Source organism: Lissotriton vulgaris, chromosome 5 (assembly GCF_964263255.1).
Source record: "Lissotriton vulgaris chromosome 5, aLisVul1.2, whole genome shotgun sequence".
In the NCBI taxonomy this organism is placed as follows: domain Eukaryota; kingdom Metazoa; phylum Chordata; class Amphibia; order Caudata; family Salamandridae; genus Lissotriton; species Lissotriton vulgaris.
This window is the reverse complement of record NC_141693.1, coordinates 79901308-80045486: the sequence shown is the minus strand read 5'-3', so window position 1 is coordinate 80045486 and position 144179 is coordinate 79901308.

Genomic DNA, 144179 nt, shown 5'->3' with positions numbered 1-144179 from the left:
TGCGTGGTCTGTTGGTTTGGGTGCGTTGCCCAGGGCAGGGGGCCACCAGGGGTCGTCCCAGGCAAAGGGCGACAATCCCAGGATGAGGACTTCAGTCTTATCTGAGTTCAGTTTCAGGCGGCTGTTCATCATCCACTCGGCTATGTCTTTCATCCCTTTGTGTAGGTTGGTTCTGGCGGTGGCGGGGTCGTTGGTGAGGGAGAGGATCAGCTGGGTGTCGTCGGCGTAGGAGATGGTGTTGAGGTTGTGTTGGCGTGCGATGGCCGCGAGTGGGCTCATGTAGATGTTGAACAGCGTGGGGCTGAGTGAAGATCCTTGTGGTACGCCGCAGATGACTTCGGTGGCTTCTGATCTGAACGGGGGGAGGCGGACTCTCTGTGTCCTTCCGGCGAGGAAGGAGATGATCCATTCAAGTGCCTTCTCCTGGATTCCGATGTTGTTGAGGCGCTGCAGTAGGGTGCGGTGGCAGACCATGTCGAACGCCGCGGAGAGGTCCAAGAGGATGAGGGCCGCTGTTTCCCCGTTGTCGAGCAGGGTTCGGATGTCGTCGGTGGCTGCGATGAGGGCGGTCTCGGTACTGTGGTTGGCCTGGGAGCCGGACTGCGAGTGGTCGAGAGATCCATTATTCTCGAGGAAGGCGGCCAGCTGTCTGTTGACGGTCTTCTCGATGACTTTGGCCGAAAACGGGAGGAGCGAGATGGGGCGGTAGTTTTTGAGGTCGGTGGGGTCTGCTGATGGTTTCTTCAGTAGGGCGCTGAGTTTGGCGTGCCTCCAGCTCTCCGGGAAGGTTGCGGTGTCGAAGGAGGCGTTGATGATGTCCAGTAGATGGGGAGCGATGACGGAGTCGGCCTTGTTGAAGACGTGGTGAGGGCAGGGGTCGGTTGGTGATCCGGAGTGGATGGAGTTCATCATGCGTATGGTGTCTTCGGTGTTGATCGGGGTCCAGGCGCGGAGGGTGGTGGTGGGGGGGCACTGGTGCGGTCGTAGGGTGCGTCGGCTGTCTGCTGAAGCTGTTATGTATGTCTGCGATCTTGCTGTGGAAGAACGAGGCGAGCGAGTTGCAGAGGTCTTGCGATGGGGTGATGTCGTTGTTTCTGGCGCTGGGGTTGGAGAGCTCTTTGACGATGTTGAAGAGTTCCTTGCTGTTGTGGGCGTTGTTGTCCAGTCGTTCCTTGAATGCGGTTTTCTTGGTGGCGTGGATCAGTTGGTGGTGTTTTCGAGTGGTGAGCTTGAGGGTGGTCATGTTGTCTGGTGTCGGGTCTTTGCGCCAGGCTTTCTCGAGGGCTCGGCAGATCTTCGTGGAGCTCTTGAGTTCGTCGGTGAACCAGGATGCCATCTTGTTGCCGGGTCTGCTGGGAGGGGTCTTCAGTGGAGCGAGGCCGTTTGCGCAGTTGCTGATCCACCTCGTGAGGTTGTTGGCGGCTTGGTTGGGGTTCGCTGAGCTGGCGGGAGGGTTCTGGCTCAGGGATGCGGCGAGCTGGTCAGCGGTGATCTTGTTCCAGCTTCTGCGGGGACCCTGTTGCTGGTGGTGGTGGAGCGTGGTCCTTCTGAAGCTGAAGTGGACGCAGCTGTGGTCCGTCCAGTGGAGTCCGGTGGCGTGGCTGAAGGAGATGTCCTTGCTGGAGGAGAAGACGGGGTCGAGCGTGTGGCCGGCGTAGTGGGTGGGGGTGGTCACCAGTTGCTTGAGTCCGAGGTTGGAGAGGTTGTCGAGCAGGGTGGTGATGTTGCGGTCGTTGTTGTTCTCCAGGTGGAAGTTGAGGTCCCCGAGGAGGATGTAGTCAGTGGAGGGGAGGGCGTGCGGGCTGATGAAGTCGCGAAGTCTTCGCTGAATTGTGTGCGTGGTCACGGGGTTCTGTAGATGAGGGTGCCTCTGAGGGTGGTCTTGGGGTCGGTGTGGATCTGGAAGTGCAGGTGTTCGGCGGCTGTGAGGGTGTCGTCGGAGTTGGTCGTGATGCGGATGGTGTTCTTGTGGACGATGGCGATGCCTCCTCCCGTCTGGTTGGTGCGGTCCCTCCAGGTGATCTTGTATCCGTCCGGGATGGCGATGGCGATGTCTGGCGCTGAGGAGGCGTTCATCCAGGTTTCCGTGAGGAATGCGACGTCTGGAGCTGTGGTGTCGAGGAGGTTCCAGAGTTGTACGGCGTGTCATGGACGGAGCGGGTGTTGAGCAGGATGCACTTCAGGTGGTTGCTGCCGGTGCTCTTCTCGGTGGGTGCGGTGCAGGTCCGGATGCAGGAGAACTTGCAGGCTTGGCGGGTAAAGGGTCCGTGGGTGCGTCCTGGGGTGGCTCGGTGGCAGCCGGGGATTCGGCCGGTGTTGAGTGCGATGAGGGTGGCGTAGTTGTAGGTCCGGCGGGTGGGCTGGCGTCTTCGGGGGCCAGGGGTTCTGGTGCTGGGCGCGGGCCAATCGCGGATGGGCGCAGACGGGCTTGCCTTTGGCGCGCCTTCGGCGCACAATCGGCGCGCCCGCTGCGTGCACGCGCGGACTCTGCCATAAATGGAGAGTGGGGGGGGCGGAGCGAGGGAGGAGCAGCTGGGAGGTGGGAGGGGGCGGCGAATGGGGATCGGGGCAGTGGAAGGGGGCGGGCCACAGGGGAGCAGCGGCGGGGGTCTGTAAGGCGGGAAAAGAGCACGGAGGAGGCGGCGAGGGGGAAGGCCTGAGGGCAGGCTGCCAGGATTGAATCCCTTGTGCACAAGTAAGTGCTTTTCTTGAGCTTCTTAGCCGACCGCAGCAGATTAAACACCTGCTGTATTAGGCAATGTCACTCGCGCCTATCTCTTTTGTTTTTTGTAGCGGCTTCATGCGGTAGAATTATTCCCGCGAAAACGAAACTTCACTTGACTAAGACTCTTTGATTCAGTCTCTACACAGCCGGTTCTATTGTTATACGGCGTGCAGGTAGGAGAAGCGCTGCACACGATTTGATGGATGTGTATCCACTCAATTGATGTTCGCTGTCTGATGTGGGCTTTCATTATTTTTCCTCCCCAGTTGACACAAGGAATGTGAACCTTGTTACCTCCCCACAGCGCACCGCTTTGGGGGCACTCCACTATTCGAAATCTTCACAACTTGATCCAGGTATCTACTTGTCATCTAAAACACAGGAGCTTGGTGAGGGTGCCCAAGTTATTAATTCTATCGCCCCTTTTGCCACTTATCTCATTCATTCATTTCTTTCACAGATTAATTGTCCCGCTTTACAGTCTACCTTCACTCCTGCAATCCCTTTTGCTCGTGGTGCAGGTAATTTTCCTTTTTACGCATTTGTGGACAGATAGAGAGGTTCCTTTAATTGTGACACTGTTAGTTTGACAACACCCTTTCCAATTTTTTTCAGTGAAGATTGTACCCAGTCCCCGTCCTGAGGAGAACCTTTACTTATCTTGGTTCGAAACGCGTTGACCCCCAGCCTGTGACAAGAAAGAAGGGTGCAGTTAGGGATCAAATTACTCCACTTCTGTGGGCCCTTGCGTGCACCCAGACTGAACATCTAGTCACAGGTCTTGTGAGACAGGCAGGCAGTTGTTTTACACCTCTAATTCCGCCTGTCCACTGGTATTCTAGTCAAAGGACTGGTCTTTTCCTTACATGTTGAATGTTCTTTGATCTCAATTTATTTGAAATGTATGTAATGTACTTTAAGTTGCACTTTGGTGTCATGTAATTGTTCGAATATTTAGTTTTTATGTTTGGATTTATTGTGCACACAATTGCTTGTTTTTGCCTTTGACTTGACTGTTTTTGACAGTGTTTTCCTTTTGATGACATGTTCTTATGAATTTTGAAACTTGATTACAAATTTAAAATAAATGTTTTGCTAAACAAATGGCCTGGTCACGCAGTACTTATGGACTGTGTGGGTTCTAATTTGGATTTAAAAGTATCCTGGCTAGCCACTTTGTTCTGTTTCTCAATTGTTGAGGTCCAGGCTGGTCAATTGTTCGGACCCAAAACCTTTTTGTGTACACGTAGTTGTAGGTCCGGCGGGTGGGCTGGCGTCTTCGGGGGCCAGGGGTTCTGGCGCTGGGTGCGGGCCAATCGCGGACGGGCGCAGACGGGCTTGCCTTTGGCACGCGCGGACTCAGCCATAAATGGAGAGTGGGGGGGGCGGAGCGAGGGAGGAGCAGCTGGGAGGCGGGAGCGGGGCAGCGAATGGGGATCGGGGCAGAGGAAGGGGGCGGGGCCGCAGGGGAGCAGCGGCGGGGGTCTGGAAGGCGGGAAAAGAGCGCAGAGGAGGCGGCGAGGGGGAAGGCCTGAGGGCGGGGTCCCTGGAGGCAATCAGCGGCGGCAGCAAGCAGGAGCAGCGGTGGAGGCCAGCACACGGGGGCCGTGCAGTAGGTGGAGCGACCTGGACGGTCGCTCCAATTGCGCAGGCTGAGATATATGCGTGCTTAGACCCATGCGCAACTTGCGCCGAACCGTCAGTGTAAATGATACAATGGAACTCCTCCAATGTACGCATAGTCAAAGGAGCAGGAAGAACAAATTCATACTGCAAGTACTCCTGCGACTGCAAGGAGGCATCAAAAACAAACGTGACATACGGAGACGTCAAAGATGTGGCCCATTGTATCCACCGTGGGTGCAAAGCTTTAGAATTAGGTACACTGGCTTTCGTCACTGCTTCCAGGGCAGGATACGGGGTAACTACCAACATGCGTTTTCCCTGCGACAGTGCACGTTCCTTTAGAATCGCCATCTGCACTGCAGTCAAAACTTTTTCCACAGTGGAAAACCGCATTTCAGCCGAAGTGTACAAGTGTTACTTGTAAGCAATAGGTACTGTGTCTCCTTCGTTAAAAGTAAGGTACGTGAAACCCACCGCCCCAGGGACGATTCTTATCACCAGGTTGGTGTGGTTATCACGAGTCTGCAAGAATTTAGATTCTAGAAGATCAGCCTGCAAAGATTGCAAAATGGCTGAGTGTTCAGGCAGCCAGCACGATTTGGTAAAAGTTGGTTGTATCAAAGCATACAGTGGCTTGATACGCTGGGCATATTCGAGAATGTAAGTACGCCCAAAATTCGAAAATCCCAGCAAAGATTGCAATTTTTTCAGCGTTGTCGGAGCACGCAGTTATGCGCATTTCTCCAAGAGGTGAGGGGCCAACCTTCGTCCTTCATTGTTGAGCTTGTAGCCCAGGAACAACACTGTGCACTCTGCAATGTGAAACTTTGCAAAGTTGAATTTGTAACCGAAGTCCGCAAAGCAACTAATTATGCGGTCAACGCGACACAGATGCGCCCAAAGTTTGTCGTCTGTGAGATAAATGTCATCCACATAAGAACACGCATCTGGGTCTATTCTCTCTAATAGAGAAACGATACGGGCAGCAAACACACCAGGACTATCAAAGGAAAACGAGCAGCGCCCAACCTGACAGCGCCTGATTGCGAGAGCGCTTACAGAAACAAACGCGGACCAGCCAAGGACTTGAATTTCCCGCCACCAGCCGCGCCGCCGCCTCGGGACAGCAAATCCCGTCAGGCTCTGCGGCGGCGCGTTCCCCGACGCGGTATACGCGCCGGGAGGGGCACTACAAATCGGAAAGCCCTCGGTGGAGCGGGGGGGGGAGGCACTATCAAAGGAAAACGAGCAGCGCCCAACCTGACAGCGCCTGATTGCGAGAGCGCTTACAGAAACAAACGCGGACCAGCCAAGGACTTGAATTTCCCGCCACCAGCCGCGCCGCCGCCTCGGGACAGCAAATCCCGTCAGGCTCTGCGGCGGCGCGTTCCCCGACGCGGTATAAGCGCCGGGAGGGGCACTACAAATCGGAAAGCCCTCAGCGTCGCGGGACGCGAGCGGGACGCCCGGGGCGAAGCCCGGGCAAAGGGCGGGCCCTCTACGGCCCTCAAAGGCCAGATAAGGCCGGGCTGGGCCATATCCCTTTGTAGCCAGGATCATGCCTAAATCAGGATCTGAAGTGCAATTACCTGCAGAAGAGACCCCTATCCTTGGACCTTTGGATAAATTCTTCTTCAAGGCAACAGGTGAAATTGATAGAGACCTGGCCCTGGCAGAGCGTCGTATTGCACGGCGTCAATCCATAGAGCTACTAAAAAACATCATGCAAGTACCAGATCCGACTCTTACCCCTGAGCCCCTTCCTCTTAATTCGACCTTAAAAAACATAGATGAGTATCTAATGAACACGAATAATGTCCCCTCAGTGTTCCGATCCTATTTTCCACCAAAAAATGGATCCTCTCTCCATCCCCATTAAAATCCGCTAACAATACAATCTCTGCACCCTCCGATCTCAGTGATTTGGTAACGCCAAATTTGCCAAAGATTGCAGAGTTCGTTCCTCCTGACATAATAGAAATCCCTCCTTCATTGGCCACTCAAAAGGTAACCATGTTTCAACCTTTACCAGTTGTATTAAAGATAGACAAAGCTTCATATCCTAAAAATCAGCCCAATAAGAAACAGGTTATTATTAGATCTCCACCAAAAAAACGACGCAAAAAAGCCGCCATGAAAAGTATTCCTAAAACCCAAAAATCGGCTAAAGAATTACTTACCAAAGAACTACTACAAATTGCAGAAGGAACAGTCAGATCACCACGGGAAACCTTTACTTCCTGCGTCCCTCCTACAATTAAAGATTTTGTGGACGCCATGGAACATCTTGTTAAGGCATTGCTAATTCCCATACACGAGAGAGTGAAAAGAATAGCCACCCAACTTGACACTCTCTCAGAAACTCTGACCCAAAAACAACCAGCAAAGGGGGCAGCAAACGCCGTCTCAAACTTAACAGCTGCAGACAAAACTATTCATGAATCAAAACTTACAACCCCCAATGTAAAGCCCACCACATCGGTTGCTGGGGGTACAAATTCAAAAATAGAAAAAATGACCAAACCACAGAAATCTAACAAGCAACTTACGCCTTCAAATCAGCAAAAAACCCACCCCCAGCCCCAATAAAAAAGACAGTAATCATTCATAATCCAGTTCCCCCTTCAAAAGTGTCTTCTGATACTCACTTAACACAAATTAATTCCCTCATAGCCTCAGCAAAAATGGGCAAGGCACAACCTACCCCTGAAAAAACGTTGTCTGCTGTCCCACAGGAAAAACGTGCACCCAAAAGATATGTTGACTTACCCCCTGCCGCAGCACAGAACGTTATCGTCCTGACGGGAGTGGCACCATTACCTCCTACAGGAGGTTATGAAAACCATCATAGCCTAAAAAATAAGGTGATTTTTTGGCTTAGAGAAAACAGGCCCCTACCCCCTCATATAAATGGCGACATAATAATGGTCAAAAGAACTCACTGGATCGGAATTCGTCCCAAAGATATTGAAGGGGATGTAGTAATTGTTACCTTCAAAGATCCAAGGGTCATTACGCACATCATAGATTGGTTCTCTGGTTTTAACAGGGGTCCAATTTCGCCAAAACCCCTAGCCTACTTTTATCCTGAGGTTTTAATGCACCTTAAATCACATCAACCTAAAGCTTACTATGATAATCCCACATCTGCGCATTACAGGAATTACAACCGAAGGAATGGAATAAGAGAACAGTCATTTTTTCCTTTTAATGATTACATGCATCAGCCGACACCAAGGCATTACCCAGAGGGGTTCTTCCAACCCCCCCCTTTCGTCAATCCGACATGGAACTTACCTTGTCATAACTACTTTGAGACACTCTACGGGCTGGACGACGTAGAATGACTCCATCAAGACAAGGAAGTAAACCATGATAGTGGGACTCGTGACCATATTATTGTCCACACCCATGCCATAAAGGACGATCTAGTAGATGGGACCAATAAAAACCCCACTGAAAATGGCTCTAGAAACAGAGTAATAATTTCCGAAAGGGGCAATGCCAGAAGACTATCCCGTCTTGCCTTAAATGCATCTGACAACTTAATCTCCACCCATAAGGCAGACCGAAATAACACGCTCAATTTGCAACTCCTCTCATGGAACTTGGCAGGACTTTCCTAAAAAATTACACTACCGGACTGGCTAAAGGTTGTGAACCAGTACTCCATCTTGTGTTTCCAGGAAACCTGGGCGATTTCTCCTATCCACCTCCAAGGATTTCAGACATTCCACTCTCCGGCTGCCATGAGTAAACAGGGTAGACATAAAGGGGGGTTATGCTCATATATTAGCGTAGCAGTTGGTCATAGGATTAGGAAAACAATACTCAGAGACTCTTTCCAGGTAATTGTAATGGATATCGCCCCGTCACTGTCATTACTAATTGTCAAATTCTACAATAACCTCACGGAAGAACAATTGGGGGCTGACATGGAAAATCTCCAACAAGCGTTGCAAAAGATTAAAGAATTATCTGGCGGAGAGTGTGCAATAGCATTTCTCGGCGATCTAAATTGTCATATTTGCCCAAACATTGTTAGAGATGATTGTGACATCTTCGTGACATATGATTCAGACTCTGGTAACGCTACTTTTAACCATTTCCAGCACACAATATCAGGGGATCTTTTCAACAATTTTGCGACCTCATTTAACTTACGTTTTGTAAATGAGCTTCTTCACACCCCACGCCCTCATAAATCAACCTTTCATGGCAGAGGCTTGAATACCACCATAGATTTCATTCTATTCTCAAAAACACACGCACCGTTAATACAAGACTGGAACACCCTCGACCACCTATACAGTGACCACTATCCTTTGTCCATGTCCATCGAGCTACCGGGGTCTATAAAAAATCAAAACTCACACAAGGTTAACTATCAACAACCTATTACAATGGGAGCTACAAATGGATATTGTGTTAAATGGACTAAAATCAATCCAAATAACCTTCTCAAAAACCTAGTCGACAAGAGGAGGGAGGAGATCCATACCTGTCTTTCTATCAATAACAACCCTGATGACATCTGTAAAGCCTTCATTAAAATTCAGGACACCCTGAAAGAACTTTTGACGAGACAGTTTAAACCAGGTCCCATTGTACATAAAGGATGGTTTGACACAAATTGCTCGAAGGCTCTGAAATATTTAAAAAACTTGTTGCATGTCATACCCAAACCCCAAACAGAAATACGCCTGGCAAGAACTCAATACCGCTTAGCCATAAAAAATAGAAAAAGGGCACTCAAACAGGAAGCATGGCAGAACTTGGTCACAACATCAGAAATGGGTGATATGTCAGCCTTCTGGAGACTTATCAATTCCCCCTTACCATGGGTGAAAATGCCTGAAAGGAACTTGGATATGGCAATAAGCGGAGAGACGTGGATGGAACACTTCCAGAAGCTATATTCGAATCCCATATGTCCGAATAATTTGGAATTAGAATGCCTCTCTTTACCAAATTTAAATCCATCGCAAGAGAGTCCCCGTATAATTCCTTTTTCACTTGAGGAGGTAGAACTAGCCATTACAGAAAGTCCAGCAGGGAAGGCACCTGGTCCGGATGCAATTCCTGCAGACGTCTATAAGGCCGAATTGGAGTTTTGGGTACCTCTTTTGACCTCTGTCCTAAACTCGATAAACACCGTTGATCTCCTTCCAACATGGGGAGAGGCAATAGTAATCCCAATTTTCAAAAAAGGAGACAGACACTCGCCATCATGCTACCGGCCTATATCCCTCCTCGATACCCTGATGAAAATTGTCGGACGAATATTTCTGAAAAGACTAACCACCTGGCTGGAGGAAAAAAACATATTGTCGAAATTACAATATGGCTTCCGGACAGGTAGAGGTACAATCGAACAGGCCCTCAATTTACATCTAATCAAGTCCAAATACATCGACATCAAAAAACGCAGTCTGTACATAACGTACATTGACCTTACCTCAGCATTTGACTGCGTTCAGCATGACCAACTATGGGACACATTACATCAATTTGGGATAGATCAATCAATCCTACTATTCATTAAGGCTCTGTACAGAGAAGCCGGAGCCAGAGTCAGATTTGGACTGAGGGGAGAGTGTTCGCCACGTTTTAATATCAATAGAGGGGTCAGACAGGGGTGCATCCTGGCACCTCTTCTCTTCTCCCTCTATATAAATGCGATTGGCGAGCATCTCAAAAACTTCGAGTGTGATTTCCCTAAAATAGGAGGACAACCGATTCCAATCCTGCTATATGCAGACGACGCCGCAGTTCTCTCCCAGACCAGAATGGGTTTACAAAAGGCAGTTTCAGCGTTCACGGATTTCATGAAGGACAGGGGCCTCAAAGTGAACATAGGTAAATCTTATTCCATGCTAAGCAATAAAGGCCATAAAAAAACCCATGCCCTATCTTTATCGAGGGCCAAAAACTGGAAACAGTTGAGGCATTCACTTACTTGGGCATCTGCCTAAATAAAAAACTATCCTGGAAAGCGGCAATAGACAAGAGGAAACTTGCTTTTTTGAGTGCCATTGGCGGGCTCCGTGACTTCGCAAGTAAAATAGGGGGAAGACCGGTGAAACAATTATTAACCGTATATAAAGCAAAATGTGTCAGCACTGCTACTTATGGGGCAGGCCTTTGGGGAATAGACAAAAACCTCTCGCCGATACAAATCGTGGAAAACCAATTTGTTAGGTATCTCCTGGCCTCCTCAAAAGCAACTTCGGTGTACCAGATGCACATCGAATTGGATCTACCGTATATATCAGATGTTATAAAATCTGAACCTCCCCTTCTTTGGCACAAAATTTGGACCACCCCCGAGACTGATTTTAATAGAGAGGTGATACAAGACATTTTAAATCTGGAAGGGGCCAAACATTCGTTATCAAACTGGTTGGTCTACGTGAAAAAGTTATTTCTTGAAATTGGGCGCCCAGAATGGTTTACAGATCCTTCATCCTTAGAAGATATCTCACGAAAAGGTTTAAGAAAGACGCTAATGGCCCACCTGGAAACTGCCAGATGGAACAAACAAAAGCACTGTGATACTATTCTGGCATATCAAAGGGTGACACCACACAAGGGCCTTCAGCTTTACCTTTCAACAGATTTTTCATGCTATTCAAGGATGCTGCTCACCATATTTAGACTGGGTTCTTTCTTCAGATATGTAACATTTCCAACATGTAACGATTGGTCTCGGACTCTTTGCTCCTGCCCCTGCGATAATATATCTCAACAAACTAACATCCATACCATTCTTTTTTGTAAATACTATGGGTTATTGAGAAAAGCTTTATTATTACCCCTACTCAAGAGATGGAATCTCAGGTCGTGTAAACTTGCCTTCGAGCGTCTACAGGAACTTGAAGATAGGGAGGTAATAACTAAAATGGAGCAGTTTTTAAAATTATTGATAAAATTTAGGAATACTTTAGACTGATATCGCAGAAAACAACCAGTTCTGTTCCTAACTGTGGTCTCTTGTTCATTGCTCTTTTTAATAGTCCCCGCATTAATGTTTTTTAACCTGTTACCAAGTACTGGATGACTTTTTAAACTGAAATCTCTCTTGTTTTTTAAGGTTTCATAAATCTGTATAACAATGTATGCTTATATGATATTTATTTGAATATCGAATAAAGCTTATTTTGAACCTTGAACCTTTGAACCACCAGGACTATTCCATTAGCCCATAGCCGGGCGTTTAAATTGGCGGTGTGTGCCTCCACTTGTAAAACTCGTCCATTGGGAGCTTAAACCAGACAAGTTGTGGTCAAAAAACGTTGGAAATGTCAAGTGTGGTTTTAAACCTTTTCCGCACAAGACCATCCACTAAGGCAGAGCCGTGTGTATTCTGTACTGCACAGGTACGGCAATTCGAGTTTAAATGCCGGTAATCCATTACCAAACAGTATGAATCATCAGGTTTGGTCACAGTAAAAAAGTGGGTTATCCATCGGAGACACACAAGTTTCAATTACTCCTTGATATTCCAATTGTTCAAGGATTTCTGCTACGGAAGCCTTAGCTTCACGTCACACGGGATATTAGGGTTGAAGCTACGGCATAGACCGTGAGGGAATCTCATGTCGGGGGGGAGAATTTATCCCAACTACAGTGAGTACGGTATAATGCCGGCTCAAGGGCCTTAGCCCACTCTTCTGCAAAATTCAGCGCATGCTCCTTTGACACTGTGTGCGTGAAACTGGGGAGGATTACCTCCTCCCCTCGCAGAGCAGCGAGAACGTAAGGTGGAGGCCAGTTTGCCTCAGCTATCAAAATAGCATACGTAGTAGTCAAATTTTCCCAAAATACCCCTTTGATGGTACGTTGTATATCACCTTCAGTTAAAAGTTTAATCTCATAAAGCCTGTCAGGGGGAGCTACTCTAGTATCAGCTGTCTCTACAACAACATACTGCTCAGTCGCTGTCACCTTCAATAGTGGACGGAGCACCTCTCGAACAATGGTAATCTCCGACGCGCTGTCCAGCAGCGTCAGCGTCCACATCTGATTCCGAAGCTGCGTTCTCACTATCTGTGGCATATCGCTCTGTTAAAGCGGCGACTTTCTTTTTCTGAAACTTGGGTCTTTTCGGTGTAGAATCGTCCTGTTTGCCTTTTCCGTCTTTCGGGCGGGGCTGGTCGCGACTCTGCTGCAAAGAACAAGGAGAACGTGGATCAGAAACCTGAAATCTATCAGGTGACTTAATCGTAGTGCGGTCGCCCAAATCATATACACGTTCAGTAGACGCAGGCACTGGAGATGCAGGACACAACTCCTGTTTCTTTTGTTGTTTCCCCTGTTTTTTGTTCTTACCCCAATTCTGCTTTTGAGATTTAGGTTGATCTGAGTTATCAGATTTAGAAGCCTGTGTTTGTTTCTTCTCCTTAGTGGAGAACGGCTTGACACCCAAACTATTACGGCCCACGGTCTTATAAGCCGCCGTAATAATTCTCGGTACCTGTTGGGGTTTGTCGGCATCGGGAACAGCCTGTAAAGCATTAGACACCTGAAAGCTTACCGCATCTCCCTTAACATTAGCAAGGACTAGATCGGAAACTACGTCAAATGTGCCACAAAGCCTCATTCCCAAATCAACCACTGCCTCAGGTCCGTGCTCATCTTGAATACGCTTAATGACCGAGGGAAGGACAGTCATTGACGGAGTGCCGAAGCACCTCGTATACACTGCCGCAAAAATCTTACCCCATGACTCATTGTCACCGGCTTCCGGTACCAAGCCTTGGGCAAACTAACCGTCAGAATCCTGTGTTTTTCCACAGGAGTCAAATTTGGAAATACAGCCTCCAGTTGGTCAAATTTCTCGGCAAGCCAGAAAGGCATATCATCCTTTTCTTGGGGACGCTTGCCCATCACTTCATTAACCATTACAGGACTAAGCTTCATTTCGCTCGGTCCGGCTGAAAGCGCCGCAACATCAGGGGCCCCGCCCTGGACATTGCGGGTGATAAATTGTACTAAAGCCTTAATACCTGCAATTGCGGTTGTATGTAGGCACCTTATATCAGCTAATGGATAGTCTTCCGCTTGAGGATGGGGTGTAAATCCAGCTAAAATAGGCCATGTAGCGCCTGGTACAGACAAAGGACCTAATCCAGTCGTTGTCAAAGAGTGAGGAAGGGCGCCATTAAACCAAACATGATGCTGCCAAGCATTAATTGGAACTTCCTGCGTCCGATACAGAACATATTCTGCTGGCACGGCCTTGTGAGTATAAGTGTGAAAGACACCCGAAACTGCGTTTACAGCAGGAAAATTCACCCATGAGTAAAAGATCTGAAAAGGGTAAGCTACTTCGGCACTCACAACCATGATAACCACCATGCCCTACCAGGTGACGTTATATGTTTGCAAATGATTGCGTACCGCAATGCGACTATGCTGCGGTATATCTACATAAGCCATAACGACACAGGAAGAAAGTGGTACAAGGCAACTCTACGTAGCACAACTGGGTAGTAATTTGAAAGGATTCAAGCTTGGAAAGACCTATGTAACTATAGGTAGGTTTATCCCTCACTACTGTTAACCGGAAACAATAGGGAGGGGGTTAAGGACTAATACAAGCACAACTCAAGGGTCTTGTAAATATGACCAAACCACGTTGGGCGCCATGTAGCAGGGATTACGTTCCTACACAGAACTCTGCATAGAGACTTAGGACCTGACTAGGAGCAGTTACTCATTGGTTCTTCGTCCTATAGCAAAAACGCCAATGATTAGTCAACCCAGAACATGAAACGTAGGATAGGGGGTGCCGCTCGCAGGAGGGACTCGTGCTGTTTGTTTGGCCGCCCTTTCATCGCCGGAACTACAGGGACCGGGAGCCACGGACCTCAGCACACCTGTGCTGCCACGCCCACAGCCCTCCAAAACTCCTCGCGGCCCTCGCTTCGCGGGAGCCGCTCACAGGAGGGACTCGTGCTGTTTGTTTGGCCGCCCTTTCATCGCCGGAACTACAGGGACCGGGAGCCACGGATCTCAGCACACCTGTGCTGCCACGCCCACAGCGCTACAAAACTCCTCCCGGCCCCCACTTCGCAGGTGCCGCTCGCAGGAGGGACTTGTGCTGTTTGTTTGGCCGCCCTTTCATCGACGGAACAGGGACCGGGAGCCGTGGACATCAGCACACCTGTGCTGCCACGCCCACAGCCCACAGCACTCCAAAACTCCTCGCGGCCCTCGTTTCGCGGGAGCCGCTCGCAGGAGGGACTCGTGCTGTTTGTTTGGCCGCCGTTTCATCGCCGGAACTACAGGGACCGGGAGCCACGGATCTCAGCACACCTGTGCTGCCACGCCCACAGCGCTACAAAACTCCTTGCGGCTGCCGCTTCACGGGATGCACGCGGGCGCGAGCCGGGCAAAGCCCGGGCCAAGGGCGAGCCCGTTTAAGCCCGTTCGAGACCGGGAGAGGCCGGGCTGGGCCACCTCTCTTGGTTCTTCGTCTTATAGCAAAAACGCCAATGATTAGTCAACCCAGAACATGAAACGTAGGATAGGGGGTGCCGCTCGCAGGAGGGACTCGTGCTGTTTGTTTGGCCGCCCTTTCATCACCGGAACTACAGGGACCGGGGGCCGCGGACCTCAGCACACCTGTGCTGCCACGCCCACAGCGCTACAAAACTCCTCGCTGCCCCCACTTCGCGGGTGCCACTCGCAGGAGGGACTCGTGCTGTTTGTTTGGCCGCCCTTTCATTGCCGGAACAACAGGGACCGGGAGCCGCGGACCTCAGCACACCTGTGCTGTCACGCCCACAGCCCACAGCGCTACAAAACTCCTTGCGGCCCCCGCTTCACGGGTGCCGCGCGCAGGAGGGACTCGTGCTGTTTATTTGGCCGCCCTTTCATCGCCGGAACTACAGGGACCGGGAGCCACGGACCTCAGCACACCTGTGCTGCCACGCCCACAGCCCTCCAAAACTCCTCGCGGCCCTCGCTTCGCGGGAGCCGCTCACAGGAGGGACTCGTGCTGTTTGTTTGGCCGCCCTTTCATCGCCGGAACTACAGGGACCGGGAGCCACGGATCTCAGCACACCTGTGCTGCCACGCCCACAGCGCTACAAAACTCCTCCCGGCCCCCACTTCGCAGGTGCCGCTCGCAGGAGGGACTTGTGCTGTTTGTTTGGCCGCCCTTTCATCGACGGAACAGGGACCGGGAGCCGTGGACATCAGCACACCTGTGCTGCCACGCCCACAGCCCACAGCACTCCAAAACTCCTCGCGGCCCTCGTTTCGCGGGAGCCGCTCGCAGGAGGGACTCGTGCTGTTTGTTTGGCCGCCGTTTCATCGCCGGAACTACAGGGACCGGGAGCCACGGATCTCAGCACACCTGTGCTGCCACGCCCACAGCGCTACAAAACTCCTTGCGGCTGCCGCTTCACGGGATGCACGCGGGCGCGAGCCGGGCAAAGCCCGGGCCAAGGGCGAGCCCGTTTAAGCCCGTTCGAGACCGGGAGAGGCCGGGCTGGGCCACCTCTCTAAGACCTTGGCCATTTGATTTGTACTTGGCAATATTTTTGCTATAAACTTGATCTAAGAAATGGCAAACCGTGAGGGTAGAGGGAGGAAAGTAGCAGGTGCTGGCTATGTCGCGGGAACACTCGACCAGTTTATTACTAGGGCCACGTCTGTGTTTGCCCACGAGATAGAAATCGATGAGCGAAGCCTCTCTATGGACCCCGTATTTTCCAAACGGTCATCATTGGAGGGATAACGAATGCTCACTTACCTGAAAGAAACCCCCAGCCACTTCTCCTCCCTGGACCCCGGACGCAGAGCCGGAGTCTGCAGAAAGCTGAAATTGCAGCCGATAGTGATGGAGATCCTTTACATCCCTCGTTATTGCCCAACACCACATCAATAAACTTACCTAAGAACACAGTTACGTGTGTCGCAGAAGTTTACAAAGAGCCCATAAAATCTATGGAACACGCACAGGGGGCTATCCTAAATAGGAAACGAGGAGGGACACAACAGAAGGGGGAAAAGCCTAAGGTCTGCAAGTTAAGTAAAATGGGCGAGAGCCCAAAGTTAGACCATCCATCTATTGAGGTCCCTCAGCAAACACCGCTAGCAAGAAATGCACTGAGTGTGGACGAAAATCTATTTGACTGCCACAGACTGATGATGACTATTGGGCAAAGATAGGTGCTCTTATGTCATTGACTTTGGAGCCTCTAATAACAAGACTCTTGTCGATTGAGAACAGGCTTGAGAAATTCGAGTCTGTATTAACTTCTACTGTGGGTGGCCCTAAGAATAAATCGCTAAGTTGTGGCCAGGGTAATGAGTTGGTAAAGGTGGGAGGAGGGGATCTGGCAGCACGCAGAGGTACTACTGTACTGTACATCCAGCACCCCCACCAAAGGATTCCAAAAAGATAAGTTCAGAAATAATCAGTGGGGGAGATATAGTGCCAATGTACAAAGAAATAATTCCCTTGAACAGAACTAGATAAACAAGGCACAAAGGTCAAAAGAACAATAAAAAGATTTGCTTATGTAAAAAGAATTCTTAACAATTTATTGAAAATACAAATGTTAAAAAAGTGGACATACAAGAACCTCCATGGCAGAATTTAAAAAACAATAAAACTGTTTAACATTCAATATTGACCAGCAAGATTGAAACATAAAGACAGAACATAGTGAGACATGAAACTTGTACAGTACTAAATGTATATTCCAACTCTATTTCCAACACCTACGTTGTGCAGACCACAGAATCGCATATCAACAAAGGTGTATGAGTCATGAATTATACTGCGATGGTGCGTCGACGCGTTTCGGTACTTTTCCACGTTTTTATCCACCTTTGTCAAGACAACATTTGATATCTGTCGTAGTGAGTAGGTCAATATGATCTCCCTAGAGAGTGGAGACACAATAGATTAATTCAAATGCATTATGTTAGGAATCGTTTCTACAGGAACACCTATAGTGTTTTAGGCTCCTATAGTTAAAAGCTAGTTGTACCCGAACAGATGACCTTCCTTATACATGTCATTTTCATCATACAATTATATATTCAAAAGGATGCCAGTCAGAAAGCAAGAATTGCTTTTACTCTATAGTATAAGAGTTCTTTAACATGTCTATTTGCTATACATTTATGTATTCAACAGGATGGCCATCAGAGGACAAGCATTGCTATTAAACTTAAACACATGGTTTTTGTATCACATTTATACATGTTAGTCTTGTTCCATAGCGTCTCTTCATCTGCTTGTTTACTGGGGCTTTTGTTTACCTTGATGTCTATGGGGACACTCAATTCTGGTGTAATGGTTGTATTATGTACCCAATTACTCCTGTTCCGATTTGGGAGTTACAAAGAAAGGGGAGATGAGCGGATCATGTTTATACCAGATTAAGGAGCCAAATGTAATCTTACTCCCTCATTATTGTCTGTTGCTATTCATATTTAAGCAAAAGAAGATTCAACAAATCAAAGCCCCTGCTTCCAATGGTTTTAGGTACCTGTTGGATTAACATCGTATCAAACTTATAACTTGATGTAAGGTTACCTTATGATTCTCTTTTGAATGTGGTCCGATTTTCGTTATTAATCACATCGGAGCATGTTTGAGTAAAGATTTGGGCTTTATGTACTCCCCTCCTTGGTTAAAAAAGTCATATGCAATAGACTCCTAAAAGTTCAAATGATAAAGAAACAATATAAATCGAGAATCGTCCTGGACATGTGGGTTTTAATTATTATGGGCAAACGTGCTACTTTATAATGGAAAGCCCAGCATACCTGATATTAGAACTTGAAGGCGTTGACTTTAGCTGTTGTCTAGTATTTAGGCCTTGTGATGTGTTTTCTTTTATTTATTAAAAGACCAGAGGCGCTTAAGTCGTGTCCTTGCGTCGTGAATTAATATTTCACTAAAGGCAAAGACATGGATATATTTGTATCTTTAAAAGATAAAGTGTTGTGTTTTAAAAAACAGCTAAAGGCAATTCTGGTATTTTCAAAATTTGCTTACCACTGTGGCACAGAGGGACTGCTTACTTTCCTGGTTCTAGGGGGTTTTCTTAAAAAAGTACCAGAGGCGCTTTCGTCATGTCCCTGTGGCGCATGGGCGTATATCACTAGAGGGCGAGAAGATATATGCGAGAGCGGCTGTTAGTAATGCAGTTTTCTATTTCTCTGCATCGAGTCCGGTAAGAGTCGTTTTCATATGTCTGCTTACCTGCTGTTCCATCAGGGACTGCCTGCTTCTCTGGTTACGAAAGGTATCCCAGAGAAGCGGGGCACCTGTGTTTTAATGTTGTTGCTGGCACGATATTCGTTCTTAAAAGGGCGAATCAAAGGGCAAGGCTCTAAGCTAAAGAATTTGCCTGTAACGGCTTGTAATGTCGAGATCCTATTGGTTGGGCTGTCGAGCCAATGTTTGGACGGCTACTAGTCTTTGCCTTTAGTGAAGGATATGCCGGGTAAAAGCTAAAGTGTTTACATGCCTCGGCTTATAATTCCGAGATTCTATTGGTCAAGCTGACTAGACTATGTTTGGAGGGCTGCTTGTAGAGGATACTATGTCAGCTTGTGATATTGTCTTTTTGCTGGCCGGGGATCGAAGTTCTACTTAAGATGTTATGTAGCAGGTTTCTGCTAAGACAAGGGAATCATAAGAATTTTTAAATGGAAATATTGTGGTTAAAGAGTTGAAATTAATAGAAAGTCCCATTCGTTTAGTCCTACCTATGGCTATCCGATTAATTTTAATGGGCAAAATGCGAAGGATAAGCATCAATCTTAGTATTTTAATCTCAGTATTGTTATGGACCGGTGCCTATCTATTTATTATAAATGCGCAGGTATGATGTCTCGGATTCAATCCCAATTACGATGTCTGTATGAAAGGCGCTACATAGGGGCTCAAAAATATTACAGGGCGGGAGAAACCTACCATAAGGGAGAAAAGGGATACAAATTATAAAAAATTATTTTTGGTTTATAAACACCCTAGTAAGGTGGAATATAAGGTTGAGGGATGAAGATTTATGTTCACTCTTTTGTTGAGATGTAATGTATCGGGTGTAGTGGCCATGGCCTCCCTATATCATGGTTCCTAGGACGGGGAACATATTTTGTAAAAGGGATTTTTTGGGTTTAGATACATTTCGCCCAGTCTTCCCTCCTATTTAATCCTTTGAGGATGGTGTTTAAGAAGCAAAAGTACCACTGTTCCCTGGTTTTTCTAAATTTGTCAATGTCACCTCCTCGTCTGGTGGTTCTAATCTTCTCCAAGATGAACCACCGTAAGTCATCACAAGAGTGATTATTTTGTCTAAAGTGATCTGTTAGGGGCGCATTGCACTTGTTTGTGCGTGTAGCTGATTTGTGCTCTAAAAGGAAGAGCCAGAGTATTAGAGCACAAATCAGCCCAGAGTGGTGGGATATCATTAACGTTAGACTGCTTACTAAACCTTTTGAGCTCATTGGCAGGGAATCTAAACCTTATAATCTGTGGAGATTTCAATTGCCACTTTAAACCGCTAAATGGAATTATCCAACCAATTACTAGTGTGGAGGACGTCATCTGGGCAATTCCGACACCCGACATCACATCACTCGATGGACTCCCCTAGTTTTGCAGCTAACTTCCTTAACTTTGACTTTCTCTTTAAGGGCCTGCAATGGTCGGTTCCCTGGCGATAACCCTGGGCGTCTGACCTTTAAGAGGTGTGGACAGGCCACGGTTATCGATTATATCCTGATTAGTGTAGGGATATGGCATAATGTGGTGGACTTCTCAGTAGTAGAACGCAGTGAAAGCGACCATAACCCCCTACTTATGGAGTTGCATTTCCAGTGGGGGGGTACAGGTCCAGGTTGAGCCCTTGAGGAGCCATATCAAAACAACCTGGTTGTTGTAGATGGAGGGAGACGGATTAGATGGTCTAAGGTAAACCAATCGGCGGAAACAATGTCAAAATTGTATATCCGCATTATACCGCTGCTAGAAAGGGCAAATGTTGCTGCAGAAAATCCAACCAAGCTTGGTGTTGATAGTGATCTAGGCAGAATTCACCAAGAAATGGCTCTGGTTTTGGCGTACTTTTTTTCCACTAGTAGTCCTACTAAATCTGGTGGTGATAAAAGATCTTGGTATTCAAAATCTTGTAAGGAAGCAAAACTAGCATTGTTGACTTCACTAAAAGGGGCCGATATCCTCTGTATTAAGAAAGCTAGGGCGGCCTATAAGAAAATAATTGCAAATGCAAAGTCTGAGTGGGAATTAGACAGATGGCAGGAGATCAAGAAGGCTTTGGATTCAAAAGACAGTAGAAGCTTTTGGAACTTGGTCCACTCTGGGAAAGGGGAAGGTAGAACCACCCTTGATTCTAATATCGATAAGGATGCTTGGCACTCATATTATAAGGAATTATATTCTACTTCCCTCACTAACATAAGTGTGAATGAAATCTCAGACTGTCGTTTTAGCCCCCATATTTTATGTGAAACACCCCTGTGTACTATGGGAGAGGTGATATCTGCTTTTGCTTTGATGCAATCTAATAAAGCCCAGAACTAGATAAAATCCTGGGGGACTTGTCCAAAAGTGAACAGGTAGTCTGGGCTCCCTATCAACTAACATTATTTAATGCAATATTGTACGGTCTCTCAGCACCGCCTACGTGGGCTGGTGCTGAGATTGTCATGATTTACAAAAAAGGATCCCCGCTTGAACCATCCAATTATAGGCCAATTAGCCTCATTGATGTTTCACAAAAACTTTTCAGGAGGCTATTATTAGGGAGACTACAGGAGTGGATGGAAGACCATGATATATTAACTCCGCTTCAAGCGGGCTTTAGAGCAAAGATTTCAACTGTAGAGTAGCTCTTTAGGCTGCAGTTGATATACTGGAAGTTTTGGAAGGTGGGAGTCTTTATCTTACCTTCGTGGATTTGAAATCCGCATTAGATATGGTTGATCGTGATCAGTTATGGAGTATCTTACTGGCCATGGGGGTACCACCCTATCTTTGTCTTCAACTCAAACGCCTCCACGAGGGCACTTATGCCAGAGTAAGATATGGTAAAGATGCTCGACTGACAGCCCCCTTCCCTGTTGATAAGGGGGTGAGGCAGGGCTGTGTGCTCGCGCCGACCCTCTTTTCACTCTTCCTAAACGGCCTAATTGAAGATCTACTTGCCGTAAAGGACTTGGATTCCCCGAAAATATCATCCCGCAAATTTCCTGCTTTAATGTTAGCGGATGATACTCTGCTCCTCTCGAAGACTCCGATGGGGATGCAGCGGGTTTTAAAGGAGTTCACCCAGTTCTGTTAAAGGAGGAAACTTTTGGTCAACATTAATAAAACAAAATACATGGTCTTGAATGCCAAACCGACTACCTACCCGCACCCAATAATGGACGATATAGCCCTTGAGCGAGTCCATATTTTTTATTATTTGGGCCTAACCCTGAATGATAAGATCGGCTGGGGCCTGCAAATTGATCAGGCTAATTTGAAACTCACTCAGGCAATATGGGGATTATTGAAAGTGCAGAAGAATTGTTCTTCCAAGCCTATAAGCCCACCACTGGAAATATACAAAGTACAAGCGCGGTCGGCTTCTCTTTATGGGGCTGAACTTTGGGGTCACAGTTCACTAAATGCGTTAAACCTCACTGAAAACAAGTGTATTAGACGCATTATGACTTTGCCAATAAACACACCCTTGGTACCCCTCAAGATGGATTTGGGTATCCTCCCAATGGTGGACTTAATCTCGAGCAGACCATTGCTTTACTGGTGACGGCTATGGAGCACACCTGAGTTGAGACACTATAGGGAGGAACTATTATCATCGCTGGGGCCCGTGGGTAGTATACTATGGCTGTCTTTTGTGAGAGATTATTTTCGTGCCATTGGAAGGGAGGACTTAATGTCCCCCCGGAGGAGTCCTGACCATCTATCACCAAAAAACTTTAGCCAAAGAACTAAGAGATTTTAAATTGACTATTTTAATCCAGGCGACCAGAGTAACAAGCCTGATGCTTAGGTTTCGGGATTTTAAGTCACACTATCAATTTGAAGAAACCCTAGATTCAATGCAGCCTGCATTAGCAAGGAGGTTGTTTATCCAATTTAGATATGGGACCCTACCTCTCTTTGCAACAACCAATAAGTGGTCAGACGATGCCTGTTATCTTTGCCCTGGATGCCAAGTGGCGGAGGAAACAGAAATTCATGTACTGTTCTTCTGCCGGGCTTATAGGCAGGCCAGGTCTAAATGGGTCATACGACTGTGTATAAACTTGGGTATTAGGTAAGCATGGGCAAATTTTGCGAATCTCGCGTTCGCGAATTTTGCGGATTTGCGAACTCGCAATCCGCAAAATCCGCGAATTCTCGCGAATTTGCGGATTTTTTTTGTGTGTTTGCGCGGGTTTCTGCCAGTTCGCGAGGGTTTTGTACAATGTCGCAAATTGCGAACTTACCTGTCGGGTCGCAAGTTTCGCGAACTTGTTGTTTCTACTTGTCCAGCCTGTTTGGGACACTCTTCTTCATCACTGCCACTCTCTGTCACCACTGCCACTCTCTGACTACTCATGCCACCCTCTGGCCCACCCATGCCACCCTCTGTTTCATCACAGCACCCTCTGGTTGTCCAGGCAGTGTACATTATTGTGGCAACGCAAGCACACCTTCCCTGCCTCAAGTGACCTGAATTAATTTGGGGCTGATTAATGTGTCACAGAATATTTTTTTAGCTGGCACCTGCTTCCTTAGTGCTTCCTGATTAGTGATCTTTTGAACTTGCTAAGTGCTTTCATTGTTGCAAAATTAGTTACAACACCTGCCCTGCCCCAACTGACAATAATGAATTAGGGGCTGATTAATGGATTTGAACTTCCAGCCTGGCTCCTGCTTGTCTCCCTTAGCTGTAATTCAGGACCTTTGTGGCATATGTGTAACTATTCTGAGGTTCAGAGCAGGGTCACATAATAGTTGCAACTGGCAACTGAACTCTGGAGGGGCCCCTCAGGAAGCACTACAGGAAATGGCTACTAATGATGAGCCTGAACTTTTGAACCTGGTAAGTAGTTTCAGTTTTGCTAAGATCGTATTTCTGCAATTTTGCACTTATTCGCGGGGCGCGAAGTTGTACTGGGAAGCCGCGAACTCACGCGAACAGTGCGAGCAGTGCGAGCAAAATCCGCTGCTCGCGGATTTGCGGATTTTGCGGGAGATTCGCGAATCTCGCGGATTGCGAATTTACCGAAAATCCGCAAAATCCGCGAGCGAAACGGATTTTCCGCCCATGCTTAGTATTAGGGAACACTGCGCATTCTATAGGATTTTAAAATCTGATGCATGCCTAGTGTATGTGGATGTAATTTCTAAATTCCTCCTGGCTATGTGGCTTAAACGAAGGTACTTGTTGGAAATTGATATTTAGCTAATTGTGACCGCCTTAAATTATTTGTAATTATTTTCGAGTATTTTAATAAAATCATTTGATATGTTTAATAATGTTCTTAAAGTTTTATTTTAAATTATATTCTTAATATCAATTTTATTTAAAATTACTTCTGCTTAAATTAGACAACGAAGCTTATTCATCCTTACATATGCCAATGCCACCAAGAGACTAGAGTGTATACTGATATAGGAATGTATTATTGTTGTTTTGACTTATATGTGCTTTTATGACTGTAAAAGTCGCAATAAAGTAAAGATGATGATGATGATGATGATGATGATGATGATGATGATGATGATGAAACTTAGGGTACCTCAGGTGATGTGGAAAACAAGAACACTCTTTCGTTACAATCTCATATCAGTCCAAAACAGGGAGTAAATGAGACACAAGCAAGCTTGAAATGTGTATTTCTAACGCCGTGATCTCAAGCACAGCATCTCAGACATATTATCAGAATCAACACTGTCAGCATAGTTACTATTCCATAAAATACAAAAGGAGAAAGCATGTTACAATGCTAATGGAAACAGGTTGAATATACACCTATATTTCACCCTCCCTTGCTAGTTGTTATTTTATAACTAATAGAAGGTCTTATAGGCTTAGCGTGGCGGCCCCATACCTCTGGTACTTAGCAGGAGTGAATCACATCGAATTCTGCACAAGCGCTCGGCATACGAATTTTCTCCAAGTGTGTGTGATCATGCATACGCAGTGCATTATTAAATGCGCCAATATCCGAGGTGGCCACAGCTGCATGTGTGTTATGGCTAGAACGTGCGCTGATCATTTCGAACAACAGACACTGTGTCCAAGATAACCGTGACTGTCTAGGCGCTCACTGTACAGACAAAACTAATGAGGCAGTTTAGAAATGCAGAAAAACAGCTTTCTTTCTCATGTGAAGCAAAACACTTAACCTTCTCTAAACAATAGCGCAAGTGCGTGCTGTGTGCAAAGCAGAGCAGGAAAGTAAAATGGCGTTTAGACTTTGTGATAAACCCATGCTAACTTAAGACTGTGTGAATATACGGGTCAACCCCATGACAACACAGCACTAGAGTTGAGGCTGGTATATGGGCTGCGCACCCCCCCCCCCCACCCCCCCAAACACACATTAGCAGAGCCAAGGCTGGTGTAGGGGCTGCATCCCACACAAACACACAGCAGCAGAGCTAAGACTAGTGCAGATGCTGCGACCCCCAAAAACACACAGCAGCAGAGCTGATGCTGGTGCTTGGGCTGAGCTCCCATAATCGCACAGAACAGAGCTGAGGCTGGTGTATGGGATGCCCATCACACAAGCACACAGTAGCAGAGCTGAGTCTGGTGTATGGGCTGCACCCCCACAAAAACACAGCAGCAGAGCAGTGGCTAGTGTATGGGCAATGCCCCCCCTACAGCAGCAGATCTGAGACTGGTGCTGGGGCTGCCCTGCCACAAACCACAGCAGCAGAGCTGAGGCTGGTGCAGGGGCTGCACCCCCCACAATCACTTAGCAGCAGAGCTGAGCCTGGTGCAGGGGTTGCGCCCCCAGTAACACACAGCAGCAGAGCTGAGGCTGGTGCAGGGGCTGCGCCCCCACAAACACATTGCAGCAGGGCTGAGGCTGGTATAAGGGCCTCTCCCCCACACAAATACACAGACACAGGACTATGGGTGGTATATGACCTGTGCCCTCACAAACACAGATGCAGGCCTGAGGCTAGTATAGGGGCTGCAACCCCCACAAACACAAAGCAGCTGACCTGAGGCTGGTGCAGGGGCTGCACCCCCACCAACCACATCAGCAGAGCTGAGGCTGGTGCAGGGGCGGCGTCCCTAAAATCAGACAGTGGCAGAGATGAGGCTGGTGCAGGGGCTGTGCCCCCACCACAAACACACAGCAGCAGAGATGAGGCTGGTGTATGGGCTGCACCCATAACAAACACACAGCAGCAGAGCTAAGGTTAATGTTTGGGCTGCACCCCCCACAAAAACACAAAGCAGCAGGGCTTAGGCTGATGTATGGGCTGTGACCCCCACAAACTCAAAACAGCAGAGCTGAGGCTAGGGCAGGAGCTGCCCCCCCACAAACAAACAGTAGCATGGATGAGGCAGGTTTATGGGCTGCATCCCCACAAACACACAGCATCATAGCTGAGGCTGGTTTATGGTCTTTGCCACCCACACACACAAACACACAGCAGCAGAGCTGAAGTTGCTGTAGGAGCTGCCTCCCACAGAAACACACATCAGCAGAACTGAGACTGGTGCAGGGTCTACACCCCCTCAAAAACATGTTGCGTTCTAATCTAGGACCCTGATCAATACTGTGACCTTATGCCCCTATACGGCTATAAATCCATTTGTTCCCTATATTGGCATAACCGATCAAATGCAATATTCAGAAACTCGTCTCAGGCCTCACACGAACAGAGCCACATTTCAGAATCGCTTCCTCTGCCACTTCCTTTGCAGCTAATTAGTGCAATGACATAGCAGAAGTTACTATCTAAGATTCCTAGATTAACACTCCGAGTTCTTCAACAAGATAAAACTCAGCAACCTGGGAAATACCCGCTTGCTATGTTTTGATTAGTAATAGAACTCTAATGAGCACTGATAGACGATCACTTCCTGGTGACCTCTTTATTGACATCTTATGTCCAAAAACGTACGTCAAACAAGGCACCTTTCAGGTATAAATATTACCAACATTGCCTTAAGCAAACGCTGCCGTCTTCGCTGAAGCTGAAGTTGCTGCTGTTATGCTGATGATACCATAGCTGCTATTGCTACTGCTATCGCTGCTAACTAGCGAACTATGGTGTGGTGAACTTAGGAGCTGAACAGCCGTCCCCTGCAAGAGCCCAGCAGATGCAAGCTGCCCGCGGACGCTGCCCCTCCTCCTCTTCCTCGACGCGCTGAGAGAGACGCTGTCTTTTCTCCTGCAGAGAATTCCAGCTCCGGCGTTTCCAAGCCACTCTTGCGAGTGACTGGGATATCGAGTTCCCTGAAGGAGATACCAGACCTCCATCATTCTATTCCAGAGGTATGGTGTTGACTAAACCCTTAGGGAGAATTCTTGAAGCAAACCTTGGCAAAACCAACTTAACTTAAAGCTACTTATTTACTCCCCTCCCAAGTATTAGGCTTAGGTCAGGTACACTGGGGTAGGCGTACTTAGAAGCACCAGTTGAGTATTTTAGCCTAATGTATATATGAATGTATATATGTTTTATTCATTTTAAACCATTGTATGGCTAAGAAACCATATCAATGCTTTTAAAGTATTATTTCGCAATACTCATCTTACTGTACGTACTTTTTATAATAATAAGTCTTGCAATTGTGGCAATTCATTTCTCTTGTACGAGAAGAAAGACTGTTCAATAAATGTTACCTTTTATTGAAAACGCCTGTCTCTCTATTCTCTACATATTGTGAAAGTAATCTGCACAACAACTGACTGAGTAAAATAACTGTCTATTGTTTCACACGACCCTAGAGATTGACTCTTATCTGAGGAGCAACGTTGTCATGTTGCTGGAAAACTGAATCCCTTCTTGTCTGTACCAGGGAAGCTGATCACTTCCTATTCAGAGAAGAAAGTTTCCAGTGACCTCTGAGCTAGTTGGTAACAAACCCAATTAAGTTTAGCATAGTCAGTAGAGGCCTGGAAGATCCGCACTTCTACGTCGATACTACTGTTTATGTTATTCCAATGCGCAGGGCCTATTTGGAAAATAGGAACTACACTACATGGCGCCCAAACCTTTGGTAAGGCGATAAACTAACGCAGACGTTAGAGTAACTCAGGCGTGCATTTTTCACACAGACCCCTTTCTCCCGTAAATACTCCAATAGACATCTGGAGTGGGTGAAAGGTTAAAATCCGCCCGACCTTAGTAGGAAGAGATTCCTATGTAAAGCTCTGGTTTATTCAACGTTGAAGGATACAGTGTTCCAAAATATTGTGACCTAATCTTTGTCTCCTTGGAGACCTACTCTGCAAAACCTGCATTTATAAAATGTCAGGCAGTGAAGAAGAAAGGGAAGCAGCTAGATTGGCAACCCTACTAATAGAGGAAGACACGAGTCTCCTACAGACTGAACCGGATGCAATAATCATCCCGGTCAATTTAAGAAAGTCTATAACTTTAAAACTTATAGAAAACGGACTGACACCACAAGGTGGTACAGTGATTTTCGTGATAGAGGCACATGAATATCGGCAGACAGAGGTATTCTATTCATGGATAAACTTTCCAGCGGCAAACGCTAGAAGAAAAGAGTTTCACTATTACAAAATAGAGAAACCACCGGATGAGTACGCTCCTTTCGAGGAGATTGAAATCCCATTAAAATACCAAGAACATTTACTTTGGTTTAAAGGCGCCCTAAAACACAATGATCATATTACCAGGCTCGGTCCACTAGGTAGACCAGGAGCAACGTGGCCGGTTCTAGCCAGCTACACACCACATCCGGACATTGCAAAAATGTCAAAAGAAGAGCTGTTAGCACAGCTAAAAAAATTAATTAAAATACATAGGCAATTAGTCCAATATGTAATGTGGACTGCAACAGTCCAACCAGCTGTGAATGTACCACAGCTGACCCCTCATCAGGGGAACACTAATAAAATTACACCACAGAACATACAATCATGTCTTGGTAAAATACCCGTAAAACGGGAACAAATTCCTTTCTGGTTAGCGCAGAAAATTACTCAAATAGAGGCAGTATTCCCGAATACTACCCCTATTGAGAAACACAGGATCTTGACCATCTGCCTTCCAATGGGGGTCGCACCACACGTGGAGGACTGTGACACTTGGGGTACAGTTTTTGCTTCCATTTACACAAAAACACATGGTGGTCCGTCTATGGCGGTAATACCAGAAGTGCTAAAACAAATTCAGAATGAATACGGTCCAGAACCTGCTTTAACTCTTGGTATGAAATTACTGAAAGACTTCAAGCAGTTCTCGGCTATATTATTAGCCAATATAAAGGGAGAAGCAGCATCTGTGGCGATCCGCCAGAAGTTGAGGGAAACAGATATAACAGATCAGCCAATTGAGCTTGCCAGAATCATAGAGAAATGCTATGAAGAATTAGGTAGAGACAGCTTGGGTGGAAAACCGGTTAAGCCCCAACTGCTCGAAAACCCTGAAAAATTATTTATTAAAAATAATTCAAACACTCCTAAAAAGAGCTGGGATGGAAATAAACAATCCACTCCCAAGGAAAAAGTTTTCCAGTCCAGAGGAAGGTCTCCTCGACGGAGGGAAAGAACTCCGACTCGAAAACACCAGTCTCCCCAGAGGGAGCCCTCTGAGAAAAGATATAACCTTAGAAATAGGGATATCTGAAAAAACTTGATAGATATCAAAGTATTGATACACGTCCCTCTCGATCTTTTTTGTAGAAATCGGAAAGAAGAGGACGGTCAGACCCAGGAGAGCACACCAAGTCCAAAGACAAGGAACCTGCTCAGAGTAAAAAATCTCAATTTCCCAAAAAGAAAGTAGCCAGTATTAGAGTAATCGAACATGCCGAGAATACTGAGGACACAGTTGAAAAACGGGGAGTGGGCACAGACAATGATAGACAGAGCAGCAGAAATCAGTATAGCCCGCAAGATCTTGATGAGTCCTCTGGAGACAGTGGACACGAATGAATACATTCAGGTTGAAACTGCCGACACCAGACTTAGCAAGCTCCATAAGATATACGAGATAACACTTCGTATAGAGGGTGATAAGACTAGGAAAATAAGGGGTCTATTTTGGGATAAACTCTCAAAAGGCTATGATATTCTGTTAGCTGAAAAAGATTGGCCCCCAGAGTTTGTCAGGGAGTGCCCTCGTGGCGAAGAAATGATTATGCCTGCCTTCTCGAATCACATTCCGATTCACAAAAAATATACTTATGCAAGGAAATGGGCAGTAGCCCAGGCACCAGCATTATATAAAAATCATGTAGGATGGGATGAGGACTCTCCTCACAAAATCCAGTTAAAAAGTGAACCAACTGCACAAAGGCAGTATCCCATTAAGCAAGAAGCTAAAAAACAAGTCAGGGAGATCGTAGATCAACTTGAATACCAGGGGGTGATTGAAACATGCACCTCTCAAATGAACAATCCTTTGTTTCCTGTCTCCAAGCCAGACAATTCATATCGTCTAGTTTTGGACTACAGACACCTTAATGCATGTTGCAAAACTTTTGCAGTACAAAATTCGCATAGTGCAGCCCTAATGAATAACATAGTTAGAAAAAATATAAAACGACATTAGACATATCTAATGGTTTCTTTTGTCAAAACATTGCACGAGAAAGCAGATACTTGACCGCTTTCTCCGTAATGGGGTCTCAGAAAAATTTCTGTAGGCTCCCACAGGGGTTCAAGAACAGCCCAGGACTATTCTCAGCTAGAGTAACAGAGTTACTACAAATGTATGATGACGAGGCATTATCTTACGTAGATGATATCTATCTCACAGATGACGACTTGGATACTCACTTGAAAAGAGTGAACACCATTATACTTGGGTTCGCAGCAGAGGGTTACAAATTCAACTTTAAAAAGTCTCGAATTGCCCATCTGGCAGTATTATTTTTAGGATACAAGTTAACAAGTGAAGGGAAAAGCCTAGCGGACAACTTCTTAGAGAAGTGCGCTGTACTCCAAGCTCCAAAAACGCTGAAGAATTTACAATCGATTCTAGGTTTTCTGAATTTCGGAAGAACTTACATTCTAAATTACGTAGAGAGGGTTAAACCTCTCTACGAATTAATTAAACCTGATTTTAAACAAATCACCTGGACTCAAAAACACACAGAAATTTTGAGATCACTGCAAACAGATATGTTAGCAAAACCAAATTAGATACACGTGACAACACACGCGATCTTGTAATCCGAGTCATCCCAGGAAGATGCGGATTCACGTACCTAACCTCTAATGAGGGGGAAAAGGTACCAATTTCAATAAAATCTCACTTGTACACACAAGCAGAAAAATCATTCGGTCACACAGAAAATACTGTGAAAGCAGTACAAATTGCATTAGCAAATGAACGAGAACTAGCACACGGGAAACGGATTAATATCCTCACAGCAGAATCCGCCTTCGAGGCACTATTCAGCCCAGTAAACCTGCCTACAGTGTCACTGGATCCAAAATGGATACAGTGTGTAGATTCTCTTGGAGCGGAAGATGTGAAATACTATTTCGCCCCGTTATTCGAAGAACTGAATGATTTAGAATATGAAGAAGAATATCCTCTGCCAATCGAACTTCTGCCTCTCCCACAATACGCCTGTATAATCTATACAGATAGATTTGTACAGCATTTTACCGTAGAAAGCAAATCCTACGATGCAGCCTGTGTGATTATTAAAGGTCGTTGGCTGTGCGGTAAATTCAGACCAAAAATAACAAAAACTGAATCAGTAAAGTACTGTTCGGCTCAGAGAGCTGAAATCAGATGTTTAAAGATGGCGCTCGAAAATGCAGAACGTGAATTCCTGACACTTATCGTGTGTGACTCTCATTTTTGCGTCAACTCTTACAATAATAAATTGCAGAGCTGGATTGAAAACGATTACAAAGATGACACAGGTGCCACAATAAAGCATAAATTGCTCTGGAACCAGGTAGCTCTTTTACAGAAAGAACTACAAAAGACTCACGTGATACACGCATAGAGTCTTCAACGTGATGGCGTTCACGTTGCAGGGAATTCATTGGCTAACAGCCACAGCGGAAGCGACTAAACCGGCTTCCGTAGCCACAAAAAAGCGTGCAGAAAAATACATAGACGGGGAAACCATGCTGGCAGTAAAAACGACTGTAAAAGGCGACTGTGCAGCACTACCCGTGAACTATCCACTCAATTATGCATACGTAATCGATGCAAACTCCGTTCCTTTTGCTCGAATCCCTGGAGTTGGGGATAGGGTAATTCCAAACATGAACCGGAGACAGTTATTAATAGCATACGCACACATGGGTGAAGGTCCAAGGCATAATGCAATGAGGGAATCTCTGACCGAATTACAATCAGTATACTGGTGGCCGGGAATGAGCGTGCAACATCAAATATATGTAAAGAATTGTCCCGACTGCGACAGGGATTGCAGTAGTGAACTACGCTACCGGCTACCAATAAAAAACAGCGTAACGCTGTCTACATGCCATTCTGCGTCCTATTTATCATGAAGGCTAACTCCACTTAAAAAATGTGGCCCCAGCGCTCGGCTGACGCCAGAACGGTTATAAAAGATCTGCGAGTCTTTATCAGCACATACGCAATTGCCATGTTCCATTCTGACCAGGGTCCTGCTTTCAGCTTTCGAGCTTATAAGGAGGCCATGGCCAGCATGGGAGTTGGGTTGCGGTATTCTTGTCCATCACACCCCGAAGGGAATAGTGTGGTAGAAAGAAAAAAACGGGACATAAAGCAATCTATAACAGCGAAGGTATTAGGTTCAAGCGCTGGGTGGGTCAAACATTTAATAAGTGTCCAGATCAGTCTTAATAATTTGCCAAGAAATTCTCTAAAAGGTTTCAGCCCGTACAAACTATTGTTCGGAATTAGAATGCGAATTCAGGACCTCGATAGTCAGATATCAGTGGTACAAGAAAAGACAACAGACTTTGATATCAAAGATCGTTTGGCTGTTTTACAGGACTTGAATGAAACAAGAAAATCCTTAAGCAACATAAAGTTAAAGCAACAGCCAGATACCACTGACGAGGCACCACAAGCAACAGCCCCAGAAAGGCCTGTCTAGATTCCAAAGATTGGGGATCTAGTCAGAGAAAAAATAGCGGTGAAGAAGGAATTTGGGCCTTCTTACAGAAAAGCAGTACCTGTCTTAGCAATCAACGGAACAAGATCAGTAGTACTACCGCCCCTTGCTGGTAAAAAGGAGAACAGAGTTGTATCAATCGACCTGGTAAAACCACAAGCATGTGGCTATAATCAACAGTAGGCCCAGTGGACTCCCGAGAAACAACAGAATACCCAAATTTGCAACAATCCAAGAGGTTCAAACTGAAAGACTAATCACATTCGATCAGCCTGCAGTGCACAGAGAAGGACTATGCAATAATGCCATGGAACTCGTGCCTCTTGAAACACAGATTGAAACAGTTCGTCAAGAAACACCAGTCTACAATGATGTGGCATCAAAAAGTGCTACCGAAAGACAAATTGAAAGAACAATCCCAACAATTGACAGAACTGCCTCTGGTTATTTCATCAACTTCGACAACTTTTCTGAGGATCAAAGCAACCCCGAAGTGATGCCAGAAACAAAAAAGACTTTTAAAGAAAAAGCAACAGAACTCTTTCATCAACTGAAGGAAATCTACCTTATTTCCCCATGGTTAGAGTTCTGGTTTGGTCTAGGTGTATTTTTCCTCCTGCTTTGGCTCATCATGGTACTTTGTTTGGGAGAATTCATTGAGGGAAATATAGTACAATGGACACAGCAAGTCAGAACATCAACCTAGTCTTCAAACCACACAGATCATCCCACGTGAAGAAAAGAGAACTGTCAACAGTAAATGTCACAGCCATTCCAATACCCGGTGGGGTAGTATGGGAGAAAACTGACTATGAGATCTATGGTCCGGTCGAGATCCTGAAGTATTCTCATCAACTGAAGGTTTCCTTAAGTGACTTTGTAAAACCTAGTACATTCTCTGATGATTGGGACTTTGATAGTATTAATAACATGATGTCTGATTTAGTAATGTCAGCTAGATTTACAGAACATGATTATTTACAAGGTTCGTCTAGTTATGAACAGATGTTCTGTTTTACACATTATGGCGATCATTATTTGCATAAATCTGCACAGCCTAGAATTTTTTTTAAGTATAATCAATGGGAACATTGTGCTACACCACCTAAAAGCAGTTCTAAAACATTCTTTGAGAAATTCAAGTACTTCTCAGGGTTTAACACCAGTAATGCAGAAACGTTTTATTATAAACTGTTAGATAAAACAGGATTGAAAAACATGTTGACAAATACTAAATTGATATATTCAGAAGCATTTTATGTAAAAATGATGACATTTGGTTTTGATTATTGGAAAAATAACATTGAAACAAAAACTATCTGGGGTACGAAAGATTGGCAGGTACAAGGCCTAGAAGCATTATTTAGAATCTGCATGATACCAGAACAAATGATGTTTTTAAATGACACAATTCATCAAACATCCTGTCTTGGCCTAGCTAAGATCAAAGACCTAAACAAACCGTCTATTCCAAAGCCAATACCTGAAAATACAACAACAGATATTGAGATAGACGTAACTAAAATTCTACATCTAAACAGAACACATCCTGATTGGAAAAAGTGGTTAATCTGGCCTACTGACACAAACAACTGTCAAGATAGATTCCTGAATAAAACACAGGGGTTACAAATGACCAGACAAGACCCTAGATACTCCCAGAGACAACATCCAGGGATAGTAACAACATACAGTGTAGGGAAACTCTGCCTTGAATGGCTAGGATCATCCACACTGGCTGAAATTAAGCAACACTTGTCTTTACTTAAAGAGGGTGCTGATTTGCGCGATTTTCTTATGGGACCACGCAAACAGCGTCAAAAGCGTTTCATAGCGACCAGTATCTATGCTGCATACAACGTGGCTTGGAAAGTCACACAAATTGAAACAGCTGAAAAAATACGAGAAATTGATCGTATTAATTTGGAAAAAACACTTTCTGCAGTGGACAATGGGTTAATGACTCTGTCCTCCAGAATATATTCGTTGGAGCATATTGCATCCCCTGCCTTTGATATAATAGACAGAAACTTGCTAATGTTACTGCATGGCCAGTCACAATTACGTTCTATTGTACAATTAGGCTGGACGCTGCAAAATCTTCGTTCAGGCTATGTGCTTTGGCGTTTAATCAACACAACGTCATTGTTTTCCATTTTTAACCTTACTGATAAACAAATCAGCTTGGCACAGAAAGGAGCAGACTATACATTCCTGAGCATCGAAAAACTTGAGAGATTACCATTGACAATGTCAGAAAGTCCTGTCATTGAATGGATAATACACAGGATTATCATAATTCCGATAACAACTTTCCGATTTAAAAAGTGCCTTGAATACATACCTACTGGCCAGTGTGAACGATTAGGTAAAGGTTATGTTAAGTTAGCATGGAAATTACCATACACACATTCATGCTATAGTGACAGCGACAAAAATATATTTCTTAGTGGTGAAAACTGTAAACGTTCACTAAGCGGTATACTTTTGTGCCAGGGTATTTACATGGAGCCTGTGAAGGTAATACTAACAACCTTTCATGCCACCAGCTTGTCACACCTGCAACGCAGATAGAGCCTTTCTTTATGCAACTCGCGAATGGGAGTTACATTCTAAGAACGGATCACAGATGTTGTGGCCTTTTGCCAGGGAAAGCCTATCTCGTAAGCGTAACTTCCATGGTCAAATGCTGTATGCAAGCATTGTTCCCGAGCGGCCCTGGAGACATAGAGACTCCCATCTGGCCTTGTATGCATTTCTCTTCTATACAAATTGATACTTTAAGCAAAATGAAGTCTGTGCTTTTGCAGACAACAGTGCCCATCACGTCATCAAAAGAGACGTATGATCTCCTAGTTGCAAGGACAGCTACGGAGGTTCATGACCTTTTATCAACAAATTGCCCCGTGCATTTCGTAGAAATGTTGAGCCAACTCCTTAACATGTCTAGTGCCACAGGCATCCCAGGCATATTTAAGACGATTTTTACGGGACTGCTAACACCATTTCAAGCAATTCTGGGAATCGTTCCAAATTTTGTCCACTCTGTATTTGGCGGCATACCCCTATTTTTGGGACTTGTAGCAGGGATTTTATTTTTGACCCTCCTGCTCCAATATGGCAAGCCACAGCTCAGACATGACTCCTATGGGAATGGAAGAAACAATCCTAGCAATCCGCTACCGGGACAGGATAACTAGAGTCCTTGGATTGGCCAGGCTGAGAGATCTAAACATGACCTGGTTCCTTTCATTCCGACCTATATGGCAATCCTGCATCTTACCTGTGCTACGATGTATGCTATGCGGAGATGAATGCGTGTTGGACACCTGTCTTGCACTTCCATCAGCAGTACCAATGGATATCGATACTTTGCTCAGTCCGATAACGGCTCGCGCATTGTGTTGTCCCCAGCGGCTACCAATCCTGATGACGGCATTCGTTGAGACTCCTGTACTACGACCAAGTGGTAACAGTGGAGCGAGTGACAAAAGCAACATCATCCAGGTACGACCATCTGTGAGCATTGCTGATCCTGCCTTTGATGACAGCAATCATTCTCACACCTGCCAAGTTACAGCACTATCGAATTTGGTCGAACTGTCACCTGATTTTGTAGACCAATTCTTTGAGAGCCTGTCTGATATGATGTTCTCACCCGAACAGAAACAATAACTTTAGAGAAGCATTCCGACACACAGCGTTCCCATGAACTCTGAATTCGGCCTTCAGTTTTGAACAACAAAAACTGCTAAAAGCGTTGGAACTCTATTTTCCCCGTTCAAGCTCAAATTCTTTTGAATTGAACACTTTTTAATATTCACCTTTTTCTGGCACGAAAATTCTTTGCTTAAAGTAGAACTATTCATAGAGAACAGAAACTTCTACTTCTACTTCTATTTTTAGATACATCTAGAGACATAATAATTATACACTAGCACATTTTACTGCAATGCATTTTTTTGTGATGAAATTATCTCGCCCTTCTTTTCTGTATTAAGAGATATTTCATGTGTAATTCTTTTTGCAAAATCGTTCATTGATTGCATATGCTATAATTTTGAATGATTTCTATGCTTCAAAAACGTACAGTAGATACATTTTCACGTATTACAAATACGCCTGTTTCAAATGCATATATGTATTTTGGGGTGGGCAATGTTACACATGCATCTTATTGCTCTAGTTTTAGTAATTTGATGGACATGAATTCGTGGAGTGGGTGTTGCGTTCTAATCTAGGACCCTGATCGATACTGTGACCTTATGCCCCTATACGGCTATAAATCCATTTGTTCCCTATATTGGCATAACGGATCAAATGCAATATTCAGAAACTCGTCTCTGGCCTCACACGAACAGAGCCACATTTCAGAATCGCTTCCTCTGCCACTTCCTTTGCAGCTAATTAGTGCAATGACATAGCAGAAGTTACTATCTAAGATTCCTAGATTAACACTCCGAGTTCTTCAACAAGATAAAACTCAGCAACCTGGGAAATCCCCGCTTGCTATGTTTTGATTAGTAATAGAACTCTAATGAGCACTGATAGACGATCACTTCCTGGTGACATCTTTATTGACGTCTTATGTCCAAAAACTTACGACAAACAAGGCACCTTTCAGGTATAAATATTACCAACGTTGCCTTAAGCAAACGCTGCTGTCTTCGCTGAAGCTGAAGTTGCTGCTGTTATGCTGATGATACCATAGCTTCTATCGCTACTGCTATCGCTGCTAACTAGCGAACGATGGTGTGGTGAACTTAGGAGCTGAACAGCCGTCCCCTGCAAGAGCCCAGCAGATGCAAGCTGCCCGCGGACGCTGCCCCTCCTCCTCTTCCTCGACGCGCTGAGAGAGACACTGTCTTTTCTCCTGCAGAGAAATCCAGCTCCGGCGTTTCCAAGCCACTCTTGCGAGTGACTGGGATATCGAGTTCCCTGAAGGAGATACCAGACCTCCATCATTCTATTCCAGAGGTATGATGTTGACTAAACCCATAGGGAGAATTCTTGAAGCAAACCTTGGCAAAACCAACTTAACTTAAAGCTACTTATTTACTCCCCTCCCAAGTATTAGGCTTAGGTCAGGTACACTGGGGTAGGCGTAGTTAGAAGCACCAGTTGAGTATTTTAGCCTAATGTATATATGAATGTATATATGTTTTATTCATTTTAAACCATTGTATGGCTAAGAAACCATATCAATGCTTTTACAGTATTATTTCGCAATACTCATCTTACCGTACATACTTTTTATAATAACAAGTCTTGCAATTGTGGCAATTCATTTCTCTTGTACGAGAAGAAAGACTGTTCAATAAATGTTACCTTTTATTGAAAACGCCCGTCTCTCTATTCTCTACATATTGTGAAAGTAATCTGCACAACAACTGACTGAGTAAAACAACTGTCTATTGTTTCACACGACCCTAGAGATTGACTCTTATCTGAGGAGCAAAGTTGTCATGTTGCACGGTTGTTGGAAAACTGAATCCCTTCTTGTCTGTACCATTGAAGCTTATCACTTCCTATTCAGAGAAGAAAGTTTCCAGTGACCTCTGAGCTAGTTGGTAACAAACCCAATTAAGTTTAGCATAGTCAGTAGAGGACTGGAAGATCCGCACTTCTACGTCTATACTACTGTTTATGTTATTCCAATGCGCAGGGCCTATTGGGAAAATAGGAACTACACTACAAACACACAGCAGCAGCAGCAGAGCAGAGGCTAGTGTATGGGCTGTGCCCACCACAAAAACACACAGCAGCAGAGCTGAGGCTAGTGTATGGGACGTGCCCCCCACAAACACACAGCAGCAGAGCTGAGACTGGGGTAGGGGCTGAGCCCCTGACAAACACACAGCAGCAGAGCTGAGGGTGGTGTATGGGCTGCACCACCACAAACACAGCAGCAGAGCTGAGGCTGGTGTAGGGACTGTGACCCTCACAAACACACAGCAGCAGTGCTGAGGCTGGTGTATGAAATGCTCCCCAACTAACACATGGCAGCACAGCCGAGGCTGGTGTATGGGCTGCAGCCCCCACACAAACACACAGCAGCAGAGCTGAGGGTGGTGAATGGGTTGCATTTAAAAAACACAAACTGCTTTATTTGAAAGCAGTCCTAGACATGGTGGTCTGCTGAGCCCAGCAACCCACCACCCCTGTGAGGGCCTGTCATTCCCAATGGGCTCACAAAGACAAGAAGCTCATTAATATTCAACTCCCAATGGGGTCGCAATTTGAGACCCCATTGGGAATCGCAAACAGTGTCTGAGACACTGTTGTACATTGGATTTAGCGCCTCGGAATTTGCGACTCACAATTTTTCGCAAATTGCGAGGCACTAAATCCAATAGTCGTATATCTGGCCTCTAGTTATTAGGATATTTATTTTACCTAGGCTAGTTTCCCTGGTGATGGAGACAGGAGACAGGAGTCCAGTCTAGGGGAGGGCGGGCTGACAGCAAAGGTGCCAGAGAGCAGGTAGGGGTAACGTAAAGTCAGCTATATATATTGAGGGGGAAGCGAAGATCAGAAACCAATTTATTTAAAGAGAGGTGGGATTTCCATACAGTTCACCTGAATGATGCATTAAGGTGATTAGATTGTGAAGTTTACTCACAGACACCACCAGAAACATGTAAGATGTACTCACAGCAGAGCTCCTGGTTGCTCCATCAACTTAATATTTGTAAATAATAACTTTAAGTTATTGAAAGTGAAAAAAGAGCGTTCTGATTTTATTTTTCAATTCTTTTTGTAAATTTTTACCTAAATGTTTAATATATGACCATGATGCTCTCATTTTATAGTTTTCCATTAAACATTCAAAATATGAAAGTGGGAGATAAATATATCTTCTAATGCAGCTTCCAATTCACTGTGAGATCCTCAGAGGCACAGATAAGCTGAGATAGGCATGGAGAGGCTCAGAGAAGCATCCAAAGAGGCACAGAGAGGCACTGGGTACACATAGAGGCACCGAGTGGCCCAGAGAGGTCCAGGTAGGCACAGTGAGGCCCTGGGAGGCACAGATATGTACAGAGAAGCACAGAAGGGCACAATGAGGCACAGAGAGGTACAGAGAGGTACAGAGAGGCACATAGATGTTCTCAGAGTCTCAAAGAGGTACAGAAAAGCACTGTGGGGCATGGAGGTGTACAGAGAAGTACAGCGAGGTACAGAGAGGCACAGAGAGGTTCAGAGAGGCACAGGGAGGTACGGAGAGGGACTGAGAGGCCCAGAGATGCACACCAGGACGGGCTGGGCATGGACAGGCTGACAGGATGCAACACCCTTCCAGTAAGACCCGAAGAAACCTTTTGGAAGATAGAACGTTGGAGAGTCATTTCACCAGTGGATGCCACAGGAACCAGGTTACCTATGCCAGGTAAACCAGGTGCATAGGGATGAAGAGATGAAGAGACGTTGGAAAGCTCTGTCGCTGACAATGGAAGACTTCAAAGAGGGTGCCTCTGCAGAAGACTATAACACATTTCCAATGGAATCAAAGGGTGGATTCTGGAAGTGAAGAACCTGCCTAAACCACTCGGAGATGACCAGGAGCCACGAACACACAGTGTCCACTGATGTCGGGAGGCTCTGAAAAGTCGACGGGGACCTTGTCGCTGTAGGTGGTCGGTGTCTGGTGGCAGCACCAAAAAGCATTGGTAGCCACAACTGACTATAAACCGAAGAAGGAGCAACTTTGGGACCAGCAAGGTCCAAGGGACTCATCAATAGCAAGAGGGTTGGAGCAGTCCCCGAGCAAATAGCGGAGCCCGCTGAAGCAGTAGAAGACCCTCAGGAGGACCTACAGTCCAGAGGCACAGGAGTCGCTAGAGGACCTCGAGAAGCTTACCAAACATGAAGGCCATGGTGCAGAGGATGGAGTGAGGATGCTGATCTTGGAAGGAAGAGATGCTGGAGGCTGGAGCTTCTTGTAGCCAATGATCTCTGGAGTGCAGAGCCAACATGCCTTGGCAACTGCAAGTTTTTGCGGTGCACAGGAGTTTGGATAAGGGATACTGGCCTCAAAATTGCAGAGAGGACAAGTCAAGCCTCGAGGTAGTTCTAGACCCATCACTTGTGCTGCGGGGCCTCTGGAAGTCTGTATGATGTCAGGAGCAACAGACTGGTCAGCTTTGTTGTGGTGCCTACAGATGCAGGGGAGTGACTCCTTCACTCCAATGGAGATTACTTCAGTTGTCCTTAATGCCCACATGTCCATTGAAGAACCTTGCAGAAGCACAGACACAGATGACAAAGAAGACTTGCAGAACAGCGAGACCAGGAGCAGCAAAAGTCTTGCTTGGTTGCTTGGTGCAGTCTTGGTTCCAAGCGAAGTCCACCGAAGTCCAGGTACCTAGAAGATCAAAGAGTGACGTAGTTTCAGGGTTGAGTCTTGTTCCACGATGAATCTGAGGACCTACCCACAGGTAAGCCCTTACAAACCCTGAGGAAAGGGTTGGAACAACTCAGTGGTCCTTCGAAGGGGAGGGGCTGGGCAGAGGTGAGGATACTCTCATGTCCTTTGTCCAGTTTCACACCAGAATGACAGCCAAGGGCTCCCAGTACTGGTTGAAACTTTAGAATACAAGGAGGGCACCAAATGGGCCCTTCAAAGCAATCTAGTGGCACTGGCAAGAGTCCTGCCTGGGAGGTGGCCACATCTCCCTGTGACATGAAACCTATTGTTCCACCTTCCCCTGCTCAAGCTCAGATCAGCAGCAGGCAGACAGAATTGTGCCTTTGGCTGGCAGCAGCTCTAGCTTGCTGTCAGGCCCTGAAAAGCTGTTACTGGGAGTACAAGGGGGGGTACCCTATGGTGCCCCCAGTACATAGGATCATACTTCCAACACTGGAATCAGTGTTGGGGTATGATTCCAACATGGTTGATACCAAACATGACCGGATATGGTGCAGCCACTATATAGTTAGACATCTTGTAATGACTGATGCCTACTATATGGATTAAAATGGCTGACCGCACTTACAAACCTGGAGAATCGACTCTGAGGTTGGTAGGGGTGTCCTGCTCATGCATGAGGCACCCTCACACTTGTAACCAAACACACACAATAGAGAGGGAACATTACACGAAGACATGAGTATGGTTAATATAAAGCATGTACAACAGGAACAGATGAACAGAGAGGTTCTTCCGTTGAAGCTTTATTCAAAATCTTCTGTTACAAATACAGTTATGCACTGGCAGCATGTTTTGCTCAGTTATAAGCCTTCTCAGGGCAAAAAACACTATGTGGTCAGTCCTGATACGTGATACAGAGGTCATAATTTAAATGTGATTCTCCTACATAAATTCTTGGGACACAAAATCCAAATAATATGCTGTTTCTCTTGATTATTGATGCCAGGATATTGTGTGAAGACGCCACATGTGTGTGAGTGAATCTTTGACTGCTGGACACAGCCCTGGATAATTCGATGCTCAGAGTGACCCTGCCCTGAGGAAGCTTTAACAGGGCAAATTGTTCTGGCTGCGCACAACTGTACTTGTAACGGAAGATTTTGAATTAAGATTCAAAGAATGAATGGAAAGACCTCTCTGTTCATCTGTTCTTGTTGTACATGTGTTGTATTGACCTCACTCGTGTCTTCATGTGTTATTGCATCTCTATTGTGTGGGTGTATCATTAATTAATGCTATATTTGGCAACAAGACATCTGAGCTGGGCAACAGTTGCTTTGGAATATTTAGAAATAACACACATGGTCGTGCGGCAAATGGGTCCCCTGGTTGCTAATACGTGTTCAAACTCGTAACCAAGCAGCCCGCCCTCAGGACTGAAGAGCTTGCCATGGGGCTGACTTATAGATTTTAAGTGCTTTGACCTCAGACATAAGGAAACATATATCTGTTGTGAGAGGTGCAAGCACCAACTCACACAGGCTGCAATGGTAGGCCTGTAGTCACCATTTAAGTGAACTCCCATGGGTGGCAGAATACATGCTGCAGCCCATGGGAGACCCCTGGTGTACCTAAGCCCTGGGTACTTCAGTACCATGTACTAGGGACTTACAAGGGTACACCAGTAGTCATTTGTGGATTTTGCCAAGTACTTACCTTGGTCAATTTAGGTGGAAAGCACAGTGACTGGGGTCCTCATTAGCAAGATCCCAGTCAGACTAGGTCACAAACATGCTGACAACAAGCAAAAAGTGGGGGTAACCATGCTAAAAGAATCCTATCTTTCTGCACAGGCCTAGATAAATAAATGCAGACAGATTTTCTCTGGTAGTCTGAGTGAAACTGGAATATATCAATTTCAGTTGGAAGGAGAAGAGGTATAAAGGAGGCAGCAGCACAAGCGAAGCTCAGAGAAGGGATGCCAGTGGGCCTTGCCAATTGCCACTGCTCATCTGGCGTCACTGACATGCCTAACCGCCCTGTAGTTTCATTAATGATCTAAAAGTCACATGCTTCACTTTTTCTGTTCTGTTTCTCTCACTGTGATCTTTCCACATCCCAGCACTTTGGAGAGACACCTCTGTCGAGGGCAGCAGATCAAAGGGCAGTATGATTTCACACCGGAGGAGTATATCTATTGGGTATCGTTTGTTTTATCATCCTGGAGTAGAGCTGGAGTACAAGGGTACCATGAGCTCTACCAGTGCACCTCAGTCCAGATGTGCTATTGAATTGCCAGTGCTCGACTATTCAGGGACACAGTACGGATTCCATGTGCCTCAGTCCTGACACGCGGACACCAAGTTACTACAACATTACAGTACATCACCGTTTAGCAAATGCACCTGAATGCTGATCTGAGCACTCTGCTATTGCAGCATCACCTGTCAAGCAGCTTTGCAAATAGGCATCAATCATAGCCTGAAAAATACTGATAAAGACAGTTATAGAGCCTCACAAAAGCATTTCTCAAATCCTACTGCAACTCATCCTGAGACATATCATCCAAAAACAGCTCTGGGAAAGGTTCATCGCTGTTAATTGAACACACTGAGGTTTTAGCACTTTATCCACCATACTTCTATATCACACGTCAATCATGAACTTCAGAACTTTCTGCCATCATTAAGGGCCTCATTTCTGAAAACTGTTGCATTGCTGCGTGAAAACAGTGATGCAACAGTTTTCACTGGGCCCTCCTTGCAACAGGATGGATGCACAGTATTTAATGTACGGCGCTCCATGTCACAAGGAGTTACATATACGTCATATTTCTAACGTATCTGTAGGGGCAAAAGTGGTGCATTGCTGGGGTGTGTCTGACAATAGATGCAACTGCAACATTGTGTCCTTTCACATGGGGCAAGGGCTTGCATCAGTCTGACGCCTGCTGTAAAGCAGGTGTGAGGATTTGACGCTTAGGCGTCCTAGAAGTGATGTAGTGAAATCTCATGGATTTCACTGCACCACTTCTATGACCCTTTATTGCGGGGGAACGCCCACACTGCAAACATTATAACTGACACATGTATAATGTAGTGCCGGGCTTGACAAAGTGACGCATCTGCCTAGATGCGTCACTTTTTAAATAGGGCGCAACATAACGCATTTTTTAGACTGCCGGTGCGTCACAAAAAGTCTTCATAAATAAGGCCCAGAATGTCTGACCACTCACACAGCTCAACAAACGCACTCCTGCACTACACTGTAGCATCTTTGTTACTGTAGTGCTGGATCCATTAGACGTGCTCTGCACCTCAATTTTCACCTGATCTGACTTCCCTTTTTACAGTCCTGGTTCCCCACACAGCTCAACTGACGCACATCAGACTTCCAAATAACATCCAAAGGGACTTCAAGAAGAAGATCCTGTGCTCAGCGTTGTAGTTTACCATCGGCTGTTTGACAACTGACTGCATCTAGTCCTGCAGGTGTCTGAACAGCCGGACAAGCAAACCTTGGGACGGACAAAAGTCCAGATAGCCCCTTTGTTGGAACATATTCCATGTGGGCAAACACAACAGCATCTACAATTAGGCACACTGAAAAAAATCAATATGTGTTTTGGCAAGATAATTAATCAATCTTAAATTATTAGAATATGAGAAATTAGAAATTACTCAGTGGTATTCCAGTACATCTTTAGGTTTTTTGTTGTAGTGGGAAGATAATTGTCTGCTTCACCTGGCCGGGGACCACGCCCATTGAATGAGAAGAGTTGAACATGTTTGTAATAGAGGCAGCCAATGATGGAAAGTGTTGCATCATACGGGAAAATGTACGAAGAGCTGGTAGGGTGGAAACTTTGATCCTTGGTGCTGGTCTTCTTGTGTCCTCTTCACCTATGGGTTGAACATGTTGATAATAGAGGCATCCAATGATGGGAAGTATTGCATCGTATGGTTAAATGTACGAAGAGCTGGTAGGGTGGAAACTTTGCTCTTTGGTGCTGGTCCTCTTGTGTCCTCTTCACCCTTGGGGTTGAACATGTTGATAATAGAGGCCGCCAATGATGGGAAGTATTGCATCTTCAATCAATCAATCACTCATATCATTTGTAAAGCGCACTACTCACCCGTGAGGGTCTCAAGGCGCTGGGGTGGGGTATACTGTTACTGCTCGAAAAGCCAAGCCTTGAGGAGTTTTCTGAAGGTCAGCAGGTCTCGGGTCTGCAGTCAGTGGATGGGGAGGGTGTTCCAGGTCTTGGCGGCAAGGTGGGAGAACGATCTGCCGCCAGAGGTCCCTCTTCGGAAGCGGGGGACTGTGGCGAGGGCAAGGTCGGCGGAGCGGAGTTGGCAGTGGGGGTGTAGAAGCTGAGTCATCTGTTGAGGTACGTTGGTCCAGTGTTGTGGAGTCAACAAACTACTATTGTCCTAGTGTTCAAGGCAGTTACCATACCATACAAAGATCTGCAGGCATCGCTGGTTGTACATAAATTACAACATACCTCTCTTCTTGCAATGAATCTAGAGTAGGGGATGTCTCAGTCTACTGCCACTGTTAAAAATAGCCCAACTCTGATAGACAGACTTAAACAAGTGCAAACCCACATTCACCTAGTGTAACGACAGAAAAAAGGTGAGAAAGCGAGATGGCACCGCACGGGCGCACCACCAGTGGGACCCCTGGCTGGTACTCACCAGGATGGCCCTGTTATCATCATTGGTGCCATCAAGCTGTAACGGAAACGTGTCCTAAACCCAACGAGAAAACAGTGAGTGGTGCAGTGCACACAAATTATATGTAACACAACGTACAACATTTAACAATTAACATATAATATACTCTGCAACTGGGACAATTTCTTTAATGGTGTTCCTTCTTGTTGCATACGGTACATATATGAACAATAAAAAAAAGAGGATGTGAATACTACCAATCGATTCACACCCTTCTTACAGCCGACATGTTTCATTGCCTTGGTTTCTATCAGGCAATTTCCTCAGGGCAAACCACTTTCAATGCCACTGCAAAGGACACTGGGCTTTGCGCGCTGTAGTAAAACATAAAACATATAGAGTCAAGGTTACCTGCTGTCCTACCCTGTTCAATTCACAATGCTATTCTACGCAGAAAAACAGCGTGATGCTGCAAGGAAGGAAATAATTACCCTAAAATGAATCTTGCCTCTCATACCAGCCAAGAGGAATTTAAAAGGATAACAACCCCCATTGGTGAGCTTGGTCCAGTCTCCCTTCGTTACTGTTGCTAGACCAAACATCAAAAGATCAGGGTTACATTTAAAAAGACACGTCTTGTACCTGTAATTTGAAGATCTCTCATCAAAGATGCACCCAAAAGGCCCCCTCGCGCCCCAATTAATTTGTTACCAATAGAGGAGAACCGTCCGGTGTGCACTCAGCCCTGGAACACCAGCAACCTCATCAGCTATTGCATTTATCGTATCTAGTGCCGATTTTCGCACTGCCTGATTGGCTGTGTGAGTCACGTGCTTCCGGCCGCCATATTAGAATGGGTCCCGAGTCACTGTAATACAAGGACCCTGCGTGTGTCCCGTCGAGTTCTCGCGGGATCTCGATCTTTCCTCTTAAATGGGCTTTATTGATTTTAAACATAATCCGTTTTTCTGTATTTACACGGTACTAATTAGAGAATCCTGATGCTGGATGTTAGCATTTTTAACATGTCCAGACCTCCGCTATAAAGTGCGCCAATTAAGACGTGGTGCCCCTTTTCACAAGCTCTTATTATTGCCAGTTTAAATATTATGCTGGACTCGCCTGCAGATGTTATTTAAAAGGATATCTCTCATTCTAACCCGCTTATTCACATGGCTTAATATTAAAACAATCGATACCTCAGGTATGGTCGCCATCTTGGATAGGTAGTTCTCCTATTGTGAATGCTATATTCTCTGTATTTTCACTCGAAATCTCGCTAGATTTCGCAGTGAGTGCCGAATTTTCATTCTATAGTTTTATTAGTCAGAAACATTATATATGACCACACATCTTGTTACAAAATAGGCAAGAATTAACAATTTATTATGGATTTTATAGTTATGATGTCACTGCTTCCATAGGTCACAATTGTCATATATTGCTAAAGTTGAACTTATGAGTGTTGTATATACTACATTGGTATTATGCACATAAAATGGTTATGTTGAACTTGTGTGTGCTGTATAAACTCCATTGATATTACACACTTAGTACCCCACTATCCACCACGACATGTGCGACACTATTATAAGGCCTGTTGTGGACCTATGTTTTCTGTTGCTGAATTAGGTAGTTATTAGAGCATCTAGCTGGAATGATGTTTACGGGCCTGTAAGTACACAGCAGTCAGTAGCTACCTTCGCAAAAGAACATCTCTAGCGTAGCTTATTCCACTCAAGGAGTTCGTTAAGTCCTTTCTGTTCACTCTTTTCCTGGAATATCCATCTAGCTTCTTTTGTAATTAAACGTCTCTCTATTGTCTGGGCATCCCTTGTCACTCTTTCCAGGACAACCCATGTGAAAGTGTGTCTGTTGCGATGGCAATATTGCACTAGCTTCGTGGTAAGTTTTCCGCTTCTTATGGTGCTCACGTGTTCCTGGATGCGAAGCTTTATTTTACGTGTAGTGAGCCCGATGTAGTTCAGGCCACATTCACACTTTAGTCTGTATACTACGTTAGTAGTGTTACAGTTACTAAACTGTTCAAGTGACCAACTATTACTAGATTGGAGAGTCACTGTAGAGGTTTTGCTTGTTAAAGGACATACTGAACAATTTCCACACGGGAAATGTCCATTAGGAATTGTGTTTGCTTCTGGTTCTGAAATGTCAATTATCCTGGTATGCACCAGTTTATCTTTTAGATTGTTAGCTCTTCGGAATGCAAAGCGTGGAGGTGGCATCTTGAAATCCGAAGGGGATAATAAAGACCAGTGCTTTCTGATGGATTGGCGAATCTTAGTGGCCATTGGGTCGTAGGTCATTATCACAGGGATACATTCCTCTCTCTCTTTGGTATGGGTCTCCAACAGTACACATCTCGGGGGGTTCAAAGCCCTTTTCTTGGCTTGTTTAATGACCCTGCGCGGATAGTTCCTGGCTTCCAGCTTCTTACTGAGTACTTCTGCTTGCTCTTTATATATTTCAGTCGAGGAGCAATTCCTCCTGTAGCGCAAAAATTGTCCCACGGGCAGATTATCTCTTAAGGCTCTCGGATGGTAAGATTGATAGGAGAGCAACGAATTTCTGTCCGTGGGCTTTTGGTGTACGCTCGTTTGGAATACTCCTTCCACAGCTTCGATATCAAGGTCAAGATAGACCGCCTTATTCCGATTGTATGTCCAGGTGAACCGTAGGCTACAATCTTGTCTATTCAACCAGTTCAGGAACTGTAGGAGAGATGTTTCTTCTCCTGACCATATGCAGAGCACATCATCAATATATCTCCTCCAAAGGCGCAAACGGCCTTTGAAGGGATTGGTGTCAGAATCAATGATGTGCTCCTCAAACTGGCCTACATAAATGCAGGCCAGGCTAGGTGCCATGGTCGCGCCCATTGATGTACCTGTAACTTGGAGGAACAGTTCATTTTTATAGCTAAAGAAATTTCTTGTGAGTGCCAGTTCTACACACTGTAACACAAAACTCTGGGGGGGCATCATTAAACCACTCTTGTGTGGCCAATGCTCGCGCTGCTGCCACCAGCGCGGCATCTTGAGGAATACATGAATATAGTGACTCGATGTCAATAGTCACTATATATTCAGTCTCGGGATCGAATGTCATTTCACTTAGGACATTTAAAATGTCCATTGTGTCCTTGACAAAAGGTTTCTGTGTTATCACAGATTCGCGAAGATAGTAGTCAGCGAACTGCGAACTGAACTGGTTGAATAGACAAGATTGTAGCCTACGGTTCACCTGGACATACAATCGGAATAAGGCGGTCTATCTTGGGAGGCAGAGCCAACGGGTGAGACTAGAACACTGTTGGAGTACAGCCAAAACTTAAAGAATAAACTCGGGAAGATACGTGAGCTGGCCTTCGCCCACCTGGAAGAGAGTCAAAGGAAGCAACAAGTCCACTACGATAAGGGGAAGAAGTGGAGACAACTACACATTGGCGATTGGGCCCTTGTACTACTACCATCTACCTCCAAGAAATTGCAGAACGAGTGGCAAGGGCCGTACGAAGTCATAGAGACGATAGGGAAAACCACCTATCGCCTACGCTTGACCGGGAAGAAGTCCCAGATATTTCACATCAACCTCCTAAAAAAATGGCTGGGTACACCCCCGGTGACTTCCCACCTGGCAGACCCTGTTGGTGTCAATCAGGAGACCACGCTGGGTGAATTGGTGGTCAATGATGAGCTATACCAGAACGAACAAGAGGGTTTACAAAAGGTCCTACTCCCTTTTGAACCAATCTTTTCTAACCTACCGGGCATAACACGACTGGCTGAACACCGGATAGAGACACCTGCGGGCGTCACAGTCAAACAACGCCCGTACCGGATACCAGCAGCGAAGAGAGAAGCTATAAGGAGAGAAGTAGACGAAATGATCCGTTTAGGAGTGGTCCGACCGTCCCGAAGTGAGTGGTCGTCGCCCATCGTGATGGTGCCGAAACCCGACGGCAGTAGCCGGTTCTGTATCCTCCTTCGACGCGTACCCCATACCCCGGATAGACGAGCTCATTGAAAAACTGGGAGACTCCAAATATATCAGTACCCTAGACCTGACCAAGGGATACTGGCAGGTACCCCTTCGCGAAGAGGACCGAAAGAAAACCGCTTTCGCAACACCAGACGGGCTGTATGAATTCAATGTTCTCCCATTCGGTTTACATGGTGCCCCGGCCACATTCCAAAGACTAATGAACGAGGTGTTGTGGGGGCACCAGAAATACAGCTCGGCGTATCTCGACGATATCATTATCTTTAGTCCATCATGGGAGGACCACCTACAACACCTACACGTCATCCTCCAACAGCTAAGAGACGCAGGACTACACGTCAACGCCAAGAAATCCCGGGTTGGGTTTCAGAAGGTCAAGTACTTAGGCTATTTGTTGGGACACGGAGCAATAGAACCACAGAAAGAAAAAGTGAGAGAAATCGCAGAGACACCCTTCCCCAAAAACACAAAAGACATGAGGGCCTTCTTGGGGTTAGTAGGCTACTACAGAAGATTCATCCCCTCCTTTTCTGATGTAGCAGCCCCATTAACGGATACTTTGCAGAAGCACCGAAAGGGGTACGACTTCCTGAATCCATCGCCTGCTATGTGGAAGGCCTTCCAGACACTAAAACGAGCCATCACAACGAGTCCTGTGTTGACATCACTAGATTTCACAAAAACGTTTATCCTACACACGGATGCCTCAGACTTTGGTATCGGGGCCGTGTTGTCCCAAGACTCAGGGGAGGGGGGTGAGAAACCCATACTGTATATCAGCCGGAAATTGTTCCCTAGAGAGGTGAAATATCCCACTATTGAGAAAGAGTGTCTCGCCATACGATGGGCGATTGACAAACTGTGCTATTACCTGGAGGGGCATCCGTTCGTTTTATACACTGACCACGCACCCCTGTTATGGATGAGCAGAAACATCTCCAACAACCCACGGGTTATGAGGTGGTTCCTTGCCCTGCAACCATTCCGGTTCCAGGTCCGCCACAAAAAGGGAAGTGACAATATCAACGCGGATTTCCTGTCCAGATTCCCCCCCCGGAATGGGAGAATCCTAGGGGGGAGGTGTGTGACGTGGGGGACCCGGACTCGGGACCCCCTGGCCTACCTATTCATGTGTTTCCTCTTTCTACACAGCATACCGACTCCTGGAAAACCCCTGATGTGGTCAACTGCCTTCCTGTGCTGGACAGTGAGGGACCCTGTTCCTTTAAATGGGCGGCCCCGGAGCGTGGACCCGCCTTCATCAGCTCGGTAAAACCCTACCCTGAAGCCAGAAAGGTGTGTGTTACACCTGGAGGAGGAGAGTGGAGACTGGAGTGCGAGGACGGAGAGGAGCGGAGAAGGAGCGAGGACGGAGAGGAGCGGAGAAGGAGCGAGGACGGAGAGGAGTGGAGAAGGAGCGAGGACGGAGAGGAGTGGTGGAAGATCGAGGACGGAGTGGAGAGGACGAAGAGCATGGACGGAGAGGAGTGGTGGAGGATCGAGGACGGGGTGGAGAAAAGAGAGAGCGACGAGCCGAGCGGGAACAGGCAAGACCAGACCGATCCTGGAGCGGAGAACAGAGGAGTCAGCCCTTCGGAGCAGCGGGACTGCAGCGACACGCCAGGAGGCCACCGAGAAGGCGCATCGCCCAGCCACGCTTCCCGGGAAGTGTGGCTAGGACAGGTACGGTCTCGTTTCCTGGGCTGGGCGGGACGTAATCGGGGCAAACCCCCTTGACCCATAGGGAGCACCGCTGACAAACATCCCCCCCCCTTCACAGTCCCTCACGAATAGCGGGGTAGATAATTTGCACATGTGTGTCCTCACCACCCCTCCCTTACATTTGTTCGGCCGACCAGCCGAGTAATACTGGTTTCTTTTACTTTTTGGTAACACCACCCGGACCCCACGCGACCACGGCGGAAGCACGGACTACGCCTCCCAGAAGACACCGGGAGACGAAACGACGGGGCGGAATACGAGAGGCTGCAGAGGAGGCTGCAAACCCTCTTCCCTTCTACAGGATACCTGTTATAAAGCGGAGACTGTACAAGATAATAAAACCCGCACTACCTAAAACTAAGCATGGGCAGAAAATCCGTTTCGCTCGCGGATTTTGCGGATTTTCGGTAAATTCGCAATCCGCGAGATTCGCGAATCTCCCGCAAAATCCGCAAATCCGCGAGCAGCGGATTTTGCTCGCACTGTTCGCGTGAGTTCGCGGCTTCCCAGTACAACTTCGCGCCCCGCGAATAAGCGCTAAATTGCAGAAATACGATCTTAGCAAAACTGAAACTACTTACCAGGTTCAAAAGTTCAGGCTCATCATTAGTAGCCATTTCCTGTAGTGCTTCCTGAGGGGCCCCTCCAGAGTTCAGTTGCCTACTTGCAACTATTATGTGACCCTGCTCTGAACCTCAGAATAGTTACACATATGCCACAAAGGTCCTGAATTACAGCTAAGTGAGACAAGCAGGAGCCAGGCTGGAAGTTCAAATCCATTAATCAGCCCCTAATTCATTATTGTCAGTTGGGGCAGGGCAGGTGTTGTAACTAATTTTGCAACAATGAAAGCACTTAGCAAGTGCAAAAGATCACTAATCAGGAAGCACTAAGGAAGCAGGTGCCAGCTAAAAAAAATATTCTGTGACACATTAATCAGCCCCAAATTAATTCAGGTCACTTGAGGCAGGGAAGGTGTGCTTTGCTTTGCCACAATAATGTACACTGACTGGACAACCAGAGGGTGCTGTGATTAAACAGAGGGTGGCATGGGTGGGCCAGAGGGTGGCATGAGTAGTCAGAGAGTGGCAGTGGTGACAGAGAGTGGCAGTGGTGAAGAAGAGTGTCCCAAACAGGCTGGACACGTAGAAACAACAAGTTCGCAAAAGTTGCGACCCGACAGGTAAGTTCGCGTTTGCGAAATTGTACAAAACCCTCGCGAACTGGCAGAAACCCGCGCGAACACAAAAAAAAAGAAAATCTGCAAATTCGCGAGAATTCGCGGATTTTGCGAATTGCGAGTTTGCAAATCTGCAAAATTCGCGAACGAGAGATTCGCAAAATTCGCCCATGCTTACCTAAAACTCCTTTGTCAGTGGATTTGTTTGGCGAACAACCTGAAACCCCACACAGGGTAATTGACATTTCAGAACCAGAAGCAAACACAATTCCTAATGGACATTTCCCGTGTGGAAATTGTTCAGTATGTCCTTTAACAAGCAAAACCTCTACAGTGACCCTCCAATCTGGTAATAGTTGGTCACTTGAACAGTTTAGTAACTGTAACACTACTAACGTAGTATACAGACTAAAGCGTGAATGTGGCCTGGACTACATCGGGCTCACTACACGTAAAATAAAGCTTCGCATCCAGGAACACGTGAGCACCATAAGAAGCGGAAAACTTACCACGAAGCTAGTGCAACATTGCCATCGCAGCAGACACACTTTCACGTGGGTTGTCCTGGAGAGAGTGACAGGGGATGCCCAGACAATAGAGAGACGTTTAATTACAAAAGAAGCTAGATGGATATTCCAGGAAAAGAGTGAACAGAAAGGACTCAACAAACTCCTTGAGTGGAATAAGCTACGCTAGAGATGTTCTTTTGCGAAGGTAGCTACTGACTGCTGTGTACTTACAGGCATGTAAACATCATTCCAGCTAGATGCTCTAATAACCACCTAATTCAGCAACAGAATATATAGGTCCACAACAGGCCTTATAATAGTGTCGCACATGTAGTGGTGGATAGTGGGGTACTAAGTGTGTAATATCAATGGAGTTTATACAGCACACACAAGTTCAACATAACTATTTTATGTGCATAATACCAATGTAGTATATACAACACTCATAAGTTCAACTTTAGCAATATATGACAATTGTGACCTATGGAAGCAGTGGCATCATTACTATAAAATCCATAATAAATTGTTAATTCTTGCCTATTTTGTAACAAGATGTGTGGTCAGATATAATGTTTCTGACTAATAAAACTATAGAATGAAAATTCGGCACTCACGGCGAAATCTAGCGAGATTTTGAGTGAAAATACAGAGAATATAGCATTCACAATAGGAGAACTACCTATCCAAGATGGCGACCATACCTGTGGTATCGATTGTATTAATATTAAGCCATGTGAATAAGCGGGCCAGAATGAGAGATATCCTTTTAAATAACATCTGCAGGCGAGTCCAGCATAATATTTAAACTGGCAATAATAAGAGCTTGTGAAAAAGGGCACCACGTCTTAATTGGCGCACTTTATAGCAGAGGTCTGGACATGTTCAAAATGCTAAAATCCAGCATCAGGATTCTCTGATTAGTACCGTGTAAATACAGAAAAACAGATTATGTTTAAAATCAATAAAGCCCATTTAAGAGGAAAGATCGAGATCCCGCGAGAACTCTACGAGACACACGCAGGGTCCTTGTATTACAGTGACTCGGGACCCATTCTAATATGGCGGCCGGAAGCACGTGACTCACACAGCCAATCAGGCAGTGCGAAAATCGGCACTAGATACGATAAATGCAATAGCTGATGAGGTTGCCGGTGTTCCAGGGCTGAGTGCACACCGGAATGTTCTCCTCTATTGGTAACAACTTAAATGGGGCGCGAGGGGGCCTTTTGGGTGCATCTTTGATGAGAGATCTTCAAATCACAGGTACAAGACGTGTCTTTTTAAATGTAACCCTGATCTTTTGATGTTTGGTCTAGCAACAGTAACGAAGGGAGACAGGGCCAAGCGCACCAATGGGGGCTGCTATCCTTTTAAATTCCTCTTGGCTGGTATGAGAGGCAAGATTCATTTTAGGGTAATTATTTCCTTCCTTGCAGCATCACGCTGTTTTTCTGCGTAGAATAGCATTGTGAATTGAACAGGGTAGGACAGCAGGTAACCTTGACTCTATATGTTTTATGTTTTACTACAGCGCGCAAAGCCCAGTGTCCTTTGCAGTGGCATTGAAAGTGGTTTGCCCTGAGGAAATTGCCTGATAGAAACCAAGGCAATGAAACATGTCGGCTGTAAGTAGGGTGTGAATCGATTGGTAGTATTCACATCCTCCTTTTTTAGGTCTCGCCTGTCGATGCGCATGCGCATCGAGCAAGCGAGAGTATTGCGAGTTATCCACTCTTTATCCACACTGCAAGGAATCGTGGCGATTCCTTGCAGTGCCCGTGACTTTTAAGGTCAATGCGCATGCGCATTGAGCTTATGCGCATGCGCATTGACCTTAAAAGTCACGGGCGCGTGCACGTCCGTCTTTGTTTACCCGCTCCGCCCCCTCCCCGCTGTGTCGCATTTCTCCTCCCCCCTCCCCTCTCTTCCTTCCGTCTGCGCCGTCTAACTTCCTTCCGCGTAACACCGCCGCCCGCCATGCTCATCTACCGGGCTGCAGGCACACTGATCCTGCCAGTCATTCCCACAGGCCGGTCGCAGCTCCCTCGGTGCCGCTCCGCCCCCTCCCCGCCGTGTCGCATTTCTCCTCCCCCCTCCCCTCTCTTCCTTCCGTCTGCGCCGTCTAACTTCCTTCCGCGTAACACCGCCGCCCGCCATGCTCATCTACTGGGCTGCAGGCACACTGATCCTGCCAGTCATTCCCACAGGCCGGTCGCAGCTCCCTCGGTGCCGCCCGTCCTCCAGCTGCAGAGCACAGCGTCACAGGCGCTGACCGGCTCCACAGAGTGCCCGCCTGCACAGGAGCAGCTCACAGCCAGCGGCCTCCCACATCCTCTGCAGGGCGGTCCTTGCCGCTTCCATCTAGGCCGCGGGACAACGCCTGCTTCACATGTACGGTGGCAAGCCTATTTTGTGTGCTCAATCCCCTACGAAGCACAGGTCAGCTTCTCTAAATTCTAATTATTTTGTTTACCGCAGCATATTGCTGTTCATTAGGTGGCAGCCAAAGGAGCTTGCCTAGAGCGCAGCCATCTTCGCGCAAGGCTAGCTCCATCCCTCTGTGTCCGCATATTTACAATAAAATACAAAATAGCCCTTCCCTGCCCTCCGTTTTGTTTCAGCCCTTCCCTGCCCTCAGTGTTGCTTCAGCGCTTCCCTGCCCTTCCCTGCCCTCCCTGTTTCCGCTCTTCCCTGCCCTCCCTGTTGCTTCCGCCCTTCCCTGCCCTCCCTGTTGCTTCTGCCCTTCCCTACCCTCCCTGTACACTGATCCTGCCAGTCATTCCCACAGGCTGGTCGCAATTTGATAACCTTCCATGTCTTAAATGTGCACTTTTATCAGGAACTATTTCACGATACTGGTGGGAGAGCCCTTTTCTTTTTACTGACTTTCCTTTCTTTTTTTGGGGGAAAAAAAAGCTTTTAGCAATAATGATGGGACCCCCTCAGGACTTGTACAAGCCAGGGAAGGAGGGGAATGAAATGATCAAACAAGAAAGAACAGTTTTCCCTTATCTACCACATAATTGAAAAAATGCAGCTGCTACAAAATAGGTGACAAGAACAAGACCATAACTTACAATATTACAACAAAGTATATATTATTTATTTCATTTTTATAAATATATGCTCCATAAATTTACTTCAAGTAACATTGTTTCAGAAAATTCATCAGACATAGTTAAATTTATAATTTTATACAGACAAAATATTTTTATAAATACTGAAAAAGAGAACACAAGAATATAACTACGAATGAAAGTGAGTCAAACATTTATGACAAATCCAATGACTAAAGACAAATACATATGAAATGACCCCTGGAAAAAAGAAAAAAGATAACATCCGAACACATTCATAACAATCTCCACATTACCACTCAAACTACACACATTCTCACAACATTTAAAACACGGAAGAAAAATCAAGAGTGAAGGTCTCCATAGTCAATGGGAGACCCCGCACTTGGTCGACGCGTTTCGGCGGCTCAGGGCCACCTTCTTCAGGACCACTTCCGGTAAAGAAACCCAAATGTCCAGGGGGTAAAGAGGAGCGAGGGTTGACACTACTGATGACGATCTAGTGGCGCAATCCAATTATAAATATCCTGAGGGTAGTATGTCATCTATAAATGATCCCTATATAGGTAGCTGCAGGATTAAATCGGATGTTCTGAGATTACTGAGGTAAGATTAGTCCTTGGCCTTCTATTTATTGATAAAAACCACCAATAGTTGGGTCCCAGCTCTTTTAGGTTAAAATTATGTCCATGAGGTATTATTAATTCATGTTCTATTCAGAATCATGAGAATGTTGCATCCAAACTATGGCGCGTCCTGATAAAATATGAAACTCGACTTCAATGTGTCCGCATCGGATGTAATTTCAAACGCCGGGAAGCTTTCCCTCTATTTTCAGACTTCAAAGCAGTCTGCTGAGGTGCTGGTTAATTGCTTCTCCGGTAAGTGGTCTGCCATCCGGAAGCATTACTGGCAGAGACAGCCCATTTGCCTTGCAGTATTATAAAGAAAATACAGCTTGGCACAGTTTCCCTTCCGAAAAAAAGTATTTCATCTTTGAATGTTCACGCCGCCAATGTTCTGTTCTCCTTCCTCTGAAAAGCAGATAGGGTGGTGAGCGGCACCAGTCTCAGGAGCGGGCTTGTGGGGGCGCGTTATCTGGGAGGCTCGACGAACCACAGAAGATACAGCCGTCTTACTTTCGAGGCTTACAAATGTGATTTACGTCTGCTGTGCTTACAAAGTATAAACGGATTCTGCAAACACGCCTTCCATTTGACATTAAATCATCTGTTCAAAAGGTTACTGTCAGAGTTTCTCCCCGGCTGGCTGCGTTAAATAAGCCGGCTGTTCTCCCAATTGATAATCTGATCACGGCTATTTTTGGCCTCTTTGCAGTGATGAGAGTGGAGGCATGCTTGCACTTTGGGGAACTGCTACGTGTTTCTCTCTCGAGTGAGTGCTGAGATGACCCCTCACCCTCACTCACCCCCACTCACCCTCAACCCCTCACCCTCAACCCCTTACCCTCCCTCACCCTCAACCCCTCACCCTCACTCACCCTCACTCACCCTCAACCCCTCACCCTCACTCACCCTCAACCCCTCACCCTCAATCCCTCACCCACACTCACCCACACTCACCCTCACTCACACTCACCCACCCTCACTCACCCTCACCCTCACTCACCCTCACTCACCCTCACCCTCACCCTCACTCACCCTCAACCCCTCACCCTCACTCACCCTCAACCCCTCACCCACCCTCAACCCCTCACCCTCACTCACCCTCAACCCCTCACCCTCAACCCCTCACTCACCCTCACTCACCCTCACCCTCAACCCCTCAGCCTCACCCTCACTCACCCTCACCCTCAACCCCTCAGCCTCACTCACCCTCACTCACCCTCAACCTCATGCTAAATATTTACAAAAAAACCCATAAACAATTCTAAAAGCACTAACTCTAATGCTGCGAGACCTATTGCATTTCTAATGCTTGTTTATTGTTCATATATGTACCGTATGCAACAAGAAGGAACACCATTAAAGAAATTGTCCCAGTTGCAGAGTATATTATATGTTAATTTTATGGCATGACACGGAGGCCAACATTATACAAATTCTCCTTTATTGCCACAGCTCAGCAGTAACAATGAAGAGAACATAGAACTTGTGAACATTCTAGAAAAGTATATAACTCATGGACACACAGCCATCTTCCTTCTTTGTTGCTGCTGCTCACACAGATAAGTGCCTCCTTTTACTCGTCCTTTCTGATGCACGTGTTTGCTTGATTTTCACCCTGTTGTCGCACATTTGGGTCCACTTGACCCTACCTTGCGCTCATTTGTTGTTAATTCTCTTCTCTCTCCTTTCTAAGGACTGCTATGTTTTTTTCTACACTGTCTATGCTTTGTATATATCTGTTCGTTTGATCGGTATCTTTATCCATTTCCCTGATGCCCGTCTTCTCGACCTTCTTTCTCGGTACCTTCCCACCCCTTTCCTCACATTCGGGACTCGTGTTCCTGCTCCTCTCTCTTCGCGTCTTTTAAAGGCGAACGCAATCCCGTTGCTATGCGGACATCACCCGCACCCGCAACGCAGCCGGATTGACTGCCTACTAGTTTTCCTTGTCGGCGCTGCCTTCCGCTTACTTCCCCTCGCCTCTCCTGATCTCCTGATCGGTCTTTCGGCATTTCGGCATTTCCCTTCCCCGCGACATGCCTATGACGCACGCTGCGGAGGGTACGCGGCTTAGAGGAAAAGACCTTAGCAATGCGCACAAACTCCTTCGTGCGTCGTTGCCCTAGTTACAGAAGTAGCTTTCGACAGTTGACTCGACGATCGCGATCTCCTCAGTCCCGTTTTTTCCCTCATTAATGACAGTATATCCTTAAAATATATCCTTAAAAAAAAAAGGGGGAAACAGGTCTAACTTGAGGTAGGATTATTGTAGAACCGACAAATATTTTCTTGAGGCGCTTGTGCTTAACTTACCTTGTTATTAGGGTAGAAGACTGCTGGACATTCTTAAAATAACGGTTTAAGGCTACTGGGCATCCTGTCCTTCTTTACCTTGTATTTGACAATGTCTTCTAACCCTTACGCCTCAATAGATGCAAAGTTGGAACTGTTGGTTTCTAAAGCCATGGAAAAAGCCATGAACTCCTTTAACGAAACCATTAATAAAAAATTTTGGGACACCATAAATAAGAATTTTGAAAGGTTTACGGGGGCATGGCCTTCTAATAGTGGTACTCGCACGCGCACTTCAAGCACTAAAGAAGGGGTAGTCAAGACCCCAAAGAAAAGAGCCGCCGGAGAACAACCTACCTTCTCCACAAAAAAACATAAGTTGTCATCGAAATCGGCTCAGTCTCGCCACCAGGGCGGAGATCAGAATGGTGCCTCGGGCACCACAGAAGGACAAGAATCAGGTCCAGATTCACCTATACATATCGATAGCGACGACCACCATGATGCGGAGATAGACCTCTCCTGCTCGTCTACTTTTGATTCGAACGTTGAGGTCCGGGAGAATGACTCCGGGGAGAGCCCGGAAGGAACAAATAAGGCATCGGGATCCAAGATGGGCTTCACTGACCCCCTTTGGGGATAATATGTTTGACCCCTTACTAATAAGACATCCCCTTTTTCCCGAATGGTACCATCTATACATGTCGCAGACTATGTTAGCTTTTGGCTACGGAGGGAAATTCCCAAGGAAGTGAGATCAAGATTGAGATCGGAATGTCCTCGCCCATCACTTCCAGATAAAATCGCCTTCACCCCCGAATAAGACCCTAAGGTCATTGCATTTATAGCTAAAGGTGCCAAAGACCCGAGAAAGGGCATAGACAAAGGGCTCAGGTCATGTCAAGACCGCCTTCTGGATATTATTGGCCCACTATCTAAGATTTTTGATCTAGCAGAGAATGCTTATGTCGGAGGCATTCCCGTTGACCCTAAAGAACTGCGCGAATGTGTTCAAAGATCTATCTGTTTCCTTGGCAATGCCAATACTGCCCTATCTAATGAACGCAGGAAAGGGATTCTACTTAAAATAGACCCTAAACTTATTGAATTAGCGAATAAGGAGACAGGCCCAAACTCCCAAGGATTTCTCTTTGGGGAAGAGTTCATACGCGATATGGCCAAATATGTTGGAGCCTTTAGCTCAATCCAAAAGTCCCAACGTGAAATTAAAAAAGTCTTCCAGGATAGAGTTTTTGGGACGCCGGGAGAATGCGGGGTTGTTTCCCCGGCCGAGGTCAATCCTCTTCCAGACCCTATTTTGGACGTGGTAACAGATATCAACAATCATCATTCTACGGAAACCAGACCTTTTACCCTCAGAGACAACGCGGCAGAGGAAGATACTCACGTGGAGATAAAACACAGCAATGCTCTCGCACACAACAAAAATAGGGTTTGCAACTGGTAAGTAATTAATTAAACACAACAACAGTCTCATCAAAGGACAGATGCAGAATCTTGAAAATATATCTCAAGGTAGTTCGTTTTAATAGGTCCACAATCAGCCGACACGTGTTTCGTCGTGTAGGTATAGTCCACAACGACTCTTCAGGGCTTGTGGCAAGCATGCACGTGAGCAGGTTTAGTGGAATAAAATTCAATGTAGATATCAATCAAGTATTCATTTGGAGTCGATAAGTAATGTAGAGAGATTGGCAAGTGTGTATGCCTCTGTTAGCGGTAAGATCATCAAGTTGAGGTGGTACTCGTATGCTCAATAGGTGTGTGTGTTAGGACGTAACCGGGAGGGGATCCACTCAAGGTATATTAATCTATCTCGTCTTCCGGACAGTTGCGTCCCACAGTCTTTGCGATTAGTACTGATGTGTGGTATCCCTCCTCCAAAGTTTCCCGGTCGCCGTTTACCGATGAACGGACTCTCACGTGGAGATAGAAGAAACAAGACCCTTTCCACAGGTAAGTGCAGTGGGAGACCATTTAGATACCCCTATAAAGGTGGGTGGCAGACTAGCCCTTTTCTCTGGCAACTGGAATATGATCACACAGGATCCCTGGGTATTACAACCCGTAAGAGGTTACAAAATAGACTTCCTAGGCACTCCCTTTCAGCCAAAACCTCCCCGAGAGATAATATTCTCTCAAGATCAAATGAAACTCGTTTCTCAAGAGGTTCAGGATCTCCTCGCCAAAGGGGCTATAAGACAAGGCTCTCAGAGAGGGTTTATAAGCAATATTTTCTTAGTAGAAAAGAAAGACAAGACCCAAAGACCTGTGATAAACTTAAAAAGCTTAAATGGATGGGTGTCTTACCACCATTTCAAAATGGAGGGAATACACCTACTCCGAGACGTTCTAAGGAAAGGCGATTGGCTCACACGCCTGGATCTGAAGGACGCTTACCTGACCATCCCTATTTGTCCCCCTCACAGAAAGTTCCTACAATTCACTTGGGAAGGAAAACTTTGGGAGTTTTCCAGCCTCCCTTTCGGCCTGTCCTCAGCCCCTTGGTGTTTCACCAAAGTGCTGCGCCCAGTGGTAGCTTGGTTAAGGGAACGGGGTGTGAGACTCATAATCTACCTTGACGACATCCTCATCATGGCTCAGACCAAGTCGACCATTTCTCGTCACACAGATCTTACCATCCAGCTCCTGGAATATCTGGGATTTGTCATAAATATAAAGAAGTCTTGCATTGTCCCTTCACAAGAGACCCAATTCCTAGGTTTCATGGTAAACACACTATCAGAAGAGTTGAAATTACCGAAAGAAAAGATAAAGAAACTCAGGAAAGAGTTAAAAAAGATTCTCTCTCTAGTTTCTTTCCCCTTAAGGCTTTTAGCGAGAATCCTAGGTCTCCTTTCTTCGACCATCCAAGCGATCTTCCCCGGCCCTCTTCATTACAGGGCTCTTCAGAGACTCAAAGCGAAGGTTCTGAAGATGTCACAATCCTACACTCAAATGACCAGTCTGGGCATGGAGTCCAGGGAAGCACTCTCTTGGTGGCTGAAGAATGCGGAAGCATGGAATGGCAGAGCGATCTTCGGCGAATCCCCAGACATGATAATAGAGTTGGATGCAAGTTTAGAAGGTTGGGGGGCAGCTTCTGCCAATCTGTCGACAGGGGGGCGGTGGACACGCGAGGAGAAGAGCATGCATATCAATTGTCTGGAACTCTTAGCTGGTTCCTTTGCAATTCGAAGCTTTACTCAAGAAACTATGAAATGTTCGCATGGACAATGTCTCTGCGGTGAGATACGTGAACAAACTAGGAGAACCACATTCGAAGGGCCTGACCGAAATAGCGAAGTTTTTCTGGGACTATTGCCTGAACAAGGGACTATCAGTCACGGCGGAACATAGCCCTGGTTTGAACAATGGTGTGGCAGATTGGTTCTCCAGGAATTTCAGGGATTCCAGCAATTGGAAACTGAACAGAAAGATATTTCTGACCATTCACAAACAATGGGGCCCCTTCGGGACAGACCTCTTTGCAGACAGACTGAACACCCAGTTAACGAAATATTTCAGCTGGAGGCCGGACCCTCAAGCATCCGGAGTGGATGCCTTCCTCCAGAATTGGCAAAACTTAAAACCATATGCCTTCCCGCCATTTGTAATGCTCCAGCGCCTCCTCTTACATGCTCGCAGATACCTTCAGAGTATGATAGTGATAGCCCCCCTCTGGAGGTATCAAGCTTGGTTCCCACTCATTTTGGAGATGGCAATAGACTTTCCAATACTGATCCCGTCTTTCAACTGTCTTCTCCTGGGCCCTCAGGGCGAATCTCATCCCCTCCTAGAGCAAGGCATTTTAGTAATGACGGCCTGGAAGATTTCAGGCGACAAGGGCAAATCCCTGGCCTTTCGCACAATGCTTTCCGACTCATATCTGAATCCTGGGCTCCTGGCACAAGGAAGGCATATCGATTGGCATGGAACAAATGGGTTCGCTGGTGTCTTCAACAACATCATGATCCCGTTTCAGTTGATTTAGTTCAAGTGGTTAATTTTCTTTCAGAACTTTTCGCTTCTGGCCTCAGTTATAGAACTGTCAATGTTTATAGGTCGGCGATAGCTGCAGGTCACTCCTTAGTCGATGGTGTTTCTGTTGGTCAAAGTCTTTTGACCAAAAAAATTATGAGAAGCATGCGTGTTCTCAACCCTCCAACTCCTAAATACTCAGCCTTGTGGGACGTGAGAAACATTTTGTGTCTTATCTCTTCATGGGGAGAAAACGATGCCCTCTCCCTCAAACGTATTTCTTATAAAATTACTGTTTTGCTTTGTTTAGTCTCCTTCAGGCGAACTTCAAATGTTAAGGCATTAGACGTTTCGAGCAGGGCCTTTCAACCTGAAGGGGTTTGCTTTTATCTTAAAAAAAGGACTAAAACTATGTCTTCTTCTATCTTCTATCCTTTCTTTCCTGAGAATGAAAGGTTGTGTGTTGTTAAGTGTATTAAAGAATATGAAAGAAGGACTGTCAATTTGAGAGGTTCAGAGACACAACTCCTGATCTCCCATAGATCTCCTTATAAACCAGTTTCCTCTCCTACTCTCGCAAGATGGGTGAAAGAAGTAATGAATGAATGTGATGTTGACATTTCAATATTTGGTGCGCATTCTCTTAGAGGTGCTTCAGCTTCTAAAGCTTTTATGCTTGGTGGAGGGCTCCAAGATATTTTAGGAGCCGCAGATTGATCTAATGAATCTATGTTTAAAAAATGTTATTTTAGACCTATTAATAATGTGATTGATAATGTTCTCAATTCACTTTGAACTTGCATAATGTTGGCCTCCGTGTCATGCCATAAAATTTAAATTTTTCACAGCCTGCTGGGCAGAAAATCTGGATTTTATTAAGGACACGGAGGCTAATATTATCCCTCCACTATTTATCCCTCCCATGGGTTATATTTTTTAACATATATATTACTTCTTCTTTCAGAATAAGGATTTTCGTCTCCTGTTTTACAAAGATGAAGATGTTTCGTTTGGCGTCTCTCTTCAAGTTGGAATATTTCTTGACCTTATCCTTTTGTTTCGCAGCATTGGACAAAGAAGGAAGATGGCTGTGTGTCCATGAGTTATATACCTTTCTAGAATGTTCACAAGTTCTATGTTCTCTTCATTGTTACTGCTGAGCTGTGGCAATAAAGGAGAATTTGCATAATATTAGCCTCCGTGTCCTTAATAAAATCCAGATTTTCTGCCCAGCAGGCTGTGAAAAATCTAAATTGTTAAATGTTGTACCTTGTGTTACATACAAATTGTATTCACTGCACCACTCACTGTTTTTTCTTTGGGTTTAGGACACGTTTCCGTTACAGCTTGATGGCACCAATGATGATAACAGGGCCATCCTGGTGAGTACCAGCCAGGGGTCCCATTGGTGGTGCGCCCGTGCGGTGCCATCTCGCTTTCTCATCTTTTTTCTGTCGTTACACTAGATGAATGTGGGTTTGCACTTGTTTAAGTCTGTCTATCAGAGTTGGGCTATTTTTAACAGTGGCAGTAGACTGAGACATCCCCTACTCTAGATTCATAGCAAGAAGAGAGGTATGTTGTAATTTATGTACAACCAGCGATGCCTGCAGATCTTTGTATGGTATGGTAATTGCCTTGAACACTAGGACAATAGTAGTTTGTTGACTTATTGAGTGGAGGGCATCCTAGCTGTTTGTTTCCCTCTTTGCTCCTGTTTTTTCCCATACCGTGTACGGCGGCTCAGCCGTGAGAGTATTTCTGACTAGCCCTTTCAGTTACTCTGATTTTTATTCGAGGTTGGTAAATCCTGTCTTGACACCCTTTACACAAATTGTGTTTTTTCTGCGCAGTCTAACAGTGAATAAGTCTGCACTCTTAGAATGGACAAAAACTGTCTGGCTTTTACGGACTAACAGATTGCTGCTATTTTGGCGGGTCCATCGCTGCTTGAAGGTAATCCCCTAACAGGTAGTAATACAATAAGATAAGAATGGGAGAAATTGAGTAACTTAAAGAAGAAACACATAAGGATTGCCCTACATGGGGCTCTTATGTCTGAGTACTATCGAGCAGGAGCCTCCCCAGCTAGCTTAATAGTGAGGATTGAACCTCGTATTTTCCTGGATGACAAACAGTTCCGCCTTGACTGGAGCTATATTGCGAATAAATGTACCAGAGCTTGGTTGATTCTGATAATCAGTACAGCCCAGAGGCTTAGTGAGGAGGTGCTCAAAGAGATCATTGAGCTTGAGGAGACCATCAGTCGTGATAATAGCTTTACCGACGCAAAAGAACATCTGCAGAAAATTAAGGAAGATCTAGATGAATACAAACAATATATGGTGACCCAGAAAATCAGAGGGTTACAGCTAAATTTACAGCGTTATACACACGAATGGGCGTTTTCTTATGTAAATGATTCACACTATCAACCAGCCCAAGAACAACAACAACATTTTGGAGGGACAAGAAGAGGAAGAAGAGCCAGACAACAACATCAGAGGTGGACACCATCAAACTGGACGTTTGATAACACGTCCAGCGAGGAAGAGCTCGAACCTGGACCAAGTACTAGTAGAGTGAGATTCAACCAATCGGAGTCCTCCAATTCAGATCTAAGTGCATTATTGCGGAATTTTTTAGAACAGGGACAAGCTACAAACAAGGGACCGGGCCAACAAGGAAGAGGGAAGGGACGAGGCAACCGACCTCCACCCCAATGGCAAGCATTCTCCCCGCGACAGACACGGAGCAGAGGGAGGAGACCAGTCTGAAAAGTATTGTGGTCAATCTATCGGATCATCAACTGACCATGAATGTAGAAAGAGTACTCAACAAAGGGTTGGGTTTTGTCCCGACACCTTCCCATGATGCTTTTAAGTGCCGGATTGAATTTCATGAGACCGTGAGGAAAATAAAGCTGAAGAAATTTTTTGCTAAACAACCTTCTGAGGAGAATAAAGGGTTTAATACTAACTTGAGGAAACCTTCCACGTTTTGCCCACCAACTGGGGCGGTCGGCCCCGAGGTGGCTGTATTCGAGGCTAAAGTCTTGGAAGAAATCAGGAAGATTGAAAACAACAACAACAAAAACAATGGATTTGAGAACATGGCCAAAGGAGATTGGGAAGCTGTGAAGTCTCTTCAGAATAATAACAGTATCACAATAAAGAGCGCCGATAAAGGCGGTGCAGTGGTCATTTTAAACACCTGTGACTATGAAGCTGAGGTCCATCGTTTACTAAATGTGAGAGCTAATTACCAACCCTTGAGGAAAGATCCCACTCCGGAATTAATGAGAACTATAACGGAATTGGTTGGTAATGCTATAGAGAAGAAATGGATCAGTGCGAAGGAGGCGGAGTTCCTTATCAATAACAACCCTAGGACTCCGGCCTTCTATATTCTCCCAAAAATACATAAGCCGGCCTGGCCTCCGCCGGGCTAGCCGATTGTATCTGGCATCCAATCTATATTGGAACCGTTATCTCAGTTCGCTGACTACTATCTTCGCGAATCTGTGATAACACAGAAATCTTTTGTCAAGCACACAATGGACATTTTAAATGTCCTAAGTGAAATGACATTCGATCCCGAGACTGAATATATAGTGACTATTGACATCGAGTCACTATATTCATGTATTCCTCAAGATGCCGCGCTGGTGGCAGCAGCTTGAGCATTGGCCACACAAGAGTGGTTTAATGATGCCCCCCAGAGTTTTGTGTTACAGTGTGTAGAACTGGCACTCACAAGAAATTTCTTTAGCTATAAAAATGACCTGTTCCTCCAAGTTACAGGTACATCAATGGGCGCGACCATGGCACCTAGCCTGGCCTGCATTTATGCAGGCCAGTTTGAGGAGTACATGATTGATTCTGACACCAATCCCTTCAAAGGCCGTTTGCGCCTTTGGAGGAGATATATTGATAATGTGCTCTGCATATGGTCAGGAGAAGAAACATCTCTCCTACAGTTCCTGAACTGGTTGAATACACAAGATTGTAGCCTACTGTTCACCAGGACATACAATCGGAATAAGGCGGTCTATCTTGACCTTGATATCGAAGCTGTGGAAGGAGTATTCCAAACGAGCGTACACCAAAAGCCCACGGACAGAAATTCGTTGCTCTCCTATCAATCTTACCATCCGAGAGCCTTAAGAGATAATCTGCCCGTGGGACAATTTTTGCGCTACAGGAGGAATTGCTCCTTGACTGAAATATATAAAGAGCAAGCAGAAGTACTCAGTAAGAAGCTGGAAGCCAGGAACTATCCGCGCAGGGTCATTAAACAAGCCAAGAAAAAGGCTTTGAACACCCCGAGATGTGTACTGTTGGAGACCCATACCAAAGAGAGAGAGGAATGTATCCCTGTGATAATGACCTACGACCCAATGGCTATAAGATTCGCCAATCCATCAGAAAGCACTGGTCTTTATTATCCACTTCGGATTTCAAGATGCCACCTCCACGCTTTGCATTCCGAAGAGCTAACAATCTAAAAGATAAACTGGTGCATACCAGGGTAATTGACATTTCAGAACCAGAAGCAAACACAATTCCTAATGGACATTTCCCGTGTGGAAATTGTTCAGTATGTCCTTTAACAAGCAAAACCTCTACAGTGACCCTCGAATCTGGTAATAGTTGGTCACTTGAACAGTTTAGTAACTGTAACACTACTAACGTAGTATACAGACTAAAGTGTGAATGTGGCCTGGACTACATCGGGCTCACTACACCTAAAATAAAGCTTCGCATCCAGGAACACGTGAGCACCATAAGAAGCGGAAAACTTACCACGAAGCTAGTGCAACATTGCCATCACAACAGACACACTTTCACGTGGGTTGTCCTGGAGAGAGTGACAGGGGATGCCCAGACAATAGAGAGACGTTTAATTACAAAAGAAGCTAGATGGATATCCCAGGAAAAGAGTGAACAGAAAGGACTCAACGAACTCCTTGAGTGGAATAAGCTACGCTAGAGATGTTCTTTTGCGAAGGCAGCTACTGACTGCTGTGAACTTACAGGCCCGTAAACATCATTCCAGCTAGATGCTCTAATAACCACCTAATTCAGCAACAGAAAATATAGGTCCACAACAGGCCTTATAATAGTGTCGCACATGTAGTGGTGGATAGTGGGGTACTAAGTGTGTAATATCAATGGAGTTTATACAGCACACACAAGTTCAACATAACCATTATATGTGCATAATACCAATGTAGTATACACAACACTCATAAGTTCAACTTTAGCAATATATGACAATTGTGACCTATGGAAGCAGTGACATCATAACTATAAAATCAATACTAAATTGTTAATTCTTGCCTATTTTGTAACAAGATGTGTGGTCAGATATAATGTTCCTGACTAATAAAACTATAGAATGAAAATTCGGCACTCACAGCGAAATCTAGCGAGATTTTGAGTGAAAATACAGAGAATATAGCATTCACAATAGGAGAACTACCTATCCAAGATGGCGACCATACCTGAGGTATCGATTGTATTAATATTAGGCCATGTGAATAAGCGCGCCAGAATGAGAGATATCCTTTCAAATAACATCTGCAGGCGAGTCCAGCATAATCTTTAAACTGGCAATAATAAGAGCTTGTAAAAAAAGGGGCACCACGTCTTAATTGGCGCACTTTATAGCAGAGGTCTGGACATGTTCAAAATGCTAAAATCCATCTTCAGGATTCTCTAATTAGTATCGTGTAAATACAGAAAAACTGATTATGTTTAAAATCAATAAAGCCCATTTAAGAGGAAAGATCGAGATCCCGCGAGAACTCTACGAGACACAAGCAGGGTCCTTGTATTACAGTGACTCGGGACCCATTCTAATAAGGCGGCCGGAAGCACGTGACTCACACAGCCAATCAGGCAGTGCAAAAATCGGCACTAGATACGATAAATGCAATAGCTGATGAGGTTGCCGGTGTTCCAGGGCTGAGTGCACACCGGACGGTTCTCCTCTATTGGTAACAACTTAAATGGGGCGCGAGGGGGCCTTTTGGGTGCATCTTTGATGAGAGATCTTCAAATTACAGGTACAAGACGTGTCTTTTTAAATGTAACCCTGATCTTTTGATGTTTGGTCTAGCAACAGTAACGAAGGGAGACTGGACCAAGCTCACCAATGGGGGCTGTTATCCTTTTAAATTCCTCTTGGCTGGTATGAGAGGCAAGATTCATTTTAGGGTAATTATTTCCTTCCTTGCAGCATCACGCTGTTTTTCTGTGCAGAATAGCATTGTGAATTGAACAGGGTAGGACAGCAGGTAACCTCGACTCTATATGTTTTATGTTTTACTACAGCGCGCAAAGCCCAGTGTCCTTTGCAGTGGCATTGAAAGTGGTTTGCCCTGAGGAAATTGCCTGATAGAAACCAAGGCAATGAAACATGTCGGCTGTAAGTAGGGTGTGAATCGATTGGTAGTATTCACATCCTCCTTTTTTTATTGTTCATATATGTACCGTATGCAACAAGAAGGAATACCATTAAAGAAATTGTCCCAGTTGCAGAGTATATTATATGTTAGTTGTTAAATGTTGAACGTTGTGTTACATATAATTTGTGTGCCCTGCACCACTCACTGTTTTCTCTTTGGGTTTAGGACACGTTTCCGTTACAGCTTGATGGCACCAATAATGATAACAGGGCCATCCTGGTGAGTACCAGCCAGGGGTCCCATTGGTGGTGCGCCCGAGAGGTGCCATCTCGCTTTCTCACCTTTTTTCTGTCGTTACACTAGGTGAATGTGGGTTTGCACTTGTTTAAGTCTGTCTATCAGAGTTGGGCTATTTTTAACAGTGGCAGTAGACTGAGACATCCCCTACTCTAGATTCAATGCAAGAAGAGAGGTATGTTGTAATTTATGTACAACCAGCGATGCCTGCAGATCTTTGTATGGTATGGTAACTGCTTTGAACACTAGGACAATAGTAGTTTGTTGACTTATTGATTGGAGGGCGTCCTAGCTGTTTGTTTCCCTCTTTGCTCCTGTTTTTTTCCCATACCGTGTACGGCGGCTCAGCCGTGAGAGTATTTCTGACTAGCCAGACTGTGACTGTTTGTTTCCCAGTGTTGTGGAGTGCCTGGTGTGCGTGGGTGAGGAGCTTGAAGGTTATTCTCTTGTTGACCGGGAGCCAGTGCAGGTCTCTCAAGTGGGGTGTGATGTGGCTGCGGCAAGGGATGTTGAGGATCAGGCGTGCAGAGGCGTTCTGGATGCGTTGGAGCCGACTCAGGAGTTTGGCGGAAGCTCCTGCGTAGAGGGCGTTTCCGTAGTCCAACCTGCTGCTGACGAGGGCCTGGGTGACCGTTCTTCTCATTTCAGTGGGGATCCACTTGTACATCCTGCGGAGCATGCGGAGGGTGTTGAAGCAGGAGGAGGAGACGGCGTTGACTTGTTTAGTCATGGAGAGGGTGAAGTCGAGGATGACCCCTAGGTTGCGTGCGTGGTCGGTGGGTGTTGGAGCGGTTCCCAGTGTGGTCGGCCACCAGGAGTCGTCCCAGGCCGAAGAGGTGGATCAGAGGATGAGGACCTCCATCTTGTCCGGGTTCAGCTTTAGTCGGCTGTTCCTCATCCATTCAGCGACGACCTTCATTCCTTTGTCAAGGTTGGTTTTGGTTGTGTGGGGGGTCCTTGGTGAGGGAGAGGATCAGCTGGGTGTCATTGGCGTAGGAGATGATGTTGAGGTTGTGCCAACAGGCGACGTGGGCGAGCGGTGCCATGTAGATGTTAAACAGAGTTGGGCTGATGGATGAGCCCTGGGGTACGCCGCAGATGATCTCGGTGGCTTCAGAGAGGAAGGAGGGAAGGTGGACGCTCTGTGTTCTGCCGGAAAAGAAGGAGGTAGTCCAGTCCAGGGCCTTCTCTTGGATCCCGGCGTTGTGGAGGCGTGTTCGAATTGTGTGGTGGCAGACCGTGTCGAAGGCGGCTGACAGGTCCAGGAGGGTGAGGTCCGCCATTTCTCCATTGTCCAGCAGGGACTTGATGTCATCGGTGGCAGCGATGAGGGCAGTCTCTGTGCTGTGGTTGCTGCGGAACCCGGACTGAGTAGGGTCCAGGATGTTGTTCTCCTCGAGGTAGCGGGTCAGTTGTTTGTTGACGGTCTTCTCGATGACCTTTGCCGGGAACGGAAGCAGGGAGATGGACCGGAAGTTTTCGAGGTCCTTGCGGTCCGCCTTGGGTTTCTTGGGTAAGGCGTTGATCTCGGCGTGCTTCCAGCTCTCCGGGAAGGTTGCTGTCTCAAAGGAGGTGTTCATTACTTTCCGGAGATGGGGTGCGATGGCTGTGCTGGCTTTGTTGAAGATGTGTTGTGGGCATGGGTCTGACGGAGATACGGAGTGGATGGTGTTCATGATCTTGATGGTGTCGTCGTCGTTGATGTTGGTCCAGGAGAGCAGGCGGTTGGTGCAGATGGTGGTCGTGGGGGCGGAGGTTTCAGTGGTTGTCGGGATGGTCATGGAGTTGAAGCTGTCGTGGATGTCTACGATCTTGCGGTGGAAGAAGGTGGCCAGCAGGTCGCACAGGTATTGCGAGGGTGGGACGTCGTTGGTGTTGGAGCTGGGGTTGGAGAGTTCCGTCACGATGTTCAAGAGCTCTTTACTGTTGTGCGCGTTGTTGTCTAGGCGGTCTTTGAGGGAGGCCCTTTTGGCGGATCTGATGAGGTGATGGTGTCTGCGGGTGGCATTCTTTTGGGCTGCGTGGCTGTCCGGTGTTCGTTCACGGAGCCAGATCTTCTCCAGCTTTCGGCAGGTTTGCTTGTAGGCCTGGAAGTCTTCAGTGAACCAGCTGGCTTTCTTGTTGGAGTGACTGTTGGAGGGTTTCTTGATCGGGGCAAGGGTGTTGGCGCAGTCGTTGATCCACTGTCTGAGGTTGCGTGCGGCGGTGTCGGGGTCCGTGGGGTTGGCGGGTGGGGTCTGGGCGAGGGTTGTGGTTAGCTGGTCTTCGGTGACGTTGCTCCAGCAGCGGCGAGGCATCTATTGGGTGCGGTGGTGTGTGGTGGGTTTCTTGAAGGTGAAGTGGATGCAGCGACGGTGGGTCCAGTGGAGTTTGGTGGTGTGGTTGAAGGAGACGTGGGGGCTTGCAGAGAAGATTGGGTCAAGCGTGTGACCGGAGGGGTGGGTGGGTATTGTGACGAGTTGTCTGAGTCCGAGGTTGGCTAGGTTGTCGATCAGGGTGGTGGAGTTGGTGTCGTGGTTGTTCTCGAGGTGGAAGTTCAGGTCCCCCAGGAGGATGTAGTCCGTGGAGTCGAGGGCCTGTGTGCTGATGAAGTCGACGATGGAGTCGCTGAATTGTGGTCAGTGTCCGGGGGGTCTGTAGTTGAGGGTTTCTCTGAGGGTGCTGTTGGGGTCGGTGTGGATCTGGAAGTGCAGGTGTTCGGCGGTGCTGAGGCTGTCGTCGGGGTTGGTCGAGACTCTGACAGTGTTCCTGTGGACGATGGCAATCCCTCCTCCTGCTCCATTGGTGCGGTCCCTATGGGTGATCTTGTAGCCTTCCGGGACGGCTATGGCTATGTCAGGTGCCGAGGCGGGGTTCAGCCAGGTCTCCGTCAGGAAGGCGACGTCTGGGGAGGTTGAGTCGAGTAGGTCCCAGAGCTCAACGGCGTGTTTGCGGGCAGAGCGGGTGTTGAGAAGGATGCATCTGAGGTGGTTGGGTTCTTTCCTGGTCGGCAGCATGGTGGGTCGGATGCTTGTGAAGCTGCAGTTCCAGCAGGTGAAAGCTCTGTGGGTGCGCTTCGGGCGGCCAGGAAGCAGGTGTGGGATCGTCTGGTGTTGAGTGCTTGGAGGGTTCTGGCACCGTAGCAGTGTCGGGCGTCGTGGCGTTCGCGGGATCCAGGGGTCCTGGCGCTGGGCGCGGTCGAAGTGGGGATGGGAGCAGGCGGGCTTGCCTTAGGTGTGGCTTCAGCATGCCAGCGGCACGCCCACTGCGCGGCCTCCATATGAGGAGATGTAAGAGGAAGGAGCAGCTGGGTGGCGGGAGCGGGGCACACGAAGGAAAAACAAGTTTAGGTAAGAAAACAAGTACAGGCACAGAGGAATAAAAACAAGTCTGGGCAAGAAAGCAAGTACAGGCACAGAGGAATTAAAACAAGTTTGAGCAAGAAAGCAAGTTAGGCACAGGGGAAAAATACAAGATTAGGAAAAAACAATGCAGGCAGAGAGGGGAATGACCTGCCTGCAAACAGGGTCAGAGGTCGCAACTTTGTGTCCTCTTCACGCATGGGATTGAACATGTTGATAATAGAGGCAGCCAATGAGGGGAAGTGTTGCATCATACTGGAAAATGTGGGATGAACTGGTAGGGTGGAAGCTTTGATCCTTGGTGCTGGTCTTCTTGTGTCCTCTTCACGCACAGGGTTGAACATGTGAAAAATGCTTGGAGAGGGTATGGGGAGATGTAAGGACAATAAGATAGTTGGGAAATTTTTAGTATTGTCGACTAATACAACGGCAGTCAGAATAGTTTGTGGCCATGACACAATATGTTCCTACTCATATTTGAGTCGTCAATTCTTCCTAGATATTGAACATTTCTTTTGTTTAGCTCAGAGCCTGGTTGATATGATTGGCAAGAAAATATTAATGACTGTTTACGATCAGATAATACCAATAGTATTCTGTGACTAAGATTTGTAAAAAAAAAATGTTTTTGTTAGGGTTAACTGGTTTATTTTTATTTCAGACAAAGTATTACTTCCAGCACCAAAAACCAGATAAAGTTAAATTTTCTGACTGCATGCGGGCAGTGAAGAGAAAACAGAGAAATGGGGAAGCAAACCATTTCAATGCCATCAGAGATTTTATCTAACAAGGTTTCGATTCAATATAGTCCATCTTTTGATTTCTTATCCTAGTAAGGATTTATCCTGGAGCCCTGTCCTTGTCACTCCAGCTCGGTTCAGTCTACACTTCACTTCTTTTTTCCTAAAACTGTATGCCACACCTAGGAAAACTTCTAAGTCGAATTGCTGAAGTCTCTAAATTAGGTTTGGGCATTGAACTTTGCTCTGTTCGCGGAGTTTGCAGAGTTTTCTGCACTCCGCACTCTGCGGATCTCGCGGAGTGCAGAAAACTCTGCCTTGCGATGTGCAGGAGAGTTTTTTCCCACTCGCTATTGCGAACAGGAAGTTAGAGATAGCGACCAGTACTTTTGTGAGTACGAGCTGCCACTTGGGTAGAATTTCTACCCGAGCTGCAGGAATACCAGCACAAACTGCAGTTCGCACTGCACTCTGCTACTCGCGGAACTTCGTGGAGTTTTTTTTGTAACTTTGCAGTGTTCTACATAACAAAACTCCAGGAACTATGTCCAGGCCTGCTCTAAAAATCAGAAGGTGTAGGCCTGCTCTTCTTTACCTATAGCTTTTACAATCTGAATGCATTTGTTTGATGGTTTTTAATGTTATTACAGCTGCAGTCAGATGGAGGAAATTGGTGGAGAAGTAATTTTCCAATGATGGTTTTAGGAAAGGTCTATAACATCCTGCTTGCTCTCCCTACAAATACTAACACCGACCAAAATACTAATAACATTTTGGATTTTTTAGACGGTCATGCACTTTCCCCAAATTACACGCGGAGACAACAAAAGAAATTCTCAACACTGTCAAGTCAGGATATCAGTTGGATACGGCTCCTCCTGACAATCTAAGAAAAGGAGGGAGCATAATTTTAGTTGGACTGACTAATTTTCTCAACTATTCACTAGAGTGGTATGGTTCTTTGAACATGGAAGCATGCGGTACCAAACCACTCCTGATAAAGCTCATGCCAGCCAGTTGATAGTGGAAAACTACCACCCCATATCACTCCATCCGGGAGAACGGTACAGAGAGGGTTCAGGCCAGGCAATAACACTGAAACTGCTGTTCTAGAGGTAGCTGAAGAACTAAGATTAATCCTGGATCAAGGTGGCACTGCAGCAATGCTCCTGCTGGATCTGACTGCCGCCATTGATATGGTCTCTCACCCAGTCCTTAATCAAAGATTGAAGGAGGCAGGAATAAATGGAAAATGCCCTCAATTGGTGAATAGATTTCTTAAAGTTTAGAAGCTTCCAAATCCAGGTGGATATCTTCCTATATTCAACCTTTGCACTAAGTTGTGGAGTACCCCAGGGATCCTTGTTGACTCCCACCCTCTTTAATCTTTATGTGCGCCCTCTGGCAGAAATTGTGTGAATATATGGGTTTGAGCTTGTGTTATATTTTCAGATGACACTCAGATCTTTGTATCAATCTCTTCTGATTTTAAGAACACCTATCAGCAGCTTTAATGCATGTCACTAGCTGGATGTTGGATAGTCATCTAAAGTGGAATGGAGATAAACGTGAGGTGCTGGTGGGAGGAAACAATCCATCTCTCTGGATGAACTTAGGGGACCGCCGGAGCTTGGGTTGCTCCCTGCACCTGCTCCATCAGTGAAAAGTTTAGTCTTCTGGATTGATGAAAGGCTCACTATGGAAATCCAGGCCAAAAAGTTGGCAGCATGCTGCTTTGGTCTTCTTCGCGCCTTAAGAAAACTTTTGTGCTGGCTTTCGATCAGCCTGTGCAGAATAGTAGTCCAAGGCCCTATTAACTCGCGCTTGGACTATGAGACTCCCTCTATCTCAGCATTCCTAAATATGTCATCAATCGACCGACAAATAATACAGAATGCAGCAGCACATACGCTCCTGAAAATCCCAAAGTGCACCTCAGCTGCCCCTGCTCTAGCAACCATTCATTGGCTGCCCCTTACAACACTTTTGCGCCGCTGTTGCTTCACTTTTGTGACACAGCAGCAGTGTAAAAAGTGCAGCCGCGCGCCACATTATACCTGCGTCAGGTATAATGTATGCAGGATAGGCGCTCCGACGCAGGAACGCCTCGTAAAAGTGACGCAGTGAAATATACAAGATTTCACTGCATCATTTCTAGGATGCCACTGAGTCAAAACCTTACAGCGGCTTGAAGTAGGCGTAAGGAGTGCCACAGTGTAGTGGGAATAGGCCTCAAAATGCATTGCTGGAGTTGCGTCGTGCTTGCGACATGACTCCATCAATGCGTGACTTTTGCCCCAACAGATGCATCAGAATTTTAGATGCTTCTGTCAATCCTTGCACAATGGTGCGCCGTATAACATGTACTTTTGTATAGTGCACATATCACCCGAAAGTCACAAGGCACTGAATAACAGATGTATATTGTTACCCAACTCAATGGTACTCATTTTATCGACCTCAGATGGATGAAAGGCTGAGTGGACCCGCCGGGATTAGAACCTGTGACCATGAGGTCGAACACAGGCCCCTGTAGTGGAAGCAATTGCCCACTGCACCACCAGACCCGGCTTCATAGTAACTACGGCAAATCAGTGTTGGTGCAAGGGCTTCTCAGGGTGGCGCAGGGAAAGTGACGCATCTCTACAGATGCGTCACTTTCTTGTAAATCAGCCCCTAAGTACTTTTGTCTGGTCCATCGAGCAGTACATAGAATAGGACCCTTCCCAATCCAGTGACTTATCTCCCCCTATGCCCTATACGATCCCTACATTTTCATGGCAAGGCTTTTTTTCTGGTCCCCAGGATTAAAAAGGCATGGAGAGGTGAAAGCTCTTTCAGATTTCTAGCTCCCAAGCTCTGGAAAGAGTTCCCTTCCTAGATGAGATGTGAGGAATCAGAAACTTCCTTTAGTACACTATTGAAAACACAACCATTTCGAGGCACACTCAAATACTCCCATCCAGAGTCTTACCAGCGTTGGGAGGCCAGTTGGGTCGCTATGCACTATATATGTTTTTGAAAAAAGATATAGGGTAGGGTTTTAAGTTCTTGCTTTATGATCTGGGAGCACTCCTTTCTATCATAGTGGCCACATTTGCACAATTTACTTGTGATTCTGATTGTTGTGTAAAGTTAGATAAATGAAACTTTGCACATGAAATGTCTTAGGATTTTTTATTGTTATGTTTACTATTTTAAAATACCTTTTTATTTCTTTTTAAATTGTTATTAAATGCTGTATTTATTGATTTGGTGCATTTTTATTGAAACACAGCATATAGCAATTGTTTTATGTATTTATGCTTTCATGGTTTTAAACCGAACAAACTTGTTGATGATGATGGTGCTCGGCACGTTGGGCCTTTTTCACTCACAGGGGGATATTCTAAAGAACGTGTGATAATTATCGCAAAATTAGCTTAACGCAACTCTGCACATTGCAGACTATTGTAGGAAAATAACGCTGTGTTAACGTTGTATTCTCAACCTGGCGGTACCATGTAATAGTCTTGCGCTAACGCGTCCAATGACCGCGATTAAAATCACCGTGATGGCAAAAACAGTGAACCATGAACGCAAAAACAGTTGTGATGTGGGCAACCACGATAAAAAAATCAGCAACAACTAGCGACGGGCCTGCAACTCCCACTCGTCATGCGGAAAAATGCACAATGAAGCAACCCAAAAAATACACCAAAACCAAAATAAACTGCGTAGCACCATGGATGCACCCGAACCGAGTGCAGCGGACAACTCGAACCCCACAAGCCCCACGGAGGACTAGCCAGGAACCCCGTGGTCGGGGACGGGCAAGGAGAATGAGAAGAGGAAGAGGACGACAGGGTTCAGTCCGCAGGAAAACTGAATCATCGTCACGGAGGTGATAGGACACTACCAACACCTGTTCGTCACCTCCACTGTGTCATTGGCAACACAAATGGAAATGTGGCAGTCCTTCGTGAACAACGTGAATGCAGTCGGAGTGTTGAGGAGGTCAATGTAGGAGGTCGAGTAGCGCTGGCATGACGTGAAAAGCCAAACTAAGCGGAAACCCGCTGCAGAACGGAAGGCAGCAACAGCGACTGGAGGTGGGAGTCCTGCGCCACAGGAGGAGCTGGATGAGATTGAGGAAATGGTGGCCACAGTCATCAGTGTGGGGACGGTGCAAGGAGTTGGGGGTCTGGACACAGCTCGATATAACCTGACCCAACAGCAACAGGGTGAGTAACGACCAGGGACTGGGGGGACGGGGGCAGATGGGCACAATGGCACACATGCACAATTATGTGTAGCACACTGCACAACCGCAATGATTGTGGAACATGTTGCTGATACCCTTGGCGCACTGCAGCACACATAGAAACACCAAGTAGGCCCCCGTCCACTATGTGCACAAAGGGGCCCCCCTTCCTATCACCAATCTCACAACCTACCCATGCACATGTGCTGAATCCAGCAAAGCAGCTGCTATGTGAGCCACGCTGACAATGCAAGTGACACTGCATGACCAATAGCATGGCTGGAGTCAAAATACATGACATGGTGCACGACATGACACTGAGGTGGCCCAATGAGGATCACATCATCAAAGGAGCAGGTCACACTCTGACACATCCATGTGCACATACAACCCCTGACGTCAAGAACACATCTGCAGACAAACAATGCACAAGAGTACAAAAAACATCCAAGAGCACAAATGACCCAAGTCGCCAACATCCCAGTACCGTAAAACCACACAAGTAAAAGGCACACCGCCTCAAACGGATAAAGTCCACTAAATCAGAGCTTCAGGGGCGACTCTCCCACAATGCAGCACACACATAGCAATCATAGAACATCAACATTGACGAAAATGTGGTACAAAGTGCAACACATTCACTTCACAACAGAGGACATAACTGGTGCCGCATGTGCATAGAAACTGGCCAATCACATCTGGCATGGCAGGAAACTGTGAGATGATAATGTACGAATACAACCTCACATCCGTCATGTAGTCTAAATGTCCACTATCTCCCATCAAATAGCCAGCTCCTCTAAAACAGTCACAATGTACATTGTCATGCAGTCTGTATGTAAACATGTTTAATGTGTCAACATACATGGAACACAGTTAACCTGCATCTCCCCTTTATATTGCAGAGGGACAATCAACACCTCCTGCAGAGCAGACCAGAAATCTCTTCAGTGATGATGAAGGGGACCCACTGGCCATCTGCTTCGACACCCTCCAACGGCTCGTGGACAGCCTCCGCACCCCACCTCCAGGAGTAGGGCAGCCCAGCTGCATCGAGGTGACCCCACCCCCTGCACAGACCACACAGCAGGAAGTACCCACCACCATGGCTGGCTCCCAGCACCTCCCGGAAAAACACATGGCCTTCCAACAACGTGTGTTAGACTACCAGAGGGGGCTGGCTGAACAGATGCTGTGGGTTTTGACCTCATGGCTGCCAAATTAGATGCCACACGTGGGTGGATAAGTCCCATCAGGGACCACTTACAGTCACTAACTGACACCCACAGTCCTTTCCATGCTCTACAACAATCCTTGGCTGACCTCGCTGGAGCCATTACTCAGATACAAGAACTGTCTAGTCAGACAGGCTCCAGCGATGACAGCACAGAGTTGGCCCAGATGCGGAGGACAATGGAGACCATGGTGCGGATGCAGGCTGGAAGAATGGCTGGCACGGCTGAACACCAGCGAGATGTAGCAAAGATCTTTCATGCCCTGCAGATCCTCATCTTGCCATTGCTTCCACAGAGCCTGTTTCAGATGACTGCTGCAGGAACTTTGACACACATCTACACCCCCTTATGTGTCATTGGCACACAGTTATGCAGCCATAACACCTCCACCCCCTGATGTGTCAGTGGCACACAGTGATGCAGCCTTACCACCCCCGCCCCCTGATGTGTCATTGGCACACAGTGATGCAGCCATAACACCTCAGCCCCCTGATGTGTCAGTGGCACACAGTGATGCAGTCCGACCACCTCTGCCCCTGATGTGTCAGTGCCACACAGTGATGCAGCCATAACACCACTACACACACCTGACACACCTGACACAGAAGACATATCAGAGGAGTAAGATGTGGATGGTAATGACTGTGTGAGAAAGGAGGTTGTAGCATCCATCCCTGCCATATGGCCTGTTCCTGCTTGGTTCAGCCCTCTGCATCATGCCCTGGAACAAAACCTTCCACTTCCCCCGAAACCCTCTGCGACATTCACCTGGACCCCGACATGGACTGCCATATCTGCTCTGGTTACCAATGACACAGCAATCAGGCTGTGGACTGACCTCTTCCTCTTCCAATTAACTTGTCATTCTCCAAAGGACTCTTGTTGGCCCTCCACTGGGCAACCATGTAGTGTGGGGTTTGCATGGCCATGTACTGCTCCAGCTCCGACACTCCACAGAATGTGAATAAAACATTCCAAATCCCACAGATGTCTCATATGTTCAATCCAGTATAAAAGTATGGATGAATGTTGGGACATTGATTACACAAAATGGTACACCCTGGGAAATGACATCAATGCGCATGTTTGACCCCGAACCACATGGGCAATTAGATGATTGTGAAGGTGTGAACTAGCTGTGGCCTCATTGCTCATGATCAACAATCGTGCAACTCCCCAACGTAGCCCCACGTCCATGTATTAAATAGGGCTGTGTATAAAAATGTCAAATTTGGTAGCAGGCCTAAAGTAGTGTCCCTCATCACATGTGACAACAGAACATCTCTTTGCATACCTACTTACACTCAACTGTGTGGACACAGCCTGTTTTGATGGATCACATTGATCCACATGGCAAGAAGTTGGACACCATATTCACGTTGCTGAAGACACGTAAGAGCACAGGTCTACCAGCAACTATCCCAACAACAATGTCTGGCTCACAGAGGTGGGGCTGGCAATAGGGACTCATCCCTAAGTGAACTGAGTCAGTCAGTCCCTCCCTGTGTATGGAAAAATGTTCATTGAGGCACATGATTTGTCATTCTAATCAACACTCATCACAGTTGAACACTAGTGAAGTTGTGTGGACTTTATTAGCATGTGCCTGTCAGTACGGGCAAGACAAGGGCCACAACATGCAGACCAATGCTTCAGACACTAACAGGCAGCATAGGAACATGTAGGGGTGCATGAAATTGGGAGGCAAAAATGAACACCAATCATTGCGGATAGCAACGGTCTCAGCCCACCTTGGCTTGCTGCATGAGTCATTTGATGTTTGGCCTATGCTCATTGTCCCGTCTCAGGGGACATGACTCACAGCCCCTGGGATCTGCATAGTGCTGTACCAGCGGACTGCGCTATCTGTACTGCTGACAGTGAGCAGGTGAAAGGGTCCAACAAGCTCACATGTAGTACTACATTGCCATGTGTGTATTCTCCCTCCAGCAGTATGTCAGATTTAGGAACGTTGCTAAACAACGCTGTGCAGCTCCGTCCATGGGACTGCCCACCTTGCACAGGTGTGTGTCAACACGCGTAGGTGCACGCACATGCATTTTGAGACCAGGCGAAAGCAAACATGTCCACTGTTGTGGTGTAATATGTGACCATTTCTCCAAGATGCAACAAGGTGTTGGGACCTGTGCTCTTGGTTGCAATCAGTTGTGGCTGCAGGAACGTAGTTACTCATCCATGAATATGAGAGGAGCTTCCTGGGCAATCAGTTCCAAGAGTACATCGTTGTCGACTTCAACGAACACGAAGGCGAGCCAAACTATTAACTAGTCCGGACAGATGTGCTCTGTCCACGCCGTTTCACCAACCCACAACACAGCCCAATAACGGAGCGCTTCAATGTAGTCACTGCAAAAGAGGACTTGTGCAATCTCCCATGCCCAACTGCCAGCACATACGCCAAATATCAAGACATCCCATGAACGGGTATCATGGTAACATTCCTGGTCGTGGGCCAACAGGTGGCACACACACAAGTCATAATCCAGTTTAGCTACCTTTGTGTTGGATGGGCAGACATCCATGGGCCACTTGAATATGCATGATCGACAGTGGAACCATGGCTGGACGCAGGTGACGTATGCAAGACGGAAGCTCAGACGGTAACTGATGTGCAACACCGCCAGTGGCAATGCCCCAACAAATGCAGAATACATGCACGGTACAGTTCCACGTGATAGGGGTTGTGCATGTGCCCGGGATGTTCTGCCATTGCTTTGGTGGCTCTCGCAGAACCTGCATTCTTCTGACCTGCGGCAGGTATGTGGATGATATGCCACTGCTCGGAAGAATGAATCGTATGTGTATGCAACGTTTGGACATATGGGTTGCTTTTTACGTAAGTGTCAAGGGCATTCCATGCAAGAGTACCTCGAGCACGGACTTCTGTGTGTGGGGTTGGATACGTTGGTCTTTCAGTAGCGCTGTGCGTAGTGTGGGAGTTGTCATCATCTACTATGGTATCTCTCTGAGGGGGTGCCAGCTGCATGCAAGACCAAGGTCGGAGGTGCAGAACTCCTTCCACCTTATGTATTGGGACAAAGGAGCTTTTATCCCTAATTTTATTCTGACTACTGCTTGCATTCTGGAAATGAGATGTGGCTTTCACGCTGCAATTGAGGCCAGGCCTTAGGCTTATGGTACCCCAATAGCGATACACACACAACATTTGGCATGTGTGAGCCAAGAGTTCAAGTGGCCTTGCGCTCCTTGTACAATCTCTCTCTCTCTCTTTCTCTCTCTTTCTCTTTTTCTCTCTTTCTCTCTCTTTCTCTCTCTCTTTCTCTCACTCCCTCTCTCTTTTTCTCTCTCCCTCTCTCTCTTCCTTTCTCTTTCTCTCTCTCTCTCTCTCTCACTCTCTCTCTTTCTCTCTCTCTCTGTCTTTTAATGAGCGCATAACACCTTCTTATCTTGAATTTTTGTCTTGCAGGCTGTGACTTACAGATTGTCCAGAGCAGACCTGCCATGACTCTTCCAAATAGTTGTTTTGAGTTACATTTGAATGAAATATTTTGTTTGGAAATTCAAAGATGAATAAATGATTCTCCTTTTTCATACCACACATGAATGTTAATTGTTGTAATTGTGCGACATCAGGCAAATTGTTTTGCTCATGATTTTGTAAAGTGATGTAAAATTGATGTAAAATATCTTTGTCCAGAGGGGGAACGGTGGGGGGGGGTGCCTGGGGTAAGGTCCCAGGGGGGGTCCTGGGAGTGGTGGCGGTAGGTGTTGTGGCCCTCTTGGGTGTCCGAGCTGCAAGATCAGTAGCTCCATGGCATCTGTTGTTCTTCAGGTGTGGCTCTGTGCTGGGCTCCCTTTTAAGGTACAGGTTGTCGTCCAAATTAACACCAGGTAAGAGCAGGTGTTAAATCCCTGCTGCTAACGTGCCTTATCACAAGTTTTGGGATCTTATCGCCAATCTGGTTGGTCGTTGAGAATGTTGCAAAGTGGTGTTGTCGCGGCTTTTTGCACAGGAAGGCCTACCCTGCATATCATTAGCGTTAGGTGCCGGTGTCATCTGTGGCAATGTTTTCTGCGGCTACTATCCCAGGAAAACTGGTGATATCAGCTGTTGGCACCAGCTTGTGAATAGGGGATACATTTATCGCCACTTTGGCTGCGATAAAAAGCAGACGGTGGCAGAGTCTGCTAGGACCCGCTTGGCGCTTGACTATCTGCTGGGAAGCTCGACTTTTTGCCCTAATGTGCATTTAGAAAGCTTTTTAACTTTTAAACATTGTTTGTGCACTGTTACCTTGTTTGCATTACTCACTGCTGTTTACCTTCCGCCCCGGTCCGTCACGGCTTCCTGTGCCGATTCTTACGGAGAGCAGAGAAGGCAGGAGGAATGCTTTCGGCCTCCACTCCCTGGACCAATCAGCTGGCTAGTTGGAGGTGGGAGGGGTCCTTAAAAGAGCATACTTCGCACAGCGCGCAGCGGTAAAAAGCAGATGGTGGCAGAGTCTGCTAGGACCCGCTTGGAGCTTGACTATCTGCTGGGAAGCTCGGCTTTTTGCCCTAATGTGCTTTTAGAAAGCTTTTAAACTTTTAAACATTGTTTGTGCACTGTTACTTTGTTTGCATTACTCACTGCTGTTTACCTTCCGCCCCGGTCCGTCACGGCTTCCTGTGCCGATTGTTACGGAGGGCAGAGAAGGCAGGAGGAGTGCTTTCGGCCTCCACTCCATGGACCAATCAGCTGGCTAGTTGGAGGTGGGAGGGGACCTTAAAAGAGCATACTTCGCACAGCGCGCAGCGGTAAAAAGCAGACAGTGGCAGAGTCTGCTAGGACCCGCTTGGCGCTTGACTATCTGCTGGGAAGCTCGACTTTTTGCCCTAATGTGCTTTTAGAAAGCTTTTAAACTTTTAAACATTGTTTGTGCACTGTTACTTTGTTTGCATTACTCACTGCTGTTTACCTTCCGCCCCGGTCCGTCACGGCTTCCTGTGCCGATTGTTACGGAGGGCAGAGAAGGCAGGAGGAGTGCTTTCGGCCTCCACTCCCTGGACCAATCAGCTGGCTAGTTGGAGGTGGGAGGGGACCTTAAATGTGCATCAGGGGAAGGATGCGCAGCGGACGCGCGCAGCGGACGCGCACAGCGGGTGCGCCGCGGGCGCACCTATGGCAAGCCCGTATGCGCCCGTCCGCGCCTGGACGACGCCAGACGCCAGACTCCCCGATGGTCTGGTAAGAGGAGTGCTGGCCTATTCCAGGGAATGTTTGCTGTCCCTCCGTGCACAGCCCAATCCGTGTTGCCTTCGCTTGGAAGAGGGAATGGAGGGGCCGTTTTGTTGCCGCTATTGTGGCTTTGATGCCTCCCCCGCACCGCCGGCCCCTGTAAAACCCACCTTAAATTTTCTCCTACTCAACGCCCGCTTCATGGTGAAACATTATATGGATATCTATGATCTTGTTGAAGATTAGGCTCCTGATGTGCTCTTTATTACTGAGTCCTGGTTAACTGCGGACACTGGCTGAGCCTGGTTTAGCGTTGCCTCCTGAATACAGCATTTTGACCGTGAACAGAGCAACGAGGGGGGCTGGGGGGTTAGCTATCATCTTTAAGTCTATGGTCCCTTGTTCCCTGGTCAGAGAGCCCGTAGTGGGGTGTGAATGCGCTCGTTTTGTTGTCTCTCTTACTGCGCATTTCTCCCTCACCGGTCTCCTAGTGTATCGCCCTCTGGGTCCTGCTGCAGAATTTAAGTCCGCTATCATCGAGGCGAGCTAGTTCTCTAGCCTTGACTTTGGCTAATTTTATCCTCCTCGGAGATCTCAATCTACATTTCGATCTCCCCGCTGACTCTGAAATTAGTAGCCTACTTGCGGACTTCGCTGCCTGCCAGTTAAGACAACTTGTGGTGGGGACGACCCACTCGGCCGGTCACCTGTTGGATCCGGTCTTTTCTAACATCCCGGGGCTTACAGCTAGAGCACCCACATTAGTGTGTTGGTCAAATCACGGTTCAGTGTCTCTCTCCCTTCAGCTCCCTACCTCACTTCCTAGAGTCAATCTTAAATCTACGCTTAGACGTTGCTGGCATAAGCTTAGGCTGGAGGAGCTCCTCGCCGCCTTAGAGGCTTGTCCTCCAACACTAAGCATGGATCCTGATCAGGCCTATAAATCATTCTGTGAATGGCTCACATGTGCTTTGGATTCTCTCATCCCGGTGAAGCAGTCTGTGGGTCGCAGCACTAGATCTAATCCCTGGTATAACGATTCCCTGGCTACCGTGCGTAGTGCCTGTAAAAAACTTGAGCAGGTCTGGAGAAAGAACTACGACCCAGAGGCAAAAAAAAGGTACCAGGACGGGATTAAGACCTATCATAAAGCGATTCACTTGGCACGAGCTGCTTACCTTACGGATGAAATCAAGACTAGTAAAAACCCTATTAAATGCATTTTTTAAATTTTGAGTGATTTTAAAAATAGGAAAAATCCACTTGTCCATACTTTTACGTCAGGAGAGCAGTGTGTGGCCAAATTCTTTATCCTGAAAGTGGAAAACGTCTACAAATCCTTTTCCAGCTGTCCTACGGACCAGGTAACCACCCAGTTCCTTTACCTATTAACACTTTATCGGCCATTCCTACCATCACTGAGGATGAGCTTTGTGCTCTAAGTAGTAGGGTCAAATGAGGATCTACTTTAGATCCTATGTAGCCGGATCTCGTTAGGGACTGCTTCCCGGTTCTTCTCGATCCTCTTTGCCAAGTGATCAACTCCTCTTTTACTTCGGCGGTGGTACCACAGGCTTGTAAACTAGCCAGGGTGGTCCCCCTGCTGAAAAAACCCTCACTTGACCCCACTAAACCTGAAAACTTCAGGCCGATATCTCTCCTGCCCTGGGCCGCCAAAGTGGCAGAGGCCCATGTTAATAACACTCTTGCGTGCTTTCTGAATAGCAATAGCATTTTGGATTCCTCCCAGACGGGCTTCCGTTCGGGACATAGTACTGAGACCGCACTCCTGGCGGTGTGCGAACATCTGCGGTCCATTCTGGATGAGGGTCAAACAGCGGCGCTGATCCTGCTTGACCTCAGCGCCGCGTTTGATACCGTCTCCCATCAGATCCTTCTGCGACGCCTGGAGGAGGCGGGGGTAGTGGCCTGGCCTTGGACTGGTTTTGTTCCTTTCTTGCAGACAGGGCGTTTCAGGTCACATCGCCCCCTTTCTTTCTCAGGTCCATCTTAGCAAGCAGGGGGTTCCTCAGGGCTGGGCCTTGAGCCCCTGCTTGTTCAACATCTATGTCCAGCCTTTGGCGAGAATAGCGCGTGAAGTTGGCCTGACCTTAGTGTCATATGCTGACGACACCCAACTGGTGGTAGCCCTCTCGGATGGCGGGGTCTGTGGCCCTGTGCAGTTCCGGACTGGGCTTGAGGCGATTTCTGAGTGGATGACCAATAACTGCTTACAACTTAATGCCAGTAAATCTGAAGTGTTGTTGGTGGGTAGAAACAAGGACCTTTGGAGCACCCAGTGGTGGCCGACATCTATGGGTTATGCTCCAACCCCGAAGCTAGTGGTAAAGAATCTGGGGATTTGGCTTGACTCCACCTTGGGGTTTCGGGATCATACTAAAAAGGTGGCTGGCACCTGTTTTGGTCTCCTAGGTGGCCTTAGGCCCATCCTGTTTTTTTTTATTCTGCCAAGCGCCAGCTGATAGTTCAGGCCACTATCTTGTCACGCATAGACTATGCGAACTCCCTTCTGTTAGGGGCTAATAAGGCGGACGTGCATCGCTTGCAGAGAGTCCAGACGCTGCGGCACGGGTCCTGCTTAGGCTCCCTAGATTCTGTTCTACATCGGGCGCCATCAGGCAACTTCACTGGCTGCCAGTGCAGAAAAGGATCGAATTTAAAGCACTTTGCCTAGTGTTTAGAATTTTTAAATTTTCTGCCCCTTAGATTCTATCGAAATTGTTGACCCCTTACGTTCCCAACCGCCAGCTTCGTTCGTCGGATCAGCTGTTGGCTGTGGTCCCCCGTGTGAAACGTGCTAGAGCCGGGGAGAGGTCCTTCTGCTTTCTGGCCGCGAGGCTGTGGAACTCCCTTCATGCCCAGATCCGCCATTTGGATGATTTGTTCCCCTTCCGTAAGGCCATTAAAACTTTTTTATTCCCTTGTTAATAGTGTCGCGGCCTCTGCTTTTGCCTCTAGCGCCGGGACGCCTCTTTGCTGGGGCAGCTGCGTGCTTTATAAAATTACCTAATAATAATAATGATGATAATAATAATAATAATAATCATAAAGTGCGGCTAACTCGGCGATAAGTCCTTGAGAATATGCCCCGCAGTTTTGCTTTATAAAAGCCTTTTCCAAAACATTTGTACAAAGCCATGTTGGTCTTGGACAGTATATTTTTCCCTCCATCCAAGTTTTCTGCACTGTTGTCCCAGTTTTGACTCCTCCAGTTTGAACAACTTGTTGTCCACAGTAGAAGTAAAAGAGGATACTATAAGAATGAGAAACACTGCTGTAGCCCCTATCAAAGTGCACACCAGTGTTATTTTAGCCAGACTATCAGAGAAATTCCACCGTAAAAATATTATTTGGCCCCATGTTTTTCTTGAGGGTAACAACCCCACAGGAAAGGCCGACCTCATGATTTATTTTTCAGGTTATTTTCTGAGATCCCGCCCAAGTGAAGCTTTCTGGCCATATTGTTTGAAATGTATACTGTATGTGAACCAACTAATCCAATTTTTTTTATTTAATTAATTTGGGAGAGACCCCCCCTCCCCCTCCCAATCTTCAACAGGAAGTTCAGTCTTGCTTACTCGCTCGTTCCACCCAATCGGGATGTGCTTTAAAGTAGGGCGTATGCTATTTCCCTGGCTACGTCACTCCCTTGCGTATGGTGCTGTCGTTATGCAGTTAAAGGAATCGTGTCGACCGTGCTTCAGCATAATGAATGGTTTGTATTATATGAGTAACATTGCGGGCACAAGGGTTTGTACTATAAGTGAGTGTAAACACTTGAGCGGGTGCCTCCAAATAATTTTTACATGATTAGGAGTGCTGTTATTGGATATCTCATTGACCAATTGTAATGATGGCACACGGGCCCCATTCTGGTCCGCCACAGATATAGGCAGCATTTCCGGAGTGCTCGAGGAAACCGGATGTTATAGTACGAGCAACCCGTGTTTGTGATTGGGCTATCCAGTAAAAACGATACAAACATTTGTCCTTTAAAATGTGTTCTATATGTGATTACAGCACTTTGGCGGGTGCCTGGGAGTGATTTTACACTGAGAGGAGCGCTGCTATTCGGCGCTTTACTTTTAAATACTTTGAAATATGGACCTGATTTGGGTCAGCTCACTGTGCAGGAAGCCCTTCCGGGGTACACGGGCAAACCGGACGCTGGTGGAAGAAGCAACCCGTGTTTGTGATTAGAGGATTTTATGATCCAATAGAAAGGGTGAAAACATTTGTCTTTTACAAAGTGTATCCGACGGGAATGGGGAGAAAAATGTAGTTTGATTTAGGTGTTGTCATTTGTTGTATTTTTTTAACCAATAGCAAAGCTGGAAATACGACCCCCTCCCCCATGCTGACTCGCATAAGATGCAGTCAGCATTACAGGAGTGCCTTGGGGAAACTGGATGATGGTGGGATAAGCCAGTTACTGTAATGTAATGTAAATGTAAATCTAATACGTTTCTTGTATAGCGCGGGCTACACTCCAGGGAGCATCTTTGCGCTTTTAGAAAGAGAACCTGAAGCCTGAAACCGGGGGTCTGGTGGATTGGTACAGTTTAGATTAGGGATATACTTTATGTTTCGGATAGAGTATAAATCCAAGTTCTGAGGGTCTTTCTAAAGATGGATTCAGTTGGGATTAAGCGGAGGTGTGGTGGGAGCGTGTTCCAAGCTTTGGAGCCTAGAACTGCCAGGGCTTTCCCTCCTCTCGTTTTGAGTCTAAACTTGGGAATGGTGAGGAGGTTGGCAGTTTGGGATCTAAGACAACGTGAGGGGGTGTAGTGTTTGAACATACTCTGTATGTAGCTAGGTCCTTTCCCATTAAAGGCTCTGTAGTGATCAGGAGAATTTTAAAGAGCACCCGTTTGTGAATAGGCAGCCAGTGCAGGATGTTCAGTGCTGCTGTGGTTGATGTTCTCCTTTTCCATCCTAACACCAGTCTGGCTGCGGCGTGCTGCACCATTTGTAGTGTGTGGCAGATTTCTCTGTTGGTCCCTGCATAAAGGCTGTTGCAGTAGTCGATGCGGGAGGTTATAAGGGCTACTGCAACAATTTTCCTTGCTGAGAGGGGAATCAGATTGAAGAATCTTCTGAGCCCTTTTATAATGCCAAAGCAGGTCCCTGCTACGGCCACTGCTTGCTGTTTGAAACTAAGGGTGGGGTCGAATTTGATCCCTAGGTTTCGGACTGAGAGGGCAGTATTGGGGGGGGGGGGGGCAATGGCATCCTCTGGCCACCAGGATTCGGGATTAAATTGAGTTCCTTTACCAAAAGGTAAAATCTCAGTTTTACCGGAGTTACACTTAAGGTGGTTCATGTCCATCCATTTGAACATAGCTTTGAGGCAGTTCTTGAGTTTCATTTCAGCTTCACCAGTATTGTCCTCCATGACCAGAATGAGCTGTGTATCATCTGCGTAAGATATAGTATCTATGCCGTAAGATGATATGAGGGCAATTAAGGGGGCCATGTATACATTAAAGAGCGTTGGGCTCAAACAGGAGCCCTGGGGCACTCCCGATCCTAGTAGTTTCTCTTCTGACCTATATTGGCCTAAGATGACCACTTGTCGTCTATTTGCTAGAAAGCTTTTAAGCCAGTTCAGCACATTTCATGTGATCCCTGCCGCGGCTAGACGGTTTATCAGGATGGTATGTGACACCGTATCGATAGCAGCGGACAGGTCCAGCAGAACTAGGACTGCTTTCTTACCCTGGTCTAATGCAGCTCGGAGAGTTTCAGATGTGAATATTAAAGCTGATTCGGTTGAGTGCTGAGCTCTAAAGCCTGCTTGATTTGTGTGCCAGATGTTATTGGCCTCCAAAAAAGCGGTGAGCTGTTTGTTAACTGCCTTTTCAGTTAGTTTACAAAAGGTAAGAAAGAGGGAAATGGGGCGGAGGTTTGTGAGGATTGCAGGATCAGGTAGCGGCTTTTTTTGCAGGGGCTTTACTGCTGCGAGCTTCCATTCCTCAGGGACTGAGCCTAGTTTAAGCGATGAGTTAATGATATCATTGATAAATGGATTTGCGATCTCTATCAATGTATGAAGGACAGATGGAGGGCAGGGGTCAAAGGGAGAGCCTGATTTGAGCTTTAGGATCTCAGTCTGGGATTCCTCTAGGTTAACAGGTAAAAAGGAGGACAGAGTGTTCATCTTTGTGTTGACACTGTTTATCTGGTTCTCCTCTTGGGTTTGGGGTTGGGGGAAATCTTTGATAAGCGTTTGAATTTTTGTATCGAATAAGTCTGCTTTGGTGTCATATAGACTTTGGGAGGGGGGAATGTCCCTTTGCATGGATTTGGGGTTAATGAAGGTGTTCACGATGTTAAATATTTCTTTCTGCCTATTGTTGCTTTTAATAATAGTTCTGTGAAGTATTCTCTTTTGGCTGTTTTAATCATCCCATGATAAAGGCGGCGGGCGGCTTTATAGTTGTCACGGTCTGAATCTATATAGTTAAGGCGCCACATCCGCTTGAGAGCTCTAACCTTCCTCTGTTCTATTTTTAAGGTTGGGGAGAACCAGGGGGTAGAGGGTCTCTGTTTCCTACTGGGCCTTCGGGTAGAAGTGACCGAGCCTTCTCCTGCGCAAAGTGTATTAATCCATTTACTGAAGGACTGACTGTCTTTGTCTGGCTCTCCCGTCGAAGGGGGTCTAGATGCTGCTGCTCTGGTCAGAAAGTCCGGCTGTTCAGTCAGATCTTCCAACAAAATTCCTCCTGGGGGGGCGCTGTTCCCTATCCACTGTGGCCCGTGTGTAGGCTGCCCCTGGGAGTTCAAAAGGGACAAAGCTGTGATCTGTCCATGTTAATTCTAGTGGAGTTTTAACAATGAGTGTCTCTAGGTTAGAGCATATACAATCAAGTATATGTCCTGCCTTGTGCGTGGCGGAAGTGGTAAGTAGCCTAGGACATTCATTGTGTCTGTAAAACAGACTGTGGCCTGGTCTAAGGGGGAGTCTAGATGAATATTGGCATCACCCAGGATAGTAAAGTTGGCTGATTTAAGGGCTAGACTACCCACGGCTTCTCCAATGCTTTCTGTGAAGCCTGTATGAGTCCCGGGTGGTCGATATACTAGTGCACCTGTGAAAGTGAAGGAATCATGAACCTTTAACGCGAAGCCTATACTTTCTGCCGCTTTGAGACCAGGGATAGTGAAAGTCTGGCAGTCTAGGGTGTCACGGTGGACAATTGCAATGCCTCCACCCCTCTGAACAGGTCTATCCTCTCTGCAAATTAGGAATCCCGGGGAGAGGGAGTTTGTAACATCCGGGTTACTATTAGGTGTCAGCCATGTTTCTGTCATGAAAAGGCAATCTAGCTCTTTTTCATCTATTAGGTCAAAAATATGTTGGGTGTGCTTACACATGGACCCAACATTGATGAGTCCGCAGCGTAGATTTCTTGTTTGTTTGGGTGCCGGAGTTTTTGCAGGTCCATTTAGACCAAAACTCTTCCTGCAGAACCTGCAGCTCCAAGGTCCTGCCCAGTTTCCCATGATGTGTGGTTGTATGCAGGCATTTGGACCAGGATTTAGCCTTAGTAGCGTTTCCCATGAATAATTTATAATTTTGACAGGAGGGGTGGCCCTGGGCTCCATCGTGGCACGGACGGGCGCAGACGGGCTTACCTCTGGCGCGCCTCCGGTGTGCCATCGGCACACCCGCTGCGCCCGCCCGCTGCACGGACGGGAGGTGACGTTCATTATGTAGTGCCCGGGCCGACAATCGCCCTAACACTAGTGCGCTAACCAGCAATTCACCAAAGATGGCGCCCGAAGTCTGCGCCCTAGGGGAAGCTGCCTGCAACCGATCCGAGCCCTAAATCGGCCCTCGGTTTGCCCAGGAATCGTGGAGAAATGCTCAGAGATATCGGGGTAACAAGAGCATGGGTCAGGTAGGAAGGATTTAAAATACAAGAAAGCACCAAAAAAATGCGCGATTTAAAATTCTAACTGCCTCGTAGCAGGGAGAACAGGTAAGGGTGTGCGAAAGCCCTAACTCCCGGCTTACTCGCCTCAGGAGCTTCAAGTTCAATTGCAGGTCGCGTGGCCTTCCTGCTTGATTTTGTAGCGCCCGGGCCGACAATCGCCCGAACACTAGTGCGCTAACCAGCAATTCACCAAAGATGGCGCCCGAAATCTGCACCCTAGGGGAAGCTGCCTGCAACCAATCCGAGCCCTAAATCGGCCCTCGGCTTGCCCAGGAATTGTGGAGAAATGCTCAGAGATATCGGGGTAACAAGAGCATGGGTCAGGTAGGAAGGATTTAAAATAAAAGAAAGCGTGATGAGATGTTTTTCACTCCAATGGTAATCGCTGGATGACTTGTTCCTTTCTGGTCCGCAACGATGTGCGGACCCTGTAGCGAGCTACAGACAGCTATAAAGTGAGTTTTAATATGCAGGTTCAGACCTGCATAGCTTACCCTAGCTTTCATACAATGGCACTGCTAGAAATACGGTCTGCGTAGTGGGCCAGGCTGAACGAGCACCCCTGCCCCATCAAGGGCGAGACAACCATGCTCTGTACATATGTAATATGTTTTTGGCCAACCCTAATTTCTCCCTCCCTGTAGCGCAATGCAGCGCAGCCTCACAGGGGCCATAATGAAAGAATGGATTGAGAGGGCTGGAGAAATAAAATACAGATTTCCTCTTGTCTTGATTGACATCATGCTAAAAGTGAAGGGTTCCAATGTTGCCTTGCTTTCCTCTCCCGTGTTCACATCACTGAGATGTATTGACCTCGCTGTATTAGTATTCAACTAGATGTGCACCGAGATTTCTTACTGAAACTTCCAAACCTGCTTCTGATTACATTAGCCCCCTCCACTGCGTGGATGTATTTTCTATTTGGAATCTGACAGGGCCTGGGTCCTGTTTGTCTTAGGGCTGCCTTGCCAATATATCTAAGAGTAAACATCTCCATGCCCTTGTAAACTGGGCACTATCAGTCTTGTAGTGCAAGAACGTCTTTCTGTCACCTGCAGCGTATAGGAGGACATAGAGTTGTCATTTAGAGTTTGGCAGATAATGGGAACCATCACAAATTGACAAATGCTCCACCCTGGCAATTTGCAAACTCCTATGATTTTTAGGTCTCGGACTAGGGGGCGGATGCGCTGTCTTGTCAGAGAGATGCTATATACACTATAGTGGGGTGTAGGAGAGTAGGGTCTGCTATCCTATGGTCACCCCAAATTTTTGCTTTTTGCTTCACTGGTTTCTGACTTAATGTGGCTGTGGGCCTGCTAATCAGACCCACAGCCTGCTGTTCTCTCTCTAAATTACTGCCAATGCACTCTAGGTGCATTACGAATTGGAACTGGTTCACCTTATGAGCCCCTGTATAAGTGCACCCTAGGTGCCCAGGGCATAGGTGTATCCAAGGCCTACCAGGGGCTGCAGCATGTATTGTGCCACCCCTGGCCTGGCCTCCATATTTGACACAACTGGCTGATCACTCAGCTGGGGTAAGTCGGTGTAACCACCTCTTACTTAGGTACAGTATGTCTGTGCCTAACCCTAAACTGGACACATATGTTCCTATCAGCCACTCCTATGGAAGGCCTCATCAATCCTGGAGGCAGAGTGCTTGGAAATATGTGAGATGGTGCTCTGGCATGAGCTGAGCCTGTCTGCAGCTGTCGGGAACCACTCCCTAAGCTGTTCCGGGATATTGCCATACCATATACTCTTAAGTGCATTATAATCCTCGCGGTTAAATGCTATCTTTGGTTTGGCTTTATCAAAACATGTCGAGTAAGGTGTCATACGAATTGGAATACTATCCCCTCGCCAATTCTGGCGACGGGGATAGCATTCCACCCTTCTAGAGGGACACGACATGTGTGTAGCCTTAACCCCGGTTAAAGTTAAACAGAGCCTCAGCATCACAAAATGGACGCTGCCACCACAGACACAAGTCTGGCCTCCTGCTGATGACCGAAACTCGGCAGATGGTGGCCTGGACAAAGGGTTTCCTGCCTTGGGAGGTGCGAGCACCACCCCAGACAGGATTTTGTGTATTGGGTAGGACAGGGCTGAATAGAATCAGACATGCCCGGGGCACACAAGGTGTCCCCGTGCATAGGCCAGTCCAAACCGGTTCTGGGGCCTTCCAGCCCCAGTCCTGGCGAGGAGCTGGACAAAGGAAAGGGGGTGTAACCGCCCCCCTTTCTGGTTCCTCCCAGAGGAGGGACCTAGTAGGTGATCCACCCCTCAGATTGGGAATAAGAGCGGGAGCAGTGCCATTGCACAGCAGATCATCCTGAAATCAACTTTAAACAAAGAAGAAGACTGGACTTCGACATTCTGCTGCACAGAAGACTGAAGAGAATCTCCCTTGTGGCCTAGGAGTGGCCACCCTGTGAACACAGGTACCAACCAGCAACTCGACGTCTGCTTTGCCGCCGCCTCCCGCCGGAGACCGAGCCCAGAGCCCGACAAGAACCAGACTCCCAGACCTCTCAGAGCCCGATCCACAGTCCCTGCAAAGAAGGGACCCGTGGAAGCACCAAGTGACGTGGGACCGGATCTCTTGGAAGACACCCGAAAAGCTGACTGCGCAGCTTCCGAGGCATCCTCGACGTTGTGCTTTGGGGATTGAGAACCCCCACCATCGAGCAGCCCTTGCACCGAAGATCAGCCCTCCAGCATCTCCACGATCTGCGTGGGGCCCTTTTGCATTGTGCCACTCGACGCGCCATCCCGGCCACTAGCCACGTGGTCAGCGGCCATCTTGGCGACGAACCCGAAGATTTACACAGCAGGTCTGGTTGCTCCAGACCTACCCAAGCTCCTGTGAAAAGGAGCACCCGCTCTGACCTTGCTGGTCCGAGTGTTAAGCATCTTTCACCTTCTGCCTGGCTTGCCTTTGCCAAGGCCTGTTCGCTCCGATTGAGGTGCCGACACCGCCAACAGCGAGAAGCCTGCGTGGGACAGCTCGTGACCGACTCCTGGACGTCCTCGACCCCGGGTATCCACGTGGCTGCAGAAAGAAGCTACCCGACAACGCCTGTTTGCACCCGACATCGCCTGGTTCCGATCTGGTTCCACGGTAGTCACTGGCTAGTGACTTTGAACATTGTCCCCTCTGCTTTCAGGTCTTCACATCTTCAGATCCACCCTTGGATCCACCGGAACTCTTCTCATCGAGCCGCCTGCAGCATCTTCAGCTCCAAGCACCATCGACCAGCGTGACGAAACCCGACACTACTTCGACCCTGTGCACCCGCTTCCTGTGGGTGAGGTAACTCAGCTCCGCCGGTGCTCCTGCACTGGTACACATCCCAAGGGCCTGTGTTTTAAGTTTCAGCTCCGTAGGTCACTCGGAAGGTTCCTAACTTTCTAACTTTGTGCTTTTTACGCACCATAGACTTTGTATTGAAAAGTGCGTGCACTTTGAACACTGCACCCGAGTCCCGTGGGCCTTTCCCGACTTAGTTAATTCCAGTCTCGAATAGCTCCAGCGATTCCCAAGGCCCTAGGCCTCTTCACTTTCCTATTGGTATCTCTTATACCACTTTCTTAGTATATGGTTTAGGTGGCCCCTAGGGCTCATCCATATTGTGCAACTTTTGTGTATTTTAAACTGTCTTGTGATTTAACGCTTGTGCTTCTGTGCTCATAAAGAGTCCAGGGGATTTTATAGTTAATAAGTCAATATATATTTTCAATATATATCTTTCATTTGGTATTCAAGGGGGTTGTGTATGGTATAACAGCTGGCTTCACATGCCTTTCAGAGTTTAGCCTAAGACTGCTTTGTCCACGTTACCACTAGGATAACTGGTCTACAAGGTTGAATTACAACCATCATCATAAGGGTTGCTTGGCATGGTACAAAGTGATCACTAGAACTAGTGAGCATTATATACCAGGCCAACTTCTCACATTGGTGGCAGCGGTGGGATCTGAGCTTGCTGTTGTTTTACCATTACAATCTTTGAGATTATCATTTGAAAGATCATACAGGTACCTGCTAGGTACATATAAAACAGGACTAGTATACTTAAGTTCTACTGAACTTAGTTGTTGTAGAGCAAAGGGAGTAGCACACCCTAGCTACAACTACTAGATAGGTTTAGTAGGTAAACACCAGTGTAGGTAGATTGCAACACATCCACCCACACTAGAGCAATGTCTGGAGCAGAGGGTTCCAGTGGACTTACTCCTGTTGAGAGTGACCCTCCAAGGGCACCATCCAAATTTGCTATTTTTTCCTTTAAGGAATTTAGACAGCTTTGTGTCTTAAGGGGTCTGAAGACAGGGCCTTCCCCTACTACAGACCACCTAAGAGAGCTCTTAGACCAGTCTGAGACTCTAAAGCCCTCTAAGGCAAACCCCACAGGGAATGCTGAAGGAGGCCATCCTTCAGAGGATGACACTGTAGACACCCCTGCCCCTATCATCCTGGTAGATGAGGAAGCCTCCACCACTGGAGCTCCTCAGGTAGATGAGGAGGAAGAGGAAGAGGAAGAGGAGGAGGTGGAAAGCAGTGAGTCAGATGATGACAGAAATAGTCAGGTGCTGGTCAGTAGACTGAACCAGGCTAACTTAAGCTTACTTGGGAATGAATCAGGTAACAACCCATTCAGACCCCCAGGTGGACTTAACCAGGAGCCTAGGAGGAGAAGGACTCACTCAGGTGACTCTGACAACTCCCATGCTTCTAGAGGTTCTCATGGTCACTCCAGAAGAAGGATGACTAGCCCTCAGAGAAGGGAACATGAGACCAAAGTGAGAGAATCTCAAATTAGAGAGGCTGAATTGAGAGTCCAGAGACAAGAGTTAGAGATTGCCCTGGCCCAAGAGAAACTTGCTAGAGCAAGGCAGCCTAGAGAGAGTGGGGTAATAGAACCCACTGGTGGCAGCAATATCCACAAGGATAAAGACAGGTCTTTTGATAATAGAAACCTGAGTAAGATTGTGCCCCCCTACAAAGCTGGGGATGATATCCATAAATGGATTACTGCAATGGAGAGAGCCTGCAGAGTACAGCAGATCCCTCAGGAGCAGTGGGCAGCAATCCTGTGGCTCTCCTTTGAAGGTAGAGGCCGAGACAGACTCCTCACAGTTAGTGATGGGGATTCTAGAAACTACCTGGTCCTGAAGAGTGCTCTGATTGATGGGTTAGGCTTAACCACTGAACAGTACAGGTTAATGTTCAGAGATACCCAGAAGACACAGACTCAGGACTGGTCTGAATTTGTTGAGTGTGCCACTAAGGCTCTGGAGGGATGGTTGCTGGGAAGCAAGGTTACAGACTATGAAGGATTGTATAATTTGCTGATGAGAGAACAAATTTTAAATAATTGTCAGAACCAGCAGTTGCATCAACATTTGGTTGACTCAGATTTGACCTCTCCCCAAGAATTGGGAAAGAGGGCAGATAAATGGGTAAGAACCAGAGTTAAGCAAAAGAACCAGAACCAGAACCAGGGTGGTGACCAGAAGAAAACAGACCAGAAGGGTGGGGAGCAGAAAGCTAAAGACCAGAAGTCTTCAACAGGGCCCCAAACTGAGACAGAGGGTGGGTCCCAAACTTCCAAGAAGAAGAAGAAAGAAGGTCAGAAGAAACCCTGGTGTAAAACTTGTAAGAACACCTCTCACTGGACAAGTGAGTGTAAAAAGGGTGGAGCCCCCAGCACTGCAGCCCCTAAGGCACCTGCACCCACTAGTACAGTTAGCAGTGCTGGTCCTCAAGCCAAGGGTTTAGTGGGTATCACTTTGGGAACTGAAGGAGATTCTGACCTAGTCAGAACCCTTACACAGGCTGTTCTGGTTTGTGAAGGGGACATAGATTTGACCCCTGACATAAGTCCCAGTAACCTGGGCAAATACAGACAGACACCTTTGATCAACAACAAAGTGGCTCAAGCTTACATGGACACATGTGCCAGTGTCACTATGGTGACACCTAACTTTGTGGACCCTGGACAATACATGCCAGGCGATGATTACCTGGTGACCAATGCCAGCAATGTCACTACTACACATAGTGTGGCACTTGTTAACTTTTCCTGGGGAGGGGTAACTGGCCTAAAGAAAGTTGTGGTTAGTGCTGATCTCCCAGTAGAATGTTTGTTGGGCAATGACCTGGAGAACTCTCTATGGTCAGAAGTTGAGTACAGGACTCATGCAGAGATGTTAGGGATATCATCACATGTCCTTGCTGTGACCAGGTCACAGGCCAAAAAGTGCCTCTCTGAACCTCAGGTCTTGGATCCTGGAACAATGGACCAAGTACCTCCCAAGAAGAAGAACAGGAGGGTTAAGGCTGCGCCTTCCCAACTGCCTACAAGTGAGGATCAGGCTTCACAGGAAACTGATCTTGAGACCCCTGAAGGAACTGTCCCTGAAGAACTTGAACCTGATCAGGTTGAGTTTCTGGGGACAGGGGGACCTTCTAGGGCAGACTTGGGGCAGGCTCAGTTAACCTGTCCTTCTCTTGAACCCCTCAGACAGCAGGCTGCTGCTGAGGCTGCTGGGAATGCTCAAGGTGCCCATAAAGTATATTGGGACGATGGACTCCTTTATTCAGAGGCTAGAGACCCCAAGCCTGGTGCTACCAGGAGGTTGGTTATACCTCTGCAATTTAGGGGCTTCCTACTCACCTTGGCCCATGATATTCCTTTAGCAGGACACCTAGGCCAGAACAAGACTTGGTACAGGCTTGTCCCTCACTTTCACTGGCCTCACATGTCTGAAGACACCAAGGAGTTTTGTCGCTCCTGTGAAACCTGCCAAGCCAGTGGTAAAGCAGGTGGAACAACAAAGGCCCCCCTGATACCACTACCTGTGGTGGGGGTTCCCTTTGAAAGAGTGGGGATTGATATTGTTGGCCCAATGGATCCCCCTACAGCATCTGGGCACAGATTCATACTGGTGGTAGTGGATCATGCCACCAGGTACCCAGAGGCAATTCCACTTAGGACCACAACAGCTCCTGTTGTGGCCAGGGCCTTACTTGGAGTTTTCTCCAGAGTGGGGTTTCCTAAGGAGGTAATATCAGATAGAGATACCAACTTCATGTCTGGATATTTGACAGCTATGTGGAAGGAATGTGGTGTCAACTACAAGTTCACCACTCCTTATCACCCACAATGCAATGGGCTTGTTGAGAGATTTAACAAGACCCTAAAGGGCATGATTAAAGGATTACCTGAAAAGCTCAGGCGAAGATGGGACATCCTTCTGCCCTGCCTTTTGTTCGCTTACAGAGAGGTCCCTCAAAAGGGGGTTGGCTTCAGCCCCTTTGAATTGTTGTTTGGGCACCCTGTAAGAGGACCCCTGTGTCTAGTGAAGGAAGGATGGGAGTTACCTCTCAAAAAGCCTAAACAGGACATAGTGGACTATGTACTTGGTCTCCGCTCCAGGATGGCAGAGTACATGGAAAAGGCATCTAAAAACCTTGAGGCTAGCCAAGAATTACAAAAAGCTTGGCATGACCAAAAGGCTGTCCTTGTTGAATTTCAGCCTGGACAGAAGGTATGGGTATGGGTGTTGGAGCCAGTGGCCCCAGCAGCACTCCAAGACAAATGGTCTGGACCCCATACAATTCTGGAGAAGAAGGGAGAGGTTACCTACTTGGTGGACCTAGGAACTCCCAGGAGCCCCCACAGATTGAAAGCATATGTCAGCAGGGCAGACATGGGCTTGCTCATGGCTACAGATGAGGGACAGGAGGAAGAGAGAGACCCTCTCCCAGACCTGCTCACTCAGAACCCTGAGGATGGCTCAGTTGATGGTGTGGCCTTAGGTGGCAGCCTCACTGAACATCAGCAACATGACTGCAGACAAGTTCTACAGGCATACAGGCATATGTTCTCATTGACACCCAGTCAGACTAACTGGTGTACACATGTGGTGGACACTGGTGACAGTCTTCCTGTAAAGAGCAAGATTTACAGGCAACCTGACCACGTCAGGGACTGTATAAAGACTGAGGTGCAAAAGATGCTGGAATTAGGTGTCATTGAGCCTTCAGAGAGCCCCTGGGCTAGCCCAGTGGTTCTGGTCCCCAAACCTCACACCAAAGATGGCAAGAGAGAGATGAGGTTCTGTGTGGATTACAGAGGACTCAATGCTGTCACCAGGACAGATGCACACCCTATTCCAAGGGCAGATGAGCTCATTGACAAGTTGGCTTCTGCCAAATATTTGAGCACATTTGACTTGACAGCTGGCTACTGGCAAATCAGGTTAGCTGAGGAGTCTAAAGCCAAGACAGCATTTTCTACCCCTAGTGGGCATTATCAGTTTGTGGTGATGCCCTTTGGTTTGAAAAATGCACCTGCCACCTTCCAAAGGTTGGTGAATCAAGTCCTCACTGGGTTGGATGACTTTTGTGCAGCTTATCTGGACGATATTGCTGTCTTTAGCTCCACATGGGAGGATCACCTGGTCCACCTGAAGGAAGTGCTTGAGGCTCTGCAGAAGGCAGGCCTCACTATCAAGGCAACAAAGTGCCAGATAGGGCAGAGCAAGGTTGTGTACCTGGGCCACCTTGTAGGTGGAGGCCAAGTTCAACCACTGGAGAGTAAGATCCAGACCATCAAGGACTGGTCCCCTCCAACTACCCAGACTCAGGTCAGAGCTTTCTTGGGCCTGACTGGGTACTACAGGAAGTTTGTTAAGAACTATGGGTCCATTGTGACTCCTCTTAATGATCTGACATCTAAGAAGATGCCCAAAAAGGTTCAGTGGACAGAAATCTGTCAAAAGGCATTTGATGACCTGAAGAAGGCCATGTGCTCTGCACCTATCCTGAAGAGTCCTGACTACTCAAGAGAGTTCATTGTCCAAACAGATGCTTCTGAGTTGGGAGTGGGAGCAGTGCTTTCACAGCTTAATGTAGATGGCCAGGACCAGCCCATTGCTTACATTAGCAGAAGGCTGACCCCCAGAGAGAAACGTTGGTCAGCTATAGAGAGGGAGGCCTTTGCTGTGGTGTGGGCCCTGAAGAAGTTGAGGCCATACTTGTTTGGTACTCACTTCAAGATTCAGACCGACCATAAGCCCCTCCTATGGCTTAATCAGATGAAGGGTGAAAACCCCAAACTACTCAGGTGGTCCATTTCCCTACAGGGGATGGACTTTACAGTGGAGCACCGCCCAGGGACTGACCATGGCAACGCAGATGGTCTCTCCAGGTACTTCCACTTAGAACATGAAGACACAACTGGTCAAGGTTAGTCTAATGTCCCTGCGTTTGGGGGGGGGTTATGTAGGAGAGTAGGGTCTGCTATCCTATGGTCACCCCAAATTTTTGCTTTTTGCTTCACTGGTTTCTGACTTAATGTGGCTGTGGGCCTGCTAATCAGACCCACAGCCTGCTGTTCTCTCTCTAAATTACTGCCAATGCACTCTAGGTGCATTACGAATTGGAACTGGTTCACCTTATGAACCCCTGTATAAGTGCACCCTAGGTGCCCAGGGCATAGGTGTATCCAAGGCCTACCAGGGGCTGCAGCATGTATTGTGCCACCCCTGGCCTGGCCTCCATATTTGACACAACTGGCTGATCACTCAGCTGGGGTAAGTCGGTGTAACCACCTCTTACTTAGGTACAGTATGTCTGTGCCTAACCCTAAACTGGACACATATGTTCCTATCAGCCACTCCTATGGAAGGCCTCATCAATCCTGGAGGCAGAGTGCTTGGAAATATGTGAGATGGTGCTCTGGCATGAGCTGAGCCTGTCTGCAGCTGTCGGGAACCACTCCCTAAGCTGTTCCGGGATATTGCCATACCATATACTCTTAAGTGCATTATAATCCTCGCGGTTAAATGCTATCTTTGGTTTGGCTTTATCAAAACATGTCGAGTAAGGTGTCATACGAATTGGAATACTATCCCCTCGCCAATTCTGGCGACGGGGATAGCATTCCACCCTTCTAGAGGGACACGACATGTGTGTAGCCTTAACCCCGGTTAAAGTTAAACAGAGCCTCAGCATCACAAAATGGACGCTGCCACCACAGACACAAGTCTGGCCTCCTGCTGCTGACCGAAACTCGGCAGATGGTGGCCTGGACAAAGGGTTTCCTGCCTTGGGAGGTGCGAGCACCACCCCAGACAGGATTTTGTGTATTGGGTAGGACAGGGCTGAATAGAATCAGACATGCCCGGGGCACACAAGGTGTCCCCGTGCATAGGCCAGTCCAAACCGGTTCTGGGGCCTTCCAGCCCCAGTCCTGGCGAGGAGCTGGACAAAGGAAAGGTGGTGTAACCGCCCCCCTTCCTGGTTCCTCCCAGAGGAGGGACCTAGTAGGTGATCCACCCCTCAGATTGGGAATAAGAGCGGGAGCAGTGCCATTGCACAGCAGATCATCCTGAAATCAACTTTAAACAAAGAAGAAGACTGGACTTCGACATTCTGCTGCACAGAAGACTGAAGAGAATCTCCCTTGTGGCCTAGGAGTGGCCACCCTGTGAACACAGGTACCAACCAGCAACTCGACGTCTGCTTTGCCGCCGCCTCCCGCCGGAGACCGAGCCCAGAGCCCGACAAGAACCAGACTCCCAGACCTCTCAGAGCCCGATCCACAGTCCCTGCAAAGAAGGGACCCGTGGAGGCACCGAGTGACGTGGGACCGGACCTCTTGGAAGACACCCGAAAAGCTGACTGCACAGCTTCCGAGGCATCCTCGACGTTGTGCTTTGGGGATTGAGAACCCCCACCACCGAGCAGCCCTTGCACCGAAGATCAGCCCTCCAGCATCTCCACGATCTGCGTGGGGCCCTTTTGCATTGTGCCACTCGACGCGCCATCCCGGCCACTAGCCACGTGGTCAGCGGCCATCTTGGCGACGAACCCGAAGATTTACACAGCAGGTCTGGTTGCTCCAGACCTACCCAAGCTCCTGTGAAAAGGAGCACCCGCTCTGACCTTGCTGGTCCGAGTGTTAAGCATCTTTCACCTTCTGCCTGGCTTGCCTTTGCCAAGGCCTGTTCGCTCCGATCGAGGTGCCGACACCGCCAACAGCGAGAAGCCTGCGTGGGACAGCTCGTGACCGACTCCTGGACGTCCTCGACCCCGGGTATCCACGTGGCTGCAGAAAGAAGCTACCCGACAACGCCTGTTTGCACCCGACATCGCCTGGTTCCGATCTGGTTCCACGGTAGTCACTGGCTAGTGACTTTGAACATTGTCCCCTCTGCTTTCAGGTCTTCACATCTTCAGATCCACCCTTGGATCCACCGGAACTCTTCTCATCGAGCCGCCTGCAGCATCTTCAGCTCCAAGCACCATCGACCAGCGTGACGAAACCCGACACTACTTCGACCCTGTGCACCCGCTTCCTGTGGGTGAGGTAACTCAGCTCCGCCGGTGCTCCTGCACTGGTACACATCCCAAGGGCCTGTGTTTTAAGTTTCAGCTCCGTAGGTCACTCGGAAGGTTCCTAACTTTCTAACTTTGTGCTTTTTACGCACCATAGACTTTGTATTGAAAAGTGCGTGCACTTTGAACACTGCACCCGAGTCCCGTGGGCCTTTCCCGACTTAGTTAATTCCAGTCTCGAATAGCTCCAGCGATTCCCAAGGCCCTAGGCCTCTTCACTTTCCTATTGGTATCTCTTATACCACTTTCTTAGTATATGGTTTAGGTGGCCCCTAGGGCTCATGCATATTGTGCAACTTTTGTGTATTTTAAACTGTCTTGTGATTTAACGCTTGTGCTTCTGTGCTCATAAAGAGTCCAGGGGATTTTATAGTTAATAAATCAATATATATTTTCAATATATATCTGTGTGGTGTCCCTTTCATTTGGTATTCAAGGGGGTTGTGTATGGTATAACAGCTGGCTTCACATGCCTTTCAGAGTTTAGCCTAAGACTGCTTTGTCCACGTTACCACTAGGATAACTGGTCTACAAGGTTGAATTACAACCATCATCATAAGGGTTGCTTGGCATGGTACAAAGTGATCACTAGAACTAGTGAGCATTATATACCATGCCAACTTCTCACATGGGGGAAGCCCCACCCACTTTCTGCCCATCTTTTTGATTGGCTTTATTCATAAAATCTGCACTCTGATTGGTGGTTGGCTTTTAAGTCCCGCCTCCTGACTCCTACTTCGTCATTTCGCTCCTTCCGAGGCTATTGGCCCCTTTACACAACACTATTTTCTGTCCTTTGTCCTCCTCACTGCACCCTCGCAAAATTCATCACTTTTCGCCTCACCCTCAACCCCCCACTCGCATCGTGCCTTTTTAAAGTACTGCACTCCTATTTGTATGTAATGCAATACGTCTCGCGTAATTGCGAGTCATATTGCATTGCAAATGCTTGTTTGAAAGTAGTGCGCAAAAATTTAGAGGCAGGCCCCGGTACCGAAAAAGAACCCCCAGTTGCTCCGGAAGTGTGTTTTGGTGCTTGCAGCTGAGCTAAGGCTGGTGATGGCATGCAGCTCACTGCTGCATTGTAACTCATTATTTCACGTGGTGCAGCTCGCAGACCGCCTGACTTCATTGTCAGGCCCAATGGATACTATCGTCACAGCGGGGGCGGGACCAGTTAAGTTGTTATCTTAAAATGTTTTGCATGCGTGTGGGGAAAGACGTCACGTCCTGCTGGTGAAGTCGGGGAGTTTGTTATGGGAGAATACAAAATTTTCTAGCTATTGCGACAAGAATTTTAGATTCTATTAAGGACACGGAGGCGAGGATTATGCTTTCTCATTTCTTTACTGCACAAACAGCAGCCAATGAAAGTACAACTACAGTAATAAAAAACAACATTTCCCATGAGGCTTTGAACCATGCCTCCAGTAACATTAGCCAATCACAGCAGTCACAAGCATATAAGGAATAGAGACACTAATCTGGCCTCCTCTTTCTTTGCGCAAACAGTCTGTATAAATTGAAACACAGTCTTAACTCTCAACGGAGAGAACAGTTCCAAAGGGGATTCTCAACAGAGAAGATCCATAACCATGAGGTATCTTCTTCCAACAGGAAGGCAAGGCAGCACCATCCAAAGGAGGCAATCAACTCTTGTTAGAGTCATTTCCTGAAACAGAAAAAAGAAGTCTGAGAAAAAAAACTCACCAACTGCATTTCTCACAGGGTGGGTACAAAGTTGTTAAACAACATTATATCAAAACAACTTTACAGTGATCAAACTGTTCCAACGGGTGGGATAATCCTCGCCTCCGTGTCCTCAATAGAATCTAAAATTCTTGTTGCAATAGCTAGAAAATGTTGTATTCTATGGCAGGACCGGAGGCTTCTGATTATGCTGGTTCAAAGCTCATCAAGTAAGCTCATCAATCACAGCATCAGAAACATGAGGAATAGGTTTATAGTAAAACACTTTAAACATTGAATCTGAAGACCAATCAGCTGCTTTAAGGATATCCTCCAATCGGGAACCCAATAAAGAGGCTTTTGAAGCCATTGCACCTCTCGCTGAGTGAGCCCCATAAGCAGATACATCAATGCCTGCCTCAGACATGATCCAGCGAACCCACCTGGCTAAAGTAGCAGCCGCGACCGGCTTGAAGGGTTTTTGAACACTGATCAACAGTTGACCTAAAGGATCAAGCCTGTGAGCAATAGTACGTTCTTCATAACATTTGAGGCATTGCAACACACACAATCTGCGGTTATGTGGAAAAGCAGGGTACTCAACTGAACGAGACATGGTCTTAGTCCTTCGTGTGATAACAAATAAAAACACCCTGAGGAGAAAACATCCTACCAGCTAAATCCAATGCCCTAACATCTGAAACCCTGCGGCATGAGATGAGGCACAATAACATAGTGAGCTTGGCAGAGAGCTGCTTCAACGACAAATCACCATTATCGGGCCAGGTTTCCAACAAGTTAAGCACCTTAGTAACATCCCACATTGTGGAATATCTGGGCCGAGGAGGGTTGGCCACCCGCACACCTTTAAGCAACGTACAAACCAGGGGATGCATCCCCACAGGCTTACCATCGATGTGGTCGTGACCAGCAGATATTGCAGACCTGAAGTTATTAACCGACCTGTAAGCCAGGCCAGAGGTCGCACGCTCGGATAAAAAATTCAGAACCTCAGTTACATTTGATCCCACGGGATCCACCTGTTTTGAAAGGCACCAACCCACCCACTTCTTCCAAGATGCAGAGTATCGTTTCCGGGTGGAAGGAGCCCACGCCTGCTGCATAAAGCTGGAAGCCTCTCGTGAAAGGCCCGCAAGGCGTTCATGTCACCTGAGAGCGTCCACACCATTAAGGTCAACTGGTTCTGCAGGACCAAGGGATGGCACGCACCCACTGGGTCCTGCAGAAGCGTCGGGAAGACTGGGAGCGGGAAGGGGAGATCCACAGATAACTCCAGCAGTGCGGGAAACCACGACTGAGTTGACCAGAACGGAGTCACCAACACTACTGTCGCCCTCTGCCGGCGCACCAGCGCCGCTACTCTCGGAATCATCGCAAACGGCGGAAACGCATAATTCCTCCGATGCCCCCAACGCGTTCCTTATGCGTCCGTCCCCAACGCCAGCTGTAGAAAAGAGGAAGATGGGTGTTGAGTTGAGAGGCAAAAAGGTCCATCTGACAGGGGCCTCGCATAGTCATGATCTGCGAGAACAGCGATGGGTGAAGTCTCCAGTCGCTGAAATCCTGGAGAAAACGGGATTTCCAATCTGCCACCTGATTGAACTTGCCCGGGAGGTACTCCGCCACCACAGAGATCTTGCGATCCAGGCAGAAGTGCCAGAATTCCTTCGCCATGAGGACTAGCATTCGGGACTTCGTCCCCCCTAGTCTGTTGATGTATCTTACCGCTGAGACATTGTCCATCCGAAGGAGTATACAGCAATTGCTCTACAGCTGTGAGATAGACCTGATGGCAAAAGACCCTGCCAACAACTCCAGACAATTTATGTGTAAGGACAGTTTGTCTGCTGATCATCGTCCTCCTGTGGAATAATCTCCACAGCGAGCGCCCCAGCCCCATTGACTGGCGTCCGACTCGATGATTACATCTGGGGCCGCCCCGAAGAAGGCTCGACCATTCCAGGCCGACTTGTGCTCCAGCCACCACTGGAGTTCCTCTCGAGCCTCGGGGGAAAGAGGGATAAGGTGATCGTAATGAAACTTCCTCTGCAAGTAAAAGAATTTTAGCCTCTGCAGGGCCCTGTAATGCAAAGGGCCGGGAAAAATAGCTTGGATCGACGAGGCCAAAAGGCCCACGATCCTCGCCAGCACCCGTAAGGATATCTTGTCCTTGGCCAAGGTGGAAGTTATTTCCCTCTTGATTGACCTGATCTTGGGAAGGGGAAGAAGCAATTGGGCCGAGACAGAGTCTATCATGAAGCCCAGGAACTCCATCTGTTGATTCGGTATCATCACCGATTTCTTGGAATTGATCACGAATCCCAGATTCTCTAGTAAGGACGTCGTCCACTCTAAGTGGGAGAGGAGAAGGGACTGGTCTTGGGCTAGGATGAGCATGTCGTCCAAATAAATGATGAGACACACTCCCATCTCTCGAAGGCGAGAGATCGCCGGTTTGAGAAGCTTGGTGAACACCCAAGGGGCTGAAGACTGTCCGAAGGGAAGAACTTTGTAGCGATACCAACACCCTTTCCAAGGGAACTGCAATTACTTCTGATGAGAGGGGCAGATGGGGACTGTCAGGTATGCATCTTTTAAGTCTAATCTGACCATCCAGTCGTTTTCCAACAGAAGGTCTCGCAAAAGATGGATGCCCTCCATCTTGAAGTGGCGGTATGTTACAAAGGGGTTGAAGTCTCTCAGATTTAACACAAGGCGTTGACCGCCACCCTTCTTTTGGACAAGAAAGACGTTGCTGCAGAAGCCCTCTGGAATGAAGGGACCTACTGCAATCGCGTCTTTCGACAAAAGCTCTTCCAGTTCTGAGTCGATAAAACTCTGTTCGAGAAGGGAAAAAAGGAGAGACCTGGGAGGGAATGGTTGTAGGGGACATTCCACTAACTCTATCTCGTAGCCCTTGACGGTCCGTAGGACCCAACCATCTGCAGTAAGATTCGACCAGTTCATTGCAAAATGACGCAGCTTTCCTCCCAGAGGAAACAAAGGACACATTTGACTTACCAGAGGACTGATTATGGAAGTTTTTGTAACCCCTGTTGACTCCTCGATTATATCGGCCTCGGAAGCCGCGTGATCTTGATGGGTAGAAACCAGCCTGGTCCGGTTCTTGTGTGTAGCCTCTGCCCCGTCTAGGGGCATAACCTCTCTGAGGACTGGTATTCGAGTAGCGGCCGGTCGAGCGTCCTCTACCACGCCCGGCCCTGTTAGAGACCTGGTGCAACACTCTCTTCAAAGAGGCCTGTGACTTATCAAGGGATGCAAAAGTATTAACGAACTTGGCAATGTCCTTTACAAAGTTGTCCCCAAACAACTGTCCTTCCGCCAAAGGACCTGGTTCAGAAGAGGCCAGTTCCACCAGCTGAGGGTCAATCCAGAGCAGGACTGACTTCCGCCTTTCCGATGCTAACGCACAGTTGGCGTTCCCCAAAATACAGATGGCGCGTTGTGCCCAGCCCGCCAAGACTTCCGGATGGATAGCATCACCAGTCTCTTGAGCCTGAAGGGCAAGCTCTAGGATCTTGGCTAATGGCCCTCAAAGGTCAAGGACCGTATCTTGGCACGCTCTGAGCGCGCGATCAATCCCTTTCTTGGGGTCTTTTTTATACTTTTTGAGGAACGTTGTCATAGAAGGGTCAATGTCGGGGGTAAGGGCCACTTTGTGGGCCAGGTCGGGGCGGGGGCACTCAGATCTAAGTCGGGCTCTCACCTCCTTATCGAAACCTTTCCGGAGGTGAGTTTCCAGATACTCGGCCACAGCCGGGGGAGGGAGCCAGTCAGAGGATCTGGGATGCACAATGTCCGAAGGGTCAAAGGAAAAAGGCGAAGGGGTACCAGCTGGAGAGGCATGCTTGCGTTTCTTGGAGCGCTTGCGTGGAGCGGCATCAGAAGAATCAGTGCCCGTATCAGTGTCAGTGGTGGTGTCTTTCAGAGGGGGGGAGGGTGGGGGCCGGGACGTCAAGGCAGTGTCACCAGAGGAGGATTCCTTGGATTTGTAAATCTTCTCATAGGAGCGGGCGTGGGGCCAGGAGGGGTCAAGGGCCACTTTCTTAAGAGGGGGGGGTCGAGAGGGATCCTGTCCAGGAATAGGAAGTGTCTTACCAGGGACCAACATCTCCAACTTTTTGGCTAGTGGAAGCAGGGCGGAGGAGAGAGACTTATCAAGCTTGGCGTCCAGCTTTTTGTCAATGATATCCTCCATAGATTCTTCCCCGTAATATTCATCATTGCCCTGGTAGTCGCACGCCGCACCCTCCTCTTCGCAGTACTCAGTATCTGCCATCATCATAAAGGATTATAGGAAATCCCACTCTAAATCCCCAGAGGGAAGCCAAAAGCGTCAGCCCAAGCAAGGGCGTCAAGCAGGGGAAGTGCCAGGCGCAGGAGCCGGAAATACCAATGTCAGAACGAGAGAAGTCCCAATCTAGGACTAATGGAGGGAGAAACAACCCCAAATCAATTGAAAGAGGGGTTTACAAAAATTACCCTGCTTCCTCTGTCACAGGGAAGCTAGGGGTTAATGCACCAGACCTTCGATCGTTGAAAGAGGTGAAAACGCTGCCTTTACGGTCAAAATAATGGCCCTCGGCTCCTGGCCAGAAACTGCGTGTATTCCCCTTTCAGCCGGGGCTAGAGCGTCATGCACGGCACTACACGAGGCTGCGCGCGCACACTGCGTGCGCGAGCCACTGCAGGCGCACGCCGGGCCTCGGCCGGGCTCCCGCGTGCGTCCTCTCCCCAAGGGGGGGCAAAATCCCTCACAAACCGCGACCGCGGTGAAGCAGCGGCAGGCGCTGTGGGCAGCGAGAGAAGGGGTAAGCCTAGCAGCGCAACACGCGCTCTTGCAAAACTAACCAACTGGATACGGAGCGAGGCTCAGAGATCGGAGGGGAGGGGGGAGCTAGCGGGACACGGAGCACCGCTCGGAACACACCGGGGAGGAAGGGAGGGGGGGGGGGAGAGCGGGCAGGTAGCGCCGCACCGGGGATTCAACAAAGAGAGGCTGACAGCGGCCTGAGCCCTCGGCGAGGAGGGGGGGGGCCACTGCGCGACAAAGCATTCAAATGCAAGCAACTGCAATTACATACAACGTTATGAAAACAATCTTGAGTAGGCAAAGTAAGCATACGCCAGAGGCGAAAAACACTTTCAGTCAAAGCATATAAGTATAGGGAGCACTTATCTGGGCTGCGGAGCAGCAAAGAAAGAGGAGGCCAGATTAGTGTCTCTATTCCTTATATGCTTGTAACTGCTGTGATTGGCTAATGTTACTGGAGGCGTGGTTCAAAGCCTCATGGGAAATGTTGTTTTTCATTACTGTAGTTGTACTTTCATTGGCTGCTGTTTGTGTAGTAAAGAAATGAGAAAGCATAATCAGAAGCCTCCGGTCCTGCCATAGAATCAGAAAGTGGGTGGCTCTTTAATCATGGCGCTGAGCAGTCGCAGTGCTGCCTCCGCCTACTTCTCGCACGGGCCCGGGCTGCCATGTGAAAATCAAAAATCTAATGCGACCGGTGCAGCGCCTAATTTAGTTACAGCCGAACCTCACATCACTGAGTAGTTATTGAGTATTCCCGCGGCCGCCCAGGAACACAATGCAAAGAAATAAAGGTAACGCCGGTGCCTAATAGTTATGTGGATTATTAATAAATATTTTCTACTGTCAAACATCTGCTTTACTTCATGATATCACCCATCATCGATTTTTTAGGTTCCGCATTTAAGTCCTCAGAGTGGTAACCCGGTTGCCAAGCAACCCGAACGCGCGCGAGGAGATGGCAAAAGGTCGATGGATGTGTAGAGCATGTCCTCCTCAATATTGCTGCTGTGGCACCTACTTTTTATCTCCCCTGTGGTAACCTATCATAACAAGTTCCGTGGGTCTTTGTGCCGTGGCTCTCGTCTTAGAATAAAAGCATAACTAAGACCGGAGGGGATGTCTGATAGACAGGGAACCGGAACGAAATGGTCTGACTGCTGACTATCCTGCTGCGCTGCCCCAGGCGGTTACACATTTCCATTGAGTTATTTTATGATCAGGCCAGTATGGTATTGAAATATTATCTCTTTAGCCTTTCTCATTCTGCTGAGAAATGACAGGTCCTGCGAACAGCAATGCTCACTGAGGACATATATAATAAAGAGCCGGGAAGGAGATTCAGACGGGCCAAAGATCAGCGCTGCGAAGAGAGCTCTATTAAAGAAAATCATAGTGCCAATATCGGCCCATACACCAAACCGCTCACAACAATTTCTCATAATAACAGACACCACACAATGTTTTGTTGAAGAAAGTTGTTGCAGCTTTATTTGCATAAACATTATGCCAACATGTTGGGTTACCTTACGGGCGATCCAGGGTCAGGCTGCCCCTGATGAGCCATGAACACCCTGTGGTGTTAACCGCGGGGCGTTGTAAATAATGGGGGGGAGAGCTAACCCCCCTCCTCCCCGTGGACCTCCAGTCCACCCCTTACTTACGCCCCCTCCCCCTACAGGGAGGCTGAGCGTTGCAGGCAACCCCCGGTTGCTCGGGTCCACAACCGCCCAGAGGACTAACTGGGCGCCGTCGCTCCTCCAGGATCCCACGAGGATCTCCCTGGGGATAATTGGCTCTCGCACCCTTACTGTGCTCCTGTAGAGGGTACCCTTCTGTACCTTCCAGCATTAGATCGCCCTGTAACTCCGCCTGCAACACAAAGCAAAATGGTATTAGGTAACTCATCCCCCCCTGCTGCCCGACAGCCGGGTTAGCGGTAGGGAAGGAAAACAGCGTTTGGACAGCATAGCTCATCCGGGGCAAGGGGGAGAGGGACCGTTCACGAGGCTGATCGGGCTCAAAGAGGACGCAAGGCCCGCGACCCCAGGCTATATGCCTACGCCCCCTCCCCCCGCTGGAAGTGACATCACTGGGGACCCCCAGGGTCCCCCACGCTAGACCGCTCATTGAGGGTCTGTACCATCCTGTGGCCCTAAGGGTGGTCGCCCTATTAGGTGGCCCCCTGCGGTGGCCCGGGGCAGCCTGGCATAGTGCCAATATCGGCCCATACCCCAAACCGCTCACAACAATTTCTCATAATAACAGACACCACACAATGTTTTGTTGGAGAAAGTTGTTGCAGCTTTATTTGCATAAACATTATGCCATCATGTTGGGTTACCTTACGGGCGATCCAGGGTCAGGCCGCCCTTCGCGACCTGCCCACCTGATGAGCCATGAACCCCCTGTGGTGTTAACAGCGGTGGCGTTGTCAATAATGATGGGGGAGAGCTAACCCCCATGTCCCCCCCGGCGGACCTCCAGTCCACCCCTTACTCACGCCCCCTCCCCCTACGGGGCGGCTGAGCATTGCAGGCAACCCCCGGTTGCTCAGGTCCACAACCGCCCGAAGGACTAACGGGGCGCCGTCGCTCCTACAGGATCCCACCGAGGATCTCCTTGGGGATAATTGGCTCTCGCACCCTTACTGTGCTCCTGTAGAGGGTACCCTTCTGTACCTTCCAGCGTTGGATTGCCCTTTAACTCCGTCATGGCTCTGGGTGTGGCCGCCGCCGCCCCAGAGCCCCCCCACCTTCTATTGCTCTTTTATTCACAACCTGCCGCTACCAATGCCTCCGCTAAATCTAGCAGGAAGAGGTCCACCATATCTCACAGGTCCCCAGCAAGTTGCTCAGTTCGCCCAAAGGCTCCTTATCATGTGCAGCAGGCCCCTGCGCCCCAGGTGAACCAACTCATCAACTCCTAGGATTACCAATAAATCGGGTGGTGAGTCCCACCCCGCCCAGTCTCTAAAGAATTTTCTGCTTCTGGCGATTCCAGTGCATGTCGGGAGTTCCCGGCCACTGACCCTTCACTTCCAACCTGCTGCTGCCAATGTTTGGCCTTATTCTAGCAGACATAGGCCTTTTCCTACTTTGGGCAGGTGAATCCCATCAACCTCAAAGCCCCATTACTCCTCCAGGGTCCAACGTGAGGACCTCCCTGTGGATATTCGGCTTTCGCACCCTTACTGTTCTCCTGTAGAGGGTACCCATACTGTACCTTACAGCCTTTGGATCGCCATGTCATTCAAGCCACAGCCCTAGGTGTGGCCGCCGTCCCCCCAGGGCACCCCACCGCCATAGACCAAGTTACCTACAGCCTGTCCTTCAGAGGCCTCCCTCGGCTCAAGCAAGGATATGTCCTTTCCTCCTCTGGACAGCTGTGCTGCCCAGAAACCAAATCCCCTATCAGTTCTGCCGCTCCACAGGACTGTGAACTGAATAGTAATGTCCCTGACCTATCAACTAACACCTGCAAACTGTGCTCTGGAGATGTCCCTATTAGTGCTCCATCCCCCCATCTCAGCACTGTCAAGGCCAATCGCACCCTCCAGGGAATGGCTCACTCGTGCCCCCTGCACACAGGAAGGCCTATTTATGCGTTGCCCATAACCTTGCATTTATTCCCGATAGTGTGTCAGGGTTCTGTCGAAACATAGTTTGCTTGACTCACTTGGCTCAGACCCGGATATGATTTTTTCTCTCCTCTGTTTCTGGCTGTCAAGCTGCTGACCTTGCCCGCCCCAACCCTGGGCGAAGTAAACAAGGCAATACTGCTATCCATATAAGCAGCTACTGTTGCAAATGATGATCCCATACAGAACTGGTAAACTAGATGCTGTACTATATAATTTCCGCCTGGTGCAGCACCCCTTGGCCCATCACATCAATATTTTAAACCTAGGAGCAAACCAGAGTTGGCCACCCTAGGTACATGCTGCACACGCCTTACTCTAAGGAGCTCTACCCAACGAAGCATATGTCCCACAGAACTGACCCATTTATATTCCACAGCAGTGTGTCAAATGTAGCGAACCAGGCCCCCTTATGTCTAAAAGGATGCCCTGGGCCAACAGCAATTGTCACTCATGATCTTGGCGGGCCCTAGCCGCGCTTACGGAAGTCTAGATTTGACAATACCGTTGCCCCTGACCACCTGGACAGGCCCTCTCCCCTGCTGTGTGCAAACCTTATAGTGTGACACAAGTACACAAGCATATTGACAAGCTGTGTTTTTCTCCGCCACACCAATTTTTAACAATACCAGCCTCTGAGTTATAAAGAATTTTTGTTTTCAAAAGGCCAGGTATTCTTTTAACCTCACTTTTCCTATCACTTTTTGACCCTACTTACACTCACAACAATACACATCACATAGCACTTACAATATCTGAGTGCTCCAGCGTAGTCGCTAGTCGTAGCACGCCCCGTCCCGCAGCGGGCGGGAAGACCCCGATGATGAAGCATGACACCAAGGGACCTTTTGGTGTGTGAGGGGTATTTTAACAAATACTGTGTATGCCTGTCATATCATGGCTCACAGGAAAACCTTTTTAGAGGTGGATCTTGTTGTTTAAATATGCCATTGACTGGAGGAGGGTGTATCCACCCCAGCGCTTTTTAAGCACTGCCTCTTCACTCCCTATTTTGATTTTTGCTTGGAGAATCTGGGAATCCCAGACCCTAGCACACTGCCCCCAATGTGTTAAGACCCTTCAACCTGTTGATAGTACAGGTGCCCCCTCTCCCCCCCCCCCCATGTGAGTAGGGCGGCTCTTCTGCGCGGTTCCTGCATTTGAGACATAAAACATACATTAAAAGCCATGCCCCCCTCTCATACCCAATGGATTCTCTGCAATGAGACAGGGGCCATCCATGACCCCATGCTACCAACGCCAAGCCTGTTTGTTGGTTATGAGAAATAGTTTGCTAACTCGATCGCCAGGCTCCGAGCCCCTTACTTGCGCACCAGTAGCTGTACAAAAGAACACATTCCCTTATTGCACATGGGCTGCAAGATATGCCCAGACACCTCACATGTGTAAACTAAAAACGCATTTCAATTTTTTCACAGGGCATGCATGGTTTCCCCACAGTCTCCCACTGCTTACCGACAGAACACCCCAATTAATGCCCAGTAAATCAACCAATTGCCCAGGTTCATTCCATGTTTCACAAGAGAAACATCCAATTATTGTACAGGAGCTACCTGCTAAGTTCTGATTCCCCAGTTGACTATGAATGTCATACTTCTCTGGGGTGTAACCTGTGTGTCCCACAACAGGGACAGTCCTGACACCTAGGGAGGACCTGGTTGTCCTAGACCCTAGCACACTGCCCCCAGCGTGCTATGGCTCTTCTACCTGTTGATAGTTCAGGTGGACCCCCATGTGAGTCGGGCGGTTCTCCAGCGTGGTTCCTGCATTTGAGACATAAAACATCCATTAGAAGCTCTGCCCCCTCCGTATATCAATATGGATTCTCTGCAACGAGACAGGGCCCTCAATGCCCCCCACGCCTCAGAGGCCGAGCTTGTTTGTCAGTTAAGAGAACTAGTTTGCCGACAATACATACTCGTAAGGACTTGGGTGATGCACATACTTGTGTACCTCTAGCGCCTGATGCAGAAGTGTAGAGTCTTGAAACTAAGTCAATTATTCACATGCGAAGTCTGATAATGACCATTGCACTTTGGAGTGTGTGAATTAGAGTCACTTCTTAACTCGCCCCCTTACTATTCTTCTCAGAAACACCTCCTCCTCCCAGGCCTTCAAAACTGACCTCAAAGTTCTCCTCCTTCAAAGACACCTCCCAATTTAATTCATGCCCCCTCTTATCTGACGGAAGACCTTTTAATATCTAAAATTCTATTCTCCTTGACTATGGAAGTGTCCTCCTAGTGTGTTCTTGTGGCTAGGAGTCTGCCATTATGAAGTAATATCCTTCTACCTGTGTTTGGAACTATCTTGTAACATGCACACGCCACTTTCTCTTGTAACACACTGATTGCTACCTCTTACATTGTGTTTGGTTCCGTTACTTGCACAAGTGCCATCATTGCCTGTGTTTGAGTGTCCTCCATTTATTGTAGTATTATACCTCTACTTGTACATTGTATGCTTTTGTAACTTGCACACGTCACCTTTCCTCCTGTAATGCACAGTTTGCTAACTCTTGTACTGTTTGGTCCGAGTCAAATTGTCCAAGGGGCCCATCCATGGGCGAACAAATAACTCTACAAACCACCAAATGAAGGAAAAGCTCTGTACAGTCACCGTTAATTGGAAAATAAACCCCACACCAAGCTCTCTCCCCGTGCTGTGGTTTAAATTATTGCATATTCCTGGGGGTAGCTTTGACACCTACACCACTAGAACCACAGGGACTCAAAAAGTTGTGACCCTGCTGGGTGTTGACTCCGTGACAAGAGGTCAAACATGGGCCTCCATTAGTGGATGCATTAATCCACAATAAATCTGGACCGGTGACGGAACCATCCATTAATGAAAGCTATTGAATTTAAGTGCACACTCTGACAATTATGTAAAACTTCCCCAGACATTAAATTTTAGCCAAAAGGAAGCAGTGAGTTTGCCATACATTACTGAAGTTATTATCTTAACATTTGTGGACCCTCGTGCACTCCCACGATTACCCATCACACTGAATTCATTACTAGACCCACCACGTTGTTAATTGCATGTGAATTAAATATTATCATCCCTTAAATGCTTTCCTGCTGCAGTAACAACTAAAAGTTAAAAAGGTGCAGCGACTGTAAACAATTCTGACAAGTCTGAGTAACGATTAAAGCAAGGTTAGCAACGCCTCCCTCGCCGCCAGAAAACAGGGTGGTTGTAGAGTGCTGGGCTGGGCCCCTCCCACTACCAACCAACTACATTCCACGTCGCGTGTCCAACCATACCTGCTCCAAATAAAATCCCATGTCCTCCTTGTCGTCTAATCCTAAGCAACAGACAATCTGTAGCTAGAAAAACATGTTAGCCTCAAACCACACCTGTTGTCCGTTACATCGGGCCCACTGACCCCAGTGAGCAGACACATGTTTACCCATGGTCACTCCCGTGACTTTCAACGAGGCGTGCCCCAGCATCCGTTTCAGAATGGTAGCCTGCATGGACATATAACAAAACGTGATATTAGTCCCAACCCCGCCCAACATAGACATAACCCAAGGCCCTGGGGGGGCTGGACGGGCTAGGTGAAATGCACGCTAACTGATCACATGGTTTGGGCCACATAATATCATGGTTTAGTGTCATGTCTGCCATCGCATCCGTATCATTGCCATGTGACATCTAACCTACAAGAAGAGAGCAAGAAGGCCTAAACCTGGCTCTTTTTAACCTTGCATGTGTACCAAGAAACGCTTCAACTTGCCACTGTTCCTCCAATTTTTTTTTTAAATTAAACCCCAAACCCTATGCAAAACTGATTCTATGTAAAGCGCTCTGACAACTTCAGGTAATGTTCACACTAATAAGCTCATAAACAAATCACCTAGGCCCAGCTCCCGCCGACGGCGTGAGGGAAACAGTACATGGCTTAAATAAATTGCGCGCTAATCACTAGTATATGCAGTAAACCTGTGTACTCTCTACCATTCCTATGTATATAACGATAACTCTAATAACTAGTATAATCAGTAGACCTTTGTACTCTCTACCATTGCTATGTGACTCTTAGATTATATCCATTCATATTACTTCCCTATGTATATAGAGATAACTCTAATCACTAATATATGCAGTAGACCTTTGTACTCTCTCCTATTCCTATGTGACTCTGAGTATAGCCATTCGTATCCCTTCCTTAGGTATTTAGGGATTACTACTTGTACATTTGCAATATTTCTTTGTTTGTATCTCTTCCTTGTGAGATTTTTACATCTTGTACATTTGTAATTTTTTCTGCTATGCTAAGCTGACATTGATAGGTGCAGGGTACCTGCTGGCAGGGGTCTTCGATGCACATCATGCGCTAGCTGCACAAATTGGAAAATTCCCCTACAGTCTTGATACCAGTTTACTAACTGGGTTACACTAACCATGCTAACAGTGCAGGTGAATAATAAGAATTAGTTTCTAATCACAACCGGATTCTAATTAAAGATCAATCATTTCAATAGCCAACCTAGATTGGACACGCACCCACAATCCTTGGCCCCGGGGAGCAGAGACTAATCCGTCAGGCCACTGGGGCTACACATCACTCTGACCCTACGTGTCATGTTCACGCTATTCCAACTGCCCACTAATACTTCAACACTGCCCCTGCCCACGGCGTGGGAGAAGCAGTACATGCCACATACTAGCAATGTTACATTTGTGGAGGCTCCTACACCTGCGGGAGTAATCGCGCTGCCTACCAACAATAAAACCATAATCCCCGGCAATGCCTCCGCCCGCCCCCCCACCCACATGCAAGCGAGACCCAGCTACGGAGACCCCACGCGAGCCTGGCACTCATCAGGGATGCCAAATCAAAGGAGAGAGTGAGGACTAGATAAGCTAGTCCGGATCCCCAGGTTTATCAATAAGGACTAGCTTAAAGTATGAGACTCAGTTGTGTCCGTTCACAGGTAAACCATTAGGTTTATTCATAATGCCCTCACCCACCAACCTAGTTGGTGGCATGTTCATCATCGGGCCCACCACAGTGACAGCTAGCGTGTCCCGGGTGTCCTTCCACGCCAGAATTACTGCAGAGCTGGTATGATTACTGAGTGTGTAGTGAATTGAGTGAGAAAGTGAAAGTTAAAAGCTATACAGTGGGTCCCAGTACCCGAGGGTAAGATAGATAGACTTTATTCACTGGGCCCCTGTTAGCAAATAAAAAGGCAGTAGGACGTGCTGGAGTGTTTATGACCTCCTACGTCCAGGGTGGTCTACATGTTTCAGCCAGGCCTTAAAAACTGGCTTTCCTCAGGACCAATGAGTATGTGAATGGTGCAGTCAAATAAAATACTAGATTATAGTGTTGTGTTGTTTTTTTTTTTTAAATGTGTCGCACTCCCTAAAGTGCGTCTATATGTTAGAGGGGGATTCCCTCTTGCTTTTGACAGGCTAGTAAAAGCCTCCTTGAGTCACTTGGCAGAGAAAAAGACCGGAATTGCCGGTCTGGATCCTCCTCGGACCTGTCGTCCTTCTGCGGTGCCCGAGTTTTTCTTTTTCTCTGCCAAGTAACCCAATGAGTCAAAGTCCTGCCTGATCACCGCGACCCGACCCAACAGCTCGACGCAGGCGGGGGAGGGGAATACAGCCGCACGAGTCGGGGCATCCAGGGACACACGCCGGAGGGAGAAAAGGCCTGCCTGCCCTCCACGACTCTAGACCCGCAGGCTGGAGATGCAGGAAGCTCGCCCCTCTCCCATAACAAGCCTAAAAAGAGCGCACAGGGTGACCGGAGCAAAGGTCACCGACGGCACAGGGGACTATGAGAAGGCGCACCGAGGCGAGCAGCGAGAGCAACGAATGGCCGTGCGGTGCTCAAGAACCGGAGGAGAGCATGAGGGGGCCTCCATCCCCGCGAGCCTGCCCGACCCCCCGAGGCTGGTGGAGCTCAGGCCCACAAGGTAAGTGCCGGGCCACGGGACCCTCCAACGAAGGAAGGGGGGCAACTGAGGCAAGGGGGCAGGGCTCCAGGGAGGCGGGGTTTAGGCCCCGGAGAGCAGGGCCACGCAAAAGCACCAACCCCCCACCCACCTGCAAGCAGAGGACGGCCGCTCCGGGCCCAGGCAGCACAGCCGAACTGAGGCTTACCCTTCCTGCGTGGCACCAGCATGGGGAACGCATCCCCCCTCCCCCGGAGCCCCAACTATACCTAGCTGCCCGCAACGAGGGGCAAGGCCGCGCAGCAGGAGGATCCGACCAGACCCCCTGCCCTGCACTCCCAAAAGGGACCACCGGCTCCCTCAAGCGGCATGACCAAGCCCACTCCCCCTACCCCCCACCACAAAACCCCGAGACAAGAGGGACCCCGCCGGAGCACCGGCCCCGCAGGAAAAGACAGACCCACCCGCTCCCCCCCACTGCCCACATGACCAGGCCCATCCCGCCACCGCAAGATACAGAGCAAAGTCCTGCCCCGGACCCGCAACTCACCACCCACAACCGTTAAGCAGCACTCGGCAACGGAGGACCCAGGGGGGGACCTAGGAACAGGGAGAGGGGGGGAGACCAAAAGGGAACACTCACCTTGAATCCAAAAACAGAGTCCGGGCAGCATAGCTCGTCCGGGGCAAGGGGGGAAAGGGACAGTCCACGAGGCTGATCAGGGTCAAAGAGGGTGCCAGGCCCGCGACCCCAGGCTATTTGCCTACGCCCCCCCCCCCCCTCCGGAAGTGACATCACTGGGGACCCCCAGGGTCTCGCACACTAGACCGCTCATTGGGGGTCTGTGCCATCCTGTGGCACTAAGGGTGGCCGCCCTCTTAGGTGGCCCCCTGCGGTGGCCCGGGGCAGCCTGGCAGTCTTGCGTTGAGATTACATATAATACGGCTCACCAGGATGGCTCGAGCCGCTTTAAGGCTGGATGCTTCTTTTACTGCAAACATTTCTTCCGTTGTTAAAAACTAAGGGTTTTGTAAACATGTTATTTATTGTGGACAGACACCGAGTAGAAGTTGTTAAACTCTTTTTATTCACGGAGCGCCGGGACGTGCCACCTTACTATGCAGAGGTCGGCGCCAGTATGCAAAATGGCCGCCTTCCGCTTTCGCTACTCCCCTTCCTGTTCCCTTAGGCGGAACACTAGAACACTACCACATATCTCCCCCCTTTATGCAAACAACCCAATAAGCTTAGTCCTTACTTCCAGTCCATGTTAAAGTCCTTATACTTCTCCGGCACCTTCACTTCCCTTCCAACTCTAGTCTTCACCATCGCCACGCCTTCTACTCTGTTCTGTTCCTTCATTCCCATGGGCCTCCCTGCACTTTCTCCTTCTTTATCCATCACGTCCTCACTCCCTTCTTTGCACCCGCTCCTCAGCCCTTCACTCGTACCTTCTTCTCCATCGCCCTCTTCCACTTGCTGCATTCCTTCTTCTACATTCTCGCTTCACCTTCTACTACTTCCTTCTTCTTCATCTTCTACAACATTCTCTGCTCCTTCCTCCATCTCACGTTCCCACTTTATGATCTTGCTGCATTTGGCCATTCTGTCCTGCGACCACACCTTCCCGTCACTGAGTAGGGCTGATCGGGCGTAGGGCTCTAGCACTTGTAAAGGTGGTGAGAATTTGCTTTCTCCCTTCCTCTTGAGGATGGCCAGCTTAACTCTTACCCAGTCACCCTTTTCCAGTTCAACTCCTTTCACATTGTGACTTTTGTTGAAATATGTCGTGTAGACCTCTTGTGCTCTCTCCAGGTTCCTTCTGACCACCGCTGGAGAGTATTTGCTTTGTATCACTAATTTCCTCCATGCCATGTTATCCTTGGTGAAAGCCTCTCTTCCTCTCAACACCTTAAAGGGGCTGTATCCTGTGCTCCCCGGGGTGATCCGATAGGCCCAGACCATCTTTTCCAGTTCCTTCTCCCAATCAAGTCCATCGTTGATGGCTGCCTGGATGGTACCCATGATTACACGATTGTACCACTCCACCTGACCGTTTCCTGAGGGATGATAGATGGGCGTGTGTTTCACTTCTATTCCATTTCTGTCCGTGAAGGCAATCCATTTCGCCGAGGTGAACTGCGGCCCATTGTCGCTGATGATGACTTTCGGGATTCCTTCTCTGACAAAGGTGGCGCGCAAGAAATTCACTACTGCCTCCGTGTCTACGTTCTCCATCACCTCTACTTCCGGCCATTTAGAGTATTTGTCGATAAGAGCCACCACATATTTCTGTGTCCCTGTTTTATTTAGGACGGGGCCCATTATGTCCACCGACAACATTTCCCAGGGTCCATCTGGTATCGGGAATTTTCCTAGTGGGGGTCTTATCATACTTTGGGATTTGTCTGCCTTGGCACACGACTCACACTGCCGTACATGTCGCTCGACTTGCGCATCAATTGCCGGCCACCAGTATGCTTGCCTGGCAAGGGCTTTGGTCTTGGTGATGCCTTGGTGCCCTTCATGTAATAGAACCATTAAATGTTCCAGTATGCCTTGAGGTGGTACTACTTTGTCCCCTCTCAACAGAAATGTGGGATTCTCAGCCAGCGACAGTTCATCCCTCACTTCCCAATACCTCCGGTGTTCTTCTTTGAGGTGTCTCTTCTCCGGCCACCCATGGATGACGTATCCTTTGATGGCTTCTAAGTCGACGTCTTCTTTGTATGCCTCTTCCCACTCTTGTGCACTTATTACCTTTTCTGCGTCCTGAATGGTGGCGACCACATATCCTTCCCAACTTTGCTTCTCCTGGCCACTTGCGTCTTCCATGGCAGCCGCCCTGCTAAGGAAGTCCGCCACTTTGTTCTGCGGTCCCGGAATGTGTTCCACCTCATATACAAAGTCCAACAGTCGTAGTGTCATTTTTGCAATTCTGGTTGTCGCATGAGCGTGGCCACTGGAGGTTAGCACCCGGACCAAGGGCTTGTGGTCCGTTTTCACCAAGAATTTTGCTCCCCACAGGTATTGGCGGAACCTCTCCATGGCCCACACCACTGCCAGCATCTCCTTCTCAATCACGCTAAACTTTTCCTCGTTTGGGGCTAGAGACCTTGATGCGAAGCTGACCGTTGATGTCTCGCCACTCTCTGACCGTTGCATCAGTACAGCCCCTAGACCACGGTCGCTGGCGTCTGTCGTGAGAATTGATTCTGCACTGGGGTCAAATCCTTTCAGTGGAATGGCAGCACTCATCTCCCTTTTCAAAGATTCTAATTCAGTCTGCTCCTCCTGGCCCCATAGGAACTTGTTCTTTTCCTTGAGTAGCTGCCGTAGGTGATGCGTTTTAGTGGCGAAGTGGGGAATACATTTGCTGTAATATTCGGCCATTCCCAAGAATGACCGGACGTCCTCTTTCTTGCTCGGGGTGGGGGCGTCCAGAATCGCCTTCATGTTGGACCTTTTCGGCTCAATCCCTTTTTCGCTCACCTCGTGACCTAAGTACGTGACAGACTGTACTCCAAATTTACACTTAGACCATTCCGCTGTTAGGCCATTGTCCTGCAATGTTCGTAGCACTTTGTGAGGTTTCTGATTGTGGTCATGCATGGTCTTTCCCATCACCAAGATGTCGTCTTGGAAGAACTGTACATCTTCCACGTTCTTCAGTAGCCTGTGCATCATCTTCTGGAAAACCGCGGCCGCCGAGGCCAGGCCAAACGGCATCCTCACAAATTCATAGCAGCCGAATGGTGTGATGAACTTCGTGAGATGGCTGCACGATGGATGTAGTCTTACTTGGTGGTAGGCTGACGATAGGTCCACTGTGGAGAACCACTTGATGTTCTTCGTTTTCGCCAACATCTCGTTTATGCGAGCGAGGGGAAACTTGTCAATGACAATGTTTTTATTTAGTTCCCTAAGGTCCACACACAGCTGGACTTTCCCATTCGGCTTCTGGGCTACCACAAGGGGAGAAAGCCATTCCGCACTTTCAATGGCTCTGATCACCCCTTCCCTTTCCAGTCTGTCCAATTCCTGTTGTACCGCCTCTCTGCATCGGAACGGGATGTTCCTCACCTTGTGCACCACCGGAATCGCTCCCTCCTTCAACTTTATGAGGTGTTTATATCTTGCCAGTTCCCCTATCTGGCCGTTGAAGACTTTGGGGTATGTCCGTTTCCATGAGTCCGCTTCATCTCTCTTGTCCACGTCCATAAGTAGGATTTTCTCAATGCCTCCGGGGTTGAGTTGTATCCCTAAAGCTCCTTGGTCTCTCCAACTCAAAACAGAGGGGCCTTTCTCCGCAACATATAATTTGCACATGGCCTGGCGGCCCCTGAACTCAAACGAGAGGGGGCAATACCCCAACATTGGGATCCTCTGCCCTGTATATGTAACAGGTCGTAAGTCCATAGGGTGCAGCTTCTCTCCGTGCTGTGATGTGAATCTTTCTTCCCATACTTTTCTTTGTATAATGGAGATGGGAGCACCACTGTCTGCTATCATTTCCAAAGGTATCCCTCCTATGTGCATGTCAAGTCTGGGTTTGTCGGTTCCCGACCCTTCCATTGCCAGCACCTGGACGTCAATGTATAGGATTTCTTCTACGTCTTCTGTTTCCTCTGGGTCAGCAGGTTCATCTTGCTGCTCTTGGTCCACATACCTGACCATTGTTCCCTTGGGTTTCCGGCGGCATACCTTTTCGTAGTGTCCAAACACTCCACAAAATGAACACTTCGCCCGGAACGCCGGGCACACCTTGTCGTTCCCTAAGTGTGTCGTCCTTCCACACCTGTAACAGCTTAGACGTCCTCCTTTGTTCGCCCTCTGGTCCGTTTGATTGGCTTGGGTAGTACGTCTGCCTTCCTGGTTCCTCTGCTGATCTCTTTGCTTAGGACGCTCACTCCTACCTTGCGTCATTATCTTGCACACTGTTTGCGCCCCTCCTGTTTCCTTCTTGGCAGCCTGTGCACAGCGTTTGGACAATTCTACCTTCTTTACCATCGCCCAAATTTCTTTGAGGGGGGCATCTCCATTTACCCATAGTTTCTCTTGGACATGGGTGCTGGACGTGTGCATGATGATCTGGTCTCTGATTAAGTCGTCGTGCAGCACTCCAAACTTGCATGTGAGTGCCAATTTCTGCAGGGCCACAACATACTCATCCACTGTCTCATTGCTCTTCTGTTTCCTCTGGAAGAAGTTGTATCTGTCTATCGCGACGCACACGACAGGCCTGTAGTGCGCATATAGATCAGCGATGGTGTGGCTAAATACGTCGGTATCCGTGGCATCCCTCTCTGCTTTAACAATGGTGTCAAAGACCCTTATCCCTTTGGGGCCTAGGTTATGTAACAGGATTTTTTTTCTTCTCTTGCTGGAGAATGGCGCACCCACCTCTTCCTCCAACGCGTCGAGGTAGTTGAGGAAATACCTTTTCCAGTCCTCCCACTGCATCTGCGGTTCACCATTCTTGGTTAGGAAAGGCACCAGCTGTGTGAGGGAAGAAGACTGGACCGCCATGTTATTGGCTCTCCTTCGGGCGGCCTGGACGGGGACTACTCTCCCCGGGGGGCTTCCTGGCGTGGTCTGTGCGGCCGAGCCAATCACACCAAGATTGCTGTCGCTGTCTTCCCCTTGCGATTCGTGCGCGGGATCAGGTTGTGCCAGTGGGTCCTCCTCCACAGCAGGGTTATCAGCACTTGGCCCTCCTGCGCCTGCACGCTGCTCCGCCAGTTTGCCTGGTTCCTCCACCCTATGGGTTCAATGCTCTCCCCAGGCTGCCTCGAGCACCTCTTTGCGTGGGTCTCCCTCCGCGACCTGTGCCCCCTGCTCAAGATGGGGGTTGCAGATGGGGTGAAGAGTCCCCGTGATGCGGGCCCTCCCTTGCAGGGACCCTGGCTGCTGCTCTGGCTTGGGAGACTCTGCACTGTGGTATCAGGGCCAAAGGACGGGGAGCACGCAGGCCTACCTCCCGGAGTAGTGCTCCTGCACCTACAGGCAACTCGTGGTTCACGCCGTTTTGCGCCCTCCAGGGGTCCTCTGCCACGCTCCGTGTACCGGCTGGGGCAGCGCTCCGCCGGTCGGGCACTTCCGGTGCTGCACGCTGTGTCTGGGTTCGGGCTTTATGCCGTGAGCCTCGTCGCCATTGTAAACATATTATTTATTGTGGACAGACACCGAGTAGAAGTTGTTAAACTCTTTTTATTCACGGAGCGCCGGGACGTGCCACCTTACTATGCAGCGGTCGGCGCCAGTATGGAAAATGGCCGCCTTCCGCTTCCGCTACTCCCCTTCCTGTTCCGTTAGGCGGAACACTAGAACGCTACCACAGGTTTTCATGAGGGTGGTTCAACATCTTGTCATCCCAGGGAGTCCATTTTCAAATGTCCTTTAATCATTAGTCTTTCCTATTCTTTTGTTAAACAGATTCGAATATCAAACACTACTCCGGCTTCATACGGTGGTTTTGCATAAATGTTTAGAATGTTGTTTTACAATAAATGTATGCAATTGATGCAATTAATTAGGCCTCTGCAAGTTAAAAGAAAGAAAAGGAACGATTAGTTATGAAGCACACAAACTGTCCTTATAGAGGCCGATTTACCATAACTGGCGATTTTTTGTTGCTTTTACATGCATGTATTGCGACAAGAAAATGGACAGTTACATGTTCTATTCGTGTCTCCTATCCTTCCGACTGACTTCATATGTTTAACATGAGTTACATTTAATTGTAAGACTATATAAAAAAACAAGCACTGGAAAAGCCAATAGGCCTGGCTTGCATTTTGAGTCCTGCCAAAACAACAGGGGGCAGATTTACAAGCCCATTGAGCCACTTTTACGTCACTTTTGCTTTGTTAAAAGTGTCGCAAAAGTGGCGCATGTGACTTGTAAATCTGCCTCTAGGTATGTAGATAGCGACGCTGTCAAGACAGACCTGAAAAGTAAAACCGTTTTAATCCCACACATTCAGGCTAATAGAATCTCAAGAAGAGGTCTTAATATCACTGTGAGAAAAAGGTGCCATACCTTATTGCAGTTGCTGTAGCATTGCTTCTTTACAGAGAGCTAAACTTTTACGCAGGAATTACCTTACCATTGATCAGTAGACTATAAATACGAATAGGGCTCATCTAAAAACTCAAATTTGCAATTTTTCAGTTCATAACATTAAAATAGAAAAATACATATTATATGCTTGCTGCAAACAAAGAATGTGTGCTTCTTGGCTGATCACAAGCATTTGCCCTGTGCTCTCCATCACATGGCTTTATTAAATGATGACTTATTACGTTTTCAACACATTTTTGAATGGATAAACTCTTTGGTTCTAGATGTATAAATAAGACACTCATGTTTAAGAGTATATCATTACATTAGTATGCAGAGACCAATTGGCATTGCCAATGCTTGTTTAAAAAAAATTTAAACCATAACATAACATGTACTTTTGTATAGCGCACGTATCACCCGAAGGTCTCAAGGCGCTGAATAACAGATGTATATTGTTACCCAACAGAATGGTACTCATTTTATCGGCCTTAAATGGATGAAAGGCTGAGTGGACCCGCCAGGATTAGAACCTGTGACCATGAGGTCAAACACAGGCCCCTGCTGTGGATGCATTTGTCCACTGAGCCACCAGACCCGGTTGAAAACCTTGGCCTGGCGACCTGCCTGCCACTGGGCCACTAGGTCATAGTTATCGATGCCTCGCCATATTTAGAGGATAGCTGCTGTCACTAAATGTACCTTCTCACATCACAGTGCACAATGTATAAATCCATAAATGACTCAGTCCATAGGGACAAACCTCCATGTGCCTTATAGTCAGTGATTTTTCCTTAACAAACTTCCACCTTTGGAGGTGTTTATTTAAATGCTAAAACCTTTCATAACCAGGCTAAACAAATACATATCTGCTCTAAAGAGTTCTCTACCTTTAGTTTAACAATCACATAGAAGCTGCATTGAAGGATTAAGATGGGTATTTCCAATTAGGAACAGTGATCCTCCACCAAGGGAGCCTGGGCCATAGACTCTGCTAAGTTATTGCACATATCAACTCATTGAAATAAGAAATGCATAGAAAGTCCAACAAATATTTAATTCTTCAGATGTCTGAACCGACAGGATAATCACCAACGTTGGACATTGATTGCCATTGTAATGTAGTCATTAACACTCCCAGTCATTAAATTCACACAAGGATAGTGGGTCATGAGTACCATCTGTATAATGTCAAGCTGTTCAAGCAAGCAACACCTCTCACTTCTTTAAGATATCAACAGTGTTAAGAAACCAGTAGCACTGAGAAAACCTTTTAACACTACAAAATAAGATTGAAGTGCCAGCCGTATATCACAACCTGGGCCAATGCGTACCATCTGTATGACTTGGTCCAAGTGGTTAGGCCTCAACCCCGTATCACACCCAGGGATAAGCATGCCATCTGTATGATGCCCAGACGTCCAAACGAAAGACATCTTACCTGTAACACACCCAAGAGGCCAGCATACCATCTGTATGAGGCCCAGCGGTCCAAGCGAACAACCTCAACCCTGTATCATACTCACGAGACACGTGTCCCATCTGTATGATGCCCAGCGGTCCAAGCAAATAACCTCAACCCTGTATCACACCAAGGGGACAAGCATACCATCTGAATGACACGCAGCTGTCCAAGCAAACAATACTTTTACCTTTCCTAGCAGTGCTAACTATTGAAGAAAGGTGACCTCCGAGGCCGTCCTATGACTACTCAGTTTGGACGCCTGGCGTGGGTGTTATGTCAGATTTGTGGCAGGGAACTCGGGTTACATTTTTATGCTTCTCCCTAGTTTTCCATGTGCCAAATTTTCGGTCTAAGGTTTTGATGTAGTCTCTTACCCTCTGTTGACAGCTTCAGGATGGTCCTCCGCCACAGGGATTCAGCAGAACTTTGAGTTAACTGTGGCGTCTGCTCACATTCCTTCCTGCACATATGTGAATGCCTGGGGCAGGGTCCCTTTACTTTTGCTGCAGTTGGGTAAGAGGTACCAAGCAGCTGTTATCTGGCTCACCAGAATGTTGCTCAAATGTGAACTTACCTTGAAAAAATAAAAGACAAGAGGTGCTTGGCAAAACAGGAACAGTTGATTACATCCAAGACTGGCTGGTAGACAACTTCAGAAACAGGTCCTCTGTCTGTTTCAAAGTACAATTGTTCTGAACGCAGTTTTATACATTTTACAGGTCATCATAAAGCATCATAAACTAATCTCAGCATTCCTTTTTAGGTAAAAGAATCTGGTCAGTTGTCTAAGAGTTATAAATAAGGTCCCTGATAACAAATGCAGGTGGCGGCAACTTTGTGTGGACACAATGAGGAGCAGTGGGTTAAGGGTCCAAATGTCCAGCATGAATGGCGTGTGATCGCTCCATGTACTGTGTGTGTTGTGACATGATTGGCTGAATGTCCCTAACTACATGCAACATCTGACTTTATGGGGCCTCATTTATGAGGCCTTGCGTCAGTTTTGCGCTTCCGATGCGTCACTATTTGTGACGCATCGGCGACGTAAAACATGCCTCCTGTTGCGCACTATTTGCAAAGTGACGCATCTAAGCAGATGCATCACTTTGTAAACCCCTGCGCTACATTATACCTGTGTCAGGTATAATGTATGCAGGGGAGGCGTTCCCCCGCAAAAAGTCTCGTAGAAGTGACGCAGTGAAATCTATGAAATTTCACTGCGTCACTTCTAGGGCGCTGTTGCGTCAAAATCTTGCGCCTGCCTCACAGCAGGCGTAAGACTGACGCAGACCCTTTCACAAGGGGCTTGCCCCATGTGAAAGGATGCATTGCTGGAGTTGCGTCACTTTTGTGACACACTCCAGCAATGCGTCACTTTAGCGCTTACAGATACGTCAGAAATACTGACGTATCTGTAACTCCTTGCGACAGGTCTTGGCTGCAATGTAGGAGAAGGCCCTTCCGCCTGTTTTGGCACTACGGATGCGTGGGTTTCATCGAGGGTGAGGTTGGCGGATAGGAGGCTTCTCTTGGGTGCCTGGAAGGAGATTCTCTTGTTGAGGTATTGGGGTCAGGTGTTGTGGAGGCATTTGAAGGCGTGGGTATCTTGAAGGTTACTCTCTTCTCAACGGGGTCCCAGTGGAGGTCTCATAGGTGTTGGGTGATGTGTTGCAGTCGAGGGATGCAGAGGACGAGTCTGGCTGCTGCGTTCTGTATTGTCTGAAGTTTGAGGGGCAGAGATTTGTTGATTCCGGCAATGAGGATGTTTCCATAGTCTAGTCTGCTGGTTATGAGTGCATGGGTGACAGTTTTTCTTGATTCGGGGGATCCATTTGAAGGTCTTGCGAAGGCTGCAGAGGGTTTTGAAGCAGGTGGAGGCGACGGTGTTAACCTGTCGGGTCATGGTGAGGTAGGAGTTGAGTACGATACAGAGGTTACGGGCATGGTGGTAGGGGTGGGCGGGCTGCTGAGGGCTGTGGGCCCCCAGGTGGTGTCCCATGCAGTGGGGGAGGATCTGAGGATGAGGACCTCTGTCTTCTTTGAGTTGAGCTACAGGCAGCTGCTGCTCATCCAGGTTGCGTCGTCCTTCATTCCTTCCTGAAAGCTGAGCCTGGTGGTGACAGAGTCCTTGGTGAGGGAGAGGATGAGCTGGGTGTCGTCGGCATAGGAGACTATGTAGAGTCTGTGCTGTGTGATGATGGCTGCAAGGGGGGCCATGTAGATGTTGTAGAGCGTAGGGCTGAGTGAAGATCCCTGAGGCACTCCGCAGTTGATCTCTGTGGATTCGGAGAGTAAGGGTGGCTGTCTGATTCTTTGGTGAGGAAGGAGCTGAACCATTCAAGTACAGTTCCCCGTATGCAGCGTCATGGAGTCTGTTGGCGAGTATGTGGTGGGAGACGGTGTTGAAAGATGCAGAGAGGTCGAGTAGGATCAAGGCTGCGGTGTGGCCATGGTCAAGGAGGGTGCGGATGTCATCTGTGGCGACGAGTAGGGCGGTCTCTGTGCTGTGGTTGCTTCGGAATATGGATTGGGAGGGGTCGAGGATTGAGTTCTCTTCAATGAATGTCATTAGTCGGGTGTTGACAGTGTAGAGATGGGTGGGTAGTTCTTGAGGTCCGAAGGATTTGCCGAGGGCTTCTTGTTCGTTAAAGTTGTTGTAGATGGCCTTGATTTTCAGATGGAAATAGGAGCTTGAGCTGAGCTTGTTGCAGAGGTCCAGGGAAGGGGTGACGTCTGTGGCCTCACTGGGGGGTTTGGTGAATTCTTGGATGATGCTGCAGAGTTCCTTCGAGTTGCCGGCATTGGTGGAGATCTTGTTCTAGATGAAGGTTTGTTTGGTTGATCTGATGAGACAGTGGTATTCTGTCATGGCGTTCTTGTATGTGGTGCGGTTTTCCGGTGTTTTGTTGTCACACCAAGTCTTTTTGAGACGTCTGTATGCGCGCCTGGTTTGTTGGAGATCAGCGGTGAACCAGGTGGCCTGTCGGGGTTGCTAGTTCATCTGCGTAGTTTGAGATCCATCTGTGTAGTTTTTTGACAACGAGGCTGGCGTCAGTCGAAGAGGAGGGGGCGCCGTGGTTGATGGTGAAGTTGAGGTGCTCCTCCTTCATGGTGGGCGGGGTCCAGGTCTGAGGGCGGTGGGTTTGTTGACATGGAAGTGTATAGAATGGTGGTCCATCCAGGGGGATTGTGTGGTGTGGCTGAAGTGGATGTTGTTATCTCCTATGAAGATGGGGTCGAGGGTGTGTCCTGCATTGTGAGTGGGATGGTGATGAGCTGATTCAGTCAGAGGTTTGCAAGGTTGTCTACGAGGGTGGAGGAGTTGGGGTTGTTGAGGTTGTCGAGGTGGAAGTTGAGGTCTCCGATGAGTAGGTAGTCCATGGAGGCGATGGCGTGGGTTGCGACAAGGTTCTGTGATGGTGTTGGTGAATGCGGTTTGCGGTCCAGGGGGCGTGTAGGTGAGTGTGCCATGTAGTGTGGATCTGAGGCTAGTCTGTATCTGGAAATGGAGCTGCTCGGTGTTGGACGGGCTGTTGCTCGTTGAGGTGGTTAGTCCTCCTCCTGGGTGGTCAGGTGGTCTTTCCTCTGGATATTGTATCCATCGGGGATGGTATTTTCTGGGGCGGAGGAGGCGTTGGTCCACGTTTCTGTGAAGGGACATCTGGCAAGATGGTGTCAAGGAGGTCCCAGATCTCTACTGCATGTCTATGCCGGTAGCGCACATTGAGGAGGATGCATCTCAGGGCTTCAGTGATGTTGACGCCTGGCGTGGGGCTGGTGTCCGAGGGAGTGCGGAGGGTGGTGAAGGTCTGGCGGCAATGAAGGCAGGAGAACTGGCCGTAGGTGGTGTTCAGCGTGGACAGCTCGCAGTTGTAGTTTCTTCTGGGGTTGAGTGCGAGGAGGGCAGCTTGGTCACAGCGGTATATGCTCAGAGATCCAGGGTCCCTGGCGCTGGTCGGGGACAGGCGCAGCTGGCGCCATTAAGAGGAAAGAGGGGAGGGAAGCTCCGCTGGGAGGTGGGAGTGGGGACGGCAGAGGGGAGGGGCCGAAAAGGGAGCAGTGGCGGGAAAAGGGCAGTAAGAGAATGGGCACAAAAAGCAGACAAGGGCGCAGATAACAGGCACAGCAGTTAGCATTACAATAAATAACAATAGAGGCAGCCAAGACACAAGGATAATCACAAGGAAAAAGGATATAATGGGCACTACGAGGCACATTAACAATTATAATGTATAGATAATTACCAAAAAGACAGCCAAAGTTACGAGGCACAACAAGGCTGAGCAAACACAATTTACTAAATATTATCAGAAGACTGCCCAGTCGCAAGGATAACAGGCAGAACGAGACAGACGGGTAACAGCGCATAGAGCAGATGCAAGGCTTGAACACCTAACAGCCACCTCTCAATGGCAGAGGCACAATGACAGAGCTGTGGGGGGAGAGAGCTGGTCCCTGAGCAGAGGTATGTCTGGTATGTCAGTCTGCATCGTCTAAAGCAGTGTACCGACTAGTACAGTATGCTTTGGAGTCGCTGTCAGTTGACTGGCTTTCACCTTGTGGACACCCTGCCGGGGTTTCTCACAGGGGAATACCAGGACGGGTTCCCTAAGCAAGCGCCGGGACGCTTACGGGCAGCTGTGCGCTTTACAAGTCCAGCACATTTACATTTACATTTACTCTGTACCATCTCATTCAGTAGATTGACTAGTACAGCATACATTGCAGTAGTTCTGTATCTCAGTTACATCTAATACTGTGAACTGACTTGTACAATTTACCTTCTATTAAATCTGTCATGCCGTACCATCTAATACAGTGTACAGACTAGTACAGCATACTATGGAGTAGCTCTGTCACTCTGTACAATCGAATGCAGTGTACTGACTAGTAAAGTATACCTGCTAATAGCTCTGTCACTCTGTACCATTTGATACAGTACATAGACTAGCAGAGTATACCTTGGAATAGCTCTGTTACTCTGTGCCATCAAACACAGTATACTACCTAGTCCAGTATACATTGGAGTAGCTGTCAGCTACTCTGTTCCATCTCATACAATGTACTGACTAGAACATTATACCTTTTAGTACCTTTGTCGCTCGGTTACATCTAATACAGTGTACTGACTAGTACGGTATACCTTCTAATAGCTCTGTCATTCTGCACCATCTAATTCTGTGTACTGATTGGTACAATATACCTTGAAGTAGCTTGGTCACTTATTACTATCTAATACAGTGTACTGACTGGTACAGTATACCTTCTAGTAGCTTTGTCGCTCGGTTACATCTAATGCAGTGTATTTACTAGCACAGTATAAGTGCTAACAGCTCTGTCATTCTGTACCATCTATTACAGTGTACTGACTAGTGCAGTACAGCTTGGAGTATCAGTCAGTTACTCTGCAAAATCTCATACAGTGCACTTACTAGTACAGTATGTCTTCTAATAGCTGTGTTACTCCGTACCACCTAATGCAGTGTACTGCCTAGAAGAGTATACCTTCTAGAAGCTATATTACTCTGTACCATCTGATTCAGTGTACCACCTAGCACAGGTTACTCTGTACCATATAATATTGGTACTGTATATCTTGGAATAGCTGTTTATTACTCTGGACAATCTAATATGGGACACTGACTAATACAGTATACCTTGGAGTAGCTCAGTCACTCTGTACCATCCAATGTAGTGTATTCTGTACCATCTGATACATTGTACTGATTAGTACAGTAGAACTTGGAGTAACCCTGTGCAATCTAATACAGTGTACTGACTCGTACAGTACACATTGGAGTAGCTTTGTTACTCTGTACCATCTAATACAGTGTATTGATTAGTACGGTATACCTTCTAATAGCTCTATCACTCTGTACCATCTGATATAGTGTATTGACTAGTATAGTCTACTTTAGAGTTGCTCTAATACTCTGTACCATCTAAAATAGTGTACTGATTAGTACAATATGCCTTGTAGTAGCTCTGGCACTCAATTACATCTAATACAGTGTACTGACTAGTACAGTATACTTTGAAATAGCTCTGTTGCTCTGCTACATCAAATGCAATGTACTGACTAGCACACCATACCTGCAATAGCTCTGTGATTCTGTACCATTTAATGTAGTGCACTGACTAGAACAGTATTCCTTGAATTAGCTCTATCACTCGGTATCACCTAATACAGTGTACTGACTAGTACATTATAGCTTGGAGTAGCTCTGACGATTGGTTACATCTAATATAGTGCTCTGACTAGTGAAATATACCTTCTAGTAGTTCTGCCACTCTATTCCATCTAATTCAATGTACTGACTAGTACAGTATACCTTTAAATTGCTTTGTCATTCTGTGCCATCTAATTCAGTGTACAGCATACCATGGAGTAGTTCTGCCTCTCTGTACCATCTAATACAGTGCACTGACAATTACAGTATGCCTTCAAATAGCTCTGCCACTCTGTATCACCTGATACAGTGTAGAGACTAGTAGATTATACTTTGGAGTAGCTCTGTTGCTATGTACCATCTAATGAAGTATACTGACTAGTGCAGTACACCTCCTAGTATTTTTCTCACTCTGTACCATATATTACAGTGTTCAGACTAGTACTGTATACCTCGGAGTAGCTGTTGATTACTCTGTACCAACTAATACAATGTACTGACTAGAACAGCATACCTTGTAGTAGCTCTATCACTCTGTGCCATCTAATGAAGTTTCCTGACTAGTACAGTATACCTTGGAGTTGGTCTGTTACTCTGTTTCATCTTATACATTGTACTGATTAGTATGGTGTATCTTGGAGTAGCCTTGTCATTATGCACCATCTAATGCAATGTACTGACTAGTACCGAAAACCTTGGATTAGCTCAGTTACTCCTTACCATCTAATGCAGGGGCATATTATCAAGAACGGTGATAGAATTCTATGTCAGGAAGCGGAGGCGAGGAATATGCTAGTCCTTTCTCCATTTCATTGGACAGCAAGTTAAAAGCACAAGAAAAAACATACAACCATGAACTACCAATCCCAACATGCTGAGCGGTAGTCATGGTAACCAAACAGCCAATAACAGTCCATGCAAGAATATATAGGAATCCCACGCCTTAGTCCTTCCTCTTTCTCCATTGCTGCTGCATCAAAGTTAAGTACCCGTTTTCTTTCCGCTTCAACTTGTCGCGTGGCAGTTTGGTTATATTGAATGACAGCTTGGTTTTGGCATTTATTGTTATTTCTTGCTTTTCGCAGGCTGTTTCTATTTTGGAGAGCGACGCGGTAGGCTTTCAGCCCGAGCGTCATTGTGGCACGCGTGTGCGGTGTGTGGCATCGTTCTCCTCAGACTCTTGCCGGCTTCTCCACAGCGCCTTTGCGCGTCTGTGGAGAACACGCGCAGAGGCTTTTGTGCTTCTTTATAATTCATAGTGCCTCGTTCCCCCTTCACTGACACCACATTACTGTGGTATGTTTATTGGTGACTGACTTTATTATTCTTCTGGTGTATTTTTTTTCCATTTCTGTCACACATTATTGGCATTTTGTAATTAATTACTGTTGCCTTTTGGGTACCTGTGTTGGGGAACCCCCTTTTAATTAGTTTGGGGTGTGTATGTTTATGGGTGCCCATTCCTCTACGGAAACGCAGTCTTGTCAAGACCATGATTATGTGGCTAATACTAATGAGCAAGTGCAACCTCCCCTTTTGCGTCCTCCTGCAGAGGTGGACAGACTCCTCTCTTCGGCTATTGCCCGGGCGCTGGCACCTCTGCAGGACAGCATCCATAAACTGTCTGCCCACGTTTTTAAATCGGACTCTGATGTTTTGGGGGACAGTGGGGCGGGGCCTAGTGGTGTTCACTGTGTGCCACCACGCACGGCCAAGTAGCGTGACGCGGGGCACCTGGAAGGCTTCAGCAGGCTTGCTGAGGTATTCCATAAGAGTGCGCGCACGCATAGAAGCGCACCCTACCGGGGGGACGACTCACCCAGAATTACTGGTGGCGAGGCCACCCAGGACCTTGACCCGGAGGTGGGGTTTCCTCTAGAGGGAGATGATGACGATGACAATTATATGAATGATGACGATGATGAGTCCTCTGAGGACATGACGGATACTGGCAGGTCTTGGCGCCCCACGTCCAGTGGCTCGGATTTTGGTGTTGATGAACAGGTTCATTCTGATATGTTTGATCCTAACACTATTTTTAGGCCTCGTTCCACCGAGTGACTCCCTGATAAAACAACTGCGGACTATGTAGCCGCTAAAATTCGCCAACCATTCTCTCAGGACGTACGGTTACGACTACGGTCGGAGTGCCCTCCACCTTCTCTTCCTAATAGAGTGGCTGTGACTCCTGAGATAGACCCCAAATTGTGCACGTTCTTTGCAAAATATGTCAAGGACCCAAAAAGAGAATTGACAGATCTTGGAAAGCATGTCAGGATAAACTCTGAGACGTTGTAGGCCCTCTTACAAAACTTATTGAGCTTGCTCAATGCTCCAAAGAGTCTGGCCAGCCTCTTTTCATTGATGACGTAGCGGGTTGGGCACAGAGGGCTATGTGCCTTTTGGGTAACGCCAACTGTGCCCTTTCTGCTGAGCGTCGCCGTTCTCTCCTCCTCAAAATAGACCTTAAACTTGGGGAGTTGTCCTCGTCGGAGGCAGGCTCTTTGGCTCAGGGTGCCCTGTTTGGTGATCCTTTTGTAAAGGAATTAGGCAAGTTTGTGGCTACTTTCTCTGCTCTAGATAAGGTGCAGGCCTCCATGAAAAAGATGTTCCCGAAGAGGGTTTTTGGTGGGGCCGGCAGAGGCAGGGGTCGCTCTGCCGGCCGCCAATTTCAGCAAGGCTCCAATAAGGGTCAAGGCAGACAAAACAACGGTTGGAACGACGGGAGACAAGGCTTTCTACCCATCGCGTGGAGGCAGAGGCCAGGGCAGAGGACGCGGAGGAAATCAATCCAACTCCAAAGTATTCAACGGTAAGCATTTCTATCCTCTCTCCAGTGCGCCTGGGGGGCAGGATTGCTCTGTTTCTAGATGCCTGGTCAGATCTAACTTCGGATTCGTGGGTTCTAGAGACTATTCAGGGGTTTCCCATAGAATTTTATGGTTCCCCCGTTCAGCTATCTCGTCCTCGTCCCTTGGTTTTTTCCGCCGCAGATCAAGCACTCATAGACTTAGAGGTTCGAGATATGCTCCTAAAAGGCACCATCATTCCATCTTCTCTTCATCCAAGGGGTTTTCTCAGCAATATCTTTCTGGTCCAAAAGAAGGACAAAGTGTTCAGACCCGTAATCAACCTCCGTTCCTTCAACAAATGGTTAGTTTACCGCCACTTCAAGATGGGGGGCATCCATCTTCTGAGAGATTTACTTCTTCAGAACGACTGGCTGGTTCGTTTGGATCTCAAGGATGCTTATCTTTCGATCCCAATCTACCCTCCACATTGCCGGTTCCTCCAGTTTCTTTGGTAAGATCGTGTTTACGAGTTTCGCACTCTCCCTTTGGGCTTGCCTCAGCTCCTTTGTGCTTTACCAAGCTCCTACGTCTAGTAGTCGAACATCTCCGAACCATGGGGATCCGACTAATTATCTACCTGGACGATATTCTCATCATGAATCAATCCAGGGATCTCCTCCTTCTACATCTGCAGACCACCATCTCTCTTCTCTAGTCTCTAGGGTTTATTATCAATGCTCAGAAATCGGACTTAGTCCCTCAGCAGCAGGACATGACCTTCCTCGGCTTTCTTATCAAGACGAGGGACGCAACGTTGCATCCCCCTTCGCAGAAGATTTCGCAATGTCCTACGTCGGGACCGAATTTCCTTCCGCTAGTTGGCCAGGATTGTGGGCTTGCTGTCGTCATCGATCCAGGCCATTTTTCGGGGACCCCTTCATTACAGGGCTCTCCAGAGACTAAAGGCGTTTCATCTCCGCAAAGGTCTCACTTATTCGGAACTCATCTCACTGTCCACGGAGGCCAAGTCGGAACTCCTCTGGTGGCTGGATCACATGGATGCCTGGAACGGGAAGGTGATTTTCGGCTCCCGTCCAGATCTTGTGATCTAATCGGATGCCAGTCGCCAAGGATGGGGAGCCTGTTGCAGATCCCTCTCGGTGGGGGGCAGATGGACGGAGGAGGAATTGCACCTCCACATCAACTGCTTGGAACTCCTGGCGGGTTCTTTTGCCATCCGCTCGTTCACCTTGACCAAGGTCTCTTGTTGTGTTCTTCTCCAGATGGACAATACAACAGCGGTCAGGTATATCAATCGACTGGGAGGCACTCATTCCAAAGTCCTAGCGGATTTTGCAAAGGATTTTTGGAATTATTGCCTTCTACGTCAGATCTCTGTTACGGCGGAATATCTCCCCGGCGATCAGAACACGTGGCGGACTGGCACTCCAGGAATTTTCGGGATGCCAGCGATTGGAGACTAGATCAGTCTGTGTTTCAACAGATCTCAGATCTTTGGGGCCATCCTGTGGTGGACCAGTTTGCATCCAGGTGGAATGTCCAGCTTCCGCGGTTCTTCAGCTGGAAGCCGGATCCAGGCGCGGAAGCGGTGGATGCTTTCCTGCAGGATTGGTCAGTGTTCCCAGCATATGCGTTTCCCCCGTTTCTTTTCATTCAGAGAGTAGCAGCCCAGTGTCGTGTCCCTCTGGTACACAAGACTCGGACACAGTCAATATATTTAAGGAGCTTTATTATGCCCTACTATCTCCTATCGTGTCCCTACTCTATCTTCCCTTTTCCCGTTCTGGCTCCCCCTCTTCCTGTTACACCCTTGACTCCACCCCCCAACCACTAGACTGCAGTTCACAGTATCACATCTCCCCCTTTCTTAACAAATGAAAATAAACGTCTAACTTGGTCAGAGTTCTTCAATTAGCCAGACTGGCCTGTGGATGGTCCGTTTTGGTTGCAGAGATGCCTCCTCATTCCCCGATTCTGCTCTGGTCTGGTCTTCCGGCATCAGCGTTACAGAGTCCGTTTCAGTAGTCTCTTGCCTTGGTCCTTCTACCGCTTTGGTGAGGGCGTCTTTGACCGCCGGATTGCATTGCTGAAAATGTGAGACATTTTGTGTGATTCTTTTGTTTTCCGACTCTGCCGTTACCATGGTTCCCTTCTGCTGTGTCACCACCAACAGTTCAGCTCAGAATTTCCTGTCTGTTTTCTTGTGCTGCTCCTGCTTGACCAGCACCCAATCCCCTTCTCGGATGGAGCGGGATCTGGCTCTTCGCCGGGCATCAGCGTAGGCCTTCATCTTGTCCTTGTTCTTGCGATCGGTGACCAATAGTTCTTCATGCGCATCATGCACAGACACTGGGCGCAGCACGACCTCCCACATGGGTATCCGTGTCCAGATTGGTCGTCCCAGCATGAGGGTGGCGGGACATTTCCCTGTTGTAGCATGAGGAGTCATGCGATAAGCTCGCAAGACTTCATTTAGAGCCACTTGCAGATCTTTCTTATCAAGTGTGGCTTGTGTGAATGTCTTTTTTAAAGTGGCCATAAATCTTTCTGCCATTCCGTTAGCTTGGGGCCATAACGGGGTGATTTTGAGATGTCGAAAGTTGAGATGTTTCGCAAATTCCTCAAACTCATGTCCGTTGAATGGCAGCCCATTATCTGTCTTTACTTCCTTCGGAATGCCCCACGCAGCGAAGACTTCGTCCAGGACCGCAATGGTGCTGGTGGCATTGGTGGACGGCACAAACTGTGCGATGGGAAATCTGGAGTATTCGTCTACTAGAACTAACACATATTTTCCAGACTGAAGAGGTCCATAAAAGTCTAGAGCCAGTTCTTGCCATACCCCACTTGGGAGTCTTGACATTTGCAGAGGAGCCGGAGGATCTCCTTGATTCACCAGCTGGCACTGGGGACAGTCTTTTAGAGTGAGTTTGACCATCTGGTCTAGTAGAGGAAACCATACCCTTTCTCGAAGCGCCCGCTTGGTAGCCACGACCCCACGGTGGCCCTCATGTGCAAGATTGATGACGCCCTGGTGGAGTTGCATGGGGATGACTATCCGTTGATCTCTCAATATGAGTCCTTCTTCTGTGGCCGATAGTTCATCACTTACGTGCCTAAATGCTTCTACCTCTTGTCGGATGTTTGGATCCTCGCTTTCATCTTCACTGGACTGCCGCCACCGGTTCGTCAGTAGTCGTGGCTTCACTTGTTGCAGGACGGCATCTTGGGCTGTGGCTTCAAGTATGGCTTCCAAGGGAACGGCCGGTGGTCTGGCTTGATCCACAACAAAGTGAATATATTCCTCTGCTAGGGACGATATTGGCACAGAGGGTGCCTCGACATGTAGTCGGCAGGATTAGCGGATTTCCCGGGTTTGTGCACGATAGTATAGGTGTGTTCCTGCAATCTTAAACCCCACAGTTCTATTCGAGGTGGCATTTTGGCCCTGGGATTTCCGAATATGGTAACTAGAGCTTAATGATCAGTCACTAGTGTAAAATGCTTTTCATATACAAAAATGTGAAAGTGTTCACAGGCCCACACAACGGCAAGACTCTCCTTCTCTGGTTGAGAGTAGCCCTTCTCAGTGTCCGTTAAGCTCCTGCTGGCGTATGCCACAATGTGTCTCTGATCTGACTCGTGGTAAAACTGTGCGAGGATTGCACCCAACCCGACCGGGCTGGCATCGACAGTGATCTCTTAGGGTTGAAATAGGCTAGGTTGTCGGCGGACTCCACAGCTCTTTTAATTTCCTGGAATGCATGTTCGCATTGCGGGGTCCAGGTAAACGGCTGCCCTTGCTTGGTTAGATTCCGCAGCGGGTGACTGATGGTGGCATAGTCCTTAATATATCTGGCATAGTAACTTGCCATTCCTAGAAAAGATCTGATGTCACTTACATCTTGTGGGCTTTTCGTGTCCTTGAGAGCTATTACCTTGTCAGGATCAGGCTTCATTCCCTCTCCGGAGAATATGTGTCCGAAGAACTTTAATGTGGACTTGTGGAATTCACATTTTTCTCTGTTGAGCGTTAGATTAGCTTCCAGGAGGGCATGGCACACCCTATCTAAAGCCTTGTCATGTTCGTGGGTATTTGCGCCGTACATCAGTATATCATCACTGTAATTCAGTGCTTTTGGTATGTGATGTATGGTCTGGCGGATGGCTTCTTGAAAGATCTCCGCAGCAGATGAGACTCCAAAACTGAGCCACTTATATCTGAAAAGTCCCAGATGTGTGGCAAACATGGTTATTTATCGCGACTTCTCATGCAGTTCCAGCTGATGGTATCCCTTGTTTAAATCGAGTTTGGAGAAGACTCGCGCACCGTTGAGAGCTGAAATCATGTCGCTTAGATGGGGTCCTGGATGATGCTCCCGCTCGATCGCGATGTTTGGGACCCTCATGTCTACGCACAGATGCACCTTTCCAGGTGTTCCCCTTTTTGGCACAATCACCACGGGTAAAACCCACGGAGTTGGGCCTTCAGTCCGCTCATTGATGTCTGTTCGCAGCAATTCTTGAATTTCATCTTCTACAGCCTGCTGGAGGTGGAATGGGACTCGCCTATGATGCTGTGCAACAGGTCGTACTCGTTCGTTAATGTGTAGGCGAATCTGCCGTTTCGCCTTCTTCCCGAGTCCGGTGAACAGTTTAGGGAATTTGTGGATGATGTCTGGGTCGTCGCTTACTCTGTACAAGATCTCAACCAGGCGGAGACGCTCAGCTGTGAGCAAACTCAGGAGGCAATCGGCTTCCGGTCCTTCGATGACATGGATATGTGCCGGCAAAGACGTGTCTTTGTGTGTGAGAGTAGTTGCGAATTTTCCCAAACATGGAAGAGGTTGTTTTGTCACTGGGATGTAATTTAGTGATGCACCACTGTCCAGTACGAACTTAGTTGCGTGTTTTCCTATGCAAATGTCCAATCTGGGATATTTCTTTAGTTGGTCTGGATCAGCTACCATGCTGATATATTCGTCACTGTATACCACCTCCGGAGACGCTGACCTTCATTCTCGGGACAGTGATCTTCTTGTCCATTGTGATTTTCGAGATTCCCTACTCGACTGGGAGGACCCGGAGGAGGATCCTTGACGATCCTGGACAGCTTTGGCATAATGTCTTTTTGTAGTGGGACGAGAGGATCTTGACTATTCCTTCGATCTGTCTTTACGATAGTCACTACAGACATTCTTGAAGTGGTTGCCTCGTCCGCATTTCCTACACTGCTGTCCAAGTGCTGGGTAGGCATCCGTATGTGGGAAGTCATACCCGCACCGATAGCATCTGAGTGGACGTTCCCGTATCTTGTTTCCTCAGCTGGACTCATGGCACTTATGTCCTGTATATTTCTGACGGGAGTTGTGTCTAGAGGTCCTCCGTCTGTCTTGAGAGCGTCTGCGAGTGGTACTGGTTTGTAGACGTAAGCTTGTTCCCGCTTGTCAGTGCTACCTGCTTCCATTTTCTTTGCGTGCTCTTCTGCCTGATCATGGACTCTAGTCATTTCATCGATCTCATCTAGAGTATGACTCTTCCTCAGCAGACCTCTTCTGAGGGTCTCTGACAGGCAACCCTCAATGATGCGCAGTCTGATTGCATCTTCTGTTGAGAAGTTTTAAAGTCACAGTATCGAGAGAGCAGTCGAAGCTTCATTATGAACACCCTCATTGATTCTTCCTTTTCCTGACAGGCCAAGTTGGACGTGTATCTTTCATAGTCTACATTTTCTTATGTAAGAACTTCTTGTTTAGAGCGTCTCGTACTTTGACAAAAGTGCCGGCATCATCTGTGGCCAGTTCTTTGATTATTTTGCTGATTTCTTTTCCAACTAGGTTTCGCAGAGCAATTCGTTTTTGTTTATCCTCAGTGACGTTAGATCCCTGCATAAAATCCTCAAAATCCTCGAGCCAATCCTGCCATCTGAGGCCCATTCCTCCTCCTGATGTGAGTGTCAGTGGCTCTGGGGCATGGAAGTATGAGACGCCAGTTGTGCCAGTTTGGGTTTGCACAGCTGGGTCCGCTGCTTGCCTGGGCGGGCACGTCGCCATTTTGTTCTCTTCTGGGCGTGTTCGGCCTCTTGCTTGTCTGTCGGTCTCTGTTCACTGTTGCCTTTGCTTGTGTTTGTTGCACGATTTCCTTTTGTGTTTGTCACTGCTGGGTGTGCTTGTGCCTGTCTCTTGCTTTTGCTCGTGCTTGTTGTTTGAATACTCTTGTATGTGCCAATGCTTGTTGCTAAGAAGTTGGTCGCCTGACCTTAAAATGGCCGCTCTATGTCCTGGAGAGGGGAATGAAGGGGTTTGCCTGACCCCATGATGGCCGCCAAAGTAGAACTCTCGTGTCTCACGAGGTTTTTCTTCCAGCAACTTCACTATCAATAGAGCACTCACCCGGCTAGCGTGCGGGTTCTCCGGGGCTTCCTCGTCAGGCCACTCCACCTCAAACATCTTTGCGGAGCAGGTAGGACCGGGGTGGGTTGCCGACGTCCTTGACTTTTCGCTGCGTTTACCACGTGCGGCCCATGGTTTGCTCATGACGTGGATCTTTTGCTCACTTTGCCACTGGATTCAA